Source organism: Coloeus monedula (assembly GCF_965178545.1).
Source record: "Coloeus monedula genome assembly, chromosome: 11".
NCBI lineage: Eukaryota > Metazoa > Chordata > Aves > Passeriformes > Corvidae > Coloeus > Coloeus monedula.
The window spans coordinates 8,864,925-8,966,698 of record NC_138791.1 but is presented as its reverse complement, the minus strand read 5'-3'; the positions used below and the strand labels follow the sequence as shown (position 1 = coordinate 8,966,698).

General features: G+C 53.0%; 4 protein-coding genes across 4 annotated transcripts in view; all 4 read right to left on the bottom strand.

The window, feature by feature from the left end:
* UQCRC1 (ubiquinol-cytochrome c reductase core protein 1) overlaps window positions 1-4,469 on the bottom strand; it is an 8,921-nt gene extending 4,452 nt beyond the window's left edge. Inside the window, exons 1-7 of the mRNA XM_082288652.1 lie at window positions 4,358-4,469; window positions 3,847-3,987; window positions 3,289-3,375; window positions 2,159-2,288; window positions 1,190-1,388; window positions 547-626; window positions 284-399 (exon numbers count right to left, since the gene is read on the bottom strand). Of these exons, the coding sequence (XP_082144778.1) occupies window positions 284-399; window positions 547-626; window positions 1,190-1,388; window positions 2,159-2,288; window positions 3,289-3,375; window positions 3,847-3,987; window positions 4,358-4,429 (825 nt within the window). The 5' untranslated portion in view covers window positions 4,430-4,469. The remainder of the gene's footprint in view (window positions 1-283; window positions 400-546; window positions 627-1,189; window positions 1,389-2,158; window positions 2,289-3,288; window positions 3,376-3,846; window positions 3,988-4,357) is intronic.
* Window positions 4,470-5,805: 1,336 nt separating this feature from the next.
* Window positions 5,806-10,968, bottom strand: SLC26A6 (solute carrier family 26 member 6; the record flags this gene model as incomplete). Its single annotated transcript, XM_082289095.1, is given in 19 exon segments — window positions 5,806-5,925; window positions 6,044-6,220; window positions 6,751-6,870; window positions 6,973-7,065; window positions 7,234-7,303; window positions 7,392-7,498; window positions 7,621-7,716; window positions 7,858-7,935; window positions 8,041-8,154; window positions 8,262-8,409; window positions 8,502-8,584; window positions 8,785-8,937; window positions 9,065-9,229; window positions 9,308-9,480; window positions 9,749-9,859; window positions 9,956-10,095; window positions 10,363-10,520; window positions 10,883-10,894; window positions 10,897-10,968. Coding segments are annotated over 19 exon segments (2,190 nt in total).
* A 4,021-nt stretch (window positions 10,969-14,989) lies between these two features.
* CELSR3 (cadherin EGF LAG seven-pass G-type receptor 3) lies at window positions 14,990-44,833 on the bottom strand (the record flags this gene model as incomplete). Its single annotated transcript, XM_082288460.1, has 36 exons — window positions 14,990-15,813; window positions 16,515-17,592; window positions 17,764-17,964; window positions 18,105-18,278; window positions 18,657-18,763; window positions 18,856-18,992; window positions 19,131-19,244; window positions 19,884-20,010; window positions 20,646-20,725; window positions 21,023-21,135; window positions 21,686-21,860; window positions 21,959-22,165; window positions 22,352-22,478; window positions 22,869-23,036; window positions 23,314-23,494; window positions 23,768-23,917; window positions 24,413-24,596; window positions 25,046-25,255; window positions 25,991-26,085; window positions 27,733-27,747; window positions 28,378-28,479; window positions 28,568-28,751; window positions 29,057-29,177; window positions 29,362-29,503; window positions 29,758-29,926; window positions 30,188-30,298; window positions 30,450-30,635; window positions 30,873-31,042; window positions 31,219-31,344; window positions 31,810-31,973; window positions 32,160-32,317; window positions 32,734-32,822; window positions 33,189-33,304; window positions 33,685-33,907; window positions 35,499-36,131; window positions 41,713-44,833. 36 exons carry the CDS (start codon window positions 44,831-44,833, stop codon window positions 15,786-15,788), a joined length of 9,486 nt encoding a protein of 3,161 aa, XP_082144586.1. The 3' UTR covers window positions 14,990-15,785.
* A 2,909-nt stretch (window positions 44,834-47,742) lies between these two features.
* On the bottom strand, window positions 47,743-100,502 carry NCKIPSD (NCK interacting protein with SH3 domain). Its single transcript, XM_082288899.1, has 13 exons — window positions 100,279-100,502; window positions 78,980-79,092; window positions 78,037-78,238; window positions 73,497-73,584; window positions 70,720-71,345; window positions 64,404-64,574; window positions 63,137-63,223; window positions 61,632-61,770; window positions 56,294-56,374; window positions 54,940-55,068; window positions 53,006-53,098; window positions 51,309-51,481; window positions 47,743-50,746 (listed from the first exon to the last, which is right to left on the bottom strand). Exons 1-13 carry the CDS (start codon window positions 100,447-100,449, stop codon window positions 50,543-50,545), a joined length of 2,277 nt encoding a protein of 758 aa, XP_082145025.1. The 5' UTR covers window positions 100,450-100,502; the 3' UTR covers window positions 47,743-50,542.
* Window positions 100,503-101,774: the final 1,272 nt, after the last annotated feature.

The following is a 101,774-nucleotide window of genomic DNA, read 5'->3' as shown; positions in this document are numbered from 1 at the left end:
TCCCAGGCAGAACTAAGCACAAACCAGCTGCTCTGATGTGAGTTTTGCAGCAGATCATATGAGCAACAGCCTCACACTCCTAATGGATTTGGGTTCCATCTAAAACCCAACACGTGGCAATAAGCCCCAAGAACAGAACGTGGGAGCAGTACCAAGATGGTGCATCATCAGCTTCTCCGAGATACACAGACTTTTCCACTCAAAAGCAGCTGTAATTGGTTTCACATTCATTCAACAGTTAGGCAACAGCTGCTTGCTTTGATGGGAACCAAAACAACTTTACCTCACTCCCTGTGAAGCGACAGTGTGCAAGAGCAGGCACAGAACCCTCCTTGGATGTAACAGGCATCCCAGTGAAGTGTTGCTTAGCTGCATCTACCAGCTCTCTGTGAGAAATACCTGGCAATGATAAAGAGAGAGATTTGCAGTCTTAAACCAGACTAATTTAACAAAAACATCTGATTTTACATTAGCAATGTGTGACAAGTTTGACTGCATGCTTAAAAATACCAAGGCTTCCCAGGATCACAAGCATCTAGAACTTACCTCCAGCAGCTGCCAGGACCATACGAGGTGCTCTGAAGTAAGTATCAACATATGAAGCCAGATCTGCTCGAGTCAGCCGCCTGTAAAAAACACAAAGACCCAGAACATCAGCATCTCCAACTTGGGAAGAAAGAGAGGCTTAGGAGAAAGAAGTTCACAATGCAGAGACAGCAGTGATTCTCTTTGTTGTGGGGTAACAATACTTTCTAGAAGCAAGGCTGCACTATGTACTGTGTTTGACCTGTGCTCTAATTGTAGAGCACAAAGAATGGGAACCAGCAGCCAAGATGGAGAGTTAAGGATAGACTTCAGTACAGACTGGAGGGTACAAGGCCACTGCTTTAATGAGCACCCCAGCTCTCCAATTTCTCTAACAGTGTGAAACTGACAGGTATGGGAGAAGGTTCAACCTGTCCCTTCCAACCTCAGGAAGGGCTTGCAGGAGGTGGTTGTAAGGAATGCATGCAGCATTACACTTTCACCAGCCCCAATGGGGAAAACACAGTCAGGGCAGCAGGAGAAGCCCATGGGCTCAGATCACCTCCATGTACACACTGTGCAGTCACCATGCCCAAGAAGCAGCAGTTGTGCACCCCATGGACTGCACCCCTGGGCTGTGCACCACACCCAGCCTGTTGCTCACTTGATGTTCTCTGTGGTCCCTTCAACAGTGTGGGCCAATGCAGTCCCCTGGTAAGCAGTGGCATGAAGGTAATCAAAGGTGACATCTGCCAGGTTGCTGTCCATTTCCTTCAACTCCTGAAGGATGACACCACGCTCCCTCTCGATCTGAGAATCCTCCAGCGCACAATTCTGCACGAGGTCGCTCAGAAGCTCTACAACTGCAACACAATTCCTACGTTAGCATGCCACTGCCTGACTGCTACCCAGTGCTGCTGAAAGAGCAGTGAGTGCTGAAAGAGAGTGAGAAGAGACACACATCAGTGAGCAAAAACCACGCTGGGGAGGGGGGACAACATAACAGAGCTGAGTGCTACCCATTCCCAAAGCATCTGGGAGGGACAAACAACACTGGTTTAGCAAGAAGTCCAAGTCAGCTTGCCGAGCACCCCTGCCAGCAGAGTGCAGGCAACATCTGCAAAAGGGGAAGTATGTCAGAAGCAGGTACTGTTCCAGATACACACTCAATCCTTAGAGAGAGTTTGTGGCACCTACAGCATAGCCCATGTCTGCAGTAAGGCCCCGACTCAAATCACTGCCTCAACCCAAAACCGACCCAGAGGAGGCAGCACACGGCAGTACAGAGCAGGAGGAGCACCTGCAAGAGCTGCACTGAGGACTCCTCCCACAGCAGCTGTCACTAAGCTCCATAAAACAACCATAAACTAGTGAATCCCTCCCATCCCCCCTCCTGGCAATGCAGTGCAGCCTGACATAACTAGAGCACTTGGGTTAGGGACACATGAACATACAGCCTTGAAGCACCACATCACTTCACTACTCTCTCCAACTACCAACCAGGACCTCCAATTTACTGCTCAGCTACTTCAGCCCCTGGTCTGTTGGTAGAAAAGATGCTTGGGGGTGAGAAACACAAGCACATGCACTTAAACTTAACCTCCTAGTCAGACTTTACCCCTGGCCATCCTACCTTTGGGCATGTCCTTGGACAAGGCTTTTATGTAGAAGGCAGTCTGCTCACGGGAGGTGTACCCGTTCAGGTGAGCACCCAGACTCTCCACTTCCTTCTCAAAGGCTGAGCCAGGACGCTTCTTTGTGCCCTAAAGGAAACCAGATCAACTCAATTATGAAATGAACAAACTTCCCTTTAGGGCAGAATTAAAGCAATGAAAATAACAATAAAGACCTAAAGCAATAAAAACTGTCATGTGATTCATAAAAGCCAAGGGCAGGTACACAAGGCAAGACATTTAAAACTTGGTTTATTTTCTCTAGATAAAGGATGGCTGAGGTGTATTTTGACAGACCAACACAAACTTTCAATAAAGGTTGTGTTTATTGATACACAACAAAGCTGCCTGAAAAAATAAAGGCTGTCATCACCACTAACCAACACAAACTCAGCAGCTATGCTGAGACAACAGTGTTTGAACAGCACATCCCTGGAAAGTAAACCAAGAAAAAGCCTAAACCAAAACCAAGCAGATTTCTAGCTATCCAAGCAGTGATATTCAGAAGAAGACAAATAGAAGCACAAGACTACTTCTAAATACAGGGCCCATCACTTAAGGAGCGAGCCAGGTGCTGCAGTTGCCTATGAAGGCACAGGCTGAACTTGAGTCAGCAAGTCCCAGGCTTAGATGTCTTCTGCTCTGTCTAGCAGACATCTGCATAATTTGAAAAACAAGAACTGTAGCCTCTAAACTTTGCTGGACCAGTAAGAAAAGCACAGAAAAACAAATGGTTACAGGAAATGCTGCTTTGAGCTCTCTGTGCTAACCTAAGGAAACGTGCTTCATAACACAGTGCTCCACGTGTGTTACACTACTTAATTACATTTTTTCCTTTAAGAGGAAAAATAAGCAAATAGTAAATAAGACTTAATTCATGCACGCTTGCAAGTTGCTGCACATTCAACCAATGAGCACCACATGAGCTACATGCCTTTTGAGATTTATTTTCATACTGTGTGCAAAGTCTCTAAGACTCAGATGACCTGATTTACACCCTCTTTCAACAGCTACAGCCTCCGAAGCGAGAGGACAATGTATGGACGGAGTACTCAGGGCAGCTCTGTGCAGACCTAGCACACATCCTTACCTTAAAGGCCATATGTTCCACAAAGAAACCGGCCCCGTTGGTCTTCGCATCTTCATAGCGGCTCCCAGCCTCGATCCACAAACCCACCTGGCAGCAAAACCAGCGAGTACCAATATCAGAGAAGAAAACTATCAGCATCCTAATGACACAAATGTAACAGCAGGGACAAGAAGTCTGCTCCACAAACATTATGCTAGAAGAACTGAAATAAGAACAAACTAGCAACTGTTTCCTGCACATATTTCTGCTTTTTCTCTCTCGGCTTCACCAAAGCTGGTTCTGCCAGAGTGATAACTTACTGATCACTTACTGCTCATACAAAAACTATGAGGCTGAACAAATTTGTAGAGCACAAAAGCTTGTCTAAAGACAGCACAACACCAGGCTGGGCCTCCTGCTGCTATATTAATCCCACCTGTTCACACAGAGAAGCAGTGAACAGGTGGGTCTCTGTCAAAAGTGCTGGTTCAGACAGGGGTCTGTCCCTTTCAGAAGACTAGCTGCAGGCTAGACAAGGCTGATGGTTTCAAATAAGCCCCTAATCAATGTTAAACTTACCGTGCAGGTTGGCTGATTGGACTCCTCTGAGGCTACACGGAGGCCGTTCTCCAGGGTGGTGACCTGGGTTTCAGGGATGTTCTGGAGTGTCTGGGCATAGGTGGCAGCCCCTCGCTTCCTTGTCAAAGTCAATAAAGCTGCCTGAAAAAATAAAGGCTGTTAACTGTTCCCCTCGGCACGGCCGGGAACTCAGAGCTTTGAAGAACTGGGAAACCCCAGGGAAGAGCCGCACGAACCGGTCACACTCCAGTACGGGGGCGGAAAGCGGGCCGGCGGCAAGCCCCGCACTGGGTGACAGTGACAGCCACCGCCGCCCCCCACCCGCCCGGCCCAGCTCCGGGCCCCGGGCGGTCCCACAGCCACCGCCGCCCGGCCCGCACCGCCCGCCGCGTCCCCATGACCTTCCCGGCCGGCGCACAGGCGGGGCCCGGCAGCCGCTCCGCACTGCGGGGCCGCCCGCGGCCCGGCCGGGCTTCCCCCGGCGCTGCCTCCGCGGGGCGCGGTGACTCACGGAGGGGCGCGGGCCCCACAGCAGCGCCCGCCCGGCCGCGCTGCCCGCCCGGCACACCGAGCGCGCCGCCATCTTGTTCTTCCGCCGACCGACCGAGCGGCAGCAGCGCGCCTGCGCGGGGGCGGGGCCGGGGCGGCGCGTGCCGCGGCGGTAAGCGCGCGCAGGGCGGCAGCGCCCCCTGGTGGCCGGAGGGCGCGCCGGGGGGGCGGGTACGCGGCAGCCCGGGATGGGGGTTGCTGGAAATGGGGTTCCCGGGAGATGGGGATCCCGGGGATAGGGATCCCAGAGAATGGGGACCCTGGGAGTGGGCGTCCCGGGAATGGGGATCCTGGAGAATGGCGGGGACAGGTCCTGGGGAATGTGGGTCCCATGGATTGAAGGAGTCCAGGGGTAGGGGTGCAGAAGAGTGGGTATCCTGAAATGGGCATCCTGGGAAATGGGGATCTCAAAGGAATTGGTTCGCAAAGAATGGGGATCCCCGCCCATATTGGTCCCTCGGCTGCAGCCCCACGGGCCCAGAGCAGGTCATGGGGAGGGAGAAGTGGCAGAAAAGAGCCGGAGCGACGGTGCCGGAGAGCCCACCTGCAGGGAGGCTGTTCCCAGCAGTGCCGGGATGCAGCCAGGCGGTCTGGCCCAAAACCACCGTTATTGAGGAAAGCGCATTGAAACCAACCCTGAGAAACACCACGTAGCTTTATTCATGATGCCAGCCTGCTGCCAGGAGCGGGACCCCTTTGGCCCCTGCACCACTCCCCAAACTGCATGCTGGCCCGGTGGGACAGGCCTGTGCTGGGGCAAAGTGGGGGCAGCAGGTGGCCCCTCGGAATGACAGCAAGCAGCGGCTCCGTCCAGCAGCAGCCCCATCACAGCGGGGCTCATGGACGGGGCAGGGCCCCAGTGCTCAGAGTCCAGAGGGGCTGGTTGGTGGGGTTCAGGGCCTCTGGGCCCCAGGGTGGGCGAGGGTGCCATCAGGATGGCAAAGCCTTCCTTGCCTGCCCGGCTCCTGGGGGAGACGTGCTCCTCTTGAGGGGCTACATTCTGGTGCTGTGGTCCACCTAAGGGGGGCAGAGAGGGAGGGGGTGGTGTCGTTGCCCTCTCCATCGCCATGCTGGGGACAGCAAGGGGACGGCAAGGCTGGGTGCTCACCGAGGCCTGGCGCCTCTCCCTGCTGATGTGCACCACGGCATCATGCACCGAGGGAAAGAAGGAGTGCTTGGTGATGGCTGAACTGAAGAAGTTGCCCCGCTCCAGCTGGGCCAGGACGGATACTGTGTGGAGGGAGAAGTATCTCAAATGATGGCACCTAGCTGAGCCCCACCACCCCCATCCAGAGCAGCCTCCTCCCGCCTCCTGTGTTGTGGGGAACACCAGGGTCACTACCAGGGACCCGACTTTGAGGCTCAGACTGGATCCCTGGAGAAATCCTAGGGATGGGAGCACCCAGGGTATCAGCTGTGTGCCATAGAGCTGGCTATGCCCGGCCAGGGCTCATGACTCTGCAGACCCCCCTCACCCGGGCAGCTGGCAATGAAGACGTCGACTTCTATCTCATGGAAATCTCTGAAGATCTGCAAAAAAAAAGTTTTACCCAGGAAAAGGAATGGGCAGCAGCCATCAGGCCACCCCACAGGGCCCTAGAGACACCCTCAGCAAGGCTGCTGTCCTGCCTGTTCCCCAGCTCCTTACATTCTTCAGGATCTTGATGGAGACAGTGTCCACGAAGCTGACAGGGCTGAAGTCCAAGATGACGGTGTGGAAGCTGGGCTGAGGCAGCCCTAGGCTGTGCAGGGTGGGTTCTGAGGGGGCACTGCTGTCCCCCTCACTCAACTCAATTACTGACACCCCTGGACCGTCTTCTGTGTTCTGGGGGAGGGAAGGAGACCCGGCATCAGTGCCCCAGGGCTTGTGGCACCCTGGTTGTGGCAGTGTTCCCCCGGGCTCACCTTGGTGAGGTTCTTTGGCTGTGTGAGGGCACAGGCAGTGGGTGGCCCCGGGAGTGGGTGCCCCTCTCACACCTTCACCCACTTTTGGGCTCTTTCCAGATGTGTCAAGATCCACCCCTCTCCCCAGCACCACTCTCCAGAGCCAGGCTCATTAGCTGGCACCAGGCCACCCTTTGTTCTTGCTCTTAATTCTGATTAACTTGCCAAAAGGTTAATGACTTGTTGGCTCCACCACATAATCATTAACAGCCCAACTTTCCCACCGACCTTGGGTGTGACGCTGTGACCCCAGTTCAGTCCCAGTGCTTTTCTCACCCATTGGCCCTAAACTGAACTGGGAACCCCATGGGCCACCAAACCCCACCAGTGCACTGATAGGAGTGTCAGAGTCAGGCAGGGAAGAGGTGCAGGATGTCACTGGAGGGGTGGTCTCCTGCATCAGGCAAGCACCTTTTTCCTCTTTGCCTTTTCCCTCTTTGCCTTTTCCTTCTCCAGTTTCTTCTGCTGTTTCTGGAGCTTCTTGAGGGCCTTCTTCTTCTTCTGAATCAGGCGGTCCACATTGATGCCACTCTGCAAAGCAGTGCAGCCCTGTGTCCCCAGCTGCCCCAACACCACCCTGTTGCTGGCAGGTGGGGGACACAGGAAGCACTCTGAGGCTGGTGGCTCTCCTACCTTCTTCTTCAGGGCCTCAGCGTACAGCTCCACGTTGGCAAAATAGATGGTGGAGGAAGAGCGGAAGATCTTCACGCCGGGGACCTCCTGTGCCTGGGGGCAGATGGGGAGGGTGCTACCCCGGGGATGGAGCCACCTGCTCCTCTTCTGTCCCCCCCACCAAAATGCCCCCAGCCTCTTTTCCCAGTGAGCCACTACTGGGGGAGCTTTGAACTGCCCCCCTGTTGCAGGCAGCTCTTCTCCCACCCCTGGTGCTGTTACCATCTCGTATTCTGCCACATCCCGGTAGACATCAGTGTCCGATATGCGCCCCAGGACGGAGTAGTGGGGGCTGCAGGGAGCAGAGCAAGGGGCTGAGGTCACCACGGGCTCCTCCTGTCCTTGGGATATGGCACCGGCCCCAGCCCCAGGGTACTCACAGCTGGGTACGGAAGATAACCGTGAGCAGCCCAAAGGCCACTGAGACCGCCAGGCCGATGTCCAAGTTCAGCAGGAGGGTGGCCACAAATGTCACAATCCAGACCAGCTGGAAAGAGGACACAGTCAGCTGCAGCACAGTCTCCCCGCTGGCACCCATAAGCCTCAGGAAGAGCAGAGAAACCCTCTCCAGGAACAAGAGCACAGCCTCAGGGCTGGCCAGCACCTTACCAGGTCCACCCGGTTGGACTTCCAGAGAGTGCAGAGGTCACTGAACTGCTTGAACATGCCCTTGAGGTTGGCGATGATGATGGCAGCCAAGATGGCCTAGGAGAGAAATCTCTGCAGCTATGAGGAAGCTGAGGGCAAATCTGGGAGTGGCTCTTAGCTCTTCCCCTACCATGTCACCATGGCATGGGACAGGCACAGGGGTGGGACATGACACAGAGGCTGTGGGACTAGATGTACCTTGGGCAGGTCCCGGAAGAGCTCTCCAATCTTCAGGATGGTCACCAGGATGACCAGGGATGAGATGACACCAGCTACCTGTGCAGAAGGAGAGCAGGAGGTGAGGGGTGAGTCCCCACTGCTCACTGTGCTTCCTGCCCCTGCTTCAGCCCTGGAGAGGGAGGCAGCACTGCCCAGACCCACCTGGCTGTTGCCCCCTGTGCTCTCCTGTACCAGGCTCCTTGACATGGAGCAGCTGATGGCAAAACACTGGAAGAAGCCTCCCAGGAAGTTGGAGAGGCCCAATGCAATCAGCTCCTGCAGGGACAGAGCAGTGGGCGGGGAAGACCATGCTTTCATCTGGCTGCAAGAAGGGCAAGCTTAGCTTTCATCCAGGGTGGGGGCCCTGTGCCTCAGAGCATCACCTGATTGCTATCCACTTTGTAGCCATGTTTCAGGGCAAAGATTTTTCCCAGGGAGATGCAGATGGCGTAGCCTACCACAGCAATAGCAAAGGCATTGCCCACCACCTGCCCAAAGTAGTTGATGTTAGGGGCCACAGGTGGCTTCAACCTACACTCAAGAGAGAGATGGGGTTCAAAAAGGGGTGCTGTGGGCAGCATGGTGCCCTGTCACAGCCCCCTTCACCGCCAGGCCCTGCTTACCCGCTGGGGATGTTGCCCACCACGGAGATGCCAAACTTGTCATTCAGGTTGACACCATAGGAGATGCCGGTGGAAACGATGATCTGGGGGAGAATGACTGGAGTGAGGCAGGGCCTTCCTACACAGGGACTGTGGTGGAGGAAGAGGAGGAGAGCACAACATATGCCCTGGAGCTGCACTTGCCAAGGAATCCCATCCCTCCTCTCCCCACTCCGAAGGGGACAGGGATGCACCAGGGATTCCTGGCTGCATCCCCACAGAAAGCTGGGGCAGCTCTGGGTACCGTGATAAGCTCGATGGGGATGGGCATGGGCAATTTGGCAGCAAACTTGTGGTTGAGCTCCTTCACAATTAAGATGGCCACAATGGCAATGATGGCAGTCACCAGGGTGCCCACATTGGTATCTGGCAGCTTCTTGCAGAGATCGATGATGGTCTAGAGAACACAGGAGGAGGGAATGTGCTCAGGAGAGCAGATGCCTCCCCAGCAGGTTTTTGGAGGCCTCTATGTGCCCCACAGGTGAGCACCAGGGGTCTTTGGGTGCCAGCAAGCCCCCACTCACCACAAACAGTGAGAGTGGTCCTGACTGCTCGCTCTGGGAGACTCCAAAAACATTCTTGAGCTGGGAGACAAGGACGTGCACAGAGGAAGCAGTGGTGTAGCCACGCACCAGTGGGTCTGAAAGGTAGGTCACCACGAATCCAAACTGCAGGAGGCCCAGGGCCACCTGGAAGGAGAGATGGCAGAAATGACCCACAGGTTATGGTCTCCTGTTCTCTGCTAGACTAGGCCGGGACCACCTTACCTGAAAGACACCCGTCAGGACAGTGATGGTGGCCACCAACTCCACCCTGGAGGCGTCCCGCAATTCCTCATTGACCGTCGCATTGGTGCCATTGACGGACTCCAGGAAGTTCTCACTGGGCATCAGGGACTCTGTCAAGCTCCCGATCATGACGGAGATGACGGCGAAGGGACCTGAGAACAGGTAGAGTGTGGGCCGGGAGCCCAAGGTGGGCACCAGGACCTCTCTGAGAAGATCTCTTAAGGGGTCAGCTCCTCTCTCCTTAGGCCAGGCTCAAAGCATACACTGCACTTCGGCTCTGGCTTGGCCAACCCCCTTCCTGGTGGAGCGGAGTAAAGGCAAGAAGTGTCCCTCCCAACTGCTGATGTGGTGATGCTGTGCCATGGACATCCCTGCTCCCTCCCCACCAGGGCTGTGCAAGCACATGGTCCCTCAGCTCACCCACGGAGTTGTGCCTCGACGTTCCGAAGAAGAAGTAGAGGAAGACGGGGTAAAAGGAGGAGTAGAGACCCGTGACAGGTGGCAGCCCAGCCAGCAGTGCATAGGCAAGCCCTGGAAGGTGGAGCAGGGAGAAATGTCACCAATGGCCAACCCTTGGCCACCCCACCTGTGGGGAGCCCCTGGCAGCCTGGGCATGGCATCACTCACCCTGGGGCAGGTGCATGATGCCCACACTGAAGCCCGAAACAATGTCCCCCAGGAGCCAGTCCTTGATAGGGTAGCGGGGCAGCCAGCGCAGGAAGGGCAGGAAGCGGAACAGCAGGGACTTGGCAGCAGAGCCCGAGCATCTGGCGGGAAGGGAGCAGGAGCCAAGGTGGAACACAAGTGTAGGGGGCTTGGGGACATCAGTGAGGGTGGATGCAGCCGCATGGGAAGCAATGGGACCCTCAGCTCCATCCACTGGAGCCTGGTGTCCCCCCAGGCAGGAGGACAGAGTGGGTACATGGGTATTTGGGCAGGGAAATGAACCCCCGGGTCTGCAGCTCTCTGTGGTGGTGGGGCTGAGGTGCACAATGGCAAGGTCCAGGCACATCCCACTGGCCACCTGGTCTTACCTGGTCTTGTGGAGATAGCGACGCAGAGAGAGCTTGGTGGGAGGTTTCCTCTGCGCCACCTCCTCCAGTTCAGCCTCACTCAGCACCTCGCGGGGCGCTCGGTGGCTCAGGGCCATCTCTGCTGCCATGCCCACCTGGCTACCCGGAATGCCAGTCCACTGCAGGGACACAAGGGACAGCTCAGCCACATTCCCACGGCCAGGGGCAGCCAGCACCCCACCCACCCCGAAGCCCCTCCTCCAGCTCCACTTGCCCCACAGAACCATCCCATCCTGGCAGGAATGGCCCTGAGGATAGGCACGAGCCGGGTTTTGGGAGTCCTGAAGCAGCAGCAGCAGCTCAAAATGGAGAGCAGTAGGCAGTCAGCAGGTGGGTAGGGAGGGAACTGAGGCTTCGGCAATCAGTGCTGCCCACTCCTGCCCCACAGCAGCCCCATCCACCCCACTGGAATGCACCGGTGGGGTCTGCCAGCAGAGCTGCCCCGGGGGTCTCCCCCTCCACCTGCCCACGCAGGACCCACCTCGGTGCCAACCACCCTTCCCCTCTGTGTACTGCAGCAAGGCAAGGCAGTGGGCAAGCACAGCTGCTGAGCAGAGCCCCAGCCATCCCACAGCCCTGTCTGCAGACTTTGTCCCTTTACACATGAGGGGAGCAGGAATGTGAATCCCTGGCAAATGTCACGGCTCACCATCCCTCCAACAGTGCCCTCCCCTGATCCCTGCAGTGCAGAGCAGGATGAGCCTGTGAGTGGAGGAGCTGGGCTGAGCTGGGGTCTCACCCTTCACAGGGCTGGGATGGTGGGACTGAGGAATTCCTGTACAAATCCACAGCTTGGCCTTGCTCAGGGCTCATGCCGAGAGCTGCACCATCCTGCCAGGCTCACACAGCCAGTGGCCTGCTCAGTCTTATGGTGCTCACCCACTTGCAGCTGGACCCAGAATCCCCTCGCTGGGTGCCCTGCCCAGTCCTAAGGTGCTCACCTACTTGCAAGGACCCTGAGTGCTTGAGGCTGTGCCAGCCTGAGTCCCTGTGTAACCCCCAACCCTCTTATCTGCTGTGCTCAAGCTGGTCAGGAGCCATCAGTCAGATCCATGCTCTGCTTCCTCCTATTTTTTAAAACCAGCCTGTGATCTTTGAGACACCGTTCCCTGCCTCCTGCCCTTCCTCCTGGCCTGCCGAGAAGCTGCCCCACTTCCCAGCCCCACTGCTGCACAGCACCCACCATGCTCCCCTTGGTGCTCCGGAGTGCTGGGTTCCAAAGCTGTGGCAGACCCAGCACTGTCACCACTGTGCCCAGAGCCATCCCATTCTGGGGACTGTCTAGTACAGTCCCAGCTCCTGGTCTGCAGCCATATCCAGGATGCTGCCATGTCTGAGCATCCATGCCACATGCAGGGCAGGGGGCTTCTTGCCAATGGGCACAAGCTGCTGCCACCCTCCTGCCAAAAGCTGCCTCCCCAGGGCACTGCTTGGGATCCCACCATCACCCTTCTGTGCCCCCACAGCTCCCATGGATGTCCACTCCCCAACCCATGTCCTGGAGCAGGAGTTGTGACCAGGACAAGGAGAGTTACCCACAGCCTCTGGTCATGGCATCCAGGGTTTTTTCCCCAGACCCTTGCTTACCTGCTGGAAACAGGTGTGCTGTGCTCTGTGGACTGCCCTGGTCTCACACAATTCACACAGACCCAGTTGTTATCTTGTTCCAAAGGTCCCCCGCGGGCACTATAGTCCCACTGAACCCATCACACCTCCCTGGGCTCCATCACAACCTAGAATTGATTGCAGGGAATTTCTGAGTCACGTTTGGCCCGGGACCGTGGGGACACGGCAGAGGAAATCCAGGCTCACATGTCTGACTGGTAGCAAGGTGTGGCGTGAAGGCAGGGCAGGGCCAGGCATTAAAGAGTTCTGGGTCCCAGCGGTGGTGGGATGGGGCTGATAAGTGGCAGGAGTGGTGACATCCAGGACCACAATCTCCAGGGTTGGGGCAACTTGTCTCCATCCCTGGTGCCTGGTGGGGGCAGCCTGTGGCCACCTTGGCGCCCTCTGTGGTGAACACAACTCAGCTCCCACAGCTTTCAGGCAGTGGGGCTGAGCCTCTCCCCTCAACCTCTCCCACATCCCTGCCCCTCCCTGTCCACCCTTATGCCCATCAGTGGTCAGGTAAAGGCATGTCCAACACAGGCACCCCCACATGCGACTGCTGCCTCCTCGTTTATCCACTCCCCATCATTTATCCACTCCCCCAGCATGGAATGAGAGGTCATCACAGGGCTACTGCTTGGAAGCAAATAGCACCCAGTGTCATTTATTACCTCCTTATCACTGCTCCCTGTCCCCACCCATGCCATTCCTTCCCGCACTCCAGCCTCCAGCCCCCCACCTGCACGCCAGGCCGGTCACTCTACCTCTGGCCCCCTCTCACCACCCCAGCCTCCCTGGCCCGCAGCCCCCAGCCAGCCTTGGGAAGGGCTGCAGGACAGGACCACAGCTCCTGGCACTGCCAGTGCAACTCCTGAAGGCTGCCCTGAACTCAGCCCCCAACTGACAGGTGACAGCCCAGAAGGGACAGAGGGGTGACAATTGATGGTGACCCTTGCTCAGGGCGCTGTGGATCAATGCTGCCCTTTGCTCACCTGCCCTTTCCTCTTAACAAAAGGGGAGGGACAGAGGGCACCAGGATCACGCTCAACCTCCCCTCCCCACACTTCCTTCTGCTTGCTGGCAGCCAACTTGACCCTGCTGAGGTCATGCAGCCTTCAGAAAATGGATCTTCCCTTGGCCTAGGTCAGGCTGGGGGTGCTGGCAGCTGCCAGGCATGAGCCCCACAGCTCACCACAGCCACTGTGGCATTGCAGCCCTGCCAGCCAGGCCTGGGGCCACTGGACACCAACACAGCTGATCCCATCTCTGGGTAAACCCAGCCTAGATATAATCCAGTTCAAGCAACTGACAGGCCTTGAAGTCCCCATCCCCTCATAACCTTGCCCCAGGCCACAGCAACTCCCAGGCAGCCTAGGAACTGGCTGTGAACTCCTGCCCAAGCCCCCTCCCAACATCACCTCAAGCCCAGGTGCTGCATCCATAGCCCCAGCCACGGATCCCCAGCACAGGGAGAGACAGCACAGAGCCCAGCACCGTTTTATAGACTTTTATTTCCAAATCTGGCGCTTCCATGATACACTTTTACACAGCCAAAGGGGAAGCGTGAGCATTTCCCCACTCCCTGCCAAGAGAGTCAGGAGACAGAGAGAGGAAAAAAAACCCAACCAAATCCCCCAAAGGAAAAAACCCAAACTCAAGGAGGATGCTCCCCAGAGCCCAGGTCACAGCACTACAATCTGGGACCAAGCTGCAGATTGGTCTGCAAGAAGCAGATTCCTGATTTTTGACTGGCCCAACTCTGCAGGGATGGCCACCAGCTCTGCAGGGATGGCCACCAGCTCTGCTGCTCTCTTCTTTTTGGCACTTGACACTTGCTCTCCATTTGGCAGCATAAAGAGCCCTGTGCCCAACTTGGCAGAAACATGGGCCCTACAGCGCAGCAGGGACAGGATCCCAGGACTCTGGTGCTGGCACTGCACAGCCGGAGAGAAACTTGTAAACAAGCTTGTTCCCAAAGGCAAAGATGGGCAGCATGGAGGGGCCTGGCTGTTCCCAGCATGTGGGGCCAGCAGGCTTTCCCTCTGCACACTGGTCCCGAATGGCATGTAAACATGTCAGCAGGCCCTTCTCTCCTCATCCCTGGGAAAAGGATGACAGTGAGCCTGCCTTGTCAGGGCTGTGCTGGGGACCCATGGCACCCCCAGTCACCAGCCCTTCTGTTCCCTCCATACTCTCCCCACTGACTCAGGGATGCAACCAAGAGGCCTTGGCCTCCCCAGAGGCCTGGAGGATGGCGGCACAAGTCCTCTCCTGTAAACATGTAGGCTGGGCTACAGTAAGATGCCATGGCAGTGTGGTAGTAAGGCAGTAAGGAGCACATGGTAACGCAGCCCCGAGAGCACCATGGGGCTGAAAGGGAACACGCTGCCCCCCGAGCCAAATGCCCTGCCCTGAGGCTGGGGTAGGCACAGAGGACTGTCATCTCACAGCAGGGCCAATAGGAGCCAGGGTCAGGCTGCAGGCTGAGCAGAGACACCATCAAGATAGCCTGAATTTCCAGAGAGGGCAAAGTGCTGTTTATCTCCATCTCCCAAAATTCAGGCCACTCTAAGCTGGGGTCCTCTGCTACTCAGGGGAGAGGAGGTGTATACAGAGCCCACAGGGAACCAGCTAGATACAACTTTTGTGGGCAGTGCTGGACCCTGAAACTGGAGCCACATCATGCTCCTGTGGATTCCAGTCTTCCGCAGAGTGAGCACTGGCTCTGGGAAAAGCCAAGCCTGCTACTAAGCAGGGAGAGGGTCATCCAGCTCCTTTACCAGACCCACAAACCAACACTGGTTTGCTCTGTAACATGCAGGTTAAAGAGCACAACACCCACTGGGAAAAACACAGTGCTCACTTGCTGAGCAGAGGAAACCAGCACTGATGAGAGTGGGACCATCCTGGTACAGGACAGGACTGCACAGCAGAGCTTGTCTCCTCCCCAGCAGGCTCCCGGTGCCAAATTTGCTGCCCCATTCACGTGTGCTCTTGCTGGCACACAGCCCCAGCTCACAGACAGGGGCAGCCCCAAGGGGTGGTCCCACGGGAGGGCAGAGGGAGCCCTGGCTGCAGGGGGCTGAGGGACACCAGGCGGGAGGGTGGCACCGAGACAGGTGGAGCTGCACAGTGGGAGGGTGGGGGGCAGCAGGGCCAGCTGCCCTGCAGTGGGGATGGGACAAAGCAGTGCCAGCAAAGCCTTAAGGACTGCCTGGCACTGTTCCTCCAGTCCACTGGGATTGTGGTTCTGGTAGCCCCAGGGAAGCTGGCAAGGGGCTGTTGGTGAAACAAATGCTCCAGGTCCTGGGAACAGACCATCCGTAAAAATAACCATAGAAATTTCTCTTCTCTCTGATTACAAAGATACAAAAAGGTAGAAAACCCTCCCTGCCCCCATATCCTGGGCTCCATTTTCTGTCCCTCTGCCACTGCCCACCCTCCACACACACACAGGCACACCCCACACACAAACAGCTCACAGAGAAAGAGCTTGGCCCCAGGGGGTTGGAGATGCCACCCTCACCCAGTACTACCTGTCACACCAGGCAGGTGACGGAGAGCACGGCAGCAGCCGAGAGCCTGGAGGCTCCTGGCAGTGGGTGGTGTGGGCTGCTGGTCCCACAGCCCACAGGGCAGGGGAAAGCAGGGTTGGTTTCAGGCCTCTGACAACCATCAATTCTGGCCCCTGCTCCATGGGGATACCAAACCTCAGCTGGCAGTGCCTGACGAAGGGCCCTGCTTCTTCCATCTCTCTTGTGGACAGCTTCGGCCCCTCAGGAATGGCCATCGTTTCTCATTATTCTTCTCAGAGGAAAGAAAAACAATATTAAGCCATGGCATCTCTCCTGGGCTCCAGCGTCCCTTCCCCACTATGCCACATGGGGACAGGGCAGAAAACCTCTCTGTGTCAGGGCAGGAGCAACTGTCTCCAAGTCTCTGAGATTAGGGAAGAGGGAAGGAGGGGTGGGGTGGGGTGGGGTGGGGTGGGAGCAGTACCAGCAGGGAGCAGAGCTAGAAGGAAAGAAATTACATACTGGAACAGGGTGCCTGGAGAGAAACGTGGCTGGGGCCTGCAGGGCTTCCCTAGGACTTGGGCTCTCTCCTCTCCAGCCATCCTGGCCCTTGCATACATCCATTGGGACTTAGTGCCAGCACTTGACCAAGGGACCAGCCAGGAGGCCAGCCTAGCTGCATAGAGCATCTTCCCTGAGTCCCCACAGGCCAGAGGCAGGGGCGATCATCTCTTGGGCACAGGGACAGACTCACATACACAAAGGCTTCTGCTTGTGCTGCACTCAAGCATCTGGAGCTCTCACACCTGAGGCTTCTCCCTGCCCAGTCACTATTCAGGACCAGGAGACACCTGCCACTCACCTGGGGAGCTCACCCTTACACAGCCCTCTCCCTCCAAACTAAACCCCTTTGGGAAGAAGCCAGGCAGGCAGACAGTACACAAGATCAGCTGAACAAGACCTGGCTGAGGAAGGAAGGAGTGCACTTACTCTGAGTCCGGTGACAGCTCTGAAATGCTGTGGGAGGTGGCAGAGCGAGGTGTCGAGGGACACACCGCGGAGGGCGTCGAGGTCTGCATGGCAGAGGGAGTGGCGGTGGTCTGGGGGCCTGAAGGTGTGCTGGAAGATTGCACCGAGGACAGGACGGAGGAGTTAAAAGAAGCAAGGATGGAAGAAAGGATATCTAACTGTTCAGTGGAAGGATGCCGGCTGGGAATGGCCTCCAGGTTCTCCCTAGAAGGCTGTCTCCTTGACAGCGGCTCTAGGCTTTCCCTAGACAGCTGCCTCCGAGAGAGGCTCCCCAGGTTGTCCTGCGAGGGCTGCCTGCTAGGCACTGTGTCCAGAGGCTCTCTGGAATTGGATCTTCTGGACAGGAAGTCCAGCTGCTCCCTTGAAGCTTGTCTAGCTGACGCTAGCAGGTCCCTTGAAGGCTGTTTTCTAGAAAGCAAATCCAATTGCTCTCGAGAAGTATCCCGACTTGGCAACATGTCTATTCGGTCTCTGGACACTTGCCTACTTGGCAATGTGTTTAGCCACTCTCTAGAGACTTCCCTTACTGGCCCACAGTCTAGCTGCTCTCTTGACCCAAATCTGCAGGGTAAAGTGTCAAGGCAGTCTCTGGAGCCCTGCCTCCGGGGCAGTGTGTTCCCATGATCTCTCCGACTGGGCCTAGCAGCGAGTAGATCCAAGTTTTCCCTAGATGCATGTCTGCTTGGGATACTTTCCAGGTGTTCAGTAGACCCATGCCTGCTGGGGATAGTGTCCAGCTCCTCTCTGGACCCATGCCGACTGGGCACAGCTTCTAAGCACTCTCCTGAGTTGTGCCTGCTCAGCTGTTCCCGGGACATCTGTCTCCTCATCAGCATGTCAAGCTGCTCCCGGGACGAGTACCGGCTGGCCGGCTGTGACAGACTGCCGGCCCCAGAGTAGATCCTGCCATAGGAGGCAGCAGGGACAGCCCTGTGACCCAGCGTGGATGTCTTGTACCACGTCAGCTCGTTGGTCATCCTGCCAACGGATGGCAGGCCCTGGAGAGTTGGAGGGTACTGGAGGCGGTTCTTCAAAATCCCTGCATCGGACAGAAAGAGAAGTCAAATATTTGCACAACAGCAAGGGAGCAGGAAAACCAGGGAGATAAGTCATGCCTCCCCAAGGGCATGGCCACATAGATCTGATGCTGAGCCTTCAGTCAACCTGAGACAGGCAAGGCCACCCTTGCCCGCTTGCTCCAGATTGTTACCTTTTCTCTGCCGTTGGGTCTGGGTGAGGGAGTTCTCATCCCCACTGGTCAAAGCCAGGTCTGGCTGATTATTGTTGGCTGCATCCTTATTGATGTCAAATCCCAGCTTCCGCTCGGAGCCCCACTTCTGCAGGGAGCAGGGGTGAACCTCACACTCGCCCAGAGCTGGCCAATACGACATGAGGTCATTGCCGTCCACATCTGATGAAGGACACAGCAAACGAGGCCCCAGAGAAGATGGAGAGAATATTCCATGAGCAGCAATTGAGCCATCACAAGACAAGGCCTGACCCCCAGGGAGCTGAGGTCATCCTTTTCCCTGCCAGAGCCCTGGGACTTGCCTTTGGGAGTGGTGTTGGCAGGGTTAGTGAGGAGGCGTTCGCTGTGTGCCGCCCGCTTGAGCTGGCGCTGGAAGCGGCCCCGCAGGCGTACGTTCTCCTCGCTCTCCGAGGATGGGATGGAGAGGCTGCGCTCTTCATCCAGAGACAGGTCACTGTCCGAGTCTGAGTCCTGGTCTGTAGGAACATGGTGTGGCAGGGAGACATTTGGAATGAAGGTGGGAGAGGTTCCTGCTGGCAGCACCAGGGAGGCAGAACCACCCCGGGAAGACCACGCTCATGAGAGTGCCTTACCCCTTACTGTCCCTCCCTCAGCAGCAGCCTGTGCCAGCTCCTCTGGCCCTATCACCAGGTACTGTGAGAGGAGCCCAGCTCCATCTCATTGCACCTCCCTGTAAGGCAGCTGCAAATAGCCCTAAGATCCCATCTGCCTCTCCCTCCTATGCTCCATGTGATTGGAAGTTGCAGCTGAACATGGGGTAGAAGACGTAACCATACAGCCAGAGCCTGCACCGGGAAGAACTTCCCAAACCCAGGAACAGGGCTGAGCCTTACCTCCCCCAGCATCACGGTGGAACATTGCCACGTCGATGTCCGTGGGGCCGGCGTGAGCTAACAGGCTGTGATCCAGGGCCGAGCCCTGACGTGCTGCCACATTGTCTCTGAAAGAGAGGAGGCCCCAAGTGTCACAGTGGCAGGAGCCTCTGGCTCCACCCAGGCCCTGCTGGCCCCCAGAGCCCCGGCTGCTCCCTACCTGAGGTAAGCACGCTGGCTGGAGTGGGTGCGGGCAGAGCGCACGCTGCTCACCGAGGACACTGTGGAGGCCCCCAGGGTGATGCGGATGAGCCCACTCTCCTCAAACAGCGCTGTGTTGTTGTAGGCGTTGGGGCCCTGCGGAGAAGGGAGAGGGTGTGTGCCCTGTTAAGGAGTTGCCATGGCAGCCCAGGGGAAATGCGGACAGCCCTGCCAGCTCCTGTCCCAGACATGCAGCCTGAGCCCAGCGCTCTGGGCTACTCTGCTCTCGCCCACCTGTGTGCTCCTCGTGGCCTCCTCACTCTGCCCCTTCTTGCTGAGGCAGGCCAGCTTCCATGCCTCTCGCACCTCCTCATTCAGTACACAGAACAGGACCAGCACTGCCAGGCCCTGTGGGGAGAGAGATGCCATGAGAGACAGCCCTTCACCACCATCTGACCTTCTTGCCAACAGTGGGACAGTCCCTGGCTCCTCCAGAGTCCAGTGTGGCCACCGGACTGGGATGCACCAAAGACCCCCCAATACCAATGAGAGCTAACACCCATAGTGGCCATGGATGAGGGAGGAAAGGATGGGGTGTCCTCCTGTCTGGCAGTGGCCAAGGAGCAGATGGCAGGGTCCCCTGCAGCAACACCAGCCACAGTGGTGGGAGAAGGTTGGCAGGGTGCTGCCTTGGATCACTTTGGGTGTCCAACACCTCCGTAACACACTGTTGTCTTGCTCTGCCGTCTCAGGACATGGAGGTACCTTCCCTCCAGATGGTCCTTGCTATCCCTTGGATGTCACCTCTGAACCAAATTCCTTGCAGCCACCTCCTGCTCCATGCGACTGCTCACCACAGGCACAGCAGCAAGGACTGGCAGGAATCACTCAATGCCACAGAGGTGACAGCAAAAGGGACAAGGAGCTCAGCGAGATGTTGGGAGCTCAGCACAGGGCACCCAGTCTCCACAGAGTGTGGCCGTGGGGACCACAGGGATGCTCTCCCGGGCTGACCCCTGCCCTCCCCAGCAGAGGCCGGGCAGTTACCTGGAGGCTGCAGAGGACAGTGTAGAGGTAGTGGAAAGCCAGGACACTGTTGTTGACAGCCAAGAGGCCAAAGAGCCAGGTAGTGCTAATAACTAGAAGCAGAACAAAGGAGCTCCGTAACGTCATGCTGGAGAGAGAAAGACAGACAGGGACACAGACACACACCGAGAGGTTAGTGCGTACTGTTAATCTACAGTCTAGTGCTCAGAGACAGAGATCCAGAGGGGAAAGTTCCTGCAGAGACCTCCCTGCTGCGCCCAGCACTGCAGACACATCCCTGCACAGTGGCCCAGCTCCCTCTGACTCCCAGGCCTTCCCTTCTGGATCACACGTGGCAAACACAGGGGCCCAAATGACACAGGTCATTTAGAGCCACAGAGAGCTGAGCCACGCTCCAGGGCTGGCTCAAGAGGGAGTAGGGAAAGGTCTCAGGAGCATGTAGGAGAGGAAGAAGCAGGTGCTCATAGCTGACAAGGGCTGAGTGCTGAATCCAAGCAGACACAAGAGGTGGCTGTGAGGGCAGGTGGTGAAAGGGGACCAGCTGGTAGGTCAGTGTGGAGATGGGGATGTAGGAACAAGAGGAAAGGACGAAGTTTAGGAAGGGCTAATGTGGCTGGCAGGTGTGGGAGAGGAGAGTGGCTTCAAGGCTGACGCTGATGCACAGAGGGGCCCTCTGCGATGGTAGAAGGAGGATGGCCACTGAAAATGCTAAAAACCACGAGCTGCCAGAGCTCTGCTGGGAGTTTGGCCACTAATACTCACAGAACCGATTTCTTCTTGGTCTCCTTTTGGCCTGGGGAACAGGACATCTTGGCCACAAGCAGGAACATGACCCCATTCATCTGAAAGTGTTGGCACTGATTAGAAGCTGTGCCAAGGGCTGGCTCCAACCTGACCTCCCCAGTGCAGACTTCAGGTCCGCCAGGCCCTGCAAACATCCCCTCCTTTCCCCTTCATGCCTGAGCCGTGGCTTCCCCCAGGTTTGGCTGGAGTGAGGAGGGACAAAAAGAGGGCCTCTAACTGAGGGAGAGGGACACAGAGAATGGGACAGGCAGTGGGCAGCCAAGGAGGGGCGAGTGCCCATGGTGCAGAGAAGGGAGGCAGGAGAGGGTTGTGGGTGAAACAGGACAGGGTTTTACCACAATGACGACAGTAATGGGGCCTGCAAAGCTCCAGACCAGCTTATCATGAATGGAAATCCAGCAGAAGTCGGGGTTCCCGTAGCCCTCGGGATCCAGGCCAACAGCCAGCCCTGCAGGAAGAAGGGAGAGGTCAGGTCCAGACCCAGCAGGCTTGGACTTGTTCAAACCATGTCAATCCCATGCCAGCATTGTCAGCAGTGAAGGGGCTTTCTTCCTGCTCCTTGCCTTGTGCACAGGCTTCCCCACCACAGGGGGAAGGAGTCAGGACTGTGAGACTCAGCAACAGGGACTTTATTTCCTTTTCCTCAGGTGTCCCTGACACAGCCCAGTCCAGGAGGCATTCACTGCCAGCAACAGGTCACCCAAGTATGCAGGCTTGGGAAAAAACAAGAGACTTTTAACTACAAGTCCCGAGGAGATGTGCTGAGAAATTACTTCTCCTTAGGAGGCAAGATGACAGCCCTTGATACATGGTCCCATGACCACCACAATACTGCTGTGGGCACTGCTGTGGGGACAGCTGAGGCTTGCACTGCTGACCATAGCAAGCCCATCCTCAGCTCTCCACACTGGCTGAGTTGGGCAACACGAGGTGGTCAGGAGGCTGCTGAGAAGCAGCATGGCTGGTTTGGGCACGGCTGTAGCACAAGTAGCTCTTACCAGTGATGATGGCAGGCACTCCCCAACCAATGGCGTAGTAGAAGCGCATGGCCCCGAAGTTGACGTTGCGGGCTTCAGTCTGCATGCGGTAGATGTGGAGGCCCTGGACAAAGAGCCAGGCGAAGGTGGAGAGGAAGAAGCAGTGGAGGAGGATGGCAATCACAGTGCAGAGAAACTGGGGAGACAAAAGCTGCTCAGAGATGGTCCCACTGTGCCAACACTAATGGCATCATCCACACATCACCCTCACCCCCATGGTTCAGGCCAACAGACCTGGTTCTCAGTGCGGTTGATACCCAGGAGAAAGAGCAGCTCAGAGAAGAAGAGGGTGACTGTTATGTTGGAGTGGATGCCACGTGTGTTGGACTTGAGGCCTTTGAGGCAGGTCAGAAAGGAGAAGGTCAGCAGCAGAGACACCAAGGAGAGAGACACCAAGGAATAGGTGACAATTGCCAATGTCTCCAGGTCACCTTCCAGTTGCTGCAGCAGAGAACCAAAGGCAAATAGAAGTGTTAGGGGCAAACACAGGAAGCTTGCAGAACTCTCAGACTGTGTTTGTGTCCCATAAGGAATTTTTTGCCTGTGCCCAGGACTTTTTCTTCCTGTGCTGGGACCCAGCAGCTAACAGTCCCCACCATCACCCACAGCCCCACAGGCTGAGGTTACCTCTCGGTGTGAGCTGTCCATCAAAACCCCAAAGGTGCCAAACTGGGAGCACTGGCAGTGGACGTGAGTGGTGTTTCGGTACACGAGCTCGCAGTCCCTGGCTGTCCAGAAGCCAGAGGGGTTGGTCCTGCAGCCACCAAAAAGCAGAGTGCACTTAGGAGAGAAGACACACAAATGTGTGTGTGGGGAAGGAACTGCAAAGAAGACGGGTAACCAACAGATACAACTGCACTCCTACAGCTGAAGTACTGGAGCCAGAGAGTGGATGTGGCACTGAGAGAAATGGATTAGTGGGAGACTTGGCAGTGCTGGGTTAACGGTTGGACTCAATGATCTTAAATTAACTCAATGATCTTCCAAATTAAATGATTCTATGACCCTGCTGTGGCCTCCCAGCAGAAACAAATCCCATGGGAGCAGGAGGAAACCCCCACATCCCAGTGCTGCTCAGGGAAACTTAGGGAACGAGGAGGTGTGTGGGGAAAGCAGCTCAAAGAGAGTGACATGCTTGACTCACGGGTTGGAGTGATTCCACTGGACACAGAGAGGTTTGCTCCTGTTGGCTGTCTCCAGCAGGTAAAATTCCAGCACGAGAGGGGTGTCCAGGGGTCCTCGCAGGAAGGTGTGATTGCTGAATACAGACACACTCACGATGGGGGAGTTCATCACAGGATTCTTGGGGAGCCTGCAAGGAGCAACAGAGCTCCACCATCACTGTCACTGTGCATGGCAGCTGCAGACCCCCAGACACTTCTCAGGTGTCCTGCTCTGACATCTCAGAAGGAAGAGCTCTGCCCAGTCCACAACAACGGGCTGGGAAACGTGGCACAGAGCAACACCAAGGCTGGGAATCAAACCCTCTCCATTGCAGACAGACTTGGCAATTGACAGAGGTAACAGAACAGAGTCCAGCCAGCCCCTCTCCATTGGTGCTTGTGGGGGCAAAGGGGAGGAGGACGTACCTGACGCTGCGGCGATCCACCTGGTAGCGTGCGGGCAGCAGCCCCCCGAGGGTGCGGTACATGATGAGGATGACCACGGTGAGAGTGGGCTCGGGCTCTGGCAGCGCCTGCCTTGGGGAGGAGCTCTCCACAGTGTAGTTCCCTTCACTCCCAGCCAGCGTGGGCACTGCTGTGAGGACAGCTGGGGCACACAAGGGGTGGTGAGAACACACACACACACACACACACACACACACACTGCTCTGAAGACAATTTGCAAGGCCTGTGGTGAAGACTAACGCTCAGGCTCTCAGGGTTTGCTCTTGGACCTCTGACAGAGCCAGGTTCAGTAGGGTATTTGCAAACTAAATGGCTTTTAAAGGTCCATTCAAACTCAAACCATTTTATGATTCTACATCTTTCCTGACAGCTGTACCCTCCCATGTTGTTTCTTGAGTGATGCTCACATGCTCACCTTCAGCTTTTGGAGGACTCAGCACCGACAGTGGCAGCACAACGTGGGTGTGAGGGTCCCAGGCGGGCTGGCCCCGGAAGAGGCTGCTGTGGTAGCGAGGGTAGCGCCGGCGGATGTGGGAGTGGTTCTCCATGCGATCGATGCTCAGCACTGTGGAGGAGCAAGGCAGTGAAAGTCAGCTCTAGGGTGAACACATGGAGAGCAACTGTGCTCCGGGGCACCCCAGGATTCAAGTCCCTGGCAAATGGACCATACGAGCCCAGGTGGGGTTGGGGCTACGACATGTGTTTAGGCATGACACAAAAATCTCAGTACCCACAGTGTTCCTTCCCAGCCCAGATCCTTGCTCTGCCATAGGGCAGACTACTCCTGCCACCAAGGCCAGCTGCTTTTTCACTAGAGACTGGGAAGTAACTGGGAGCAGGCAGCACATTCCTGGCTCTGCTGGCTCTTGGAGGTCAGCTAGTCCAGGCAGGGATGGGACCAGGACATCTCTCACAAATGCCTCCCCAAGTTTAAGAGAGCCACCAAGGACATTATCAGCACGCTCCCTGAGATGCAGTGAGATGAGAAGGGAACAAGGTGTGATGGAAGAGTGTCTCTGCACCACTCAGCCAGCCCCAGCCCCAGCCAGCTCCTACTCACTGATGTTGGGGGTGACGACACCGACGGGGTTGAGGTAGGTGAGTTTCATGTTGCTGGCCAATGTGCCCGAGTAGTCCCGCAGCTGCTCCATGAGGCTGGCGCTGCCGTGCTCCCCGTGTGGCAGCATGGCCCAGTGCTCCCGGTTCTCGGGCGCCAGCACAGAGCTGCCTGCACGCAGCAGGTTCTGAATGGGAAAGACGTGAGGGCAGAGGGCGAGCATGGCCTTTGGGCCTCTCCTGACCACCCCCAGACTGCAGCACTGTGCTCTCTGCACAAGGGCTCTGGGAAGAGAGGTACTTTCTACTATGATGGGCCCCCAGCCTCACTGCTCATCAGCCAGTGCCCCGCAGAGCCATCTTCCCTGCAACCGTGCCATGAGGGACTTGCCAACAGCAGAAAGACCTCCCTTTGCCTTCCCAGGCTGAGCAAACCCAGTTCTCTGCCTCTCCTCATCCACTCTTTGCTCCAGCCCTGACCACACAAGTCTTGCTTCCCTGAGCCACTACTGGTGTGGACTGAGGAGCCCAGTGTTCCTGACAGGATCCCTCCACATCCTCAATCCCCTCAGAAACACAGGGTGGCTGCTAAGAAAAGCAGCATTAGAAGCCACGCTGATCTGGGGGAAGGACTCACCTCGTTGAAGTGGGCGTCCTGTGTAGCTGTCAGGCCAAAGCCGTGCTGCTGGCTCTCGAAGGCCATGAGGCGGGACAGCAGGCGGAAAGCAATGTGCACGTCATTGCCAAAGTAGTGGTCCATGTGGTCAGTCACAGCCCGGAGCCGGTGGGCCAGCTTCTTAGCTTCAATTGTGTTCAACTCAGTCTTGTTCCTCTCCAAGCCCTCCAGCTGCCAGTGGAGAGAAAAGAGAGGGTTAAACAATTCAACAGGTTCCTTACCAGCAAACTGCATCCTTACCAGGAAACTGGGATGCTGCAGGCCCTGCTGGACACAGATTATTTCTGAAGCCATGGCAGAAGCCATGGACACTCACAGTGGTGGTCACTAGAACAGGGAGCACATCTGGCAGACAACCAGCCTCCAGCAACACACCAGGGTCTGCAGTGGCCCACCTAACCCAGTACCCTACACAACAGAGGCCAAGGAGATGAAAGGACAGAGCAAGGCCCTGGCAATACTTCCCTGGAAACTCTCCTGGCTTCAGTTTCAGGTCAGCATAGATGACATATAAGTGTTGAATACACTTGCCTGGATATTTCAAAGGGATTTGTCCCTGACAGAATCTGGGGGCTACAGAGGTCCCATGGAGCAGACATCCCATCAGCTTCAAACCACTCAGCCCTGCTCAGGGTTATTTATTTTCCTCTCAAATACTCTGGCAGGACACAGGTCATTTCTGAGGGGGACAGAGATTAAATGAAGCCCAGTGAACTTAAGCTCAGACCACTGCTCCCACAGGATGGATTTGGGGGAAGGAGATGAGAAGAGAAAGGCACTGAGCACTGTGGCAAGGCCCTCTTGTACTCCAAGCACCCCTGGAGAGCTAAGTGCTTTGAATTCTGGCTGTGAGCCCTTGTTCAGAGGGCTCCTGCTCTGTCAGGGCTGCAGAGCTGAGAGCATTACCAGCACAGACAGCTCCTTGAAGGCAGGTGAAGTGCAGTTGAAGAGATCTGGCTCCAGCCAGCCCTTCTCCTCATCACAGTGTCTGATGGCTGCACCTAAAACAAGGAGGAAGGGCTTGTTGGAAATTCAGCACAGGAGACATGGCTGCCCTGCTGCATCCCTCCCAGCAGGGATCCTCTGCAGCAGCTAATCCCAAAGAGCAGCACTGACAAGTGATGGGGAGGGCCTGTAACACCCCAGGGCCATCATCCTGCTTTGCACCAGTGCAACCCATTCTACTCTTGGTCTGTAATACCTCAGCAGGCTGCTGCCACCCCTCCCTGCAGGAGCTGGGTGCCTGTGTGTGCTTTGGGGCTGCGTCACACCGGGTGCCATCACACAGGATTGCAAAAAGGACTAAGTGACTTGGCAGGACCCAGGCTGGAAAAGCCCCAGGGGACACGACTGTGTCCTTAGGCACATCTGACCCCAAGCTACAGAAGCCCAGGCAGCTCTAGGCATCCCCCAGCTGAAAGCCTGCAATGCCTGCTGAGGTCCTGCTCTCTCTACGGGGCAAAGCCATCCCAGGAGCACAACAGCCCTGCTGTCGGGCTGGAAAACCAGCCCCTGAGATGAGCCACTTCAGTCAAGGGGATTGGAGCAGTGGGATGGTGGACCCCAGTGGGGAGGATACAGCAGTGTGGGTTCAGTATCCGCTGCCAGCCCCCAATCCCTGGCTGGAGCCCAAGCACTTATGCACAGCCAGGGAGTTTCCAAAACTGAATGGGATGAGATGTTAACCACCACCAAAAACTCTGCTAAAGCCAACACTGAGAAAAGTGTTCTTGGCTGGGAGTATCACCACAAACACTTAGAGCAAGAGAAATGGGGCAACCCCAGTGTACCCAGCAAGACTGTGGAACAGGTCCTCCTGGGGACAGCATCAGGGCACAGGAGCCCACGCAGGTGCCCATGGCTGCGAGAGGGTAGCAGGGAGAGGGCAGGGAGAGGAAGCTTGGAGCAGACTCCAGTGCTACTCAGAAAAGCCCCAGTGACAAGCGTGCCCCCTCCCACCACCTCCAGCTCCTAGCAGTCCTCCCAGCCACCCTTCTCCCAGCTGCAGAAGCACAGGGACCAGTGCCATTGCAGCAGGGAGCAGGAAGAACAAGGAAGTCTCCATACTGATGGCATTCCGCTTGCACAGAACAGAGATTGACTCAGATGCAGATCTGGGCAGGATCTGACCCCAGGTCCCTGTGCCTTCCCCTGCCAGCCAGGCAGAAGGAACAGGACCTTGTGCTGTGCCTGCCCATCAGTTCCTGCCCCCATCCTACCACCCCCCACTCAAACAGTTTCCCCTTCCTCCACCCCACAGCCATTCCTCCCTGGCCTCACCACCCATTGTTCACCACCAGCTCCTTTTCCCTGCCCAGCCTAAGCAAGCGAGAGCCCTCCGGGAGCCAGCATCCATCCCAGCCAGGGAGCAGAGCACAGACCCCCAGAGCCAACACTGCAGGCTCGGCACAGCGGGTGGCAGGGGCTGCATGCGGCAGCAGCTGGGCTTGTACTGGTTAGTGAGCTGGGAGCAAGGAACAGTGTGTAGGAGCAGTGAGGCCAGGCAAAGCATTGGGAAGACTCTTGGCAGCTCCAGAAGCGGTGGGGAAAGCGCAGGGGTGTGCAGGGTGTCAGGCAGGGAGCAGGGAGGGAAAGCCATGTGGTGCAGCCCTTACAGCACAGGGGGAAGGAGATGGGAACAACCTTACCTGCACCCCTCAAGCCTGAGCACGGAGGGCGAGAGAACCGGGGAGAGAAGCGACAACAGTTAGGAGCCGAACCTGCCTCCTCCTGGGGCGAACGGCTGGAGAAGGACAGGGTTTGTATTGTCCCCTGAGGCTCGCACTGCCCTACACTCCCAGACACCCTGCTGACACCTTTTCTGTCGCTGAGGACAGCTTTGCCTCCTCCAGCTTGGGAGGCTGACTCCTACCCAACATTCACCTGACCGCACACTGTGCTCTGTTTCCCTTGTAGGGCACACGGGGATGGGGCTGGTGGAGCCACAGCAAGGCACTGCATGTGCTGTGCCCGGCCTGACCTCAGCCTCAAGCCTGGTGAACCCAAAAAGCAGCAAGAGAAGATGAGGACCAAGACTGAGGGAACAGCAGTGCCCCATGGCTGGGTGATGGGTCTTACACCCCACAGCTTGTACCCAACCCTAGTCCCATGGCCAGCACCCTCTGCTCTCTGCTCTTCCCCAGGCTGTGGCATTTTCTCCTCCAACTTCCTTCTCCCAAATTTCAAGCCCAGCTGAACGGGACTGGGGCAGTGCAAGAACAGAGTGATATTGCCAGGGCTGCTACAGGACAGCCAGGCTGCCCCCTCCCCTCTCCATCACGTCCCTCACTCACCCAAGGAGCCTTTGGGACACAGCACTGCAGCCGAGAAGCCAAACTTGGTCTGGGGCCACCACACACCCGCCTTCAGGTTTTTGGGGCAGCCGTCATAGAGCACTGTGGAGACACACACTGGTCACAGGGCCGGGCCACTGACACTGAGCCCCACAGCACCAGCTCCCCACACTGCTGTGCCCACACTCACCCTCGCAGCCACTGGGCGTCACCTCGGCAAAAGGGCTGTCACAGCTGTTGCACTGGCGGCCAATGACCCCAGGCCGGCAGTGGCACCGGCCCGTCTCCCTGTCACAGGAGCGCGAGGTGGAGCCCACAGGGTAGCAGTCACAGGGCAGGCAGGTGTCACTGCCTCTGGGGCGGTAGTGGAAGTCCTGGGAGGAGATGGGGACAGTCGTCAGAGAGCCCACTGGGACAGCAGCTGGGGCTGGCTGGGGAACCCCTGGAGCCAGAGAAGGTCAAGGCTCTCCTAATTTGCAAACACCCCACTGCCCCCATCACCACCATGCTGGGGCAGGAAGGCTGTATGGAGGAGCAGGGATCCAGCCCAGAATCGGGCACACAAAGCAGGGCCTGGGCAACTGCCAGGCCTTTGGAGGGGACAAGGAACAGCATCAAAAATAAGCAGGGTTTCAGGCAAGCCATGGTCCATGTCCCCCTTGGCACAGCTGCCCCTCACCTTGCAGTGGCACTGCCCACTGGTTTTATTGCAGTCGGGGTCAAAGCCCTTGTTCACATCACAGTTACAGGGCCCACAGGTGGGGTTTCCCCACCAGCCCTTCGGACACTGCTGGTCCATCCTAGGGAGAGAAATACCTTTGATGTTACAACAACCAAATTCCACAGGCCTTGTTCTGCCACCAGTCCAGCTGCTCAGCAGCTCCAAGGAGGCAGGTGGCACCGAGAGGTCCCTGGTTACGTATCCAGGATGAGAGGCCACCATGGAGCCAGGCACAAAGGCCATGGTTCTACCCTGTATCTTACCTGTGCTCGCAGTACTGCCCAAAGAAGTTCCCACTGCACTCGCACACGTAGCCCAGGGGTGAGCCTGGCTTGCGGCGACACACCGACTTGTTCTTGCAGGGGTTGAGGTGACACACATCCACACAGTCCCCTCCATAGTACCCTGAGGTGTGGACACAGAGCACCATGTAAAGCAAATAGCTTCTCCCTGAGATGTGCTGGAGTACTGAGGAGTGAATTCAGGGGGCTCAGGAGGGATTCTGCCCTCCAGAAGAATTGATGAGTATCTGACAGGGATGTGACTTGCCCAAGGCATGCACAGGAGAGCAGTCACAGGCCAGGAGGGGGTCACAGGGGGAGAGGAGAAGATAAGTGGGCACGAAGAGCAGAGCAGTGGCAGGGTGCTGCAGGTCCTACCTGGCTGGCAGACACAGGAGTAGCTCTGCCACTCATCCTTGCAGATGCTGTTGGCTGGGCAGGGGTTGGAGTCACAGGGGCTTGGCACACTGCAGCCAGCCTCCACCCGCAGGGCATGGCTGGGCTTGGGCAGCACGGTCCCGGTGACGCTGTCACCCAGTCGCACACCCTGCAGTGCAGGTGACAAACTCACAGTGAAGCTAGGACAGACACATGAGGCTCCAGTTCTCCTGCCTTCCACAAACCTCCAGCAGCAGCCACTCCCCATCCTCCCTATTTAATGCTACCCCACGGCACCTCAGAGCCTTGAATGCCCAGAGGGAGAGTGACACCAGCAGGATGGATGCTGGCAGCAGTTGCCAGACTTGCATTTCCAACTCTCCGTGTAACAGACCCGCTGAAAATGGAAGGCTCAGCGCAATGGACTCACCTGTATGCAGCCCCTCAGCCCATTCTGCACCTCGCCAGAGCCCAGGACTCCCCCCACATGCAGGTGTTTCACCTTCAGGCCATGCAGTTCATTTCCCACCACCACCGTGTCCTGCGGAAGGAAAGGGAGTAACATGAGGCAATGGGCACCAGCCCTGTCCCAGCCCTCTCAGGGGGTGCAGAAGCACAGCCCCGCCTGTGTTTGCCAAGCGTCTCCCACAGTTCTTGTCCTGGTGCCAGGGTCTTAAGCAGCATCTATCTACCTGGTAGAGCCCAAAGTCCAGGGTGAGGGTGATGACATAGCGTGAGTCTCGCCCGCTGTGGACATCTTGCAGCTCCAGCTGGAGGTCGTGCCATTTCCCATCACTGAGCTGCAGCTGGTCCAGGAGGAGGCTGGTGCTGCGCCCGGACCCCCTGCTCACCATGAAGGAGAGCAGGCCCCCAGCCAGCTGCAGAAAGGGAACAGCAATGCCAGCAGTGAGCAAAGACCTCATCAACTCTGGCTGCCTCCAGCCTACCCCCCATTGGAGCACGGGGAGGGGAACCCATCCCTGCTAGATGCCTCTCCCAGCAACTACCCTCTGCTTGGGATGGAGCCAGCAGGGAGAACAAGGTCCCCATGCTCTCCTGGGGCAGACAGCAGCAGAGGCTGGGCCATGGTGCTGTGGCTGAGGCTGTGGCCATACCTGGCAGAGCAGAGTGGTGTACTGGCCTGCGTGGGCCTGCAGCAGCACCCCATCCTGCTGGCGTGTCCGAAACGCCAGCCCCAGGTACCACGGCACTGAGATCTTCACATCCATCTTGAAGTCCCAGGTCAGGACACTGTTGCCCTGAAAATAGTGGGCATGGTGCATGGCTGGAAAGGAAAGTGGAGGTGAGGAGAGGGGATGGGCACTTCACAGGGAGCACTAGATGCAGGGACAGCAGCGTTAGTTCATCTCACATGGATCCATTACTCTGCTTCCACAGCAACCCCAGCACAGCCTTGCACATATCCACCCTTCCCGTGCCCAGCAGTGCCCACTCACTCACCATGGCGGCAGTCTTTGCCCCCAAAGCCAACAGGACAGAGGCAGGAGTAGGTCCCCCAGCTGACAGAGCAGGTGCCTCCATTCTTGCAGGGGCTGGAGTCGCAGAACGTGTGCTTGGCATGACAACCTGGAGGTATCAAAGTCACCTGCATCAGCCTCAACCAGCTCACCACCTCCCCCCAGCCCACATGGAAAGGCATGGCTGCCTGCTGGCCTTTTCCCTGGCTGTCAGAGGGGCAAGCCCAGCTGCTCAGTCTCTCCACACAGGCCCTGCCTGCTCAAGGATAAGGGTTAAGGCTGTTGCTCCTCCTTATGCCAGAACAAAGATACCGCAGAGCTGGACTGATGATCCAGCATCTCCCAGGTCAGCCAGCTCAACAGGCTCTGCACTTGGGATCAGGGGACATTCCCAGAACATTAGCTGAGGTGGGCACCGGATCATTTAGGAGGACCTGAAGGCCTTGTTCTCCAGTGAGAAGCTGCTCAGCTCCAGCTGTGGTGCCATGATGCTGTTACAGCCCAGCAGCACTGCTGTATGAGAAGGAGAAGCAAATCCCAGGGCAGGGGTTGGCAGGAGCAGAGGTGCTGGTACCTGCAGCAGTTCCGTTGTTGGCGATGTAGGAGGCCAGGTCGATGCGTTTGCTGTCGATGAATAGGTCTCTCATGCATCCCACAAAGTCCCGGTGAGTGATCGGGAAGTTTTCCGGCAGGTTGGGGACCCCTCCAAGGAGCAAGGGACCTGTGAGGTCCAGGGACCTACAGGATCAGAAGCCCAGGGCTTTAAGAGGTACAGCAACCTCACACTGGCCCAGCCAGCTCCCCAGTGCATGGGGCTGAGAAGCAGACATCCTCAGGGACAGGCACACACAGCCAAGGTCCCAGATGTGAAGGCCTGGCTCCTCAGGGGACCTCTCCCCACCACAGCAGTTCCAAGGAACTCACTTTTTTGAGCTGGTCTGCACACCTTCTGCAGCACAGGAGTAGTTCCCAATCTCATTGCCAAACTGCAGGGCCACTGAGGCATCACATTCATCTATTGTCAAGATAGCCACCTTGTCCTTGGAGGGGCCCTGCACCACCCCCAGGGTGCTGACCTTCGGCTGAAAGCAAATGCAGGGTGTCAGCAGCACACATGCCCCAGACCCAAGCACCCAAGGGTTCACACAACAGCAAGGAAAGGCCTGAGCATGACTCAGGCTCAGCTGTGCTCCTGGAAGCATGAGCAATGCAGGAGAGAAACCTCCAGCCGAGCCCAGCAAGCAGCTCCAGAGAGGGACATGGGCAAGGACACCGCATGGAGCGCATTCCTGCAGCCTCCAAGTGAGGGCCTGAGTGTCAATCTGTCCCTGTACCCAGCTGTCTGCTCCACTGCATCCATCCCTGAGGGCTGAAAACCTCCTCTACCTTCTCTCCAGAGCCCCAGCTATGGGACACAGCCAGAAAACAGGAGAGTCAGAGCTGCTCACTTGTGGGGAGAGGGAGCCATGAGTGTTGGGGACAGCTGGGGCACACGTACCTTGTTGTAGTAGTGGAGCTGCAGCGTGTGCCACTGCCCATCACTCACACCCCCTGGCAGGTAGGGGCTCACCACCGTGCTGGACTCTCCTGAGGAGACAGGAATGATGGCAGGCTGAGGGAAGCCAGAGAACCCTCAGACGTTCCCACCCTTCCTGGGCACCAAGGCCACTGTGCTGCTGATGGCCTTGTGAAGCTCATAGTGACACAACAGGACAGAACAGCAGAAGAGACACCAACAGGGTTTGTCCTGCTCACAAACCACACTCCTAAGCCTGGGGAGAGTCCTGAGACACACAGCTCATCCCCTGTGCTATCAATGCTCACCAACACTTCTCAACCCTGCTTCCCTTAGCACAGGCTCCATCCAGGGCAGCACTCTGCTCTCCCCACTCAGCACAGGCCTTTTCACAGCTCCCATGACACAAATCCCCCACCAGGCAGGGCCAAGCATACCTGTGGAGTATTTCAACTGGACCTGCCCCTGGATGATCTCCACTGCCAGGAAGTCGTGCCTCTCGTTCAAGCGCCCATTGTAGAGCAGGAGGCCGCTGGGCTCCACAGTGCTGAACCTGGGGCAAGGGAGGAAGAAGGAGGGCAGGGTGTGTGCAAGGAGCACGTGGAGATCCCCTCTCTCCCACCGCGTGCATCAGTATCCCAGCATGGCAATGCTAAGATCTGAGCATGGGGGCCTGGCATGGAGGCAGTGAGCTGGCAGCAGCAAAGGGCAGAGGCACTGCAGGAAGGGACGAGCTGATGCCAGTGCAGATTCAGAGCCCTTTGGCTAAAGGTGCCAGGGCAGCCCCACGGGGAAGCAAAGCCAGTAACACAGGGGTCTGGAGAGCATCAGGCAGTTCCTGGACTGGCCCAGCGTGCTGTGCACGACAGCCACCAGAGCAGGGCCAGGTGAACCAAGGATGCCGGCGTGCAGCAGAGGAAAGAGAGAACTCACGAGAGGGCAAGGGTGAGGTGGAAGCGCTGGCGCAGGCCCCGGAACATGATGAAGGATCGCGGTGGGAAGGAGCGCGTGGACACCTCGCAGAAGGGCGTCTCAAAGCCGCCCGCCGGGCACTGGCAGCGGAAGCCGCCGTCGGCGCCGTTGGTGCAGGTGCCGCCGTTGCGGCACACGCCGGGCACGCACCGCCCCGCACGGCTGTCCACTTCACAGTTCTCGCCTGCGGGAGCAAGGGCACAGGCTTGGGACGCATACACAGCAGCCACCCATGTGCTCCTTGGCTTGGGAATGCAGACCTCAGCCTGGATTCAGGACAATGCAGCTGAGGGGAAGGCATCTGTGGAGCAGCTGGGGGCCAGCAAAGGATATGACAACCCAAGTGTCACCCAGGTGCTTCCCCACAGTAGCCAGTGAGCTAGCAACCACTGCCAGCCCTGCACAAGCCACTGGGCTGGATGTGATGCCAGCTCTGGCTGAAGGGGCCAGGAGCTCTGATGCCAGCTCTGGCTGGATCCAGTACGGCATGGGAATGGGACAGGAGGGCACTGGCCACAGCGGGGCTGCACACACCTAAGGATGGAGAAGCAAGCCAGGGAAGTCCTGGTAATGCTGAGAGTGCTTCTTGGTGCCGTGCCACCACATGGACCTGGGACAGGCATCTCAGTCCTGTCTCCGGGGTGTGGGGACAGCCTAGTGCCACTGAACTCCCATCAATAGCCACAGAAGTAGTACCATGAGTCTCCAAACATTGCATGCAGGAGCAAAAGCCAAGTGGGAAACAGCCACATGAGGACAACAAATACCCTTGCACCTTGCTGGCATGGGTAACAGGGATGCGCCACGCCGCTCAACAGTGCAGTGCAGGGCCTCTGTCAGCCCCTTTTCCTGTGCTATCCCCACAGCACCCAGAGAACCACTCAGCTGCAGTCCTACGCCCTGGGCCCTGCTCCCATTACTTGCTCCGTGATACACAAGGAGGATGAGGAGACAGCATGAAGTGACAGGCAAATGAGCTCATTAACCCTTCTGCTAATGGCTGTTCACGCTTCAGATGCTGGGGGTTAATTACCACTGACTCTGCTTATCTCACCAGGAGCCACCGACAGGAGAGCTCCAGGCAGCCATCTGCTGCCATGCTCCCTCCTGGCAGCGAGAGCAAGGCAGGGGATCCCTCCTCAGTAGCGACAGGCCACCTCCCCTCACCCCCCAGTTGCCAGCTCTGCACAGCCTGTTGGAAACTTGTGGCAACAAGACACTGGCTGGACTGTGAATTCCCCCCCAGCCCCCTAGCTAGGACCAGATCTGCCTGGATCAGATCCTGCCTGGTGGGGCACCTAGGCCCAGCCTCCCCTTCTGTTCTGGGTGGGTTGCAGCTTAGGCACTGCACACGGGGCCAGTGTGGCTCCACACCTCTGCCAGACCAGCTGAAGACTGGCACAGGCTGAAACCAGCAGACGGACTCCAATGGTCCCAGAGCCCATCACCCTCCCTAGCAGGGGGCACAGCCAAGAAACCTCCTGTGCCCCAGCCTAGCACAGCCGTAGTCCTTCTGCTAGGAAGGGGAGGGAAATGATGACCCGGGTCCCCAAGAGTCCTCCATGCCAACTCCCTACAAGACAGATTTCTATGGCAACCCCAGCCTTGCACATGCAGCACCATGGAAACACGGAGAGCTGGGAGCAGAGCCGGACCTCTGCGGACACAGAGATGCTCCGACACCCACTGCCCAGCTCGGAAGAGCACCTGCCATGGTGACAGCAAGGCCAAGGGACCCACCCACCTGTCCCCCAGGGCCCCAGCCCAGCACTCACCGCTGAAGTGCTGGCGGCAAACGCAGGTGTATCCCCCCTCCTTGCGGGTGCAGATCCCCCCGTTCAGGCAGGGGTTGGAGTAGCACAGGTTGATCTCCGTTTCGCAGTAGTCCCCGGTGAAGCCCTGGGGACAGCGGCACCGCAGGCCAGCGATGGGGTGGATGGGCCGAAAGAGGGTGGAGTGGGAGGCGATGAAGGGGGCGGAGCTGTCGAACTTGAGGACGGAGATGCACTTCATGTAGTTCTGGCAGGGCTCCCGCAGGCACACGTTGTCGTCGAAGGGCAGCACCTCCAGCATGGAGGCGCCCGTCAGCACCATGCGCTTCATGTACAGCTGCTCCTGCAGCTCCTCTGAGCTGAAGTAGCGCCCGCCCCGCGGCGCCAGGGCCGAGAAACTGACGTTGAGCACCGTACCACCCACGTCCGTGTCGTTCTGGATGTTGAAGATGAAGATGTCCTCCTTGGGTGTCGCAAGCACGGTGGCCACTCCTTCCAGGAAGGTGGACAGCAGTGGGGAGAGGAACCGCTCCTGCCACATGTTCTCCAGCCGCACCGTAATGCTGTTGGCCAGCATGTCCTCTGTGATGATGATCACCCGCAAGACGCACTGAGCTGTCACGCTGTGGATCCCGTCTGTTGGGGGAACAGGAACACACTGCAGGTCTCTGCCTGCTGCTTGGAGGGTCTCCTCCCTCCCACCCCAGGGCAGAGCCCAGCACCCCCGTGTGGCCCCCAACAGGTCTGAGTCCTTGGCTAAGGAAGCTTGGAGCCACAGCCCCAGAGGCTAGCAGGGGGCCACCTGGGATGGAGGGGGAGTGGCCAGTGTGGCTGCACCTTCTCCCTCCCATCAAGCTCTGCACTGAGAGAACTCTCAGGTTTTCTCCTTGTCCTGAATTTTGGCAGCAAACTGAGCTCTCAGGAACAAAGGTGCTCAGGAACAGAAGGAAGTCCCAGCAGGAGGTTTGGTGAACACAGGAGCTGATGCCAGGGCCTGGGGTGTGTTGCTTCCCTGCTGCGCCCTGGCTGCCTCCCCCATGCTGCCTTTTCCTGCGCTCTCTTCCTGCCATTTCCTTCCTCTCTCCTCCAGGCTTTCCCAGGCTTTTGTGCTGGTCTCCCTGCTTCCCCCCTTCTCACCATCTGCTCCGCATCTCTTCTTCTCTCAGCCCATCTCTGGTTTGTTTAATTCTCTTTAATCTCTATTTTCCTTGGAAACAAACTCCTTCCCTTTGGGATCCCACACCACATGAGCAATTTCCCAGGCAGGAGCAGAGGAGCATGCAGGGACACTCGGAGCATGCCTGCCTGCTCTCTCCCAGGACCTTTGCCAGCAGCAGCAGCACACCCACCACACATCAGGTGCACTCCCAGCCAGCAGCTCAGGCTGCAGGGGCACAGGCAGCACAGCACAGCCCAAATGGGCAATGGTGCAGCTTCCAGCAGATCTGTGATCATGGGCCCCTGCCTCACCCCACCTACCCAACTCCCAGAGACCCAACGGATTCTGATATCCCAGGATACCCCAGACACCTCTGCTAGCAGCTTTGGCTGGGGCAACCAGCTGGGAAAAGCCTGTCTGCTGACCCCCAGGAGGATGCCTCCTCTCAGTCCCCTCCTTCTGGGCCTCCAGCACAGGCTCCAGCAGGCGGACCCAGACTTCAGCATGACAAAGCAAGACTGTGCCAACCTTGGTGGCCCCAGAAATGCTCGAGGGGGCTCATCAGGAACCTCACTGCTCTTGAAATGAGGCATTCCATCTTCCAGCCCACTGCCAGCACCCCAACGCTGGTGCCCCATGGGCATTAGCAGCACACAGCTGTCGCCTGTTGTTCCCATCTCCCATCCCACATTCACCTGAGAGCCTCAAACCTCCACACTTCCTCGGAAAACTGGCTCTCCATCATCATACCAAGACAACATTTACAACAGCACATCTCAGCAGTGGCTCCCATGACTAATCCTGGATCCCAAACCTTGCTGTAACCTCCCCTATGTGCTTCACCTCCTCCAACCCAGTGCAACGAGGCGTGAGGAGCAGCAGGCTTCCTGGCACCCTGTCAGCCCCAGCCCTGATGAGGACCAGGTGTGCAAATGCCAGCCACTCATCCCTCATCCATGCCCCAGCTCCAAGCCTTATTTACAAAACTACCTTTACTGTTCTTCTCTTCCCATGGCTGCTGCGCTGCAAAGCCTTTTGATTTCCCTCAGCCTTGTTTGAAGTTTGCAGTGCAGGAGGATTTACAAATTGAAACATCTCCCTTTCTTCCACCTCTCTCTTCTACTCTTCAGAAGGTGAAAGCTTTCTGGTGACCCTGCAAATTCCCCCGCAAGCAGCAGCCTGCACGCCAGGACTGGTGCTCTGGAGATAAGGCTGGCTCCAGGCTGGGGGAGCAGCACGCCAGTGCAGTCACCCAGGAGCTAATCTCCCGCAGGAAAGGGGGGTTGCTTCTCTCTGAAGTCAAACTACTCCCACCCCACATGGAAGCAAGATGAGAAAGCACCCTTCTGTGTGACACCCTGCCTGCTCTGGCACAGAGGGCAGCACAAGCAGCAGCAACAAAACAGCCCCATCCAGCACCTGGCTGGACATGCCAGGGGATCTGTGCCTGCCTGGGCTCAGGGCAAGGAACTGGCATCATCACCTGCATTCCCCAAGGCACATGCTCTCTGCAAGAGGCTCACAGGGTACTGAGACCACCCAGACCTTGAGAGGCAGGAGTGAGAGGAAAGCCACAAAGCCACACTTGGCATAACGTGCTCCCCAAGCCACCATCAGCCTGGCATCCCTCCCTGGGGAACCAGCTGGTGAGACAGTACCCCAGGATGCCATCACTTTGCCACCAACTCCCTTCTCAGCACACAGCTAGGTCGTTTCCCAGCTCCCTCTCCTCTCCCTTTGTCCCCTCCTCGCAGTTGGCCTCTCTGGTCAAGGCAAGCATGAGCTCAGCATGAGCCCAGCTCCCTCCCCTCTCCTCTCCTGAGCTCACAGCTCACCCAGAAGCAGCCACGAGGCCCTGGGGACAGCTCTCACTCTCCCCAAGGGCTGCTCAGTGCCCAGCAAAAGCCAGGCAGGCATCTGCCTGATTTATGGCTGTTATTAGGCCTTGGCTGACACGATGCTGAGTCCTGGGGCAGGCTGGAGGCCAGCAATGCCTCACAAGAGCAAGGACCCTGTGCCTGGGGAAGAAAGTCAGCTGGAGGTTACCTGATGCCTTTGGCATTGCCCAGCCCAGGGCAGGAAAGCCAAGCATCCACTTCCCAGTTCCCCACAGCAATGTGGAGCCAGGCCCAGCCCCACAGCCCTCCTCAGTAAGCTCCCCTGTAACAGTGTCCCACCTCAGCATCACACCCAAGGCTGTCTCCCCCCCAGCTCCGTGCAAAGGGAAGCAGATGGTTAAGAGAATGACCTGCTGCAAATGGGGAAAGAAAAAAAATAAAGCTACCAGAAGAAAGCCCAAAGCTGGCTGGAGGCACTGACCCCCCATGGGAGGTGTTTTAATCACGAATGCTCAGCCTTTCTGATTAAATCCTGTGGCTGGAGAGCTGGTGCCTGGTGAATATTCATGCAGCAGAGTGAGGAGTCCTAGAAACATGGCTACAGGGAATGGAGCAAGGAAAACGGACAAGGGGCTCTAACCCTTGTGCTGGACAGCATTGGACCATTGTGTTTGCAATTCCAAGACCGACAATTACCAGCTTCAAAAGCAACAAAGCTAAAGAAAAGATCTATGTCCTCTTCTGGGTGGCAGCAACAGTGTCCAAGAGAGCAAAAGCCACTATTAAAACTGCAATGGCCACCCCAGAGACAGCAAGGGCGCTGTCGGGACAGACAGGGTGGCTTTCATGCTTGCAGGTGAGGAGCAATAAAACAAGTCCAGACAGAGAAGTCAGGAAAAGAGACAGGTATGGGTACAGTGAACATTCCTCACCACTGCTGAAGGGCTTTGGCAGACCTCTCAACATTTTGATAATACTTTACCAGTTAAGAGATCTTGAAAGTATATAAGGCTCCCATTACCCAGCACAGAGGATGAATGCCATTCTGCAGCTGAGCCTCCCCCCTTGCCACCAAGCCCAGAGAAACCAGTCTGAAATGGTTTAAAGTCAACATGATGTCAGTCTCTTACACTGCCCTGATTTCACAGTGCTACTGGCCAGGGACACAGCCCTTCCATCCCACTGTCCTGCATCCTCAGCAGCCAAGAGCACATTTTAGCAGCCAGAGGTGTCCACACGCCTATGAGAAGCTGGGGTCAGTTTCCAGGCTATCAGCCCCGCTGGAAAGGCACTGGGTTTGTGATGGCCCAAGTCTTCTGCCTCCTACAAGGGGCTGAGCTAAGAATACACACAGCTCACAAGCAGGCAAAAAGGCCGCTTGCTCTGTGTTTTAGGGGGGATTCAGCCTCCCTCAAATGGACCATAAAGACAGAGAAGCCACTCCCTCCTAGGGTGCTGACCCTTGGGGCACCCACATAGGTGCTACTGCTGCCTTCCAGCAGCAGGAAGGTGCTCTGGCACGGCGCAGTGTCCGGGGCAGACAATGCAGCCGGGTCTGAATGTCCTGGCTGCCAGCTCTGCAAACCCACCCTCCCTCTGCACGCAGCGACAGCATGGGGCCGGCAGAGCTGCCAGCTGGGCGGGGGGCTTCCAACAACAAAGACCGAAAAACCAAACTAGACTTCCACCTCCACAGCCAATATCAAAGCCAACAAAAGGCCCGTTTTCCAGTGTCTCACTTCCCTTGCCAGAACGGCTCATCCCCTTCCATCTTCTCCCCTCCTTCGTGAGCACACCTCTCCCATTCTCCCTTCCCGCTGGAAGATGACGACATTCTAATTGCAAGGGCCCCCTTGCCGCGAGGCGGCTCGATACAGGACTTCAGAACGTGATTGTCTCCTGCCTTTGTGCAGGGTTAAGTGTGTGAGGAGGCAGGCCTTGCATAAACACACTGGGGCAGAAGCTGGAAAGGTCAAAACCACCCCCCACCTCCAGCGATGGGCATGTGTGCGCCTGCAGCCGCTCTCGGCCAGCCCTGCGGCTACAATTAGCCCCCACGGAGCCCCAGCCCACTGGCAGGCTGGTGCTGCTCATGCCAGATTGCCTTGAACAGGTATCCTTTTAAAGCCCTCACTCCGTATTTTGAAAGAAATCCTGCTCTCACAGAATAAGCCAGATCAAGAGAGCTAAGGGAAGGCAGCTGGTAGCCGATGGTCAGGGGAGCATCACAGTTCAGAGTACGGCTCCCCAGGCACTCCTGGCAATTCAGTCCTTGGCCCCTCCAGAGAAGGCTCTTGCTCTCCCTCCCCCAGAGCCGCTCCACGGTTCAGCGATGGACAGATGCCTCCATTTCAGATCATGCATCCGCCAGCTAAGAAAGGCTGATGGTGAAGGCAAAGCTCAGGCTCTGGGAGCTCCAGGTCCAAAGCCTGCTTGCTCACAGGCAAGCCCCTAGGTCCATCTTTGTCCTGTCCTCAGCTGGGCTAGAGGGGACCCCAACACTCCACAAAGCCACTCCTAGCTACTGCTAGCATCTGCATTTGGATACTCCAGCAACACACACTGTGCTCAAGTTCCAGGCACTGTGCTCAGGTTTATCACAGCTGTCCCCTGCAACACTAAGTTGGCTGCAGAAAGGTGGTACCAGACTTTAGAAGCCACCCCACAAAGTGCAGGTGTTGGCAGGTGCCACAGCCAGGATCTAGACTGAGCTGTTTGCTACTGGCAGATGGGTGTTTAAAAGGGCTCCTTCTGCACTGAGCTCAATCCCTCCCTCCCTCCCACGCGGAGCCAGGGAAGCGCTCGGTCCCGGCAGAGAGAAGAGCCACCTGGGCTTGGGAGCAAAGCAGTGTACCAGCTGGCCATCCTGGGAACTGTCTCCTTCCCAGGCCAGCACCCTATGGCACACAACACAGCCTGGCTGGCCACAGCACCTCCAAAGGTGCCTCACTAGCAGCCAGAAGCGATCTCACGGCTCAGTAACGATGCTTTGTTCTTGCAGACCATTTCCAGCCTTTACAGAGCGCTGCTCGGCAGCCTGCCTCCCATGCCACCCTTCACACCACTCCAGTAGTATTCCCCGACTAGAAGGGACTCCCAATCCAGATCTTGTTACCAGTCCACAACCCAAACCCCGAAGCACAATGGGCTGTCCCAGAGGGACCTCACAGAGCCCCCCCAAAGGTACTGCACTGAAGGTTTAATGATTTACACTCCCTACCTGTGACAGTCACCAGCATGGAGGCCACAAGTGGACGGTTGTTGTCCAGCTTACGGCTCAGCCTCAGCTCCCCGCTCGATTGATTTACAATCAACAAGTGCAATTCGTTTCCCCGCTCAAAGGTGTAGAAGAGGTGGTCAGATGCATCTGGGTCATATGCTGGGACCTTCCCTATGACCCCCGAGGGGAAGGTGTTGGACTTATTGGACACGTAGTTATTGAACAGGATTTGGAAGTTCTTCAGAACAGGGCTGTTGTCATTCTGGTCAATGAGTTTAATGTGGACTGTGGCTCTGCTGACAAGAGGGGCAGAGGTGGCCTGCACTACAATCACATACTCAGGTTTTGTCTCATAATCCAAGTCTATCAAGGCTGTGAGCTCCCCAGAAAAGATGTCCATCTGGAATATCTCAGGGATGTTGCCTTCCACAATTTGGTACATGATCTGGGCATTTGGTCCCTCATCCGGGTCGACAGCCGTGATTTGGGCCACCACAGAGCCTACGATGCTGTTCTCTTTTACCAAGACCTCAAACTCTTCAGCAGGAAAGACAGGGGCATTGTCGTTCACATCCTGAATGGTAACCTGGATGTGGACAGGAGTTCGCTGAGGAGGGATGCCCCTGTCCACAGCGTAGGCAGTCAGTTCATAGACAGGAACGTTCTCGCGGTCCAGCCTGCGCACAGTGCGAATAATCCCCGAGGTGGGCTCTATGGTGAAGTCTCCATCCCCATCCTCCCCATTCTGGAAGGTGTACTGCACTCGCCCATTGGTGTGGGCATCCCGGTCGGTGGCAGAGATCTGGAGCACGCTGGTGAAGGGAGGTGCATCCTCAGAGATCATGCCCTGGTAATGAGGGCTGACGAACTGTGGGGCATTGTCATTAACATCATTCACCATGATTTCAACATATGTGGTGTCCGCCTTCTGGGGGATCCCATTGTCCTTGGCAGTGATAGCCAATGTATATGTGACCTGGTCCTCATAGTCCAGTTCTGCCTGGAGAGTGATGGCCCCAGAGTCTGGATCAATACGAAACTGAGGGACGTTGTCTTCCAAGTAGTATGTGATGCGGGCATTTTCCCCCACGTCATCGTCCGTGGCACTAATCACCACCACAGTGCTGCCCACAGGCCGGTCCTCATTGATGCTCACAGAGTAGTGGGCACTCTGGAACACAGGCCGGTGCGTGTTGGCATCGGTGATGTTGATGTGAACGTGGCAGTTGTCACGCAGGGTGCGATCAGAGGCTGTCACGGTGAGCACGTAGCGCCTCTCCTGCTTGTAGTCCAGCGGCAGAGACAGAGTGATGAGCCCCAGCCCACCTTGCGTGCTGATGGAGAAGCGGTTCCGTGTGTTGCCTCCTGTGATCTGGTAGGTGATGGCACTGTTAATATCCCGGTCGATTGCCGTGACGCTGAGGACGCTGGTCCCCACAGCTGCATCCTCGTTCAGGCGTATGAAGTATTCCTTCTGGGTGAACTCAGGGCGGTTGTCATTGACATCCATGACAGTAATGGTGACGCTGGCTGAGGCAGACAAAGATGGAGAACCATGGTCACGAGCCTCTACCCCAAAAAAATAGTGCTCGACCGATTCCCGGTCCAGGGGCCCACTGACCGTGATCCATCCAGTGGCACTGTTCACCACAAAGGGTGTGTCAGCTGACACCCCTGTCAGTTTGTACTCCAGGCGCGAGTTCTCGCCATAGTCTGCATCCACGGCCTGGATGTGGATGACAGAGTGGCCAAGGGGAGCATTCTCCAGGACGGAGATTTGAAAAGGGGTGCTGACAAAAATGGGGGCATGGTCATTGATGTCCACCACCTGGATGCTCACCATGCCAGTGTTGTTAGAAAGAGGAGGACGCCCCGCATCCTGAGCCCGGATCCTCAGGGTGTACTCCCGCTCCACCTCAAAATCCAATGGGGCCACCACCTGTATTTCCCCAGTTACACTGTCGATGGAGAACTGGCCCCGACTGTTCCCACTGATGATGTTGTAGTGCACCAGCGCGTTGTTGTCCTTGTCCAGATCCGTGGCAGTGACGCGCAGGATCTCGGTGTGGGGCCGTATGTCCTCCCTCACTTGGACAATGTAACGCTTCTCGCTGAACTGAGGGATGTTGTCATTCTCATCAAGGACTGTGATGTAGACCTTGACGGTGGCGGAGCGGGGTCCCGGCTCCCTGCCCTGGTCATTGGCTTCCACCACCAGGGAATACTTCTCCATCTTCTCCCTGTCCACCGGCCCGCTGGTGGTGATGAGGCCGGAGCGGGGATCGATCTCAAAGACGTCGTAGGCAGCCCGTTCATTGACAAAGCGGTAGCGGATGTTGGCATTGGGCGGGGAGTCGACATCGGTGGCCCGTAGCTGCAGAATGGGGTATCCCTCCTCCACGTTCTCCCGGATGGTCTCCCGGTACTCGCCCTGCTCGAAGACGGGGTCGTGGTCGTTGCGGTCAGCAACAGTGATGGCCACCATGGTGGTGGCAGAGAGCCGGGGTGCCCCGTGGTCAGTGGCCGTCACTCGGAAGTAGTGCAGGTCCATGCTCTCGCGGTCCAGGGGCTGGGTGGTGGAGATGAGCCCGGCCCGCGGGTCGATGCTGAAGAGATCCCGCGAGCGGCTGTTCATCAGCGCGTCCATGGAGTACACCAGCCGCCCCGCCTCGCCCCCGTCGGGGTCCTGGGCCGCCACCGCCACCACCGCCGTCCCCGCCGGCTGGTTCTCCGCCACCTCCGCCTGGTAGTTGTACTGGGGGAACAGCGGGTGGCGGTTCGGGGCTGCGCGCCGGCCCCGCCGCCCCGGGGCCGGCGCCTGGGACAAGGGCAGCGGGCGCGGCGGGGCGGCGCGGGGCGGGCAGCGCGGCGGGGACCGGCGGCGCGGCGCCGGGGGCAGCCCCGGGGGCACGGTCGCTGCCCGGCACGGCACGGCGGCGGGACAGCCCCGGCGGGCCGGCGGCCCCCAACCCGGCGGCGGCGCGGTGGCCCCCAGCCCGGGGGGGAACAAAGGGAGCAGCAGGAGCGGCAGCAGCACCAGCAGGAGCGGCGGCGGCGGCCCCCGGTGGCGGCGGCAGCAGCAGCGGCTCGGGGCGGCCACCGGCTCCTCCGCCGCCGCCATGGTGCCTCGGCGGCCGCCGCCCGGCCCGGGCGCACGGCGGTGGGCTCGGCGCCGCCCCCGCTAGCGCCGGCGATGGCCGCCCCCCGCCCCACCGCCCCGCCGGGGGTGGCGGCGGCTCCTCCCGCAGCCCCAACATGGCTCCCGCCGCCCCGCCCCGCCGCGCCCCCGCCCGCCCCGCGCCGCCATCTTGAGCGCGGCCGGGCGGGCTGTGGCGGCTGCTCCGCGCCTCGGGGGCTCGGGCGCCGTGCGGGACACGCGTCCCCGGGCCGGCCGCGAGTGAGCCACGGCCGGGTCTGTGCGAGGGGCTGCACCGGCCGGCACCGGGCGAGGGGCTCCCGGAGCCTCCTTGCCAAAAGCGCAGGGCCCGGGGACACAGCACGCACCTGCGGAGCCCCCCGACCCGCTGCTGCGGCACTGCCAGCGTCCGCACGGCCGGGCCGTGCCCCGTGCCCGAGGAGAGCCCGCGGGGACAGCTGCCCTGCTGCGGCACCAAGGGCGAGACAGGAAGGTGCCAGCGGTTAGGCAGGAGGCACTGCCGTGCCTGGCAGCCCCGTGGGTCTCTTCCACCCGCACATGTCCATCTGGAAGCGGCACCGCGTTGGGCATCGGCAGGGATGGTTTTTACCGTGTGCATGAAGACGGTCTTCCTGTGTCCCGCTCTTCCAGGCGGTGCAAGTGGTGTCACATCGCCTGCCAGCCGGCTCCCCCACCCATGGGCACACAAGCGCATGGCACAGATTTAGCTATCCCACTCTCCTTCCCTGACACAGACCCCAGCTGCCACCACATACCAGGTGTGGCATCATCACCAGAGGGTAAAGCTGCAGATTTTGCTTCCGGCATCCCTGATGCAAAAAAACCCCTACCAATCCTACATTTTTTCCAAGGAAAATTCAGTTTGAGGCCCTTGTATTATGGTGATTCATTAATGCATCAGCCTCATAATTTAGTTGTTGGTTTGATTCAATCAACTAATATCTCATCCTAATCCACGGGAACTCATAACAGGCTTAGGAATAACAGGGTTTAGGTCTTCATTAGTGTTTCACATGCCACAGCAGGGGGATGTCCTTGGCCATGTCCTGCTGAAGGAGAGGGTACACTGGGGCAAATGCTAGGGAGTAAAGAGCCATGTCAGGGAGGAAAACAGCAAATCTGGGAGATGGGGGCAGTTTAGGAAGGGGTAGGGAAGGACAAGACATACCTGGGACACACAGTGCCTCCATGCACATCCCAACTCCAAAGGGGCTGCAAGAGCCCCCTGTGCTGCTGTGCTGGATGGGCTGTGGTTCAGGGCACACAGGCTGGAGACTAAGAGGACCCCCATATCCACACCACAGCCAGGCTAGACATCGCTGGGAGCCCTTGTGTAGGCCCTGCATAGCTCCCAACACAAACTCACAAATTAATAGTGGGATGGATTCACACTGAAGATGGAGCTCCACTCCTAGCACTGCAGGAGCCATGCTCACTCTCCAACACACTCCCACCCCACAGGAAACAGCACGAGGCTGGGTGAGGTCCCGCTGTCCCTTTGCAGAAATCCAAGTGGCTGCTTGGGAGCTGCACACTGCTTTGGCCAGCACAGGCCATCTGTACAGCAAGAAGGGCTCACAGGAGATGCACTGGCCCCAGGGCACAGCGGGTCTGGGGACCTCAAGGAGGTCCAGCTGCCACTGTCCTGGTGGTGCCCTCTGCTCCAGCTGTGGCTGTGGCCGTGGAATCCTACACGCTGCTGCTGCCACAGTGCTGAATCCTGATGCCACCAGTGCTTTGCTTCTCTGCTCCATGTTCTGGTGCTCCACCACCAGCTCTCACCCAGCTTTGGTTCCACCAATGGTGACAGATAGTCCCCTAGCAATTATCGTTAGTGTAAATGAGGGGCTGGGAAGAGTACATGCTTCCCACTGATCAGGGGTTTGACAGCAAGCAGGCTCCCATTCCTAGGGTGGAAACTGAGGAAAAACAACATGGGGTCTGCAGCATGCCCAGTATGTCCCCAAACCACTGGCTAGCCTCATGCAGGGCTGGTGATTCCCTCCCATCACCCCTGCAGAAGCCAAGGCCTGGCCATCACCGGGGAAGCCACAGGGTGGGCAGAGCAGGCAGGGCTTGTCCTTGCCCTGTTGCTTGTGCCGAGCACGTTTTAGGACCGCAATGGGAAATATGAGGCAGGCCCTAAAGTGGTGGCCAGTGCAGCTCCGCCTGTGCCAGAGAGAAGTTCCCGTGGTGCTTACACAATGCTCAGGGCTGACACCCAGTGAGTGTGGATGTCTAAGTCCCTTGAGAAGCCAACATGTTAATTTATGAACTCCACAGGATGGGTAATCTGCTGTGATTAACTCCTCAACCACCACATAGCGCCTCTGGCTTGGGTGGTCCTGCACCAGCACTGAGAGGGCTGTAGCCATACCAGCCCTAGGCATGCTGTGCTCTTGGGGGATTTACCTTCTCCCCTCCAGACCCTTAAGCATCCACTTGAGCCCTCCCATTGCTGTTAGGATAATGCCAGAGCAGCCCTGGCTCTGCACACAGCTCACCCTAGAAACCTCATTTATCATAGGGCAGCTCATCACCCATGTGCAACAGGAACATGCTGGCTGGATCATACATCACACCTCCTCAAACTGGGGATGTGCCATCAGGAAACCAAATCAGGAGAAAGGCAATACTTTTTAAAAGTAATGAAGGCTTTCAAGTTTATTTGTTCTAATTACCCAGCTGACAGCTCAGGGGAGGAGGAGGAAAGTATCAGGGTATTACTGCCACAAAATAGTTGTAATTGAATCATTCCAGACAATAAAGCAGAAGCGCAGGTCACAGGCAATGCATCACTCCCCCCACGCCAACCCCCCAACACCCCTCACTGTTGCACTACAATAAAAACACCAATATGAGCAGACACTGCTCTAATTGTGGCCTATTACAGCAAACAATCTCGAGTGTCTCACCTACACGGAGAGCAGGACCCGCTGAGCAGGCTGGGGGCAGTGAGTTTACACGCTGCAGTTTGATTCCCTGTGATGTGTGAAGGCCTTTCCTGGGCAGCAGCTGCATCTCTCCCCCTGGACCCCACAGCCAGCTGCCCCCCAGCTCTCCCAGCCCTGGCTGCGGGTGGTGGGGCAGAGGGTGTTATGCTACTCTGCAGCTGGGCCAGGGTGAGCAACCCCATGGACAGCAGTGGCTTGGGGATACCAATGGAAGCCACCAGCTCTGCAGTCTGGGCTCGTGGCAAGCAAAGTCACAGGTCCTGCTACTGCTGGGTTTGCCTGGCACAGCAAAGCCTGTGCTGCGTCACTGAGGGCAAGTGCCAGATGAACATCCCACCACAGCAGCAGGTCATGAGCCAACAACAAACCCCAGCAGCACTCAGAAGCAAGCCAAGGTTGGCTCACAGGTACATGCAACCATGTGCTGCACAGAGCAATGGGGCACAGGAGAGCCACCATGGGGGACACACCAGTGAGCACGGGCAGCCCTTATGTGTCATGGTTGCCCCCAGGTGTGCAAATTGCACTTCAAGGCCACACACCTGGGGACTTTGGAGACAGGCCAGAGGCAGGAGCAAGGACAGCCCTGGTCCCAATTCTGCAGGCAGCTGTGTTTGATGCTATCCCTATGTTTGGAGTGGCACAGCTAGCACCTGGCATTTACACCCCTGCCCTGGCAAGGCTGTGCCCATGGCCCGGCTGGCTCCCTTGGCACAGAGCCAAGAGCAGAGACCAGCTTCCTGCTGCCAACATAGTGCTCTGCCCAGTGCCTGCTGTCCTCCCACCACAGAACCCCTGCCATCCCAGGCACCTCAGAGCTGCAGGTGCAGGCTGAGGTTTGGGAGCACCGATCCGCAGCCAAGGCGCGATTCATTACACTCGCTACAGACCATTAAACCCGTCCTGCGCGGGCTCGCTGCCTTGGCAGCTCCGCCAGGAGCCAGCTGAGGCTGCGCACACCTTGCAGGGAGCCAGCGGTGAGTCCAGCTCTGCCAAACCCTCAATGTGCAGCAGCGATGCTGGGCAGGCCCCAGGAATGATGGCTATGCCCCTAGCAAGGGCTGCTGCCCTCCACCCTTCCTTGGCAGCCAGCAACATGGTAGAAGAAGACAAGGCCAGAAGCTGTGAGGGAAAATTACTGCATTTCCCCCATTTGGAGATCAGCACCCACTGCTTTGCCTCCATGGGCAGCAGGCACCCAACCACGCCTGCTTTGGTGCCCCCATGACAGGATTGGGCAGGCAGGGCTACACTCACAGAAGTCCAGTTTAAGACATTTTTATTCTTCTGCAGGTTACACTTAGTGTTTAAGAAAATACAGGATCCCTTTTGACATTCATACATTTTTACAGGGAAAAAATAGGTTTTTCTACTAGGGTGGTTATTAAGCTTGGGCATTCCCAGGCTGACTTCCTTGCCCCCCTTGGCTGCCAGGCCAACCCTCCATTCTCAAGCATCACTGCCCCAGTGGCCAGTCCAGGCCTGCAGAGCTTGTGCCATCCCCTCAAGCTAACAAAAAAAAAAAAGGTAAAGTAAATACAGTGCCCAGTATTTCCAGTTTCACTTTCCAACAGCTCCTACACTGGCTACTGCAAAGGAAGACCTGGGGACAGGGAGTGACCACACTGCGCACACAAATATCTAAGAGACCCATGTTAGTGTGTGTGACTATCTGGACCAGGGAAGCAGGTTAATCCTGTTTGCTAGAAACCTAGAGGAAATATAAATAAGGGTTCCCCACACTTAGCATAGTCACAAACAGCTACTGGACACCAGGCTCACGCTGCCTCTGAGCGCTGCCACAGGGACAGGGAGGGCAGCGAGGCAGAGCTACTATGAAGCTCAAGGCAAGAAATGCACACGCTGCACGAACAGAGCGTGCCTGCCCAGGGACAGCCCCTCTGCTCAGGGTAATGCTGCAACAGAGGTGACAAGCGGCAGCTTCACTTGGCAGGACACGTCTTTGTGCTGTGTCCGGCCAAGGGCTTCCTAAGGGCAGTGTCACCCACGTGGCTGTTACTTCTAGGCTGCCACAGTGTGCAAGAAATTCAGATTTAAACATCACTATAGAAAGCAGATTGAAAAGCAGCTGCTGGGGTAAGGCCTCCATGACCCAAGGTGGGCTGCTGCCCAGAGGCAAAGCTGAGGGCCAGGAGGGAGTGAAAGGCTCACTAGACGAGGCGTTAGACAGCGAGCAGCTACTTTCCCTTGGCAGGGCTGCAGCACATTGGCACTAGCAGCAGGAAACAAAACAGATGTTACAAAAGCTTCTTCCAAGCACCAGCGGACTCCACTCGGTCACTGCAGGGAGAGAGACGCACATGGAAAAGAAGTGATACTCTAAGGCAAAGGCCTTTCTCTTCAGGACCTCAGGACACCAGTGCAAGCTAAACATCCCCCCATGCTGGCTACTAAGCCCCCACAAGCTTTCTGCCCTTCCCACTAACACCAGCTGCCCAAATAGCTCCTGCTGAGTCTTGCAGGCAAACCACGCGCCAGCGCCCACCCCGCTCTGCCTGCCCCGGCACCAGGCCCCAGGGGCACCCCATGCCCTCTCTGCTGCTGGCACTTCCAAAGGGCCGGTGAACGCTGTCCCAACCTTAGGCCTCGCACAGAGGGATATAAGGTATGAGCTGTACTGGAAGGGAATGGGGAGAAAGTGTCAACAAAAGACATAGTCGATCCAAGTGGTTCAAACTCCAGTCCAAGCTGAGGAGCATTAGCTGGTACCAGAAGAGATTTCTGGGAACTCCTTATAAATCTCCAAGATGATCAGTTTGTCCATCTGGCACTGCTGGTCCTCCTCCTCCTCGCCCAGGATGCGCTGCAGGATGCCCTGCAGGTCGGCGAGGCGGTGCTGGTGCTGCAGGTAGGGTGTGGAGCGGATGATGGCGTGCATCAGAGACAGATACTCCATCCTCAGCTGCCAAGTGGGAGGGGAGACAAACCACAGAGCACCGTCAAAGATTTGACGTGAGATAAACAAGTATGCCAGCCTCCATTACAGCATGAGCACAGGAACAGCTGCTGCTGCACCATCAACCAGAGCACAACTCCAGAGGCACCTGCTTTTCCTTAAGTATCATTAGTAACTATGGAAAACTCTGCTTTTCCCACAGCAACAGAGTGCTGCTCCTCCCCTTCCCTCAAACACGTGTACATCCCCTGCCTCTTGCAACACCAAGCGAGAGAGTCCTCCTCCTACTACTACTCACAGAGGGTCTCTCTTCCCAAAGGTCCATGGTCAGAAGGGTGCAAACCACCAGAAGCCTGGCAGATCTTTCTTCAAATATGCTGGTGTGCTGGGCAGGATAAATCCTCCCTTTCTCCTCAGCTCCCAGGGTTGATTTAAGCACCCAGAAATGTTGTGCCCACCCCAGAACTCCACTCTTGCCTGCACCAGCAGGCCCCATGGGGGCCAGGAAAAACAGCATTGCTTTGGGACTGTGCTCCCTTCCCCAGTGCCCATGGGTTACTGTGAGCACCTTGTCTCCAGGGGAGAGATCAGCAATCTGCCGCACCAGGATGTCTATCAGGACCATCATGTCCGTGTGATAGAAGATGCTGGCTGTATCCTTGCTGGCAAAGATGTCCTGCAGAAACTTCAGCACTGAGTGTGGTGGCTGAGGCTGATGCTTGAAGATGCAAACTGGATCATCTGGGGGAGGTAGAGAGAAGAGACTGTGCTGAGCCACATGCTCCCCACTGCCCCTCTGTTCCATCTTCCATGCACTTCCCTTCATTAGACCCTCTGGCTCTGGAGAGGAGGCTGCCCTGCCCTTGGCCAGCCACTCCCTGCCCATGGATAGCTTTTGTGCCCAAAGACCTCAGTGCCTTGCACAAAGGTGTGTAATCAGGATGGCAGCTCTGCAGGCTACCAAGATGAGACCAAACTTGTTATGATTAGCCTTAATCACTGTTTATAGTTCACCTACCATCCCAGGTGAAAGCTCATTAGCACATCGCCTCTAAGTATCTCCTGTTTTTGCTCAACAGCCACCACTCATTTTCTCCCTGGTTTATTAAGAGGGGTCCAATAACCCCTCTGAAAAGCCCATCAGAGCCTGTACCAGAAACAAGCAAGAAAGCGAGAAGCAAGAAAAGAAACACTTCCAAGTTTAAATGAGCCACCGCATCCTGTTCTCTTGCAAAACATCCCTGCAGACTCCAAGAGGGGCTCTGGGCCATGGCAGCTCCCTCAGCAGTTGTCAGGAAGGCGGGCAAAAGAGAAGCATCTTCATTAGGTTGTGGCCCCCCTCTTTCTTCTCCCAGCTCCTCACTGAAAAGTGATCCCTGCAGGGAATCTGGCAGGGAAAGGACTAAACAAAGGCTTTGGGAGGAGGCCAGACAGAAGAGCACTGAGGTGCCTGCTGCCCTCAAGCTGATATAGTGTGGAGACAGTGATTTGCAGCCCCAAAGAGAACTAAAGCCAGAGTAAGATGAGCTGCAAGCATCACAGGATGGGTTATTTCCAGCAACTCAACAAAATGAGTTCTCTCAGGCAGCAAAGCCCCTGTGCTCCAGAAGGTATTAGAAAGCACAATAGCGGCCTGCAGCACGGGCTGAAAGACCTGGCACCGCTCTTCCTGTGGAGATCTCCAGCGTTCCAGAAATCTGCTCTGCAACAGCTCCACGAGTGCACTGGATTTCACTCCATGCCTGGAGCAGACACAAGGCTAACCCTCTGCTGGCAATTCAGAAATGGAAAGTTCCACTCTCAGCAGCATTTCAGAAGACAAAAGCTCCCTCTGCATCTGCCCCCAGGGCAGATGTTTGCCAGCATGGGCAGAGGTTTGTGTGCCAGCACACATCGAGTCCTCTGCCTGTCCAAGGACAGAAGTGGCCCAGGACCAGCTTTCCTCCCAGACAAGAGCTTGCCCACGGCAGCTGGTCCTTGCTCTGAGAGAGAGCTGATATGACCCAGAAGTATATGGAAATGGTAGCCACTCCTCTCTCCCTAGATGCCATCAGCCATCACCTCATTCCTTGTGCAGCTCCATCCTCAGCAATGCAGACTGTCACACTCACAGACTCACCAGGAAGCAGCACGTCCTGCCTGAGCTGACCGCTCCTCAGCTACCTGCATCCCCGACATCCTACCCCATAATGAGCATGGGGCTTATCTCCCCAGGCATCTCTGTGCACCCCCTGCCAGGCACGTAACAGTGCCACACACACTCACCTCCTCTGTTCAGCAGCAGCAGCAGCTTTTCTGTGAAAGTCTTGACATTGGAGTGCTTGCTTATTGTAGTCATGATCACACTGTGTTCTGGAACTAAGGAAGAAACCTGTTCAGCATCTCCCTTTGTCTCCTGAAGACCATGGTGATAAAAACACATAATGGGTGGCTCCTATTTCACATCAGTGCTCTGGGAAGCTTTGGGGAACCACAGTCTATCAGGGCTACGAAAAGCTTCAGGCCCACAGAGTGAGTGGGCAGGGGGAAGGAAGGTGAAATAAATCTGGAAACAGCACATGAAACACTGGGGACTTGGTGCTTTCTCCGTATACCTGATTCATGTGTGGGTTCCCACCTTGCCAGCCAAACGCTGGGAAATACCTTGCAAAGGCTTTATGTTGTCAAACATTACCTCTGCTCACAACCCTCTGCAGCCAAGGGCTCCGTTCTTTGGTACCTTCTAACTTCCTATCAGCAGTGCCCTTCTGGAACTTAGAGTCTTGCAAGCTCTCTTAAGAGGAGTCCCAGGAGCATCCCAGAAGAGAAAAGTTTTTCTCAGCACTCAACACTGTGCTGTGCAAGGGTACAGGCTGAAGACTTCTTCTAGGAACTGGCCCCTTGCCTGCTCTGGGGGTGATTTGCTGTAAAATACACTTACCCTAGCAGAGCTTATGTGCGTGCGTGAGCGTGCACACTCAATCACATGCACAGCACAGTGTGGCTACCTCTGTGGCGTGTAATATTTCACAGGCTGAAAAGTGTCTCAGAATCCTGAATGCTATCAATATAATATGCATTTAGGAGAGTTTTTGAACTAATGCTGCACCACCAAACTGCATGACAGATGAATCTTTCAGACAGAGGAATAAAAAATTCAATCCACTAATAAGCAACATGAACATCATTTACCATGTTCTTAGCATCAGAGAACAAGTCACTGCTCTTGGCTATGCCCCAGGTGGGCAATAATCCCCAGAAACACACTGCCTGTCATGCACTACTGCCTAATTACTGCAGCCAGCAAGGATATGGGTAAGTGTGGGAAGGGGTAGTGAATGAAAGCAGCTGAGATATACTTAATCAGTCTCTGTGCAATCAACTTTCACATGGAATTAGAAACTTTTGCATAAATTTCAGTGAAGCGCAACCCAAAATAACAGGTAAATAACTGGACATATCGTTGCTGCTTTATCCTCCCCTCTCTCCAAAAAGTCAAGGATGAAGTAATGAAGCAGATGAAGGGAAACTAATTAACTAACGACAACTGGAGCAACAGGAGACTGGGTTAAGGAGTGGCTTCTCTTAGCAGGACCTGGAACTATGCTCCAATCTTCCAACAGGCTTCAAAATGTGCAGGCAGAGGGAGGGAAGATGCCCTTTCCTAGGGACTTGATGTGCTGTCTGTCCTCATGGAGCTCAGCAGGGCAGGGAGGACAGAGAACAATGCAAACAGGGGGGAGCACAGCTCAGGCCAATGCTGAAGGGCCTGACCCCAACAACTTGGCACTGGGTGAACTTCAGGCAGTATGGACAGGGAAGCAGAAGCTTTGCCAAGACCTGCAGAAGGCAGAGGACTTTTCTTCTGAACTGGCATCAAGAAATGCCCACTGAAGCATCTTCTCTCCCAAATCACCTGTGCCTATAAATTAACCCCACTCATGCTCTGCAAGTACAGCCCAACAACTGCTTTGATCAGGCACTCTGGAAGTCCAGTGACAAATCCACTGGGCTGCCAGAGCTGCTGGGCAGGGGCTCTCAGACCATTTTTTCCTCTAGGGTTTTGCACCATATTTAAACACAGCGTAGTGCCAGAGACTAAGGGAGCTGGTTGGTGGTTATAGCACCATCAAGACCCAGCAAGATTCTCCCTCCCCATTTTTCACACCCTCACTCCAGACCACTGAAATCCTGCCAAGGCAGAGCAGCACCAGTTTAACCTGGAATGTGGAGATTGAAGGCCAGAAGGACGTTGACAAATAAGTCAGGCAGCTGGTCAGTGGTGTCCGAGGGCAGCCCGTCCTCAATCACATCCAGCAGGAACTGCACAAACTGAGAGTTGAGATGTTCTGCACAAGGAGAAAGGGGCATTTACAGCACAGTGAAAACAAACCAAGCCAACAAGGGACCATCCAAGCCACTTCTCTGTGCTTTTATGCTTAAAAACCATTAGTTGAGTGCTAGTGTCAGTCTCCAGGGAATGAAGGGCTCTTCAAGTGGACTAGACAGACCACTGAAGCTTCTTTGTGTGAGACACAGTGCAGGGGAATGCTGAAATTTGGTCCCCCAACTGGCAATTGTTTTTGAGTAAACAAAACACCAAATCCTGTTGTAGCTTTTGCAGAGCCACTGCCACCAGTGAGGGCTTCAAGTCAGGAAGAGATTGGTATTCCTGACCACTGGTTTAGTTAATCTCTTTAAAAAAAAGCCCTAATAATCTAGATCATTAGTAATAACCAAGTTTTCAATTTAGCTATTAGGAAAGCTCAGGAGCTCAGGCAAATAAGTCCACCTGCAGGAAATAACTGCCAGGGTTACACAAGGAGAGAAAAACAGGAGGTGTAGAGGCTCATTCCAGTCTCTACTGCACCAGTTTAAATCTTGTACAGGTTTACCCAGTGTTAAGGTAATGCTGCTGACAAGATACTTATAAAAATCTCTACTGCATTTCCTGGAAAATTAAGCCCAGAACTTCCCAAATACAACACAGCCTTGGGATGAAGCAGGCAGGGCTTTCTGGCTGAAATGAAAGGACAGAGGATAAAACAGGGAGAATATTTGCACTTCATTATTGATTGTGATACCCTTAATCATCTCCATTTTCCCTAAGAGCCTGAACTACACAGGGCTGCACTATCCTGCTAGAAGAGAGACCAGAAAGAGGCCACATGATGCAGCTGACAGCCTTAGTGGGCGTTTGTGCAGGGATCTGGGATCTCAGCCTCATCAGCAGACAGTCTCCAAAGCAAGTAAGAGGTGTGTGCTTTCACACAGGCCAGAGGTAAAACAAAATGCCACTTAGTCACAGGGATGGGCAAATCCATGTTGCCTGCAGCGTGGCATTCAGTCCTCCACTGCTCTAACCCAGATTTGTGCTGCTCCTTGGAACTCTGGCATCTCAGCCCAGTGCTTCAGCTGCCAGGCTCTATTGATAAACAACAGACCCTACTCTTGCTGGGCCTTTCACTGAGCTGTCCCCCACCTTGACCATCAGGAAAGGTCCCTTCCCTGTGTCTGCCAGCATGCCCCAGACATCCCACCAGCAGCTCTGCCATGAGCACAACCCACTCTTACCATAGTGGTGATATGGCAGGGGCTCCCCCATGGAGAACATCATGGCCAGCACCAGTGCAGAGTAACACATCTTTTGATGATCTGCAAGAGAAAGGTCCTGTCATTAGTTCTTCTGAGGATGTGAAACCTTCCCCCGGCTGCAGCTGCCAAGTCACACATTTAATACAGGCATTTAACACTGATTAGCCTGCTCCTCATTCCTGTATTGACTGAGCTGTAAGGGTGTTTTTCCCCATTTTAGCACACCACACGCCTTCTGTGCCGTGTGTTTCCAAAGCAATTTAAAAATAATCATAACAAGAGTCCTCTATGTTTTACCCCTCTACTTCAGAGGATCTGGGCAAACTTGATCTGAATAATTAAAAACCTCCCCTGCACAGTCCCAGGACACATCCCATAGTTATGTAATTACTGAACCCAGAAAAAGCATCCATCTGGCCAGCTCAAAATACTGCCTGTTCCAACCAACACCACCCCCAGACAGCCATGCTGCTTGTTACCATCTCTGCACTGCTCTACTTTTGCTACCTCAGCTCTGCCTGAAGGTATAAAAGGTCCCTGGGGAGACCAGATCACTGCTCAGGCTGTGCATCTGCCCACCTCCCAGGCCACGTCTCCAGCACTGATACATCCCAGAGCCTGCTAGTCCAACACAATTTTTGCTGGCAGCAGTTTTATGAGAATGCTCCAAAGGACCCCTGCCAGTGTCTTTCCTGAATTTTAATTAATGGATATCTCTCAATAGATATTTGCAGAACAAAAAAAAGTCGTGGAATAGGATCTGTGCCCTCATCAAATGTAGCCTCTGTCCAGTTCAGCAAGTCTGAAGACAATAGGAAAATGAGTATTATTATATATAGGTTACCACACATACTGGCTAAATAAAGTTCGGCTACATCTTCCAGAAAGAGCCCTGGGGCACAAGGAAACTGAAGGTGTATTTATGAAAAACTGACCAAAACTACTTTTCATTACAGGAGAAAAAGGCCCCTTCAATCTATGATGCTTTTCCTGGCCATACTGCTGCCCTGCACAATACACACCAGTTCCATGGCCCCCTCCAAACCCTTTAAGGTATTTCACTTCTTTGGGCACAAATCAGCCCCTCTCTAAGCACCTGCACCCTGCAGTTTGGCTCTGACTGCAAGGGCTGATGCCTTCACTGTCACCACCTACTCCTGGACTTGGCCAAAGGACTTGGGACATTTGACAGCTCTCGGGTTTACTGTCAACATGGGGAACAAAATGCTACTAAATCATTCCAGCTCCTTGTCCCCTGGAAAGTCAGCTCTGTCAGCAAAGCCCCTCTACTCAAAGCACACACGGACTCTGTCAGAGCTCCACACGAGGCCTTGGTTTTCAATCAGCAAGTACTTTGAGTAAAAATAGATAATTTGCAGCTTAACCAGATACTACAGCATTAACAAGAGTTTGTAGACCATGTGGCAGCAAAGGAAGGCTGAAAACTGCTGTTTACTCTCTGTAAACAGAGAGGGAGGATATTTAATGACTTAAATATAATTCATACTTATATAAGAAGTTCTCAGCTATAAGGTGACAGTGATGCCAAAGCACACGGTAGCAAAAAAGGGGATCTGACAAACTGTTCACCACATGGTTTCTTCATTCTTTCCTCCATGGCTCCCAATGGGAGTTGGGTCTTGGAGGCAGGATACTGCAGTAGGTAGACACAGGGAGCTGCTGTTCTCATGTTCCTAGAAAGGCTTTCATCAACAAAACATTTTCTCTCATCACATCAGGAGCAATAAAATAAAGTGAGAGCCAGAAGCCAGTGATTAACATGGTTGTAGCAAATATGGAAGAACAGACTAGAGATGGGAGGGAAGAGAGTAGTTTTACACCTCCTTGGTCCTTCTGCCATTAACTGATGTCCCTTCATCCTGGTTGACAGTAGCCTATGTGATTAGGAGGCAAACCTTGTTGTATTTCCCTAAAGACAACAAATCAAAGGATGCTGAAACCAGCCAGAAACCCGAACTTGGGGCAAATCCAGATTAACCCAGGACACTCACTCTGCACAGGCTGTACAAGTTTTTGGGAGTGTCCCAGATGCAGCAGGGCAAGACTCCAAGACTCACCATGCTGAAGAACAGAGTAACTGTCAGTCAAAACACAGTTTTTTTTGCTTTACCTTACAGAGCAGCACCAGTGGCTGTAAGAAATTAAATAGTATCAATGCAGCTCTCTTGAAGCAGAGGGACTGCTGATGACAGACTGATAAGCATCACTGAAGCAGCCATGACAGGCAGGAGAGATGCAGCTGTTTGCTCACCAGCCTGTGTTGCTGAAGCCTACTGAGATAGTGGTGCGAAACTGCTATCATGTATGAAAAGCATTTCTCTGAGGCCTTTGAAGGCCTTGCTTCCACCTTCTAGACACAGCAGTGTGAAATGTGGGCACTGGGAGCAGACACAATTGTCTAGGACTGAAAGGAGAAGAGCCTGACAGCTGGCTTGCATGTACACTGTGCTGCAACAAGGGAGAAAGTCATGATTATAGACTGGATTATCTCTGTCTGTTTTCTTTGGAATTACTCTGGCTAACTCTGTCTTGCTGTGGCTTATTATAAGGTATTCTAACATGGATAGATGTGCAGGCAAGCTATAGCAGAGGGAAGGAGCTGTCCAGAAGCAGTAAGACCCAAACATCTGCAGAAGAACTGGCCAGCAGCCAACACGCCTGCATCAGTCCAAGGGTAAAGTCCTTCTCACCAAAGGCACCCAGCATCCACAAACAGAGCTTCTGCCTCAGCTGCTCTTCAATAATAAACCAGAAGGGACCCCACAGAGCTGCTGCAGCCAGTTCCACGCTCCCCAATTGTGCAGTGTTGGCACTGATTGCTCTGGCTCCAGTCACCCACAGAAGGGATTAGCTATTCCACAGCATGTCATGGATCAGCTATTCCCCAGTTTTTAGTAGCAAAATAAGCTCAAGTCGTTCTAGGATTCAAGGTCATGTTTTCACACAAGCTTGCCATTTGCTGGCAGCACATGAAGCAGTAAAGCACCAGAACGGCAGGAGGGAACTGCTAATGCCCTGAAACACCTTTGAAGGACAGACACATTTGGGCCAAGGATGGTTACCCCCCTGCAGCTCCACTGTGAAGGCTGAGAGGACTGGATGCTGCACAGATGCCACTGCACAAGTGCCTACCATAAAGCTGAGCACAAGGAAAGCAGCACAGGATGAGGACACCAATTTGTGAGGCTCCTGTATCCACACAGTGGTCTGTCAGCAAAGGAAGAGCAGCTTCTCACCCTCCAACTGGACCACCTTACAGCAAGGAGGGAAAAAACCCTCACCTTCACATGATGCTAGGGAAAGGGAGATGCTGCAGAGCTGCAGGTTGGCAGCTCAGAGGACACCGTAGAGCCACTTCTCACCCACTTCCATTGCCATGCTTTTAGGACCCCAAAGCAGAGCTAAGACTTGCTGAGAGACAGGCCTGCTCCAGCCTCAGTACTACCTGGACATCAGCAGAGGTGTGCAGAAGTCACACAGGTCAGAGCACAAAGCTCCACAACCACCAAGAGGCTGAATCAGCTGTGCTGTCTGACATGACACAGCCCCGGGCAAAACACAGCATCACTGCAACCAGGCAAGGAACAGCAAGTGTGACCAGCCCACCCTGCCTGCACAAAGACAGCTCAGGAACAGGCCAGTAGACAGAACTCTGTTTGGGAAGGTGCACAGGATGCTCACTTGGAGACAGTCTTTGTGAATGAATGATGGAAGCACAATAAAGTTTATTTTCGGCAGCACAAAATCAGAAAAAATGTTGCTGCAGGAGCACAGTCACAGTCCCATAACCAAGTAGCATTTGTTTCTTGGGCAGTAAGACCTCAGCCTGGAGAAGATGCTTCTCATGCATAACCAGAGTGTGATAAGTTCACAGCACAGGATTTATAAGCAGCAGTAACAAAAGAGAAAGCGTAGCCAACACAGGACTAATACCTGCAGTGCCACACCACCAGCCCTTCGCCCTGCCCTGAAATGCCACCATCCTCACCTTTGAAATGCCTGCACCTCAAAGCATCTAAGAGGAAACAAGGCCTTCTGCAACAGGCTTGATTTTCATCTCCCACAGCTCTTTCCAGACACAAGATGAGCCCTGTTAATGCTGCCCACCACAGTCAGGTTGGCACAGTCTCTTCTGGGATGCTGGGGACAGGAATGTCTACTATGCAGGTTCAGAGTGGTCATCTAGGACATTTACTCGGCTCACATGAAATGGACGGGACAGTCCTGTTCTCTGCAGACCTGCCAACCCCTACAGAGTCTCATCACCAAATTATACCCCTCTGCAGCTTCATGACACCCACAACAAACCAACAGACTGCAACCAGGGCAGCAAGGCTGCAAACACCAGGCTCTTCTGATTTGATCCACGTGGTCACTCAACAGCTACTCTAACTGTGGGTCACAGTTAGCACAAGCCAATGGATTTTCAATGTCCTTTTAAGAGAAAGATGCCACTGCCAGCAGGGGTGGCCTACAGCCTGGCTTCAAAATGGGGAGCAAAGCTGTGACTGTGCAGGACCAGGCACATGTGTGGAGCTGGAAGGTAATGCCAGGGGAGTATTACTACATGCTTAACTTACTCTTAGGCTTTTCCCCAGCATCTCCTTCTGGCTGCTCAGAGATAAAGGACACTGGGCTAAGCAGGAGCTCTGAGGACACGAAGGACATTCCTATTAGTAGCAGGGACAGGTCATCCTAACAAATAGAGGTGTGTGAAGTAGAAGGAACATAAGGGCAAAGCCTGGGCATGGAAAGCAAAGAGCTGGGAAAACCTGGGCTGCGGCACTATCCTGCAGAGGACCAGGACTGCAATGTTAAAAACAGCACTACCATCTCTCTTGGCACAGTGGTGGAGAGAAGGCCTTTTCCTTTAACCAGCACACATCTCACTCACCAGGATGAAACACCACAAAAATTTGGTATAGAAAGCTGAAAAAAACTCTGTAAGAAACTGCAGAGATCTTCCTTGAGATCAGCAGGTATCTCTTGTCAGCATTATAAAACAAAACTGGTACAACTCAAAACGTGTTTTAAGACATCTACAAGAAGTGACACAGATCATTTAATGGCATGTTCAATAGCTGGAGGGCCTCGCACCGTTGGACTGAAATATCCCTTCCTGTGCATTTCTCAGTCACAGCTGTAATAACCTGAATAACTTTAAAGCCAGACACCATTGCCTCCCGAGCACTGGGCATGTGGAGTAGCCAGGCAGTGCGGGGCCGCTGCTGCTGCTGCAAATCATGTAATGGGAAGACACTTTCCCAGGGCCCTGGGAACAGCAGCTCTGGCTCACCCTGGGTGTGAGTCTGCATGTCCCGGGCCAGCTCCATCGGCAGCACGGAATTCACAAGCGTTGAGATGACTGCAGCATCCAGGTTGCACATGGCTCCAAAGCACTTCAACAGCAGCAGGCGCAATGGCACCCTGTGTTCCTGCAAAAACAATTTGTTAGATCAAACCATGTCCCAGAGGAGGGCTCACTCTGAAGCAGAGACACAGCTTCTAGAAGTTCCTGTTGTTGGGAAGCCACAGACCTTCGCAGGGTGACAGTGAACCTAGAAGTTTTAACAAGCACAGGAATCACTTTACAATAATGTTCACAATTGGGCTGGCTACGGGTTGTTGGCACATGTAGTCAGATGCAATGTGGCAGCCAGAGCTCAGATGTGAGATGCCCCATTTCATCCACTAAATCTGGTAACACACCAACAACCCATACCTGTCCCCAGCGGAGAGACTGAATTTGCTGGGTAGCCAGGATTCTCTGAGCACACTAAGGTTTTGTGAATGCTGCTCTGATTAAGGTTTCCTGACAATGTAACATTGGCAAGCTCTCTTTAGGAAGTTTTGGGACATGCAAGGATTTCAGCAAAGATGATGCTCAGCCTGCAGCTCCCGTGCAGGAGCTCTGATGCTGAGGTAACCTTCATACTCTACCCTCAGTCAACAACTCCAGGCTTCAGAGAACACAAGTGAGCCAAGCCTTGGCACTGGGCATGACAGTAGCCAGGACAGGACACCCAACTGCTCCCTACCTGGTCAGGCTTCCTTGGAATTGTGGTCAGAGAAGAGCAGGCAGTGAAAGTCAGCAGGCTCTGTTATGCCCAGCCTGCCTCCCTGCTGCTCTCAGCTATGCTACAGACCCCTGATGCTGAGGTCTGGGTTCAGACACAGAAGTACCAGATGAAAGCAAAATGCCACAAGACTTGATGTGCTGTAGCTGGGGACATAGGGACAAGATGGAGACAAGTTTTTTACTCCCACAGAGTCCTGCAACAGAACATTCCAGGAAGGAGAGGGGCAAAACAACACATCATAGGCGTTTAAGACAAAACTTCAATCTCTTCCTCTGAATACTGATTTCCTTCCTCACTCCCAAGGCTTCTACTCACTACCTACTTTCCTAAGCAAAGTTATTTACTAATGCTCAGGAGTGCATCAATTAAAAGAAGAGCAATTACAGCCTGTCAGATCTCCCAAGGCATCCTCTGAAATCCTTCCTCTAGATACCAGTGATACCAATGCTGTCCCTCAACAGACCAGTAAAAGCAGCAAGCTTTACCCTTCCCAGTGCTAGCTACTGCTTCAAAGTCTACAGCATGCTCTGCTCTTTCACACAACTTTCATGCATAGCATTGACATTAGCCAGCATTCGAAAGGAATATGCTGCAATTCCAGTGAGACCACAGCCCTATCCAAGGGAAACATCTTATATATATATTCATCATACCAACCCTGCTCCTTTGCATCTTCAGGGAAATCTTAAAAAGAGAGGTCTGGTGCATTCTGCCACCTTACCATCTGATAATATGCCACGAGGGACAGGACAGATTCAAACTCATTCTTCTTGCACATTTTCTTGCAAACTTCTGGGTCTGCATCTGTCTGGAAGAAGGAATGGACAGGTAACCCAGTGACACATCAAAGCAGAAGGTGCCTGCTGCAGGGACCTTGAGGGAGTCCACTTGCTTTCAGATGTCAGTAGCCCCAACATCTCACAAAGAAACTGAAGGCAGAGCACAAAAACAGGTCAAGAACCATCACCTTTCATATTCTGCATCAAAGTGGATTCTTGAGAAACACCTCCGCCACAGAGCATGTCTCGGGCTGAAAACATCTAAAACATGACCTGAGCAGCACCTGACTGAGAGCATCACACAGTTATACAGGGCAGCTCCAGCACTGCTCCCATCCTGAGAAGTACATCTCCTCCCACCCCTAAGTGATGAGGAAATGGTTGCACAAAACCCCACTCTGCCTTGCCCTGCAGGCCCACAGCGAGGCAGCACAGGCTGTACGTGGAGTGACAAAGACCTTGGCATTTATTACAGAAAATTTACCTGTTCTGTTTATGTCAGAACTGGAGAGGACTACAAAATAGTGCCAGAGCAAACCCCACACCAGTACCTCTAGCACAGACCATGTCACTGCACTGAGGGCAGCTCCCACATCATCCCCACATACAGACGGACTTGTACATACTGGTGAGAGCATTGGGACAGTAATCCCACTGCTGCTCACTATGGGCACGTTCCTCTCCTGTATGCACAGATGTGTCAGATGCTTTATACTTTCTCACAAAAACAGCTTTAAAGCTCACTTTCAAGGCAACCAAAGAATGTTCTTTGCATTTAATGAGCTTCACTCCACAAGTACCCACCAGCAAGGGAGGATGTTTTAAGTGGAAGATGTTTTACATGGGCCTAGGAGTGCAACAACCCTCACCAGAGACTTCCAGGTTTTCTGCGGGAGGTTAGGTTTTTTTGGAGGTGGGGGTTTATATCCTCTTTTGATAGGTAAATACCACAGTTCCCATGAAGAACAGCTCAGTAACGCTTTTCAGAACAGCTTTGTAAGGTAGAATGGAGAGTAAAGGCAGCTCAAGAGCCCTACAGAGCCCACAGAGAAGGGTAGGGCTTCACAATGACAGTGAAGGATGCACAAGAAACCTGTGCCCCCTGAAACAGCAGATCCAGTGGCAACACCGGGGTGAAGGAAGTCAATAAAAGGAACTTCACCAGGGCTGTCTTCTCTGCTCTGCCTGTAAAGAGAGGAATTTACTCACCAGGATGCGAAGCAGCTCCTCCAGGTAGCAGCAGATGACATTCTCATCCTCGTAGAGTGCCCAGCTGCGCTGCTGAGCATCATCCTTGTGCCTGGCCAGATCTGCAAAGATCACCTCCAGACGCTGCTCGTCGTGGCAGATCTGGCCCGAGGGCAGCCCCGCACTCAGGTTCTGCACGACAGCAAAACCACTGGTTAGTGGGGCCCTGACAGCTGGCTGTTGTTTGGGTGCCTGTTTCCTGCAATCTTGTCTCACGACTGGCGGCTGACCTCATTCAGTCAAGAGCTGGCAGTACAAAACCAGTAAGTTTGTGACACATGTTATTTCAGGAGCCTCTACCCTCTGTAGATTCTGGAAATCATCCCAAAAATGGGAAAGGCCAAACCAGCCTGGTATGGGCCAGGACCACTGCCAGGCAGCAGCTGAGCACCCCCAGCAAAACAGATGTGTCCTGGACACCAAACCACACTGCACAGCTACCTCGAGGCAGGAGAAGTTCCCTCTGCTGCCCAATCCCCCAAGCCTGAAAGGGACAGATCTGCCTTTAATCCTTGGCTCCAGAGCAAGGACTTGTATGGTCCTTTCCATGCCAGCTGCTCTAGGCCTGGATTTTCTGCAGCAAGAACAGGAACCAATTCATCATGGGCTGCTTTGGTTTTGCTTCATTCCAAACAGCAGAGCTCCACTGTTCACCACAGCTTTGAAGCGTGTAGCCACTCAGTAAATCTTACTGCACACATTCCTTTCTCAAACTGCTGTCAACTGCACCCCCATCACTTCTGCCTCATACACAACCCTTGCCATGAAGGTCTCACTCTTCAGTTGCCTTTCCTTTGCTTTTCCTCTCCATCAAGAAAGACGGGAATGTTGAGGGAGCGTTTAACCTGCCCCAACAGCTGCTGTGCTCTGGGATTTAGGATAAGCCTCTAGGACCTAAGTATATCACATGAATCACTTGGTTTCCAGAAAGCAAGGCAAGAAGGGGGGTTCAGTACATGGAACTGAGCTGATCACAGTTGATGAGCCCAGGCACCATTAAGAGAGGTAAGGACTAATTTGTGAAATAGCTTAAATTATATACACAAGGGTTTGGCAGCAGTGACAACAAGCAGCAGGAGATCAGCAAGGTGGAAGAGAATCAAGCTGAGAAATTCAAGCAACAGCGAAAACCCACTCACTGAGACCAAATTCCTAAAAATTTTTGGACGAGGCTGTCTTATCACAAGCAGTAACAAGTCATGATCACTCAGTGAGAAAAGGCCTTTACAGCTTAACAGCCAGGACATCTGTCCTGGTGCAGCTCCTTCCAACAGGTTGGCTGTGCAGGCAGGGGCAGCAAGCCTTTAGGCAGACTTCACTTTGGGAGCAGAGCAGAAGGATTTCATTTGGAGACACAAGCCCATGTCTTGTGCCAGGTGTGACACTTGCAGTTGCACACCTGCACGTGGATGGCCCTTCCTGCCCATCTCCCACCCTCCAGCCCTCTCTGGGGAAACCACTCCATGTTTAACAGTAATGTCTTGCCTGCTTTATTAGAGACAGAATTGTTAGTCATTTGCTTTGGGGTATGAATTAATTTCATTAATTTAATGGACTTCAAGTCCATGCTTCAGTTATACAATAAAAAAGTTTTCTTGTTGCTGCTTCTTACATAATTTTTGTCAGGCAGGTAATGAAGGAAGGAGCATGCAGGTTTAACACAAGCCTCTGTACACTCTTGAAATTTTGGGAAGCTGCGGGTGGCCTAGCAGAAAAGCAGGTAACCAGCTGTGAGAGAGCACAACAGCTTTCAGGAGCTGAGTACAAACACAAGAATTTCCCTCTGGTGATTTATCAGAAGCAAATACATCAAGAGACTTACTTCATCTTGTCATCTCTCTGCTTCTCCCTAGGAGGACCTACAGCACTGCAGTGTCACCTGCCTGTCCCAGCTGCTTGGGAGAGGGTTCTCCATTCATGTGCCTACTCACATCCTCCTCAATGGAGCACTGCAGAGCCAGTCCTACCTCAATCCACTGCTGGGACTCTTTTTGGATGATCATTTTAATGAGTACTCGTTTTAATGATCACTCTATTCAGCCTCTTACCATTAATCTACTTTCTCCAATCCTTCATCTGCAGCCCTTAACGACTCCACTGAGCACCAAGCTCCTAATGGACTTGGATGAGATCAATCCATTAACAAGCTCTTCCATCTGACCATGTAACTACACCTCACACTGTCTCAGTGCACCATCAGCACCATTCTCAGCCCTCCCATCACCAGGGTCAGGTCTCTGCTTATTAAACATCTTGGCAGATACTACAACCTGCAGCATCATCATATGGTCATTTCCAGGAATCTGCTGGCGAGCCCATAAGCAGAAGGCGATTTCAGTATTTCTAACAATGCCACTTTGCATTATCTTGCTGCTTCAAATAGTTCCCTGCCCCCAGCCCAGCAGAACAAGCTGCTGCAGGGATTTCATTCTTCCTGAGCAGCCCCAAACCATTTTGGGAACTTTATCATACCCACACTACTCAGAGGTGGCCACGCCTGCCATGCAAACCCAGCTGCTGTCCTGCCCATTTCTTATTTTCCCATTGCCATGCCTCCCTCCCCCCCTCCCCACCAGCAAGTGCAGTGGATCACCAGTGCCATGGGTACACACATCTTCCCTCCAGATGAGCCCCAAAACCATACAGCCAGTTTTCAGACACATTTCAGGCAGACTGCTCTGGGGCTTCCTCCACCCTCTGGGCAGCAAACTGTTCCCACTGCAACACCATCCACAGAAACCAGACAGCTAACACTGCTCCCAACACACACAGACCGCCAGGCTCCTCAGCAGCTGCTAAATGAGATGAAACGTGGTGCAAGAGAGATGCCTGACTTCAGCTGAGCCAAGTGTCCCAGGGCAGGCCTTTCACACACACTCTTTCAGCAGCATCAGGTCAGCTCCCAGCTGACACAGCCCCATCCAGGGCAGGTCAGCTCTGCAGGGAGGCAGTGTCGGCCATGTACAGACCTGTGGGTGTCACAGGGAGAGAGCAGCACTTGGCTTTCAACCCCCACATTAGCTGTGCCTCGGGAAGGTCTCTGCAGCCTTTGCTGTTCAGGGGTCCCAGCGACCTGCAGCCCAACACACATGGGCTCCACAGACATCCTCAGCAGCTCTCTGGAGGAGTGGGACCATTACAGCTGAGCCGGGATGGCTGCGTGCAGTCCTCTGCCACAGACCTTCATAAAGGCTCTTCCAGAAATCACTGAGGAAAAGACTTGCCTAGGCATTAATGCATTCCTCCCACCCTCCAGATTCGCCTTTGTTACAGTATCTCACTGAGGAGGAGTCCTCCTAACAGCCCAGCCAAAGCACTCGCCTTGAAAGCACTCACCCTGCTGATCTTCCCTTGTCTCGGGTGAGTGTGGGGACAGAGCTCTCATGGGAAGTTGAGCCCCAGAGCAGCCTTTGTGTCTTGTCAAAAGCAAGTCTCCTTTAAGCAAAGCTGAATCAATGAATGAATGGGAAGGCAGCCACAGGGCTTCAGGACAAGGAGAGGGTTTCAGCCACATTAGCCATGAGGTTTGTCAGAGCTCGTTGAGGACAACAGGCACTGGTGATGGGCAGCTGGGAGCAGGTCACAGCCCAGCACTACAAGGGAACCCCCCCCCCAGGAACACATCACCTCCCACATCAACTTTCTGACTCGTTCCTCCATCTCCACCACATCCAAGAACAGTCTGACCCCACTCAGCAGCTTGGGCTCAGCTAGAAGACTGACCTACATTACACATCTTTGTCAGCAGTTTTCAAGCTTAAATTTAAGGCAACCAGAGATGGGTCTGAGTCACAACTAAAACACAGCAATGCAATCTTAATAAAAAGCAGATAAGTGGTTTCTGAGTTCTCCCTCTCAAGGTGCAGCTAGCTTGTGCATTGGGCACTTCTGGTTGTCTCACACTAAGTTTAGTAAATCTGCAAAACTCAACCTCCTTAGACACGATATCTACAGTACTACCCCCTCCTCTCAGATGGGAGATAATCCAACAGACCTGAAGGCAATCACATATCACCAAAACCTACTAATCCAAGTGACTCTCTAGAAGCCCAAAAACCAGGCAGCATCTCTATCATCTTTAGGTATGTCTAAATTTCCAATGAGGTCCCATAAAAGCCAGCTCCAGTTTAGATAGTCACTGCAATGCTGCCTTTGAAAAGAGGTTTCAGTCACCTTGTGCATCTTACCCAGTCACTGTGACATTTATCAGGAGCCAGCTCACGGACAAGGAGAGGGGCCGTTTCCAAGGCCGGGCCAAATGTGGACACAGGGAAGCCAACCTGGCAGGTTTGCTCCTGCAGATCAGGGTTCCCCAAATAGTATGGTACCTCTGAAGCATCTTTCCTAAGGTGTGAGATCCTCAGCATCCTCCTTGTCTCTGCTGTTCCCCCAACTTAGCCTTAAGTCACCTCTTGAAAAGAGCAGCAGGATGATGTCCCAGCATCTTTTATTCTCTAAAAAAAAAATGTCCCTGTACAAACTCCCTGCTGGAGGAGCAGCAAGGTAAATAAGACCGAAGTGCTACCACTATTCAACCTTCAAAAGGCACTGGGGATAGAAGCAAGGTAATGGATTCTGGAATTGATTTAGTAGACCAGTGAGCTGACTCTAAATTAAGACTGGAATAGGAATAGAAAGGATATAACTAATTAAAGAACATGATACAAAAGGTTGAAGCAGGTATGGTATCTACTATGAGCAGACCAAAGCTTTAAATCAAAGCTGATATCTTGCTCTGTTTTAGGGAGTTGAAGAAAAAAACCTTGAAAAATATGCAAGAGAAGAGTTGCTCGTGTATTTGCATGGATTGGGGAGTAGAGGGATTTCAGAAGTTACAAATTAAAGAAAAAAAGTCCTTGACCTAGAGCTGACAACTCAGCAACAATTCTACACAGAAACCCCTGAGATTGTGGAATGATTTGGTATAATGAACAACACAAAGCCAACGATAATAATTTGTACCACTAAACCACACTAGTGAAGCTACGGCAGTGCAGCCAGCCCACAAGTACACATGACCACCCTCCCAAATGTTAGAGCTGATCTTCTACACCAGGTGAACAACCTCACCTGGGACCAGGCCCCCACATATCAGCAGAGCTGTATCATCTGTGTGGGACACAGAAAAAATGCACACCAGATCGACAACATTTACACCTGAGCACTGAGCAAGCCCATCCAGGCTCTCCTTCTGAAAGCAGTACTGCTCAAGATAGGTATGAAGAGGTGTAACAGGATGGCACAGAACGTCTGCTGTGTCTCCATACATTACTGGTCATTTTAAAATCCCACAGGTGTCCTAGATGACAGATACCATATCAGTTACCAGTAGATCCATACTCATCCCTGCACCAGCATCAGTTTCTTCCCATCCTTTTCAGGCTGGTCTGCAGCAATGACCATGAAATCAAGGCTTTCAAATCCCCTCTGCAGAAACCTGGCACTAAATGACTTCTGTGGAATTAAGCTTATTGTATCCTGAGTACAGGTATTAATGAAAAAAATAATATTCAAATCTTGGACAAGGTACAAATATCAGAAGACTGAACTTCTCAGCATGCAAGACAGAGCCAGAACATTTGCTTGAAACAGCTAAACTTTTTTGCTGAATCTAGTTCACACATTGACAGGGCATTGTTACTGGAGAAGGAAGCAATTAACCATTGGGTTATGGCCACAAACAGAGACTTGATGATTGCTTACAGGGCCCTCTATTCAGTGCAAACAGTCAACCAGATTATGATTTGATGTAAAACGTGAATGTCATTAGCTCTCCATATTCGAATGCCTCTGAACAGTTCATTATAATCTTGCCATTAGCAATGGAATTCCAATCTTAGAAATTTTTATATGACGCACACTCCTCAGGGCTGCATTGAGCAAGTGGGAGCTGAAATTTATTATCCCTCCAGCTAAAGCAGAGGGCTGTCCAGGTGCACTTCACCATTTCAATGACTGATGCAGAAGGAGAAATATAGGATTATTTTGACATAAGGTTTATTTAGAACAAGCTCAAGATACTGCTCCAACTCAAGACTATGTCATTCATCTGCAGCTCATCTGGGGAATAAACTCACCTGTTTTCCACTTCTCTGCTAACAGTACTTGGACCTGGCTTAGATCCCTGGCTCCCCTGGCTGGACATTTACCCCCATCTACCACCTTTCCTTTGGGATCTCACTGCATTTCTCATCCCAAACATCAGGAGCTCATTGAGCTCACAACACCTTGATGCTTGGTCTGCAGCAGTCCCCACTCCAAGCCCCACACATGTTACCTTACTCTCCACCACGGAGATGAGGATCTGCTCCATGATGCTGCTGGTTGCAGGGATGGAGGTCTGGATGTGGCCGATGACGATGCCGATGGCCACGCGGGACAGCTCGTAGCTGAGGTGGGTGTTCCTGCGCACCAGCTCGATCAGTTCGGCACCAATTGTCTTGGGCACGGAGGCCACCAGGCCACTGGGTTCTGCTGGCAGCGACTCCACCCCAGCTGCCTTCTTATCCTCCAGGCAGAGGTTGCTGAAGGCATCCAGGCTTGCAGGGGGGGCCACAGCAGTTTTCTTTACCTGAGAAGTCTTCTCCCCATCCACGTTGTGGGACCTCTGGCTCCCCCCTTCAGCTGGCGGTGCTGGGGCAGCCCTCTTGGACTGGGGAGATTTGCTGGAATCCTTTGGGGAAGTCCCATAACGGGAATGGGTCACAGAGCCGCTGTCCAAATTGCGTGTGATCGTGGTATGGACACTCCGGCTCGGGACAGGGGGTGGAGTGTTGGCAGGACTGGAGGTGGCTGTTGGGAGAGCGGTCTCGGACACAGAAGAAGCAGTGTACAAGGTATCCAGGGATGTCGTGCTTATAGAGGAGGCACTAGAAGCTGACCCAGGAATAATTTCAACAGCATCTGAAAGGGAACAATTAAACATGCCTTAGCAACAGCATCAAAGGAAAAGAGAAAAAAACCAAATTGCTACAGCGCAGTCCATTAAAAGGCTCATTGTGCATGCGACCAGAGCAGTTTAACTCCTCTTCCTGCCTCACTTATCTCAAAGCAAAATTGTACCAGTTCTCTCTGGAGCATTCCCACACAATCACCTCTTTAGAAAGGGGAAAGCTACTCTGTTGAGATGAATACCCTTCAAAGGGCTTAGTGTTTTACACAGGGGGAGGGAGGGAGGGACGGACAGAACTAAGAGACAGCAAAGTCTTTTCCCCCTGGGTTAGGCTTTTTCTGCATTAAGGATGTAAGCCCTCACTTTAGAAAGATGGTGTCTCAGAACTGCAAGACACAGAAGGCTTCACACACCAGCCTGCACCTCCCTCTTGCACACACCCCACAGTTAGCACCGACAGTGAAGGAAACACTTGACTGACAACCTCTCTAGTCCCTCCCTTTCAGCACTCTCCAACACTTGATCATGAGTCCTGCAGCCCTGCTAGCACCCCCTGATTTCACTAGCCTCCACACTATCTGCTCTACTGTATTTCTCCCCCAACCTCTAGTTTTGACTAGCTCTAGCAGTGGGAATTCCACCTTCCAAGGCAAAAAAACCATAACGAGCAAAGAGATATTAAGATTTTTCTTCCCTTTAACCTGGTCTTACATATCGTTTTGATAAATCTTATCCGTTAGTTTCTAGTGGGCAGAAATGTATCTGAGTCCTTCCCTGACTATGAAAACAATTACTTGGGCAAACAGTGGGCTACCTAGAGCTTCCCAGGAGCAGCTGGTGTTAGTGCTGGTATAGAAGCAGCTGCACCCCATGGGGAGCCCAGTTCTCAGGGAAGGCAGTTACACACCTCCCACCCACAAAGGAAGGAGCAGTGGGACAGATGTGAAATGCCTTTGCTGCCCCTCTGCAGGCAACTCCAACCCCTCCTGCTCCATCAGTGCTTGGAGCCCTCCACTAGTCCATCCACCAGTCCCCCAAAAGTAAACACCAGCTAGGCAGAAAAACTGGGCCCTTCCTCCCACACAGGTTCAGCATCCCTCTTTTTCCTCCTCCTCACAGAGGATCAATTCATGAATCATAGCTCCCCCCATGCTTCATTAAATCAAAATAATGAGTTGAATGAAACTGACCTTTGTGAACTCCCACTACTCCAGTGAAAAATGGCTCAATACCATTAAGTACCATTAAGGAAGCTGGTGCTGGTCCCAGGTCTCAATTACCTGCAAGTCAATAGCTCTGCCCTGCTCCACACAAGGGGACACGAGTGGGCTTGAGATGGGCTGAGTGTCACCAATGGCATCACTGTCACAGCACAGCAGAGCACTTGGGCAAGCTGGCAGCAAGTCAGCAGGATGAGCACAGCTCTGTCAGCCCAACCACGCTGAAGACGGAGAAGCTCCTGCCCTGGCCCCATGGTCCTGCTCTCAAGTGTTCCTCACTAGCTGCTCCTCTGCCTGTGGGCAGCACATAAGCAAACGTGTCCCTGGTATTATTACTGCTCCTTACAGGCACAAGCCACTGAATTTATGGAAATCCCACCACTGTACAAAGAAAGTGCTCAACAGATTGGGAGTCAAAAGCAAGACCTGAGACTGCATTAAAAGCCAGTGAGTCCCCCTGGTGAAGTATCACACTCTTCACTGCAAGGGAACACTCCCTCTGCCTTATTGGGAGATGGCCATGGTGTCTGTGGGAGAAAAAGGATCTTAAACCACTGCAGTTGTGCACTGGCCAGACTAGCCATAGGAGCAAGCAGAGAGTTGCTCCATGGAGAGCACTATGATTCCCGGGGCCATAGGCACTGAAAGAGCAGGAGGATGCTGTACCTGGCACCCATCCACAAGCTGCTCAGACCCTCCCAAATCAGAACAGGCTTGAAGGAGTACTGGTCACCAGCTCAGGACCATTAGCATTAAAACCTACAGGAATCTAGGCTATATATATTTTACAGATATATTTGTAAGGATATAAACCATATAGGACTTCAGGAAATGGATAAGGATGCTCATCTAAGCACAAACCAGAAGCATTCAGGTCTCATGGCTGTTACATTGCCCAGTGTCCATTTCATGCCCGAGACCTGGAGAGCAGTTTGTCCTTACTTTTAATGGGAGCAGCAATCTGTGTGTTCTTGCGCTTCTCTGGAGGTGGGGGGGTGACAGGAGCAGCACGCCGGGACTGTGGTGGGATCTATAAGGAAAGATTTCAGAGCAATCAAAGGAGGTTGACAATAAAGACATTTTCTTTTACGAAGCTTTCTTTCTCGCGTGCATGTGTGGATTTGTCCTTACATCTCTCTCGTCATTTGAGGCAGTTTTCTCAGGAGGACAGATGTTAATAGGCGGCCTCCTAGAAGAACAAAGCAGCACTCAAACTGACTTCATCCCCTCCCTGTGACAGGCAAAGCAGCCCTTGTTTAATTGCTGTGTTCAGCAGCACATGGCACATACGTCGTGTAGACCTGTCAAGCATTTATTCCTCCTTTATTCCAAATGCAATCCCACACACTTACCATGTCTCCACATTACTCTCAATAGCTCCACAGAGGCTGCAAACAGAGTGCGTATTTACACACTCTTCTGGAGAGATCCATTACATCAGCTACAAATACCCTTGCAGACAGACAAGACCAAGGACTGGAAACATGTAAATGCTTTTTCCATGCTTTCAAAGCTATTTCTGCTCAGGCAGGGAGAAAATAGGGCTTGACCCTCTGTGCAGTACTATGCTACCTATAGCAAGACGCACTGGGAGAAGCTTTGCCAGGGAGTTGCATTAACTCTCCACATCTGGGGTTTCTCCTGTAAGTCTCTTCTTCTAGGATTGCCAAACAAGCAATGTATGAGCCCCAGGCTCAGATTCCTACACTCATCTTTTCCTGTCAGATCTAAACACCATGATCACCAATATCACTTTCACGCACAATCACTCCAGGGAGGTGCAGCCTCAGGGTTAACCTCTAATCAGTAGGGCATCACTGAACACAGCAGCCAAGCTAGGTGGGAGCATGTTGCATCAATACTCCAGTCCCCACAGCCCAGCAGCTCAGGGCCAGGAGACTCTGCTTGGGACCTCTTAGGACTGCTGGGATTCAGAGCCTGCTGCCTCAAACGTGCCTCTGCTTTTATGGGATATTGCAATCGCTGTCTGGCCAAACCTCCCAGGGGAGTACAGGAAGGGAAAGGAGGTGATGGTCTGAATGCCTTGGGTCACCCAGCTTTCAACCATTTGGAATCTATAGTGACATTCAGTCCATCACAAAAGTGAAAATTTTCCAGGTTTGTTTAGCCCTGGAAGAAAAGTTTTTCTGTGCCCTGTCATTGCTGAATAGACCTATATGAACACCACAGAGGGCACAGATCTCTGCCACCCCACAGTGAAAATCTGAGACAGGCCCCTGAAGGGTCTCTAACTTATGTAGCTCAGTAGAAGGAGAATGAAAAATGTGCTTTTTTTCCCCCAGACCCAGGAAGGGCAAAAACCTCCTCTGAAATGGGAGCAAAGATATTTCTGTAAATAAAACACCTTCAAAAGCCACTTCAAACATTCAAGACTCGATGTCAAAAGCTAAAGATGTGCTCACGGCCCATGTCTAGATCCACTAGACAAGTGAAGACACAGCAGTTTGCACAAAGACTTTTAAAAAAAGATCCCTTAGTCTCTTTCCCACCCAACACCAAATAGATCCAACCTTATACCACGTCATATAAAAAGTCACTCCTTTACAAACACCTTCAGCTGGTGAATTAGCACGAGCCACTGCTGCAGACTCCCTGCCTGCATGCCCTGCTCTTGTCAATCCACCCTACATTGTTCTCTGGGTGGAATGCTATTCGATACTTGCATACAGCTTCAAAAATGATCCGTGTAGGTCCAAAAAGAGACTGCACAGCTGAGAGAGGTCAAGCAGATCAGGAGGGGTCTCTGCATTGCATGGTTGGCAGGCTGGCCCCAAATCCAGAAAGCTCAGCTGTGCTAAAAGCAGAGCCCTGTCTGCAGAGTGCTGGAGCTGACAGCACGAGTCAGAGCTGCTTGGCACAGCACGGCCACAATTACTGAGGCAGTGGGATTTAGCAGACAGGCAGGCTCAGAGCTTAGCACAGATGTGTGACATTGTTTAGAGATAGCGAGGGTTGGGTCATTCTGGAGTATTGCCATGGCTTCATTAGCCCTTCCAAACTTACCACACAAGTTTAACACAGTTACCACAGGCTAGTGCTTAAATTAATAGATGTACAGCTAATGCTAACTCAGCCCCTGCCAGTTTAGACAGCCCCACACCACAGTACAAGTGGCTGCGAGGAGAACGTGCAGCATCGCAGGAATTACCCTGTGCTTGCCCAAGCCGCATGGTCAGGAGCTGTGAGATATAACTGATGGCCATCCCCTCCCTCCACCCCATGTCGTATCCACTGCTTGGGGCCAACAGGAGGATGTACAACACCCAAACCCCCAAAGGGAAAGGGAGAAAATATCCTCTGTGCAGCTGCCATGCACAAGCTGACCACGCAGGAGTCCTTGAAGTTCAGATCCCACCTGTCCAGAGAGGGGAAAGATGAGGGACCTTACCAAAGGTTCAGAGAAAAGCAACTGTACTTGTGTTGAAAGCCTCCCTTTCCCCAGGCCTCTATAAGGGCACTGTGAACTTCCCCAAGCCTCTATAAGGGCACTGTGAACTTCCCCAAATCCACAGATTTTACACATCTGCTTCCCTTCCTTCACCCTTTTGCAAGGACTGATAGCAGGCTGTGCTCCCTGTGCTGCTCAAAGACAAGAGCTGACTCAACCACAACACTCCCATTCCCTTCGCAACCAAGCAGGCAAAGAACATCACCACTCTGACTCCTGGGAACAAGGTTATTAGAGTAGTACCCTTTAAACAAAATAATAAAACAGTAAACCAAACTAACAATCTCCCACCCACCTCCTCCTCCAGGCAAACTCTGCCAAGCCAGACACACTGGACTGTAGCAAAGGTTTCCAGAGATGAGCATCACAAACTCACTGAGCACGCACAAATGCAGCAGACTGACTAAAATACTCCAAGAGCCCAACCTCCACTCTTGGCAGCTGGTATGGCAGCAGCCCCAGCCTCCCACCTTATGCTGACTGTGGAGGAGCTGAAGATAAGCTCAGTACAAGTGCCCTCACCAAGTACTGAAGCCAGTTCAGTCCTGGGAGCAAAGCCGCTGAGAGGAAATTTGCACTTCAAATTTTGCTTGAGTTTTCAGATGCAAACACTTGAGTGCACCTGAAAATCCCAAGCAATGAAAAGCACATGCCAAGACCTTTGCTCCTCTGGAGCTAGTGAGAAAGTTTAGATTTCAGTAGGTCTCCTCTTAGGCTACTGCGTAACCAGTGGAAGAAAGCTTCCTCCACTTTGTATTTTCAAAGCACACCGGAAATCCACCAACTGAGCTGTTAAAATCTCAAGGAGCCCTTTCAGCACAGGGCTAAGCTGGAAGCCCTTCAACTGCATTCTCAGTGCCACCCAGACAGAAACAGTTCTTTGTCAGCCAAGGAAATTTGTCTTCCTCCTTTTTGGCAAGCAACCAAACCACAGACCAGATAAAGACAGGGAACCAGCATGGAGAATGGGCTGTACGGTGCCCCATTTGCTCAGCCCATAATGTACAGGCTTGAGAATGGAGCTGGTTTGACTGCCAAAGAACAAAAACGAATACTGAGGAGAAAAATGGGCTTTGTAGGAATTGCTATGTTCAGCCAGAGTGAGCCAGAGCTGCCTTTCATCTCCCCAAACTCACAGTTCTTCATGTGTAAAACAAGCCTCATCTGCTAGGGATGACAGTGTATCAGTACCTTATAAACGCAATGCCTCCAAACACTCGGCCCAGAGAGATGAAGAAAAACTACAGTGCACGTGTTCATCTGTAGGAGGAATAAAAAATCTCCATGCTCATCCTTGCTTGGCGCCTTTAGCCCTAACATCCAGCTACACCTACACAGGGAAATCTGGCACATCATTCATCCCCAACAGCCACAGCCTCTGTCCTAGGCTGCTACTTTGAAGCCTCAGTGATGCCGCACTGTAACCTTGGAACTGCGTGTCGCTGAGATAAAAAAAGATCTGCTCTAAATCTGATTTCCTGCAATTTGCCTTTAATTCATCATGATAAGCAACCTTCAGACAAAGCAGGATCTTTGGGGTTTTTTTGGCTTTTTGTTTTGTTTTGAGTAGTATAAATACGCAGCCACAGCAGATAAAATGCTTAAGGACCAATGATCTTGTGCAGACATAACAAGGGAGAGATGAAGCAGTGCTGAGTGCTTGGAGGGGGCTCTGCTGCTCACGTCAAAACTGCCTTTCAAAGCATTCTCCAGGGAGCCTGCAACTCTTTTAGAAAGTTGCCAAGAGATAGTCACACAGTATAAAGTGGATTTTGCATGTTCCCATAAAACCGTGGACCCTCAAGGATTCCAAAAAGCATGACAAGTGTAAATAGCAAAGGGACTGTTCCAGATTTCTTACACCGAGACACCAGCACTTTATACTGCAGTAATCCCAGGTCAGCAACACAAACACTTGATTTGTAACTTCAGCTGCAAAGGCATTTTATTCAACAGGACAAGCAATGTCACACCACCAAAGGAGGACCCTAGCAAGTGTCCAGCCACTGTTACCTGATAGAGACCTTCATCGTCCTCCTCGAACTCGGTGTTGGGGAGGCTGTGGTGTCGCTCATACCCCGTCCGGCACACCCCATTGGGCTGCCGGGACACATCCAGGTGGTGGTCACTGGTGGACTGAGTCATAACTGTCCCCTGCGGGGTGGGAGAGTGGCTTTTACGGGACACAGTCTCCTTCCGGTGATGGATCAGTTTTCTGAAACGGAATGATGACATCAGGAAGAGCAAAGCTCAAGGGAGTGACCATGCTGCAACATTTAAATTATTTTTTAATGATTTATTGCATTTGGGCTATGTATACCAGAATGGGCTACATTACTCTGAACACCAACTCCAGTTTCATTAACAACTAAGGAAGCACTTCTGGGGGAGGAAGGAAGAGGCTTTGCAAGAGCCCATAATTTATTCATCAGTTCACTGGAGAAAAATGCCTCTTCCTCGGGGGAGAGTCACATATTGCATTGCAAGCTTCAGAAATTGCCTGCACTTTAGAATTGCTATTCAACTGAGATTAAACCAGCATGCCTCAGCACAGAGTGTGAGGTGTCAGAGAAAACAAAAATTCTCCTCACAAGCAATTATTTGAGAACATATTAAAGACCTTGTGTCACATGCCAACAACCTCTACAATTCCTGGCTGGTAAAGCAGAGAAAATGCAGCCAGAAAGGTTTTGGATTTCTCCTCCAAGCCTACAGTGGCTGAGAATCTCCTCTTCTTGGCATGCAGAGGGATAGAGAAGCAAGGCCAAAGCTCCACTTTGCTGGACACAGTTGTCAGGAGGAGCAGCAGCAGCTCAAACACTGGGAAGCTCTCTGAGTGCAGCAGCACTCTGCAGCACAGGGGCTCCAATCAACAACATCCAACATCCCTCAAGGACAGAATGACACTATGACCACCCTCCATCTGCCAGCTCTCCCAGATGCCCATCATACTTACTGGAGGACATCTCTCTGCTCCAGGTTGTATTTTCCCCCATTCTTCATGGCTGCATTGTGCACAGCCTCAATGGCACGGTCAATGGACTGGAGAACCACATCCTGCTCCAGCACCTGAGAAAAAACATCCAACATGCTACTGTGCCCTTCAGCTGAGGTTCTTTTGCACCAGAGCTTATGCCAGGAGAGACCACAGTACAGTAAACTCCCAGAGTTTATGTTTGGGAAAGAAAGTCAGAGTTACAAGCACCAAAGTCCAATGATTCCTACAGGGAGACCAGAGACAAAGCTTCAGGACCATGCAGCAGCCTTGAATATTTAGCCTCCTGCAGGGAGGTTTTAGAGATCCCCCTGGAAAGCCAAGCTTATCCCAAGCCCAATTATTCCTGCTCTTACTATGGAGCAAATTCACAACTGTGAACGTGACAGTTGAAATCTGGTGGCCTCCAGAGTCTATTGACTCTGGATGGGGGTTTTTTTGCTCACTATTTCTTGATGGTTTTCATACTTGGTTTGTAACTTGAAACATCTTTTCCAAATCTCCACCCAAGCTGTCACAGTAACATTTATTCCTCCCGCCAGCCAGCTTAGCACTCATTACTGCATTAAAATAAACAGCAGCCTTGAAAGAAGAAACACTAAAGACACCACTCCCTGAGCTCACACAGGAGGCTAGAAGGGGAACAGGAAGATAAAGCAGGTTTCTATACTTGTGACACTCTAAAAGGCTATGTTTATTAACAGTTGACATGCCTTCAGGAGAAAAGACCTTTACAGGACTAAGGCAGAAGGCAAAGGACACACTACTGAGTCTTTGACCCACAGGTCTCTCATAAGCTGCCCCTGGTGCCAGCACCATCCGTTCGCTCCCGCTGCTCCAGCCTCAGCCCACGCACAAGGGGAGGAAGGGAATGCTCGGGCTCCAGTGCTCACTGCAGCTGTTTGAACACTAAATCCTCTCTTTATCTTCACTTGCTTTGGCCCCCCCCCCCTCCCTGCATCAGAGCAACTATTTATCCAGCCAAGGAGCGGCTGGATTCTCATCAAGGATGCACCTTAATTGGCCTTAGGGGGCTGCAGAGCACAGAAGGGAAGCCCTCCCCGCCAGGGCGAAAGTGCCTGCCTCCATAGCACTGGCATGCAGTTTCTGATAACATGCTATGTATTATTTATATCCTGATTAATTGCTTAACCAAATGTGAATTAACAGCTACCGCAGACTGTGGGGAAAAAACAAGGTGTGGATGGGGGGCTTCTTCTGCAATACTCAGCTTTGAAAAATGTAGGAGGGGTTTTTTTGTTAGTTTGTTTTCCCAAGAAAGACAGAGAAGAAAGCATGTGGGGAAAACTTTAAAAATAAAACCAAATTTATTAAAGTATCCGGTCAAGAACAAAACCAACACTCAGAACTCAACCTTGGGATGAAGCTCCAAGCAGCCCCATATGGCCTAGGGATATGGCCTAGGGAGCATTTCGCCACCTCTAACTACAGAACTAAGTAAGGAAACAGAGCAAAGTGTATTTGGACACATTCCAAGGGGGGTTGGAAAGAACAGCAAGTTATTTCAGAGAATTCACCTCCTTTTCTAAGATAAGAGAAAATTACAGCAAGCTGCATGCTCTCTCTGGGAAAGGGGATCAGCGAAGAAGTCTCCAGCACTGCTGTCTCCAAGGGAATGCTAGTGTTTTTCTGAGTGCCACAGACCCCTGCTGTCTGCACACCCCACCTGCCCTCCTGCACTCCCACGAGTCCTCACCCCAAAATTCAACACAGCTCCTGCTACAGCCTCCAAACACTGGCCCTGGTGCACCCCCTGGTCCCCTACTTGTAGTTCCTCCGCATTCACCACCACCCCTTCCAAAAACAGCTGCTCTACAAGTTGCACCCCTTTGTGCAGCTTTCTCCCACGCTCCCCAGTTTTCCAGGCCTTCACCCACAAGGGTTTAAGCCCTATCTCAGTCTGATCATCCCAGGGAAGATGGCAGTACAGAGCACTGAATCCTACTGAACAGCTCAACACCTCTGCCCTCTTCCAGAGGGCACATCGGCACAGTCCATGGGAATCCAAAGGCTGGAATCATAGAATGGTTTGGGTTGGAAAGGATCTTTTAAATCTTCTAGTTCCAACCCCCCACCATGAGTAGGAATGTCACTCACTAGACCAGATTGCCCAGGGTCCTGTCCAACCTGGCCTTGAACACTTCCAGGGACAGGGCATCCATAACTTCTCTGGGCAACCTCTTCCAGTGCCTCACCACTCTCCAGTTAAAGAATTGCCCCCTAACATCCAATGTAAACCTTGCCTCTTTCAGTTTAAAACCATACCTCCCTGTCTTAGCACTACCTGCCAATGTAAAAAGTCATTGCCCATCTTTTTATAAGCTTCCTTTAAGTACTGGAGGCAATGAGGTTTCCCTAAAGCCTTCTCCAGGCTAAACAACCCCACCCTCTCAGCCTGCCTCCATAGGAGAGGTGCTCCTGAGGAGCTGCTCCCTGCTGTGCAACGCCATTTATTATGGAGAGGGTGCTTTCCGATAAAACAGCATTTTCACACTAATGCAGCAGTGCTGTGACAACTGGCTTTTAGCTGCTGTGCTCTTTCCTTTTGTTTCTGTTTCCAACCCTCTATTAACAAGGCCCTGTCAAAGGGCTGGAATAAAAAAGCAGCATTAACTTGCCACTTGCACTTTATGACATTGTTGATGCCGCTCATAAATCATCTCCCTTTGTCAGCTGAACTGGTGGGTGCACGTTGGGTGAGGGTGAAATGGCAGTGTCTTCAGCACAGGGGCAGCCCTACATTCTGGGTTTGTAGGACACTCAGCATTAGCGATCCCCTGCACTGTAGTCATAAAGTTAAAAAATAGAAATCAGTATCCTGGATAGATCACGTGATTCAAAGGAATCTGCACACTCCTCAGGTTAACCAAGATGGCACTGCTTTATTTGAGGAGGATGGATGAAAAAGCACATTGCAGTTGAAATGAGCACAGATTGCAAGGGGGCAAAAGCCAGGTTTGCCAACGTCTCACCTATGAGCTCCTTATCCCTAGGACTCAAGGGATTACGTGCTCACAGCAATTCTGGGCAGTGCCTCGCTGTACTCTCCATGCAATCTAGGGAGATCAATCACTCTGCAGGACAAGGGAATCCTGCCTGCATCCAGCACTCATTCCTGCAGATGCTGGCAGCTAGGACTCAGGCAGGCAGGGGTCCTGAGCAGTACATCCAGGCATCTCACACATTCACAGGCAGCCCTGGCCACGCACAGCTCTATGGCCTGCAAAGGAGAGAGGCCACAAAGCAGCAGCAAGAGCAGAGTCCTGGAGTGCAGGCAGGAGCTGGATGTTCCAAAGTCCTGCAGAGTCCTGTGCTGCAGTCCTGCCCCATCCCATGCTCTGGGGTACAGAGATGAAACCCTGCTCATAAGCTAAGGCTCACATGAAAGCAAGGGAATGCATGGAAAGGCCATTGCTGTACAGAGGGCTGTCAGAGGAGACATACCAAGCAAAGCCCAGGAATTCAGCTGGATTTACTGAGGCTGCACGGTGGGGGTTGGCAGAGCCCCAAGCAACCATTGCAGCACACAAGCTGTCATCTGTGTCCTTCACCAGTTACTGGCTCGTCAGGCACAGGCACAGCCGTGCCAGCCACTCTGGGCAGGCAGAGAAGGTGGCAGAGACAGGGCAGTGACAGGGCAGTGACACAGCAGTGATGGCAGTGGAAGGCACCGGCCCTTACGGCGTGAGTGCAGGGCTCTCCTCGGTCATCACGGAGCGATGGTGCCCAGGCTGTGGCCAAGAGGCATCAACAGGACACCACCTTCTGCCCAACATACCATGAAGATCAAGGAGTATTTGCTGAGGTATTGATAACACATTCCCACTGGTGCCTCACCCCAGAAAGGAGTGGCTGCCACCCACTCTTATCAGATATTTCTGCTTTAATCAAACAAAACGCTGCAGCAGAGAAATGCTGGGCTCTGTAAGCAGCCTGTCTCCACCAGTCTGGCTACAGCCAGAGGCAGGGGAAGAGCAGAAAATGACCCTTGGTGATCACAGCCCATACTGGCTATGGGGCACTGTATCACAGAACCAGAGGTACCACCAGCACCCCACAGGCTGCTCTGTGGGAACATGGTAGTGCTCAATTACAGCTTTGAATATCAGCCAGAAAACTGAATTTCTTCCTTCATAGCCTGGTGTAGGAGAAACACAGAAGCATCAATAAATCATTATTTCCTCGCTCCTTGCTAATAACATGAGCAAACAAACGGTCTCCCAAGAGCCTGCTGCCAATTTCCTTCCCACCTGATGAGGACAGAGCCAGACCTCAGCAGTGCCTTGGGGTGCTTTGCACACCCCAGGGTGGCTGGGGAAGGATGCCTTTCCCAGGGCCAAAGACAAGCTTTTAAGAAGTACCCTTCCAGAATGTCTTGTGGGTACCTAAGCACGGCCAACACAGGGCATGGCCCTGCAGAGGCAGGAATGCATCTACCCCCATGCCTCACACTGCTCTCATGCTCACTGTCCCAGGAGCACTCTCCCCAGAGATAGCACACCTGCACAGGATGTGTCGCACAGGCTGGTCAGAGACCCGAGCAATTCAGAAGACACTACACGTGTCTTTGTGGTACAGGCAGCACAACCTCCTCTCCTGTCCACCGCGGGTTATCAAAAATGTTGCCTCCTCTCTTTTTGTTTTTAATCTTCCCACATGTACCACCGGTGTTGTTTAAATGCACTCACACAGAAGAACTTGCTCAACAGTCTAGAATAATCATACCTTTCAGAAAAGCATTTTCTAGACAAACAGGCTGACAGCTGCATCAGCTCAGACAGGCTGAGCCACTCTGCGTGAGTGAGGCTCCCACATTTATGAAAGTGGCCCATTAATGTATGGCAGGCTTTTCTTTGCCTCTGCAGGGGGCTGTTCCAAGCAAACATAGCATTTTTTTTCTCCTCCTGCCTCCCCATTTTTTAGTGATCAAGGGCATTTGCTCTTCTGCATGTGCAGGAATTGGTGCTCTCATGCCTGCAGCTGCCTCTGCAGCCAGAGGCGAGCCCAGGCAGGGCTGCTCTTCTTCATCCTCATCTCATTGCCCCAGCTTTCACAACACAACAACAAAGGACAGACAAAGTTTTGTCTCCAGTGACAGCTCAGTTTTCACACAGCTGCAGTGACACAGACCACTGGTGAAATTAGTATATCTATCCCACTGGCATACACAGGCACAGGCTGGTTCTTTGTTACTCAGAGAGGAACACCACCTCTTAGGTCACATGCCCTTCACCCCCAGTCACCACCAGACTGTCTGCATGCTTATTCCTTCCAGATTGAAATGATCACGGCACCAATTTACAAAAATCAACTATCCTTTGTCTGCGGCAGAGTGATGTGCCAGATCAGAGTTCCCCCTTCAGGACCACACAGCTCAAACAAATGGGCTGAATTTTGGTTTTTTGCATTGCTGAGGAAAATTCAGCTCCTTTCCCTTCCTGTTTTTGCAGCCCAAACCAGAAATTTTTAGTCTCCAGGCAGCTGGCTAAGAGAGACGCATTAACTTATTCTTGCCGGCATGAAGATATTGTGCCTGGCGGCACTTAAAAACACACAATAAAAGCGCGAGTGAAACAATGGGCAACTGCCCTGGTTATTGAGCAAATAAGATGAGAAAAGCTCCAAACAAACCTGCAGCATCTCTGACTCGCTAGCGAGAAAACAAAGACATGGCTGAGCTCTTCTGACAAAGAGGCAGCCCAGAAGGAGCCCAGGAATTCCTGCTGATCTGCTACAGTGAGTTTCTCACGGATCGGTGTTTTTCCACTGTGCACTGACAGCAGCCGCTCCAGCGGACAGCCGGCACAAATGGGAAATGAAAAGAAAGGATAGCCAGGGAAAGGGCTTAAGCTGTGCAAATCACGCTAAAGCAAAAGCCAGAGCTCCTAGCGAAGAGATACACTAACTAGGGACAGCACAGGCACGAGAGGCATTTGGAACAAACAGAACCCTGAAGGCAGCAGAGAGATGCACAGCAAGCAAACCTCAACCAATTTCTCTCCCGAAAGCACGAAGTCTCAGAGCCAGGGAGAAGGGGGCAGAGACAGGCTGAGGGACAACAGAATGCATGCAACACACCACTGCATTCCTGTACTTCCTGAGGTGGTAATGCTTCATCCTGGGTCTCTCCAGCCATGCTCAGACCCTGTTAACTGGCCACGATGACCAGAATCGGCCACTGATTCCTTCCTCTCGTAATTTTGCACTCTCCAGTAACCAGAACACATCTCATGCCAAAACACTCTAAGAGGATAAAAGCAGAGATAGAAATTTTTAAAAGAAAATAATCAACACATACTTACATATCTTGCTGCTCCCTGCTGCCTTAATTCTTACTGCTCTCAGTGCTTCAGGGGACTTCCCTGGCTCAGCCTGCCCCAGGTGCACAGCTGCCAGGCAACAAAGCTGCCCCTCTCTTTAGGATCACCTGTTCAGCATCATTTTGGCACAAAATTGTCAAGCCAAGTCAATATCTGATATGATCAACGTGGCACCTGTGCAGGGAAAATTTACATTTCTACTGATACATACATAAACATTAAGTGTATATACATACACATACTAGAGTTACCATCTACGCTGAAAAAGAAAACAGTAGATAGCATCTGCTTTAATGAAAACTCAAGATTATGAACCAGGATGTATCAAGGTGGGAGGAAACATACTGCAGGGCAGCACTAGAAGTATACCAAGACTTTTGACATACTAGCATTTAAAGTTGAAAAAAGCCCAACAAAAGGGGTTTTGCCAGACTTTGTGTAGTCTTCAGTTTGGTAGCCCAAAAAACTGCTACAGATGTCCTTTGCTCACTGAGATTCAGCACAGCTTCAAGATCACTTGGACACAATTAGCACAGGTCTGTAAGAAAGCCCCTGTATTAATTAAAAATGCAACTAATTTCTAAGTTTCCAGAGTGCTGGGAAGAGTGTAAGGTGCTAATCTCAGCCCACCTTTGTTTTGATGGAGTTGGCAAAAACATAGATGTGGGATGAATATCCAGCCACAGAAACTCTTTTTGCAGTTAATCAGGTTGGCCAAGTGCTGCCAGACAAGGAGCAAGGTCAGAACCCAGAGGAAAGAACAAGACTGGAAAACTGTGCAAGTCCTGGCTCTTCTCCTGGCATTCAAAGAGAAAGGCTCAGTTTCCCCCCACAATCTACCTCCATAGCAGAGATTGTAGCAAAATGCCAGAAAGGTGGCAGTTATATAAAATGTAGGATGAAAAAATTCAAATTTCTACTATGACCAAGAGAACTCTTTACCTTGCCATTCACCCCTGCCTTGGAGCACATTCCAGTACATGAGGATCACGTGAGTAAAGGCTCCAGGGGTCAAGCAGGAAAAAATTGCAATTAAGTAGTCAATTCAACTGATGCCCAAAGACAGATGCAGAAGAGCCTGTATGTACATGTTAACCAAAAGGGACTTTCCTCCTGCATGCCATAGACTGGCACTGATGTAACACCTCGCAGTTGCATGTTTGAGAAAGATATAATAACTTGTGATTCATCTTGCACAGGAATTTATGATTTATCAGCTTTTCTTCCCAAATCCTCCCTGTCCCATGATCAGCACTCTGGCAAGAGTCAGAAGGCAGCACACTGGAGTTATGATGTGCTTTGGGCATAAAAACTTAAAACCATGGGTAACTTATAAAGTGTCTCTTATACAGACAGAAAATGAGGGAATGAAAAATTAATTGGACCTGCTGTCTCAGTCCCAGTGAACATGGGAAGACAGACCTGGCAACAGGCACAGGTGTACAACCCAGGAACATCGGCCAAGCAAGAAGGAGAAGGGGCAAGGAGGGTGCACAGGTCGCTGTTCAAGGAAGTGCAGAGCCTGTGGGCTTGGCACAATGATTCAAATTTGCCACACGGAGAACAAGTGCTGCTTTCTGGTATCTGCTGGATGAACAGCCATATGTACTTCATTAAAGCCATTAATGAGGGAAAAGAGCTTCCATCCTCAAGGGGCAAACACAGAAAAGTCATCAGCTAGTTTTAGTCCTGGACAGTTGTAAATTGCACAAAATTGTAAACCAGACATGAATCCCCAAGATCTTTCCAGCAGCACCAGGATCAAAGTTTCCAGGCCTGACACAGCTGAGGCTCTTTCCTGCTAAGCTGTCACTGTGAGATGAAAACCTGTCTTGCATTACCGTGAGCAAACCTGAGAGAGGCCCTGGAAAGTTCTCCCCAAAGATCATTCTAGTTAGGAGGATCAAAGGCAGCTTGCTGCTGCAGGATCAGTTAACAGTCTGGATAGAGAAGAATTTTTCTGTGTTTTGGACTCTACATGCAGAATAAGCATTGCTTCCTCTGCCATGAAGGGACACAGTTCCCCTGCACACTCAAAATAAAGCCAGCAGGGCAGGATCAGAACACACTAACTCATAGAAAAAACCCAGTGTTTTCCTCTGTGATGAGCACTTCCCTTTTACTGGTGCATCCTACCTGAAACTCAACTTTCCGTATCATGTGATCAGATCACATGTGTGACCTCCTCTGAAATAAAATGATCCCCAGTTCACCATATGGAAAAACCTGAATATTTTTTACCAGGAGTAGAACTGCTCCAAGCAAACACAGAAAGGGGTTTATGGTGCCCCTCTGCTCAAAGAGAGCAGCTCCACATTCTCATGGAGCAAAACTCATTCCAAGGCAAAGGGATCACTTGCCAGCAGTATGCTTACTACCATCCCTTCACACAACTCCTAAGCACAAAAGATAAACCAAGGTCCTTAAGAACTTCTCCACTAATGGTGTTTCAGGCCAGGGACCCAAGAGAGCAAGCATATTTACAAGGTTTCTCCAAAGCAGGTGCCCATATAATATTCCCACAATACAGATCTCACAAGCAACTTCTCTCCACAGCCCCCTCTGGGTCACAGGCACAAAGATTTGAAACGCCAGTACTGGGAAACCCCAGGATACCCAACCACCTTCTCCCCAGTATTTTCAAGCTGTACTGACCAGCTCCCACCAGTGTGGAGGAAACACAGCTCCTCTTTGGTGGGGACATATTTCCCAACATGGGAATCCCAAATAAGTTCTCCACCCAAGCAGAACAGCATGTCCAGACCCAGCAGCATTCTTCCAGCTGCCAGGATCCTTCATGACTTTAGCCTGGTACAAACTACTCATTCAGGGATTTAAACAGCGTGACAAACAGACTCCCAGCAAAAGATAAGCTTCACATGCTCATTTGCTTTCAGGTGGGCCAGAGTAAAGCTAAGGCAAGAAAGAATATCCTTTGAAAGAGGATCCCCTGCCATGGGTTTTGGTAGCTGTATATTTTAACATGTTCAGAGTAGCACTATGGAACAGGGGATGTTATTCATGCTTTTGGCTTATCAGTGCCAACACAAGAATTACACAGAGTTAGGTGTGCCAGCTAATTATAGCAAAGCCATTTAAAGACTGTTGAGAGTGCAGGTGCAGGGCAGCAAGGGAGGGGTATCAGAGGGGCTGAAATACTCCATACATGCTGCACTGTCAAGAGGGAGATCATGCTAATTGGTCACAGACAAAATACCCAAGTGTGCACACATCCTTGTTAGCTGAGAGCTGCTTCTGCAAGCACGTTTATTCTTGGTAAAGTGGGTATTTCTGCTGATGTTTCTGTTCCTGATTCCCACCAAATCCAGCAAGTCAACACAATCGAGCTTTATTGGGACAATGATAAAACTAAAGTAAATTCATACCCCAAAACCAATGAAGATGCAACTGAGATATACAGCAGTGTCTTACACTGTTATATGTGTGATCATAAAGACAACAGCACAAGTGAAAATAAACCCCAGAAAACTGTGAACTATAGCTCCTGCAGTTGTTTTTGATGGCAGACAGCAGAACACTACTTTTCTGTGCTGCAAAACTTCGACAGACTGACAGTTTCCATTGACCTACAAAAGTAGCTTGAGAATTGCAAGTTTAGCTCTGTTTATCAAAGGAATGAGACTAACTTACAGTTATTTCCAGATTCAGTTCAAGAACAAATTCTGGGGTTTGTTTAGTGGGCTTTCTTACCTTAAAAAAAGATTAAAGGGTTCAACTGGATTTGCTGACATTTCACTATAAGGAAGTAAGAGGTGAGTCATGGAAGAAAAGCAATTCATTAGTGTCCCACACTATCTGCAGGAGAAAACCAGCCTCTGCTTTAGCTGCAACTTATAATCCCATCTCCTTTCGCAGCTTAAAGTGGCACAGGCTCCCCAAAAAACAAAAAGAAATGGGGACAGGAGGGGAATGTCCTCTTAGGACATTGTGCTTCAGGCAGCAATACAGCCATAATCCTGTGTTCCTCACTTCCTGAGGCAGTGAGCCAAAAACCTGCATTTGTTAGATCGTTCATTTCCCATGTGCAAAAGTTGCTCCAAGCTCCCATGGCTCATTACAGGATCGATTTCTTGCATCTGCTGCTTCACATGCCACATTCACCTGTGTCATCCCTTATCTCACTCAGTAGCATCAGCAAGAGCAAACCACTGTATTTCAGGAAATCTTCCCTGCCCATATCACATGGGACAAATCCTGCAGGAATGGAGATGGCCAGGACTCAGCTCACCTCCTCCATGGAGGTCTGGAGCTGCCTAAAAGCAAGCAAAGGGTGACAGTAACTCTGAAGCTGCATGGTTTGCACAATTCATGTACACGTTTTCTCTCTCCCTCTAAACTCTTCCCGGTCAGGGCTGATCACCCTTCACCACTCCTAACTCCCTTCAGCCCAGCCATGAGGTTTGTGTGGTCCTCCACATCCAAACATTGCCAAGAGGGTATTTTGTTGAGAGAACTTTTATGCTCATTCATTAACAGAATATGAATAGTATTTAAAAGTTTTTAAAGTGACTGGAGCTCAATATGATTTTGAGATCTCAAGCTTGAGAATACAGCCAGTTCACATGTGTTCATGCATGTAGAAGGCTCAGATGCTGTCCCAAGTCACTGGGCAATGCTTCAAAGGCAGCCCAAGATCACAGGCAAGATGATGCTTCCCAAAACTGGGTGTTGGAGGGGTTTCTTTTCATCTCTGATATAAAAAATTATACTGTGCAGGTCCCTTGATAACAACTGCACAATTATTTCAATGCTGCTGCTGCTATCTTGTCATCAAGCTAATGGAAGACAGACACATGAAATCTATTTAAAAAAACAAACTAAAAGGGGTGCATTTTACAGTTCAAGTCAATGAAGGTGATTCTAGGGCAAAAACTTCATTATTTAGAACTCAGCACTTCAATGGACATTGTTTTTTTGATGTCAAATGGAAAAAGTCTTCATCTATAAACACTTTGATTTGGCCAGGCTCAGGGAAGTCCCTAAGTTTCTGCAGTAACTAGGTAATGAAATTTTATGATCATCATTCTTACTTGAGGTGCTGGGATTTCATGCAATTATTCTTTTAACATGCTAAAAATGTGGACTTTCCTGATACTTGAGCTTCTCCCCAAATATTCCCCAGGGATAGCTAAGCCTGAACACAGATTGAAAGGGCCCATGGACCTGCTTTCTGGCAGGTCACTTGGATGCAAATCATTGTTCATACCATGGTCAGGCCATCCCCCTGCAAACACACATCCTTTACTCAGGAAAAGGAAAAAGGGAATCTGGAAAGGCACAGAATTCACTGAGTTTACACAAAAAGGAATTGTCACCACATCATATTCAGAAGCCACGGAGGTTTGCATTTGTCTGCTCAGTGGAGAGATTAAACTTGATGTCTCTAGGCAGCCATCTGTTTTCCACAGGAGCTGCCCTGGTTCTCATTGCAGCACATGGACACCGACTAAACTCGGCTGACAGAGAGCCCTCCACCCCAAAAACCTGTCCAACTACTTCCATCCCCCAGGTGGGAGTGGGTGAAAAGCACCTGTGTGGTCCATCAAGGCTTTCTTCCCACCTCCAGAGAAAGAGGATGAAACTCAGAGGCTGAGCTCAGCTTCCTGGCCACTGAGCTCAAGAGCAGTGGAGGGGGAGCGGGCAGCAGGAACAGTGGGAGGTGACACCCCAGCTACATTAGCAGCTGTGGAGGTATGGCCCCAGGCACAAACCCCATGGACAGGCATTCAAGACCTTTTCATCAAGACATCATCCCAGCAATTCCCGCCTCCTTGTGGGTGAGTGTCTATTTTTGCAGCTCTTGCCTCATCTTCTTCCTCAACCCTTCGTTTTTTATTCAATATAATAGAAGGTTTGGAGCTGGGGCCTGGCCTCAGGTTTCCATACTACAAGGCACTGTCCCTACACGTACTACAAAAACCCCAAGAAATAATTAATAGTTATTACTTAGAAAAGATCTAATCTGAACTTGAAACTAGTGATTTAGCAAGAAACGACCCACAGCCTGGAATTATCTAGCATGCCTAGTCCAACAGCTTGATTTATTTTTTTAATTTTTTAATTATAACTCTTGAGCAGCTGAACAAACTAAAATATCAGCCTATGGTGGCATTTCCAGATCACAGAGAAAATCAACACCTTGCAGACCACTTTCACACACACCACCCCAACCTGAGCAGGCAAGGGGGACAAAGCAGCACAGATGGGACCCCCCCCAATGGCATGACAGGAGATCCCTATTCAAAAGCACATCCCACTAGCATGAAAGGCAGCCTGAGTCAGAGGAATGGGCTCACTGCACTTGGAGCTGGGTGACACTGCCCTTTTAGCTGATCCAGATGGACAGGAGGAAGGACACAGGCTTCACAAGAAGCAAGCAGCTTCCAAGGAGGAAAGGAGTGACAACTTACTTCAACAGGCAAGCAAATAACCAGGAAAAACAAACCCGTGGACTTCCCACCTCACTCTAAAAAGCACACCCTGACAAAATCTTACTTCCCCTTCTTGCCTAAGCCTCATGCTAAAAGAGGACAAGTTTTAGTTCTTTGTTCCCTTGCAAGGGAAGCAAACAGCTCTGGCATGCAAGCTCTGCATTGCAGGGCATGAACAGATGATCTCACAGGAAGCTGAGCCTCCTCTCCCAAGGTGGTGGGTTTTGTCTTTTGAACAACTCTATTTGCCCGTTAGCACTGACAGAGCTTTCCCCAGAAGAGTGCTCAGTATTCCCGTGGTAAGAACACGATGGGGGCTGAAGGGGAGCAGAGACAAACAGATGCAGTCATGAATCGTGCCCTCTGTTCCACTTCTCACATGACAAGCTTCAAAACCCTGGTTTTAAAATCAAAGGTTTTGCCATGTGATAAAGTCAAGACAAATTAGGTTTGACAAGACCCTCTCTTAAAGGTCAAAATTTTATTTGTGAGCCACTGGCCGGGGAAGCAAAGTGATGCTCCTCCAGAAGCAGGACCAGGACCCACAATTCCTGCTGCGACTCAGACCTGAGGCAATGAGGTCACTCAGGGTCCACAGAAAGAATTTCCAGTGGATTGCCATTTCAAATGAGAACTTTTTCTCGAAATACAACATGCATTTTTCAGATCCAGATGCCAACCCACAGAAAAAGCACGAACTGGGGTCGTCCAAGAGGGCCAGCACCCACTTCTCTCTGGAGAGTGTCAGCCCTGGAAACAAGTCCTCCTTCCCACCAGAAGCTGGCACCCATCACACAGCAGTCTGCACACACAGCAACAGCAACTCTGGGAGGCAGCGATCACCAGCCCTGCAGGACCAACTGATTCCCCAGTCCAACAACAAACACTTCCAGCCCTCACAGCCCCTGCAAGTCTGCACACAAATACACTTCTTTAGTGAAATAAATTTAGCCAACTCTTACTGATATGGCCAAGATGAAAGCCTCAGTTTAAGGCTTTGTCTTGGGAAGAAATACAATGCACATGCATTTTAATTTAAAAATCTCTGCACACAGAGCTCTGTTAGAACCTGTGGCTTGTAAAATTTTGGTTATGGCAGTGGCCATGTAGAATGTTAGTATCTGTGAAGTCTAATTTTCTTGCAGACCATCTAATGCTACAGTTGCATACAAAGGCTGCTTGTATTTCCCTCCTTATAAAAACCCTTCTGGAATTCATCCTTCTTCCAATACCCAGGCTGACAGCTCACACCATGAATACATAATCCTGTCTGGGAATGACAAAGTTTAAATTGTTCATGAAGGGAGTAAATCTGGGATGCACTTATAAATTCTGTTTGTTTTTATGTACATCTGAACTACAAAATGAACAAAACAGAAAGGACACTGCTTCTGTTCCAGAACCAGAGCTCTCCTCAACAGACAGGTTCAGCTGTTTTCTATGTTTCAACCACTGACAGATGTAAATACCCGCTTTACACCGTGGGATTTGACCTCCCCCATGGGCATTAATGTGCCCAAGGCCTTGCAAGGGATCTTCTTAGGTCAGCCAGTTACCATGATATAGTCTGCTTTTGTCAAAGCCTTTCCTAGTTTACAGGCTGTTCCAAGCATGGAGGTTACTCTTCCTTGCAAGGAGGAGGACTCTTCACATCGTTTTCCCATCATCACTAACAGAGCCCATTTTTCTCCAAGGACAAGCAACATGAATTCCTCCTCGCTCTTCAATGTCTTGCTCCCTCTGTACTTCACACAGAGCAACAATCACAAGAAAATCAATTTCCATGAACTTTCTAGTTTATTGGTTTCATATTTCTTTCAATACAAATCTCTCCTCCTCTGTTTTTTTTTCTGATGAGATGCTGGAAATCCTCAAAAGAAACACAAGAGTGGGATTGTGAGAAGTGATGCAGAAACACAAACACAGAGCAGGATGCTCCTAGTTCAAAGATGGCAGTTCTTCACTGTGCAATAAGAAGCCCATCATCATCCAGACGCAAACAAGGAAAGAAAGCCTAGCCATCTTCTTCTGATGAAAAGCAATCAAAAATCATACAGTAGGCAAAAAAAAATTACAGATTTGATCAGTAAAATTGCAAGGTAACAGCAGGTGATCACCTGTGCAACACTGAAATGCTCACAGCCCAGCACTAGAAAGCAGGGGTGCAAATGACCTGGCAGACACTGTGACCCCGCAGGGAAGCTGGGAACCAATCTGTGTCTGTCTGCTCTGGCCAAGAGCCTCTCTGAAGGCTGAGAAGAAAATGGCACACTTCTTCTTTCCAGTCTGCCCCCTCACCTTGCCCTTCCTCCAAGGTAAATAGAGCTGCAGTCACATTGCTCAGGAGTGGACATGGACTCTCAGACATGTCCCTACTGCCTGCTCACTTCCAACCAAAGCAGCCTTCATGTTGTTCAACCCTGAAACAGGCTTAATATTTCCAGCCCACTGGAGCTATCCATGCATCCACCAGTGTCACTCCACCCATGACACAGGAGAGATAAGACCATGCCACCAATGCTGCTCATACATGGGTGTCCAGGCCACAAAGGCAAATTTTATCTGATATCAAAAAACCTAACTATTTTTAATTGGAGTAGAAGTGAGAAGAACATGTCTTCACAGCCAAGGCTAAAGATCATTACCGTAGCTCTACTTTAATCATTCTGGACCATGAAAGATTGTAGAACTTCTGGCTAAAATTTCAAGTGTTTAGCTACAGTAATTAGAAATGGTTATAATTCCCCTGACTGTGTAATTTAGTCTCAAGAATAAAACTTCATCTCAAAGCACGAGCAGCTCTGACACAACAGCATCTCTGCTACGGTGAGAGCCCAGAGAAAAATGCTTCATTCTTTCACTTTCTTGCATGCGTCAAGAAATGCAGCCTCAGCTGCAAAGCGTACCAGCTGGTTATTCTCCAAAATAAAACTTTATTTTTAGCCTAAGCACTTACTCAGGATCTGTGTGAGTATTGCGATTAAGCTCTCACGCCCATTGAAAGCTCTGTCAAACCTGCAGCAGATGACAAATAATGCTGTAGGCTCCAGCACAGGGGACAGTCCGTACAATATCTGTACAATCATCACCTGTTCAGGAACAATGAGAGCAACTCTGCCAAGGGTCAGGAGCACCAAGTTTAAAGATGGATTTTATGTAGATGGAGGAAGAGACTCTTACAGCAAACAATTGCCAAAGCTCAGTTTCCAGAAAGCCTAGAGAGGTTGTAGTATCTCCCTCTCTGGAGACATCCAAAACCCACCCGGACACATTCTTGTGTCACATGCTCCAGGTGGCCCTGCCTTGGCAGGGAGTTGGACTGGATGATCTCCAGAGGTCCCCTCCAACCCAAACCATTCTGTTACTGACAACGTACAACCAAGTGGGGAGTTGGAACTAGATGCTCTTTGAAGTCCCTCCCAGCCCAAGCTATTCTGTGATTCTGTCTGTGTTCCACAACTATCATTGTCTCCATGGCAGTGTGGAAGGTTTGACAGTACCTGAGCTGCCACAGTGATCCTACACAGCACCAGCCTCGGCACGTGCTGTTCCATCCCCGAACCAATGCACGTGCAATCCTGGCAGAGAAGCAACACCATTAGAAACAAGGAGTTTTCCAGCAAGCCGGTGAACTGAATTAACTGAGAGTGGGGCTGACAAGAGCAAAAGCAGCTCAGGGAAGGCTGGACAGCAAGGCTGGGTGTAGGGTGTGGGATCAGGCTGGAGGAGTGGCCATGAGCTGTCAGACCCACACTCTGAGCCTTGACATGCCCTGGTCTGCAAAGAAAGGCGGCTCCTACAGTACCTCACTCTGCACCACACAGTTCCAGTCCTGAACCCTGGTAAATGCTACAACACAAAACAGGACAGAACGGTTTGGGCAAACAGAGAGTGCTCAAATTTCACTCCGTCACAGAAACCTCTCTTTGCAGCTGGGGAGGTGACACACTCCTGTGCCTGCCTGGCCAGGACTACCTGTACTCTGCTGCTATGCACTTGCTCGTGCTGCAGGAGAATTTTAAGTTGTTGCTAGGCTGCACAAAGCAGTCTCTTATTTTTATCACATGCCTGTTTATTCTTGTAAAAAAAGATACTGCAAACAGCAATCCAAGGCATCCTCAAAATGCTTGTTGTACTCTTTGCTTCACTCCATGTTCTCACCAGACAGTCCAAAGCTTCTTGGCCATCAGCATACACACCTTTGCACCCAGACCGACCTTTTCTTGCTCCTCCAGAGATACTATGTGAAAGTGTGAACAGATTCAAAATCCACATTACAAACAATTCTTCAGTTATTCAAAGTAAATTTAAGGTAATTTTGAAAAGATTATTAATTGTCATTTCAAAGCTATTTCCTAATGGCTTAATACAGCTGAGCAGCTGATTCGTAGCAGCCAGCAGGCTAAACCATTCCCACTTCATCAGGAAACATCCCCCTGCGACTTAGCACTTATTTTTGCACCCCTGACATTTACCGATACAGCATTTTAAAGCTGCCATTCCCCTCCTCGGCATGTAATGTTAACACTTCCATTGACAGGGCATGCAGCCTGGGTCAGTGCAGACATGAGACAAGACAAGATCAGTCATGGTGCCTGGTGAAGCTGAGAGCTGAAGCAGCCCTGCTGCTCCCGGACGTGGGTCCCACAGCAGAAGCAAACCACCACAGCCAGCCCCTGCCCTGCCAAGAGCAGAGCAGATCAGCTTTCCTGACAGGCCAAGTGTCACCCACAGCTCAGCATCCTCCAGGACAACCACTCACTCTGTGCTCCTGGTGCTGCTGTGCTACAGCCTGAAATCTTCATCCAGAGCTGGAGTAACTCCACACTCCCATAACAAAATCCCATGTTCCATCATAATAATAGCAACATATGGCTATTTATCCCACAGAAAGGAACGTTATTATTTGTTAGACAAGGCATTTGTCCCTTCCTGACACTGAGTGAACCTCCTGTGCCTAAGCAAGCTTTCCAAATTGAATCTTTTACAGCTGCACATAAAGCTTTGAAAAGCCTGTCTTCTGGAGTGACTGACTGACTCCAGAGGACACCCTAAGCTCCATTTTAATATCCACATTTTTCTGCCACTCATATATCACTTAAGCATCAGCACACAGCTGGAGACAAAAGACTAACCTCATGCTGATGGGCACCTTGCTGTTCAATAGGGAAGCCTGGAACTTGAGATGACAGCTTTGCCGCAGCAGTATTCACCTGGCATTTGATATTAGCACATTTCTTGCTCCACCAGTAGCTGGAGGCAATTACCCTTGTGCTGACACTGGCACAGTGCTAGGTACATGTTTTCACTTGTCTGGCAGCAGCACCCACACCCCCCACATACACAACTTTGCTGGGCACCATTGTGCCTGCTGGCATTGTGGCCACCTGAGATCTCCACCATGGGCATGCAGAGCCAGAGCTAAGCCACATGTGAGGCCAGTGTTTCAACAAGCAACTCGCTCTGTGTGCGGTCCACAAGCTGCCCTATTCAGCAGCACAGCCCAGTCCTCCCCTCTCGCTGCTTGATGGCCTCAGCATCTATCCCCAGAATGGCACTCAGCTTGACATGACTCTTAATAACCCAAACAGGAGCTAAAATAGAACTACAGAAGAGTAAAATCAGCAGGAACATCAGCTGAAGTTGGGCGTTTCTAATTGACTCAAATTAACTTCACATCACACACACCTTCTGGTGCTCTGGTTGGGCCCCAACTTGTTTCTTAGGGGCATTCTAGGAAGGATTTGTTGGTGGAGCTTTTACCCCCCCCACTACAACTAACTCTCCTTTAACAGCAATGCTGAGCCACAAGGATTTCAGTACAAAATTCTGCAAAGACATTAGACAAAAATAAGCATTCAATAATAACTGGGAATTATTTTTTCTTCTAGAGAATTCACGGCATCCATATCCCATATATATGAAAGCTGAGGAAAAAAAACTCCTGAAGCTCAAGAGGAGCTCAGAAGAAAACTAATGCTCCAAATAGTGCACAGCAGCAACAGCAGCCCAAACCTCCCCCATGAGCATCCTCTCAGCAGGTTGCTGCAAGGGGCTGTGACTGTTCTCCAACCTATTGCTCACCTGGAACCTGACTGCACTGCTAAGGAAGGCCAAGCTTACCTTTACAATGGTGACTCCTGTTGGCCACCCTCTCTCCCTGCTAACACTAATCATTAGCGGTGTTTATTCCCTATTGTGATTGAGGCAGCATTAATTGCCTCCCAAAGCACTGTCATTAATTGGTCTCAGGGCCCTTATTAAACCAAAACGGGGTGACAAATTGTTTGCACTCCTCCTGGACATTGAGCAAACAGTCTCAAGCACACTCTGAGTGAGCAGATGCTTTCTGCCATGAATAAACCCACGTTTTGACATCACATCAGCTCTTCAGATGCAACAGCAGAAAGTCAGTCACAGAGGATGACTGCAACTGCAGAGCAGCAAATTATATCCTGCTGCTTCACACATCATCAACAAGTCCAGGTGCTGGAAATTTAATGGCCAAAACACAGATGAGCAGATACAGGGAAGACTCTCTGTTTCCTGCAACAAGGTCTAAAAAGCATTTGGGAAAGTTACAGCTGAACTAGAGGGAATGCTCACAAAGTCACCAGCGATGCTGCTTTAATATCAGTGCATTACTAACATTACTAACATGTCAGGAACTGGCCTGGCAGGCTGCAAGCTGTGTTGAGGCCGTAGCAAAAGATAATGTTAGAAATTAATGTAAAGTCATAGAATAAATACTTTTCCCGTAAGATTTTGAAATGCATACTAGCAAGGTACCTGCAAGAAAAACTGGTATGAGTGAGCAGCCTAGGAGAAGGCTCCGGCATCCACAGCAGCGAGAAGACGTCATGCCACACAAGCAAATGAAGCAAGAGACTGCAGAGAGGAAACTCATGAGCAGCAACCTGGAGCTATGCCACTGTGGGGTTTTAAAATCTAGCAGTTAATAAGGTCTTTGCTCTGTAACTAAATAGCTCCTGTAAATAGCTTAAGGGCTTATTGATACACAAGATGTCCCCTCCCGTCAGGCCAGGCTGCAGAAGAGCCCCAGCTTCACAGGATGGAGGGACCAAGCGGCCATCAGAGGGACCTGGTGTTGCCCAAACACACGTACACACTCTCCTGTAAATGCTTGTCTCACTGGAGTGTTCTGCAAAGCCCACACCCACGCTTACTTACAGCCTGAGTTACTGCTAATCAGAAATTCAATGGCATCTGAAGGAGCAGCAGCAGAACATTAAAATAAAGGGGATTGTCACCATTTTCAGACAGACTCCAAAAGGCCCATTTGTAACATTCACATGCATTTCTGTGCAGTTACCCATTCACTGATGCAAAGAATCTTCAGCATCCAGATCACACAGCCATCCCAAGGCCCAAAAGTATAAAAACCCCCATGAATTAGTTCCATATGAAACCTCTGTTTTAACTTCAGAAGCCATGTTTTCCCTCAGAAGCCTCCACTAAGCAGCTCCCGCACTGTACAAGCCACATTCAGCGTCTTTCCCACTACACCTGTATGGGCACAGTGCTCACGCCCTAGCAGCCAAAAGTTGTACTTCATCCTCTGACCCCAGCTAGGGCCACAGCAGGTGCTCGGACCTTCTCTAATTCCCAGTATCACCAACTTGGCTGAAAGTGCTGCCATCGCAGGCAGCTGCCGAGGCTTCTCCCGGCCCCAGGACAGCAGGGCTGTGCTGTGGGTGCCATGGTGTGTTGGTGGAAGGAGGACAATCAGCCCTCCCTGTCCTCTCAGTGTGCGGGTACCACACACACAGAGCCCCCAGGCTGAACAGCCAGCACAGAGATGGCTACAGGAGTGCCGCTAACTTACACCAACGACGGCTGCTGGCCGGGAGATTCCAGGTTACCTGAAACCATCTTCACTCCAGGGAGGAGAATCCCCCTCAGCATCTCCCAGGGATTTTCCTATCGTCCTCTCCAAGTTGTGCAGGAGTGAACAGCCCACCAGACTTTCAGGCCCTGGGCTCCTGACCTGGAGATGGCACCCTGGGGATCCACACCCAGCCCCTTTCCTCCGGATGAGCCTGCTGAGCTCTCACTTTGTCCCTGACCCGCAGGGCTGGTGCTCCCCAATCCTGACACCACAGGAGACGTCTCCTGCCTCCCTGCAACCTCCGAATTCCCATCCCAGTGTCCCAGACTGTTCCCGCCTGCCGAAGACACTGCAGAAACGGCCACAGAAACCGCACACCCGTTTCGCCAGCCGGGCCAGCGGCTCCCAGAGGGGACACGCGAGGGACCGTAAGCAGCTGGGACTGGGCTGCTCAGAGCAGGGGGCAGCTGCTCCGAGCACCGAGCTGTGCTCTGACACCGCCCTGGCACAAACCCAGCCTGGGACCGCAAGGAACGCCCCGCTGCCTGCGAGGGGCCAGGGCAGAGCCGCCCAGCCCCGGGACCCCCGGCAGAGCCGCCCCCGCCCGGCCCGGCCCACCTGCAGCCGCTGGAGGTAGGAGGCCGGCGCGTAGCCCGTCTCGCCGGAGCCGGCGCGGGTGACGAGCCACCAGTGCTGGTTGCTGCGCTCCAACAGCAGGAAGGTCTCTCCGGCAGCGAAGGGCAGCGAGTTGGGCTCGGCCGAGCGGAAGCTGTACAGGGCCCGGTACATGACGGCGACGGCGGCACCGGCACCGGCACCGCCGGCACCTCCGCCCGCCCGGCCCGGCCCGGCCCGGCCCCCCCAGCCCCGCCCCCGCGTCCCGGCCGCGCCCCGCCCCCGCACGGTACCGCCCCCTGGCGGCACGGCGGCGCCGCTCCCCCCGCCCCGCCCGCCCGGCCCCGCCCCTGCCCCGTGCCGCCCGGTACGCCGGCAGGGGGCGCCAGCCGCTCGCGCAGCTCCCCTGAGGCGGCGGCGACGGGAGCGGTCCCGGCACTGGCCCCCGGACTGACCCACGGGACCGACCCCCGACACCGGCACCCGGCACCGGCACCCGGGCACAGCCCCCGGCACCGACCCCCGACACCGGCACCCGGCACCGGCGTCCGGGCACTGCCCCCAGGACTGACCCCCGAGACTGACCCCCGGCACTGACCCCCGATGGGCCGTTGTCAGGATGCATTGAGCACGGACGCTTCCCCGGCGCCGACCCATTTGTGTCCCTCCTCCATCACAGCGTTGCCCGTCTCACTGCCGGCTCCCGGGGTCACTGCTCCCGCCTCCCGCCCATCGCCCACCCGCGCCTGGCCGTTCTGCCCCCCGCCGTGGCCCAGCTGGCCGCAGGCACATCGCTTCCGAACTAAATCCGCCCGTCCCGGCGGGTGCCCCCGAGCAGCCCCTCCTCTCGGACTCCCGTATTGGAGCACCCGGCACCATTAAGTCCCCAAAGTCCCTGTGTGCCCACCAACCCCAGCCTGGCTGCCACGAGCGGCTTCCCCCAGCGAGCTTCCCTGGGCCGGTCCCGTTCCCCACCACTCCTCCAGCATGGGATCCGGGCACGATCAGGGCTGGCTCTGGCCCACAGTGGACACAGTGACCTGGCACGCGGCCGTGGGGACATGGGACACGGCACATCAGGCCTGAAGCTCTCCAAAAAGACACAGCAGCCCCCAGCCCCATTCATCTCTTTGCCCCATTCCAGGAGAACAGCCCTTTGAGACACTACCCTAAGTGGCCCAAGGCCCCTGAAAGCCCCCTCCTCCCTCACCTCGCCCAGACATCAGCAGCTTCCCTTGGTCCCTGCTGCCCCTGCCGGGGGTCTGAGCCCTTCTCACTGTCCCAGGGAAGTGGGTAGCAGCCCTGCAGGGCACCATCCCCCCTCCCTCTTCCCCAGCCAGGCCTTTCTCCACGCTGCCCTAGGAACAAGACAAATTTTCCACCTGGGAAAGCCAGCATAGAGAGCCCCGGAGCAGGGTGGGTGGGGACCTGGTTACAGCACCCCAGTGGGACTGGTACATACTCCTGCAGCCAAACCCATCACAAAGACACCCCTCACC

Excerpts from the sequence above, each read along its gene's own strand:
- NCKIPSD (XM_082288899.1), bottom strand. The coding sequence starts at position 100,449 with ATGTACCGGGCCCTGTACAGCTTCCGCTCGGCCGAGCCCAACTCGCTG. Across the intron at positions 51,482-53,005 it reads GCTGCTGCTGAACAGAGGAG|ATGATCCAGTTTGCATCTTC; the intron begins GTGAGTGTGTGT and ends TACCTCCCCCAG. Across the intron at positions 50,747-51,308 it reads ATCTCTCCCCTGGAGACAAG|CTGAGGATGGAGTATCTGTC; the intron begins GTGCTCACAGTA and ends CCCACTTGGCAG.